The 144,179-nt window shown below is 44.1% G+C and overlaps 1 long non-coding RNA gene across 1 annotated transcript; it reads right to left on the bottom strand.

The window, feature by feature from the left end:
* Positions 1-31,730: 31,730 nt before the first annotated feature.
* Positions 31,731-137,518, bottom strand: LOC137380377 (uncharacterized). The gene is made up of 3 exons (XR_010977008.1): positions 137,424-137,518; positions 134,006-134,248; positions 31,731-32,325 (listed from the first exon to the last, which is right to left on the bottom strand). It is a non-coding gene; the product is annotated as an uncharacterized lncRNA (long non-coding RNA).
* Positions 137,519-144,179: the final 6,661 nt, after the last annotated feature.

The following is a 144,179-nucleotide window of genomic DNA, read 5'->3' as shown; positions in this document are numbered from 1 at the left end:
AGAGACAGAGACTGAGACTGAGACAGAGAGACTGAGACTGAGACAGAGAGACAGAGAGATAGAGACTGAGACAGAGAGACAGCGATAGAGACTGAGACAGAGAGATAGAGACTGAGACTGAGTTTGAGACAGGGACTGAGTGAGAGACTGAGACTGAGATAGATAGAGAGAGAGAGAGAGAGAGACTGAGCGAGATTGAGAGACAGAGAGATAGAGCAACTGAGCTAGAGACAGAGAGATTGATAGAGTGAGATAGATACTGAGAGAGATGGAGAGACTGAGATAGAGACTGTGACTGAGATACTGAGAGAGACTGAGAGAGAGAGAGACAGAAAGAGACTGAGAGAGAGACTGAGAGACTCAGATAGAAACTGAGATAGAGACTGAGACAGAGAGACGGAGAGATAGAGACTGAGACAGAGAGATAGAGACTGAGACAGAGAGATAGAGACACGGACAGATAGACAGAGAGATAGAGACTGAGACAGAGAGATAGAGACTGAGACAGAGAGATAGAGACTGAGACAGAGAGACAGATATAGAGACTGAGACAGAGAGATAGAGAATGAGACAGAGAGACAGATATAGATAAAAGCAAAATACTGCGGATGCTGGAAATCTGAAACAAAAACAAGAAATGCTGGATTCAGTCAGCAGGTCTGGCAGCATCTGTGGAAAGAGAAGCAGAGTTAACGTTTCGGGTCAGTGACCCTTCTTCGGAACTGAGACGGAGAGATAGAGACTGAGACAGAGATATGTAGACTGAGACAGAGAGACAGAGAGATAGAGACTGAGACAGAGAGACAGAGAGTGAGACAGAGATAGAGACTGAGACAGAGAGATAGAGACTGAGACAGAGAGATAGAGACTGAGACAGAGAGATAGAGACTGAGACTGAGTTTGAGACAGGGACTGAGTGAGAGACTGAGATAGAGAGAGAGAGATAGAGAGAGAGAGAGACTGAGCGAGATTGAGAGAGAGAGAGACAGAAAGAGACTGAGAGAGAGACTGAGAGACTCAGATAGAAACTGAGATAGAGACTGAGACAGAGAGACAGAGAGATAGAGACTGAGACAGTGACAGAGAGAAAGAGACTGAGACAGAGACAGATAGAGACCGAGACAGAGAGACAGAGACCGAGACAGAGAGACAGAGAGATAGAGACTGAGACAGAGAGACAGAGAGATAGAGACAGAGAGATAGAGACTGAGACAGAGAGACAGAGAGATAGAGACTGAGACAGAGAGACAGAGAGATATAGACAGAGAGAGAGAGACAGAGACAGAGAGACAGAGAGATAGAGACTGAGACAGAGAGACAGAGATTGAGACTGAGACAGAGAGATAGAGACTGAGACAGAGAGATCGAGACTGAGACAGAGATATGTAGACTGAGACAGAGAGATAGAGACTGAGACTGAGACAGAGAGATAGAGACTGAGACAGAGAGATAGAGACTGAGACAGAGATATGTAGACTGAGACAGAGAGACAGAGAGATAGAGACTGAGACAGAGAGACAGAGAGATAGAGAGTGAGACAGAGATAGAGACTGAGACAGAGAGATAGAGACTGAGACAGAGAGATAGAGACTGAGACAGAGAGACAGAGACAGAGAGACAGAGAGATAGAGACTGAGACAGAGAGACAGAGATTGAGACTGAGACAGAGAGATCGAGACTGAGACAGAGAGATCGAGACTGAGACAGAGATATGCAGACTGAGACAGAGAGATAGAGACTGAGACTGAGACAGAGAGATAGAGACTGAGACAGAGAGATAGAGACTGAGACAGAGATATGTAGACTGATACAGAGAGACAGAGAGATAGAGACTGAGACAGAGAGACAGAGAGATAGAGAGTGAGACAGAGATAGAGACTGAGACAGAGAGATAGAGACTGAGACAGAGAGACAGAGATAGAGACTGAGACAGAGAGATAGAGAATGAGACTGAGTTTGAGACCGGGACTGAATGAGAGACTGAGACTGAGATAGAGAGACAGTGATAGAGAGAGAGAGAGACTGAGCGAGATTGAGAGACAGAGAGACAGAGCGACTGAGCTAGAGACAGAGAGATTGATAGAGTGAGATAGATACTGAGAGAGATGGAGAGACTGAGATAGAGACTGTGACTGAGATACTGAGAGAGACTGAGAGAGAGAGAGACAGAAAGAGACTGAGAGAGAGACTGAGAGACTCAGATTGAAACTGAGATAGAGACTGAGACAGAGAGACAGAGAGATAGAGACTGTGACAGTGACAGAGAGATAGAGACTGAGACAGAGACAGAGAGATAGAGACCGAGACAGAGAGACAGAGAGATAGAGACCGAGACAGAGAGATAGAGACTGAGACAGAGAGACAGAGAGATAGAGACAGAGAGATAGAGACTGAGACAGAGAGACAGAGAGATAGAGACTGAGACAGAGAGACAGAGAGATATAGACAGAGAGAGAGAGACTGAGACAGAGAGATAGAGACTGAGACAGAGAGACAGAGATAGAGACTGCGACAGAGAGATAGACTGAGACAGAGCCACAGAGAGATTGAGACTGAGACAGAGAGAGATTGAGACTGAGACAGAGAGATAGAGATTGAGACAGAGAGACAGAGAGATAGAGACTGAGACAGAGAGATAGAGACTGAGACAGAGAGACAGAGATAGAGACTGAGACAGAGAGATAGAGAATGAGTCAGAGAGATAGAGACACTGACAGATAGACAGAGAGATAGAGACTGAGACAGAGAGATAGAGACTGAGACAGAGAGACAGAGAGATAGAGACTGAGACAGAGAGATAGAGACTGAGACAGAGAGACAGAGACTGAGACAGAGAGATAGAGACTGAGACAGTGAGACAGACAGATAGAGACTGAGACTGAGAGATAGAGGCAGAGAGATAGAGACTGAGATCGAGAGACAGAGAGATAGAGACTGAGACAGACAGAGAGATAGAGACTGAGACAGAGAGATAGAGACTGAGACAGAGAGATAGAGAATGAGACAGAGAGATAGAGACACTGACAGATAGACTGAGATATAGTGACTGAGACAGAGAGATAGAGACTGAGACAGAGAGACAGAGAGATAGAGACTGAGACAGAGAGACAGAGACTGAGACAGAGAGAGACAGATATAGAGACTGAGACAGAGAGATAGAGACTGAGACAGAGTGATAGAGACTGAGACAGAGAGATAGAGACTGAGACAGACAGACAGAGATATAGAGACTGAGACAGAGAGATAGAGACTGAGACACAGAGACAGATATAGAGAATGAGACAGGCAGATAGAGACTGAGACAGGGAGACAGAGAGATAGAGACTGAGACAGAAAGATAGAGACTGAGACAGCGAGACAGAGAGATAGAGACTGAGACAGAGATATGTAGACTGAGACAGAGAGACAGAGAGATAGAGACTGAGACAGAGAGACAGAGAGATAGAGACTGAGACAGAGAGACAGAGAGATAGAGAGTGAGACAGAGATAAAGACTGAGACAGAGAGATAGAGACTGAGACAGAGAGATAGAGACTGAGACAGAGAGACAGAGATAGAGACTGAGACAGAGAGATAGAGACTGAGACTGAGTTTGAGACAGGGACTGAGTGAGAGACTGAGACTGAGATAGAGAGAGATAGAGAGAGAGAGAGATAGAGACTGAGACAGAGAGACAGAGAGATAGAGGCTGAGACAGAGATACAGAGAGATAGAGACTGAGACAGAGGGACAGAGAGATAGAGAGTGAGACAGAGATAGAGACTGAGACAGAGAGATAGAGACTGAGACAGAGATAGAGACTGAGACAGAGAGACAGAGATAGAGACTGAGACAGAGAGAAAGAGACTGAGACAGAGAGACAGAGATCGAGACTGAGACAGAGAGATAGAGACTGAGACAGAGAGATAGAGACTGAGACAGACAGAGAGATAGAGACTGAGACAGAGAGCCAGAGATATAGTGACTGAGACAGAGAGATAGAGACTGAGACAGAGAGACAGAGAGATAGAGACTGAGACAAAGAGATAGAGACTGAGACAGAGAGACAGATATAGAGACTGAGACAGAGAGATAGAGACTGAGACAGAGAGACAGAGAGATAGAGACTGAGACAGAGAGATAGAGACTGAGACAGAGAGAGACAGATATAGAGACTGAGACAGAGAGATAGAGACTGAGACAGAGAGATAGAGACTGAGACAGAGTGATAGAGACTGAGACAGAGAGATAGAGACTGAGACAGAGAGACAGAGATATAGAGACTGAGACAGAGAGATAGAGACTGAGACACAGAGACAGATATAGAGAATGAGACAGGGAGATAGAGACTGAGACAGGGAGACAGAGAGATAGAGACTGAGACAGAAAGATAGAGACTGAGACAGGGAGACAGAGAGATAGAGACTGAGACAGAGTGATAGAGACTGAGACAGAGAGACAGAGAGATAGAGACTGAGACAGAGATATGTAGACTGAGACAGAGAGACAGAGAGATAGAGACTGAGACAGAGAGACAGAGAGATAGAGAGTGAGACAGAGATAAAGACTGAGACAGAGAGATAGAGACTGAGACAGAGAGACAGAGATAGAGACTGAGACAGAGAGATAGAGACTGAGACTGAGTTTGAGACAGGGACTGAGTGAGAGACTGAGACTGAGATAGAGAGAGAGAGATAGAGAGAGAGAGAGACTGAGCGAGATTGAGAGACAGAGAGATAGAGCGACTGAGCTAGAGACAGAGAGATTGATAGAGTGAGATAGATACTGAGAGAGATGGAGAGACTGAGATAGAGACTGTGACTGAGATACTGAGAGAGACTGAGAGAGAGAGAGACAGAAAGAGACTGAGACAGAGAGACAGAGAGATAGAGACTGAGACAGTGACAGAGAGATAGAGACTGAGACAGAGTGACAGAGAGATAGAGACCGAGACAGAGAGACAGAGAGATAGAGACCGAGACAGAGAGACAGAGAGATAGAGACTGACAGAAAGACAGAGAGATATAGACAGAGAGATAGAGACTGAGACAGAGAGACAGAGAGATAGAGACTGAGACAGAGAGACAGAGATAGAGACTGCGACAGAGATAGACTGAGACAGAGCCACAGAGAGATTGAGACTGAGACAGAGAGACAGAGAGATAGAGACTGAGACAGAGTGACAGATATAGATAAAAGCAAAATACTGCGGATGCTGGAAATCTGAAACAAAAACAAGAAATGCTGGATTCACTCAGCAGGTCTGGCAGCATCTGTGGAAAGAGAAGCAGAGTTAACGTTTCGGGTCAGTGACCCTTCTTCGGAACTGAGACAGAGAGATAGAGACTGAGACAGAGATATGTAGACTGAGACAGAGAGACAGAGAGATAGAGACTGAGACAGAGAGACAGAGAGATAGAGAGTGAGACAGAGATAGAGACTGAGACAGAGAGATAGAGCCTGAGACAGAGAGATAGAGACTGAGACTGAGTTTGAGACAGGGACTGAGTGAGAGACTGAGATAGAGAGAGAGAGATAGAGAGAGAGAGAGACTGAGCGAGATTGAGAGACAGAGAGATAGAGCGACTGAGCTAGAGACAGAGAGATTGATAGAGTGAGATAGATACTGAGAGAGATGGAGAGTCTGAGATAGAGACTGTGACTGAGATACTGAGAGAGACTGAGAGAGAGAGAGACAGAAAGAGACTGAGAGAGAGACTGAGAGACTCAGATAGAAACTGAGATAGAGACTGAGACAGTGACAGAGAGAAAGAGACTGAGACAGAGACAGATAGAGACCGAGGCAGAGAGACAGAGAGATAGAGACCGAGACAGAGAGACAGAGAGATAGAGACTGAGACAGAGAGACAGAGAGATATAGACAGAGAGAGAGAGACAGAGAGATAGAGACCGAGACAGAGAGATAGAGACTGAGACAGAGAGACAGAGAGACAGAGAGACAGAGAGATAGAGACAGAGAGATAGAGACTGAGACAGAGAGACAGAGAGATAGAGACTGAGACAGAGAGACAGAGAGATATAGACAGAGAGAGAGAGACAGAGACAGAGAGACAGAGAGATAGAGACTGAGACAGAGATAGAGACTGAGACAGAGATAGAGACTGAGAGAGAGAGATAGAGACTGAGACAGAGAGACAGAGAGATAGAGACTGAGACAGAGAGACAGAGATTGAGACTGAGACAGAGAGATAGAGACTGAGACAGAGAGATAGAGACTGAGACAGAGATATGTAGACTGAGACAGAGAGACAGAGAGATAGAGACTGAGACAGAGAGACAGAGAGATAGAGAGTGAGACAGAGATAGAGACTGAGACAGAGAGATAGAGACTGAGACAGAGAGACAGAGATAGAGACTGAGACAGAGAGATAGAGACTGAGACTGAGTTTGAGACAGGGACTGAATGAGAGACTGAGACTGTGATAGAGAGACAGTGATAGAGAGAGAGAGAGACTGAGCGAGATTGAGAGACAGAGAGACAGAGCGACTGAGCTAGAGACAGAGAGATTGATAGAGTGAGATAGATACTGAGAGAGATGGAGAGACTGAGATAGAGACTGTGACTGAGATACTGACAGAGAGAGAGACAGAAAGAGACTGAGAGAGAGAGACTGAGAGACTCAGATAGAAACTGAGATAGAGACTGAGACAGAGAGACAGAGAGATAGAGACTGAGACAGTGACAGAGAGATAGAGACTGAGACAGAGACAGAGAGACAGAGAGACAGAGAGACAGAGAGACAGAGACCGAGACAGAGAGATAGAGACTGACAGAGAGACAGAGAGATAGAGACACTGACAGATAGACAGAGAGATAGAGACTGAGACAGAGAGATAGAGACTGAGACAGAGAGACAGAGAGATAGAGACTGAGACAGAGAGATAGAGACTGAGACAGAGAGACAGAGACTGAGACAGAGAGATAGAGACTGAGACAGTGAGACAGACAGATAGAGACTGAGACTGAGATATAGAGACAGAGAGATAGAGACTGAGATCGAGAGACAGAGAGATAGAGACTGAGACAGACAGAGAGATAGAGACTGAGACAGAGAGCCAGAGATATAGTGACTGAGACAGAGAGATAGAGACTGAGACAGAGAGACAGAGAGATAGAGACTGAGACAGAGAGATAGAGACTGAGACAGAGAGAGACAGATATAGAGACTGAGACAGAGAGATAGAGACTGAGACAGAGAGATAGAGACTGAGACAGAGAGACAGAGATATAGAGACTGAGACAGAGAGATAGAGACTGAGACACAGAGACAGATATAGAGAATGAGACAGAGAGATAGAGACACTGACAGATAGACAGAGAGATAGAGACTGAGACAGAGAGATAGAGACTGAGACAGAGAGACAGAGAGATAGAGACTGAGACAGAGAGATAGAGACTGAGACAGAGAGACAGATACTGAGACAGAGAGATAGAGACTGAGACAGTGAGACAGACAGATAGAGACTGAGACTGAGAGATAGAGACAGAGAGATAGAGACTGAGATCGAGAGACAGAGAGATAGAGACTGAGACAGACAGAGAGATAGAGACTGAGACAGAGAGCCAGAGATATAGTGACTGAGACAGAGAGATAGAGACTGAGACAGAGAGACAGAGAGATAGAGACTGAGACAGAGAGATAGAGACTGAGACAGAGAGAGACAGAGATAGAGACTGAGACAGAGAGATAGAGACTGAGACAGAGAGATAGAGACTGAGACAGAGAGACAGAGATATAGAGACTGAGACAGAGAGATAGAGACTGAGTCACAGAGACAGATATAGAGAATGAGACAGGGAGATAGAGACTGAGACAGGGAGACAGAGAGATAGAGACTGAGACAGAAAGATAGAGACTGAGACAGCGAGACAGAGAGATAGAGACTGAGACAGAGTGATAGAGACTGTGACAGAGAAACAGAGAGATGGAGACTGAGACTGAGAGACAGAGACTGAGACAGAGAGACAGAGAGATAGAGAGTGAGACAGAGATAAAGACTGAGACAGAGAGATAGAGACTGAGACAGAGAGATAGAGACTGAGACGGAGAGACAGAGATAGAGACTGAGACTGAGTTTGAGACAGGGACTGAGTGAGAGACTGAGACGGAGATAGAGAGAGAGAGATATAGAGAGAGAGAGACTGAGCGAGATTGAGAGACAGAGAGATAGAGCGACTGAGCTAGAGACAGAGAGATTGATAGAGTGAGATCGATACTGAGAGAGATGGAGAGACTGAGATAGAGACTGTGACTGAGATACTGAGAGAGACTGAGAGAGAGAGAGACAGAAAGAGACTGAGAGACAGACTGAGAGACTCAGATAGAAACTGAGATAGAGACTGAGACAGAGAGACAGAGAGATAGAGACTGAGACAGTGACAGAGAGATAGAGACCGAGACAGAGTGACAGAGAGATAGAGACCGAGACAGAGAGACAGAGAGATAGAGACCGAGACAGAGAGACAGAGAGATAGAGACTGAGACAGAAAGACAGACAGATAGAGACAGACAGATATAGACTGAGACAGAGAGACAGAGAGATAGAGACTGAGACAGAGAGACAGAGAGATATAGACAGAGAGAGAAAGACTGAGACAGAGAGACAGAGAGATAGAGACTGAGACAGAGAGACAGAGATAGAGACTGCGACAGAGAGATAGACTGAGACAGAGCCACAGAGAGATTGAGACTGAGACAGAGAGACAGAGAGATAGAGACTGAGACAGAGAGATAGAGACTGAGACAGAGAGAGACAGATATAGAGACTGAGACAGAGAGATAGAGACTGAGACAGAGAGATAGAGACTGAGACAGAGAGACAGAGATATAGAGACTGAGACAGAGAGATAGAGACTGAGACACAGAGACAGATATAGAGAATGAGACAGGGAGATAGAGACTGAGACAGGGAGACAGAGAGATAGAGACTGAGACAGAAAGATAGAGACTGAGACAGCGAGACAGAGAGATAGAGACTGAGACAGAGTGATAGAGACTGTGACAGAGAGACAGAGAGATAGAGACTGAGACAGAGAGACAGAGACTGAGACAGAGAGACAGAGAGATAGAGAGTGAGACAGAGATAGAGACTGAGACAGAGAGATAGAGACTGAGACAGAGAGATAGAGACTGAGACGGAGAGACAGAGATAGAGACTGAGACAGAGAGATAGAGACTGAGACTGAGTTTGAGACAGGGACTGAGTGAGAGACTGAGACGGAGATAGAGAGAGAGAGATAGAGAGAGAGAGAGACTGAGCGAGATTGAGAGACAGAGAGATAGAGCGACTGAGCTAGAGACAGAGAGATTGATAGAGTGAGATAGATACTGAGAGAGATGGAGAGACTGAGATAGAGACTGTGACTGAGATACTGAGAGAGACTGAGAGAGAGAGAGACAGAAAGAGACTGAGAGACAGACTGAGAGACTCAGATAGAAACTGAGATAGAGACTGAGACAGAGAGACAGAGAGATAGAGACTGAGACAGTGACAGAGAGATAGAGACCGAGACAGAGTGACAGAGAGATAGAGACCGAGACAGAGAGACAGAGAGATAGAGACTGAGACAGAAAGACAGACAGATAGAGACAGACAGATATAGACTGAGACAGAGAGACAGAGAGATAGAGACTGAGACAGAGAGACAGAGAGATATAGACAGAGAGAGAAAGACTGAGACAGAGAGACAGAGAGATAGAGACTGAGACAGAGAGACAGAGATAGAGACTGCGACAGAGAGATAGACTGAGACAGAGCCACAGAGAGATTGAGACTGAGACAGAGAGACAGAGAGATAGAGACTGAGACAGAGAGATAGAGACACTGGCAGATAGACAGAGAGATAGAGACTGAGACAGAGAGATAGAGACTGAGACAGAGAGACAGATAGATAGAGACTGAGACAGAGAGACAGAGACTGAGACAGAGAGATAGAGACTGAGACAGAGCCACAGAGAGATAGAGACTGAGACAGAGCCACAGAGAGATAGAGACTGAGACAGAGAGACAGAGAGATAGAGACTGAGACAGGGAGACAGAGAGATAGAGACTGAGACAGAGAGACAGAGAGATAGAGACTGAGACAGAGAGACAGAGAGATAGAGACTGAGACAGAGAGATAGAGACTGAGACAGAGAGACAGATATAGAGACTGAGACAGAGAGATAGAGACTGAGACAGAGAGGCAGATATAGAAACTGAGACAGGGAGATAGAGACTGAGACTGGGAGACAGAGAGACAGAGACTGAGACAGAGAGATAGAGACTGAGACAGAGAGACAGAGATAGAGACTGAGACAGAGAGATAGAGACTGAGACTGAGTTTGAGACAGGGACTGAGTGAGAGACTGAGACTGAGATAGATAGAGAGAGAGAGAGAGAGAGAGAGAGACTGAGCGAGATTGAGAGACAGAGAGATAGAGCAACTGAGCTAGAGACAGAGAGATTGATAGAGTGAGATAGATACTGAGAGAGATGGAGAGACTGAGATAGAGACTGTGACTGAGATACTGAGAGAGACTGAGAGAGACAGAAAGAGACTGAGAGAGAGACTGAGAGACTCAGATAGAAACTGAGATAGAGACAGAGACAGAGAGACAGAGAGATAGAGACTGAGACAGAGAGATAGAGACTGAGACAGAGAGATAGAGACTGAGACAGAGAGATAGAGATAGAGACTGAGACAGAGAGATAGAGACTGAGACAGTGAGACAGAGAGATAGAGACTGAGACAGTGAGACAGAGAGATAGAGACTGAGACAGAGAGATAGAGACTGAGACAGAGAGATAGAGACACTGACAGATAGACAGAGATAGAGAGTGAGACAGAGAGATAGAGACTGAGACAGAGAGACAGAGATAGAGACTGAGACAGAGAGATAGAGACACTGACAGATAGACAGAGAGATAGAGACTGAGACAGAGAGATAGAGACTGAGACAGAGAGATAGAGACTGAGACAGAGAGACAGAGAGATAGAGACTGAGACTGAGACAGAGAGATAGAGACTGAGACAGAGAGATAGAGACTGAGACAGAGAGACAGATATAGAGACTGAGACAGAGAGATAGAGACTGAGACAGAGAGACAGATATAGAGACTGAGACAGAGAGATAGAAACTGAGACTGAGTTTGAGACAGGGACTGTGAGAGACTGAGATAGAGAGAGAGAGAGAGAGAGAGAGAGAGAGAGAGAGAGAGACTGAGCGAGATTGAGAGACAGAGAGATAGAGCGACTGAGCTAGAGACAGAGAGATTGATAGAGTGAGATAGATACTGAGAGAGATGGAGAGTCTGAGATAGAGACTGTGACTGAGATACTGAGAGAGACTGAGAGAGAGAGAGACAGAAAGAGACTGAGAGAGAGACTGAGAGACTCAGATAGAAACTGAGATAGAGACTGTGACAGAGAGACAGAGAGATAGAGACTGAGACAGTGACAGAGAGAAAGAGACTGAGACAGAGACAGATAGAGACCGAGACAGAGAGACAGAGAGATAGAGACCGAGACAGAGAGACAGAGAGATAGAGACTGAGACAGAGAGACAGAGAGATAGAGACAGAGAGATAGAGACTGAGACAGAGAGACAGAGAGATAGAGACTGAGACAGAGAGACAGAGAGATATAGACAGAGAGAGAGAGACAGAGACAGAGAAACAGAGATATAGAGACTGAGACAGAGAGACTGAGATAGAGACTGCGACAGAGAGATAGACTGAGACAGAGCCACAGAGAGATTGAGACTGAGACAGAGAGACAGAGAGATAAAGACTGAGACAGAGAGACAGAGAGATAGAGACTGAGACAGAGAGATAGAGACTGAGACAGAGAGACAGAGATAGAGACAGAGAGATAGAGACTGAGACAGAGAGACAGAGATAGAGACAGAGAGATAGAGACTGAGACAGAGAGACAGAGATAGAGACTGAGAGACAGAGATAGAGACTGAGACAGAGAGATAGAGACTGAGACAGAGAGACAGAGAGATAGAGACACTGACAGAGAGATAGAGACTGAGACAGAGAGATAGAGACTGAGACAGAGAGACAGATATAGAGACTGAGACAGAGAGATAGAGACTGAGACAGAGAGACAGATATAGAGACTGAGACAGGGAGATAGAGACTGAGGCAGGGAGACAGAGAGATAGAGACTGAGACAGAGAGACAGAGAGATAGAGACTGAGACAGAGAGATAGAGACTGAGACAGATATATGGAGGCTGAGACAGACAGAGAGATAGAGACTGAGACAGAGAGACAGAGAGATAGAGAGTGAGACAGAGATAGAGACTGAGACAGAGAGATAGAAACTGAGACAGAGAGATAGAGACAGAGATAGACTGACAGAGAGACAGAGATAGAGACTGAGACAGAGAGATATAGACTGAGACAGAGAGACCAAGAGATGGAGACTGAGACAGAGAGATAGAGACTGAGACAGAGATATAGAGAGATAGAGACTGAGACAGAGAGATAGAGAGTGAGACAGAGATAGAGACTGAGACATAGAGATAGAGACTGAGACAGAGAGATAGGGACAGAGATAGAGGCTGAGACAGAGAGACAGAGAGATAGAGACTGAGACAGAAAGATAGAGACTGAGAGAGAGAGAGAGAGAGAGAGAGACTGAGACAGAGAGATTAGAGACAGAGATGGAGACTGAGACAGAGAGACAGAGATAGAGACTGACAGAGAGATAGAGACTGAGACAGAGAGACAGAGAGATTGAGAGTGAGACAGAGTGCCGGAGAGATAGAGACTGAGACAGAGAGACAGAGATAGCGACTGAGACAGAGAGATAGAGATGAGACAGAGAGATAGAGACTGAGACAGAGATAGAGTCTGAGACAGAGAGACAGAGAGATAGAGGCTGAGACAGAGACTGAGAGACTGAGACAGAGAGATAGAGACTGAGACAGAGAGATAGAGACTGAGACAGAGTGACAGAGAGATAGAGACTGAGACAGAGACAGAGAGATAGAGACTTAGACAGAGAGATAGAGACCGAGGCAGTGAGACAGAGAGATAGAGACTGAGATAGAGACTGAGAGATACAGAGGCTGAGTTAGAGAGACTGAGATGAAGACTGAGATAGAGACTGACTGCGATAGAGACTGAAACTAAGATAGAGACTTTGAGACATAAAGAGAGACTGAGACTGAGATAGAGACAGAGACATAGAGACAGACTGAGACTGAGATAGAGACTGAGACTGAGATAGAGAGAGAGACTGAGCGAGATAGAGAGATTGAGGTAGAGACTGAGATAGAGAGAGAGATAGAGAGACGGAGAGAGATAGAGAGAGAGACTGAGAGAGATAGAAAGACTGAGATAGAGACTGAGAGAGATAGATAGACTGAGCTAGATACTGACATAGAGAGAGAGAGGCTGAGAGAGATAGAGAGACTGAGAGAGATAGAGAGAGCGAGACTGAGAGAGAGTGGGACTGAGATAGAGAGACTGAGAGAGGTAGAGAGACTGAGATAGAGACTGATAGGGGCTGAGATAGAGACTGAGACTGAGAGAGATGTAGAGACTGAGATAGAGACAGACTGAGATAGAGACAGACTGAGATAGAGAGAGAGAGACTGAGCGAGATAGAGAGACTGAGATGGAGACTGAGATAGACTGAGATAGAGAGAGAGATAGAGAGATGGAGAGAGATAGAGAGAGAGACTGAGATAGAGACTGAGAGAGACAGATAGACTGAGCTAGATACTGACATAGAGAGAGAGAGTCAGAGAGAGAGGCTGAGAGAGATAGAGGGACTGAGAGAGATAGAGAGACGGAGACAGAGACTGAGACTGAGACAGAGAGAGAGCCTGAGATAGAGCCTGAGTCATAGAGAGAGACTGAGATAGAGAGGGAGACTGAGAGAGATAGAGAGACTGAGAGGGATAGAGACTGAGAAGGATGGAGACTGAGAGGGATAGTGACTGAGAAGGATGGAGACTGAGAGGGATAGTGACTGAGAGAGATAGAGACTGAGAAAGAGAGATACTGTGATAGAGTGAGAGATAGAGAGAATGAGACTGAGACTGAGATATAGATCGAAACTGAAAGAGATAGAGAGACTTAGCTAGAGACTGAGAGAAATAGAGAGACTGAGACAGAGACTGAGACTGAGAAAGATAGAGAGACTGAGATAGATAGAGACTGAGATAGTGACTGATAGAGAGAGAGACTGAGATAGAGAGACTGAGAGAGATAGAGAGACTCAGACACAGACAGAGAGATAGAGAAACTGAGAGATATAGAGACTGAGAGATGGAGAGACTGAGATAGAGACTGAGACTGAGAGATATAGAGACTGAGATAGAGGCAGACTGAGATAGAGACTGACTGAAATAGAGACTGAGATAGAGACTGAGAGACATAGAGAGAGACTGCGACTGAGATCGAGACTGAGATAGAGAGAGACTGAGCGAGATAGAGAGATTGAGGTAGAGACTGAGATAGAGAGAGAGATAGAGAGACGGAGAGAGATAGAGAGAGAGACTGAGAGAGATAGAAAGACTGAGATAGAGACTGAGAGAGATAGATAGACTGAGCTAGATACTGACATAGAGAGAGAGAGGCTGAGAGAGATAGAGAGACTCAGAGAGTTAGAGAGAGCGAGACTGAGAGAGAGTGGGACTGAGATAGAGAGAGAGATAGAGAGACAGAGAGAGATAGAGAGAGAGACTGAGAGAGATAGAAAGACTGAGATAGAGACTGAGAGAGGTAGAGAGACTGAGATAGAGATTGACAGAGAGAGAGAGACTGAGAGAGAGAGGCTGAGAGAGATAGAGGGACTGAGAGAGATAGAGAGATGGAGACAGAGACTGAGACTGAGACAGAGAGAGAGCCTGAGATAGAGAGCCTGAGTCATAGAGAGAGACTGAGGTACGAGAGAGACTGAGAGAGATAGAGGGACTGAGATAGAGACTGGGACTGAGATAGAGAGGGAGACTGAGAGAGATAGAGAGACTGAGAGGGATAGAGACTGAGAAGGATGGAGACTGAGAGGGATAGTGACTGAGAAGGATGGAGACTGAGAGGGATAGTGACTGAGAGAGATAGAGACTGAGAAAGAGAGATACTGTGATAGAGTGAGAGATAGAGAGAATGAGACTGAGACTGAGATATAGATCGAAACTGAAAGAGATAGAGAGACTTAGCTAGAGACTGAGAGAAATAGAGAGACTGAGACAGAGACTGAGACTGAGAAAGATAGAGACTGAGATAGATAGAGAGACTGAGCTAGAGACTGATAGAGAGAGAGACTGAGATAGAGAGACTGAGATAGAGAGACTCAGACACAGACAGAGAGATAGAGAAACTGAGAGATATAGAGACTGAGAGATGGAGAGACTGAGATAGAGACTGAGACTGAGAGATATAGAGACTGAGATAGAGACAGACTGAGATAGAGACTGACTGAGATAGAGACTGAGATAGAGACTGAGAGACATAGAGAGAGACTGCGACTGAGATAGAGACTGAGACTGAAACTGAGTTAGAGACTGAGACTGAGATAGAGAGAGAGAGACTGAGCGAGATAGAGAGACTGAGATAGAGAGAGAGATAGAGAGATGGAGAGAGATAGAGAGAGAGACTGAGAGAGATAGAGCGACTGAGATAGAGACTGAGAGGGACAGATAGACTGAGCTAGATACTGACATAGAGAGAGAGACTGAGAGAGATAGCGGGACTGAGAGAGTTAGAGAGACGGAGACAGAGACTGAGACTGAGACAGAGAGAGAGCCTGAGATAGAGAGCCTGAGTCATAGAGACTGAGATAGCGAGAGAGACTGAGAGAGATAGATGGACTGAGATAGAGAGGGAGACTGAGAGAGATAGAGGGACTGAGATAGAGACTGGGACTGAGATAGAGAGGGAGACTGAGAGAGATAGAGAGACTGAGAGGGATAGAGACTGAGAAGGATGGAGACTGAGAGGGATAGTGACTGAGAGAGATAGAGACTGAGAAAGAGAGATACTGTGATAGAGAGAGAGAGTGAGAGATAGAGAGAATGAGACTGAGACTGAGATATAGATCGAAACTGAAAGAGATAGAGAGACTTAGCTAGAGACTGAGAGAAATAGAGAGACTGAGACAGAGACTGAGACTGAGAAAGATAGAGAGACTGAGATAGATAGAGAGACTGAGATAGACACTGATAGAGAGAGAGACTGAGATAGAGAGACAGAGAGATAGAGAGACTCAGACACAGACAGAGAGATAGAGAAACTGAGAGATATAGAGACTGAGAGATGGAGAGACTGAGATAGAGACTGAGACTGAGCTAGAGAGAGACTGAGATAGAGAAACTGAGAGAGACAGAGATATAGAGAGAGGCAGAGTGAGAAGGAGAGACTGAGATAGAGACTGAGAGAGATAGAGAGACTGAGAGAGACTGAGACTGAGAGAGAGAGCGAGACTGAGAGAGATACAGAGACTGAGATAGAGACTGAGAGATTGAGAGATTCAGATAGAGACTGAGAAAGATAGCGAGACTGAGATAGAGAGACAGAGATTCAGAAACGGAGATAGAGAGAGAGAGACTGAGCGAGATAGATAGACTGAGACTGAGATAAAGAGAGAGATTGTGATAGAGAGAGAGACTGCGATAGAGAAACTGCGATAGAGAGAGAGAGACTGAGCGAGTTAGAGAGACTGAGAGAGATAGAGAGACTGATATAGAGATAGAGAGATATAGAGACTTAGAGAGAGACTAGAGAGACTGAGATAGAGATTGAGACTGAGAGAGATAGAGAGACTGAGATAGAGACTGAGATAGAGGGAGAGATAGAGAGACTGGGAGAGATAGAGAGTCTTAGAGAGAGAGCCCGAGAGACTGAGAGAGATAGAGAGACTGAGAGATTTAGAGAGACTGAGATAGAGTCTGAGACTGAGAGAGACTGAGATAGAGAGAGACTGAGATAGAGACTGGGAGTGAGATAGAGAGAGAGAGAGAGAGACTGAGAGAGAGAGAGATAGAGCGAGAGACTGAGAGAGAGACTGACTGAGATATAGACTGAAACTGAGTTAGAGACTGAGAGACATAGAGAGAGACTGAGACTGAGATAGAGAGAGAGACTGCATGAGATAGAGAGACTGAGGTAGAGAGAGAGATAGATAGACTGAGCTAGATACTGACATAGAGAGAGAGAGACTGAGAGAGAGAGAGGCTGAAAGAGACAGAGAGAATGAGAGAAATAGAGAGGCTGAGAGAGATAGAGAGGTGGAGACAAAGACTGAGACAGAGAGAGATAGAGAGACTGAGAGACATAGAGAGACTGAGAGACATAGAGAGACTGAGATAGAGAGTCTGAGACATAGAGAGAGACTGAGATAGCGAGAGAGACTGAGAGAGATAGAGGGACTGAGATAGAGAGATACTGTGATAGAGAGAGAGAGTGAGAGAGATAGAGAGAATGGGACTGAGATATAGATAGAGACTGAAAGAGATAGAGAGACTGAGGTGGAGACTGAGAGATAGAGAGACTGAGCTAGAGACTGAGAGAAATAGAGAGATTGAGTTAGAGACAGACTGAGATAGAGACTGAGGGAGATAGAAAGACTGAGACAGAGAGAGAGAGAAAGACTGAGAGAGATACAGAGACTGAGATAGAGATTGAGAGACTCAGATAGAGACTGAGAAATATAGAGAGACTGAGAGAGATGGAAAAACTGAGATAGAGACAGAGAGATAGAGACAGAGAGATAGAGATTGAGATAGAGACTGAGAGAGATAGACTGAGAGAGATAGAGAGAGCGAGACAGAGAGAGAGCGAGACTGAGAGAGCGAGCGAGACAGAGAGATAGAGAGACTGATAGAGATTGAGAGGTACAGAGACTGAGATACAGAGACTGATACAGACTGAGATAGAGAGACTGAGATACAGACTGAGACTTAGATAGAGACTGAGACTGAGTTAGAGACTGAGACTGAGATAGAGATAGAGAGATGGAGCGAGATAGAGAGATGGAGCACGATAGAGAGATGGAGCGCGATAGAGAGACTGAGCGAGATAGAGACTGAGGGAGATAGAGACTCAGCTAGAGACTGAGATATAGACTGAGACTGAGATTTCGAGAGAGGCAGAGCGAGATAGGGAGACTGAGAGAGAGAGAGAGACTGAGAGAGAGAGAGAGACTGAGAGAGAGAGAGAGACCGAGCGAGAGCTAGACAGAGAGCGAGCAAGAGATAGAGATAGGGAGACTGATAGAGACTGAGATTGAGAGACTCATAGAAACTGAGAAAGATAGAGAGACTGAGATAGAGACTGAGACTGAGATAGAGATTGAGAATGAGAGAGACTGAGAATGAGATAGAGACTGACTGAGATAGAGACTGAGACTGAGATAGAGACTGAGAGACATAGAGAGAGACTGAGACTGAGATAGAGACTGAAACATAGAGAGAGACTGAGACTGTAATAGAGATTGAGACTGAGATAGAGACTGAGAGACATAGAGAGAGACAGACTGAGATAGAGACTGAGACATAGAGAGAGACTGAGACTGTAATAGAGATTGAGACTGATAGAGACTGAGAGACATAGAGAGAGACTGAGACTGAGATAGAGACTGAGAGACATAGAGAGAGACTGAGATAGAGACTGAGACTGAGATAGAGACTGAGAATGAGATAGAGACTGAGACTGAGATAGACACTGAAAGACATAGAGAGAGACTGAGACTGAGATAGAGACTGAGAGACATAGAGAGAGACTGTGACTGAGATAGAGATTGAGACTGAGATAGAGAGAGAGACTGAGCGAGATAGAGAGACTGAGATGGAGACTGAGCAAGACAGATAGAGAGAGAGATAGAGAGATGGAGAGAGAGAGACTGAGAGAGATAGAGAGACTGAGATAGAGACTGAGAGAGATAGATAGACTGTGCTAGATACTGACATAGAGAGAGAGAGACTGAGATAGAGAGGCTGAGAGAGACAGAGAGATAGAGAGACTGAGAGAGATAGAGAGACTGAGAGAGATAGAGAGACTGAGAGAGATAGAGAGACGGAGACAGAGACTGAGACTGTGACAGAGAGAGAGCCTGAGACATAGAGAGAGCCTGAGACATAGAGAGAGACTGAGATAACGAGAGAGACTGAGATAGCGAGAGAGACTGAGAGAGATAGAGGGACTGAGATTGAGACTGGGACTGAGATAGAGAGAGGGACTGAGAGAGATAGAGAGATTGAGCGGGATAGGGACTGAGCTGGATAGAGACTGAGAGGGATAGAGACTGAGAAGGATAGAGACTGAGAAGGATAGAGACTGAGAGGGATAGAGACTGAGAAGGATAGAGACTGAGAAGGATAGAGACTGAGAGGGATAGAGACTGAGAAGGATAGAGACTGAGAAGGATAGAGACTGAGAGGGATAGAGACTGAGAGGGATAGAGACTGAGAGGGATAGAGACTGAGAAGGATAGAGACTGAGAGGGATAGTGACTGAGAGATATAGAGAGACTGAGATAGAGAGAATCTGTGATAGAGAGAGCGAGTGAGAGAGATAGAGAGAATGACTGAGACTGAGATATAGATAGAGACTGAAAGAGATAGACTGAGATAGAGACTGTGACTGAGATAGAGATTGACTGAGATAGAGTCTGTGGGACATAGAGACTGAGACTGAGATGGAGACTGAGAGACATAGAGAGAGACTGAGACTGATAGAGACTGAGACTGAGATAGAGAGAGAGAGACTGAGTGTGATAGAGAGACTGAGATAGAGACTGAGAGAGATAGATAGACTGAGCTAGATACTGACATAGAGAGAGAGAGACTGAGTGAGAGGGGCTGAGAGAAATAGAGAGACTGAGAGAGATAGAGAGCCTGAGATAGAGAGAGAGACTGAGACTGAGACAGAGAGAGATCCTGAGACAGAGAGCTTGAGACAGAGCGAGCCTGAGATAGCGAGCGAGCCTGAGATAGCGAGCGAGACTGAGATAGCGAGAGAGACTGAGATAGCGAGAGGGACTGAGAGAGATAGAGGGACTGAGACAGAGAGAGTGCCTGAGACATTGAGAGAGACTGAGATAGCGAGAGAGACTGAGATTGCAATAGAGAATGAGATAGTGAGAGAGACTGAGAAATAAAGAGATACAGAGAGAGACTGAGAGATAGGGAGAGATTAAGATAGATAGCGAGATAGATAGATAGATAGAGAGAGAGAGATTGAGAGATGGAGAGAGAGATTGAAAGATAGAGAGAGATCTGGAAGGCGACTGAGAGATAGAGAGAGGTATAGAGAGACTGAAAGATAGTGAGATATAAAGAGTGACAGAGAGAGACCGAGAGAGAGAAAGGGGGAGACTGATAGATAGAGAGAAACAGAGATGGAGAGAGACTGAGAGGTAGAGGGAGAGACTGGCAGAGAGAGCGAGACTGGGAGAGAGTGAGACTGGGAGAGAAAGCGAGAGTGAGACTGGGAGAGAGAGAGAGAGACTGAGAGAGAGAGTGCAGGAGAGAGACTGATAGACTGAGAGAGAGAAAGTCTGGGAGGGAGGGAGAGACTGAAAAACACAGAGAGAGATGGAGAGAGACTCAGAGATTGAGACTGGGCGAGAGAGAGAGACTTGGTGAGTGTGAGATACTGGGTGAGAGGGAGTGACTGTGGGGAGAGAGAGAGAGGGAGAGATTGTGGGGAGAGAGAGAGGGAGAGACGGGGGGATTAGAGGGAGAGACGGGGGGGATTAGAGGGAGAGACTGGGAGGAGAGAGAGGGAGAGACTGGGGGAGAGAGAGGGAGAGACTGGGGGAGAGAGAGGGAGAGACTTAGGGGGAGAGAGACTGAGAGATAGAGACAGAGAGACTGAGCGAGTGAGAGAGACAGAGAGAGAGACTGGGTGAGAGGGAGAGAGACTCAGAGAGAGGGAGAGACTGGCAGAGAGGCACTGAGGGAGAGCGATAGAGGGACTGAGAGACTGAGAGACTGAGAGATCGCCTGGGTGAGAGAGAGAGAGAGACTGGGCGAGTGAGAGATACTGGGTGAGAGAGCGAGAGAGACTGGAGGGAGAGAGAGAAATATAGAAAGACTGAAAGATAGCGAGATATAGAGAGAAACAGAGATGGAGAGAGACTGAGAGGTAGAGGGAGAGACTGGGAGAGAGAGAGACTAAAAGATAGAGACAGACTGGGAGAGAGAGAGAGACTGAGAGAAAGAGTGCGGAACAGAGACTGATAGACAGGGTGAGAGAGAGAAAGACTGGGAGTGAGAGAGAGACTGAAAGACACAGAGAGAGATGGAGAGAGACTCAGAGATCGAGACTGGGCAAGTGAGAGATACTGGGTGAGAGAGCGAGAGAGACTGGGTGAGAGAGAGAGAGAGACTGGAGGGAGAGAGAGAGAGAGAGACGGACTGGGAGAGAGAGAGAGACACTGGGATAGAGACTGAGAGGGAGACTGAGAGAGTCTGAGAGATATATGTGGGAGACTGAGAGAGAGAGAGACAGGTAGGGAGACTGAGAGAGAGTGAGGGAGACTGAGAGAGAGAGACAGAGAGAGAAAGAGAAACAGACTGGGAGAGAGAGAGGGAGACAGAGAGAGGCACTGGGAAATAGGAATAGAGAGACTGAGAGATGGAGACACTGAGAGAGAGACACAGAGTTGGAGAGAGACACTGAGAGAGAGAGACTGGGTGAGAGGGGGAGAGATTGACAGAGAGGCACTGAGAGAGAGAGAGAGAGATCGAGGGACTGAGATTGAGAGAGAGAGAGTATGAGAGAAAGACTGATAGAGACTGCGAGTGAGAGAAAGACTCAGGGAGAGGGAGAGACTGAAAGGCACAAAGAGAGAGAGAGAGAGACAGAGAGGGACTGTAAGATTGAGACTGGGCGAGAGAGAGAAAGAGAGACTGGGTGAGTGAGAGAGACTGGGTGAGAGAGAGAGAGACTGGGTGAGTGAGAGAGACTGGGAGAGAGAGAGAGATTGGGTGAGTGAGAGAGACTAAGAGAGAGAGTGAGAGAGACTGAGAGAGAGACTGAGATATATATAGGAGACTGAGATAGTGAGATAGAGAGGGAGACAGAGAGAGAGAGAAAGAGGGAGGGAGACTGAGAGAGAGGCACTGAGGGACACAGACAGAGAGAGACTGAGAAATAGAGACACTGAGAGAGAGAAAAAGAGATAAAGAGAGAGACTGGGAGAGAGACACAGAGAGGGAGAGATTGAGAGATACAGAGACACTGAGAGAGAGACACTGAGAGTGAGAGAGAGACACTGAGAGAGAGAGAGAGAGAGAGAGAGAGAGAGAGAGACTGGGTGAGAGACACAGAGAGAGACACAGAGAGGGAGAGATTGAGAGATACAGAGACACTGAGAGAGAGACCGACAGATAGACTGTGATAGAGACAGAGAGATAGACTGAGATAAAGAGAGAGACTGAGATAGAGAGAGACTGAGATAGATATAGAGAGACAGAGAGACTGAGATAGAGAGAGACAGGGCGATTGAGATAATCTGAGATCGAGAGAGACTGAGAGATAGAGAGACAGAGAGACTGACAGACTGTGATTGAGAGAGAGAGAGACTGAGAGACAGATGGTGAGAGAGACAGAGCAACTGACAGATATTCTGAGATAGACAGAGAGAGACTGAGAGATAGAGAAACAGAGAGACTGACAGACAGAGATAGAGAGTGAAACATAGAAAATAGGAGCAGGAGTAGGCCATTCGACCCTTCGAGCCTGCTCCACCATTCATTATGAACATGGCTAATCATCCAACTCAGTAACCTGTTCTCGCTTTCTCCCCATAACCCTTTGATCCCTTTAGACCCAAGAGCTATATCTAACTCCTTCTTGAAAATATACAATGTTTTGGCCTCAGCTTTCTGTGGTAGCGAATTCCACAGGCTCACTACTCACGGGTGAAGAAATTTCTCCTCATCTCAGTCCTGAAAGGTTTACCCCGTATCCTTAGACTATGACCCCTGGCTCTGGACTCCCCCACCCCCACCATCAGGAACATCCTTCCTGCATCTACCCTGTCAAGTCCTGTTAGAATTTTATAGGTTTCTATGAGATCCCCCCTCACTCTTCTAAACTCCAGCGAATATAATCCTAACCGACTCAATCTCTCCTCATATGTCAATCCCACCATCTCAGGAATCAGTCTGGTAAACCTTCGCTGCACTCCCTCTATAGCAAGAACATCCTTCCTCAGATAAGGAGACCAAAACTGCACACAATATTCCAGGTGTGGCCTCACCAAGGCCCTGTATAATTGTAGCAAGGCATCCCTGCTCCTGTACTCGAATCCTCTCACTATGAAGGCCAACATACCATTTGCCTTTTTTACCACCTGTTGGACCTGCATGCTTACCTTCAGCGACTGGTGAACGAGAACACCCAGGTCTCGCTGCATATTCCCCTCTCTCAGTTTATAGCTGTTCACATAATAATCTGCCTTCCTGTTTTTGCTATCAAAGTGGATAACCTCACATTTATCCACATTATACTGCATCTGCCATGCATTAGCCCACTCACTCAATTTATCCAAATCACCCTGAAGCCTCTCTGCATCTTCCTCACAACTCACCCTCCCACCCAGTTTTGTGTCATCTGCAAATTTGGAGATATTACATTTAGTTCCCTCATCTAAATCATTAATATATATTGTGAATAGCTGGGGTCCTAGCACCAATCCCTGCGGTACCCCAATATTCACTGCCTGCCATTCGGAAAAAGACCCATTCATCCCTACTCTCTGTTACCTGTCTGCCACCAATTTTCTATCCATCGCAATATCCATCGGGGCGGCACAGTGGCGCAGTGGTTAGCACTGCAGCCTCACAGCTCCAGGGACCCGGGTTCGATTCTGGGTACTGCCTGTGTGGAGTTTGCAAGTTCTCCCTGTGTCTGCGTGGGTTTTCTCCGGGTGCTCCGGTTTCCTCCCACAAGCCAAAAGACTTGCAGGTTGGCAGGTAAATTGGCCATTATAAATTGTCACTAGTATAGGTAGGTGGTAGGGAAATATAGGGACAGGTGGGGATGTTTGGTAGGAATATGGGATTAGTGTAGGATTAGTATAAATGGGTGGTTGATGGTCGGCACTGACTCGGTGGACCGAAGGGCCTGTTTCAGTGCTGTATCTCTAATCTAATCTAATCTAATCTAAACTACCCCCAATCCCATGCGCTTTAATTTTACACGCTGATCTCTTATGTGGGACTTTGTCGAAAGCCTTCTGAAAGTACAAATAAATCACATCCACTGGCTCCCCCTCATCAACTCTACTAGTTGCATCCTCTAAGAATTCTAGTAGATTTGTCAAGCATGATTTCCCTTTCGTAAATTCATGTTGACTCAGCCTGATTCTACCTCTGTCCTCTGCTATAAAATCTTTGATAATGGACTCTAGTATTTTCCCCACTACTGACGTCAGGCTGACTGGTCTATAATTCCCTGCTTTCTCTCGACCTCCCTTTTTAAATAGTGGGGTTACATTAGCTACCCTCCAATCTGTAGGAACTGTTCCAGAGTCTATAGAATCTTGGAAGATGACCACCAATGCATCCACTATTTCTAGGGCCACTTCCTTAAGTACTCTGGGATGCATACCATCAGGCTCTGGGGATTTATCAGCCTTCAATCCCATCAATTTCCCCAACACCATTTCTCTACTAATACTGATTTCCTTCAGTTCCTCTCTCACACTAAGCCCTGTATTCCCCAACATTTCTGGTACGACATTTGTGTCCTCCTTTGTGAAGACAGAACCATTTAGTTGGTCACCATTTCTTTGTTCCCCATAATAAATTACCCTGTTTCTGACTATAAGGGACCTACATTTGTCTTTTTCTCTTCACATACCTATAGAAACTTTTACAGTCAGTTTTTATGTTCCCCGCAAGCTTGCTCTCGTACTCTATTTTCCCCTTCTTAATCAATCCCTTGGTCCTCCTTTGCTGAATTCTAAACTGCTCCCAGTCCTCAGGTCTCTTGTTTTTTCTGGCAGATTTATATGCCTCTTCCTTGGATCTAATGCTATCTCTAATTTACCTTGTAAGCCATGGTTTGGCTACCTTCCCCGTTTTACTTTTGCGCCAGACAGGGATAAACAATTGTTGCAGTTCATCCATGCGCTCTTTAAATGTTTGCCATTGCCTATCCACCGTCATCCCTTTAAGTAACGTTTCCCAATCCGTCATAGCCAACTCATGCCTTATACCGTCGTAGTTTCCTTTACTAAGAATCAGGACCCTAGTCTCAGAATCAACTACATCACTCTCCGTCTTGATGAAGAATTCTATCATATTGTGGTCGCTCAACCCAAGGGGTCTTGTACCACTTGATAGTCAATTATTCCTTTCTCATTACACAATACCCAGTTTAGGATGGCCTGTTCTCTAGTTGGCTCTTCAACATATTGGTCCAGAAAACCATCCCGTATACACTCCAAGAATTCCTCCTCTACGGTATTGTGACTAATTTGATTTGTCCAATCTATATGCAGATTAAAGTTACCCATAATTACAGATGTTCCTTTGTCGCAGAGAGAGAGACTGAGAGGTAGGGAGAGAGAGGGAGAGAGACTGACAGATAGACTGAGATAGAGATAGGGAGACTGAAGTAGAAGGGGAGACTGAAGTAGAGGGCGAGACTGAGATAGAGATGGAGAGACTGTGATGGAGAGAGAGACTGTGAGATAGAGAGAGATATAGCGAGAGACTGAGACTGAGATATAGAGACAGAGAGACAGAGACAGAGGCAGAGAGATACAGAGACAGAGATCGAGAGAGAGACAGGGAGATAGAGAGAGAGAGAGACTGAAAGAGACAGAGAGAGAGAGAGATATAGAGAGATACTAAGATATAGAAAGTGATATATGGAGAGACTGAGAGATAGATATATAGAGAGAGAGATAGAGAGAGGCTGAGATAGAGAGAGAGAGAAAGAGAGAGAGAGACTGAGAGAGATATATATAGAGAGAGATAGAGGGAGAGAGAGACAGAGAAAAATAGAGAGAGAGACAGCGAGATATAGAGAGAGACAGCCAGCCAGAGAGCGAGATATATATAGAGACAGAGATATATATTTAGAGAGAGAGATATAGAGAGATACAGATATATATATATATAGAGAGATATCGAGAGACTGAGAGAGAGACAGACATAGAGAGATATACAGGGAGAGAGATACATAGAGAGAGACTGGGAGAGAGAGACTGAGAAAGAGAGAGGGAGACAGAAAGATAGAGAGAGCAACATAGAGACAGAGAGAGAGAGAGACTGGGAGATAGGGAGACACTGACAGACAGAGAGAGACTGAGATTGAAAGATAGATATAGGAGACTGAGAGAGATATAGGAGACAGAGATAAAGTATGAGAGAGAGCCTGAGAGATATAGAGACTGAAAGATAGACAGATATACAGAGAGAGAGATAGAGAGAGACTGAGAGATAGAGAGAGAAACTGGCAGACAGAGAAAGACTGGGAGAGAAAGCGAGAGAGAGACTGGGAGAGAGAGAGAAACAGAGACTGATATATTAGAGAGAGAGAGACAGAGAAACAGAGATATATATAAAGAGACAGACAGATAGAGAGACTAAACGAGAAATTTGTAGAAGAGAGAGGGAGAGGTTTAGAGAGGGAGAGATATATAGAGAGAGATAGATATAGATATATATATACATATATAGAGAGTTAGCGATAGAGAGATAGATATATATATAGATATAGAGAGAGAGATATGTATATATATAGAGTGAGAGACAGAGAGAGACTGAGAGATAGATATAGGAGACTGAGAGATAGGGAGAGAGACTGAAAGATAGATATATATAGAGAGAGAGGGAGAGAGGGAGACTGAGAGAGAGAGACTGAAAGATAGAAAGAGACTGAGAGATAGAGAGAGACTGGGAGAGAATGAGACTGGGAGAGAAAGTGAGAGATACAGAGATTGGGAGAGAGAGAGAGATATTGAGAGAGAGAGGCACTGAGAGAGAGAGATGGAGACTGAAAGATAGAGACAGACTGAGTGAGACACTAAGAGAGAGAGACTGAGAGATAGAAAGAGACTGAGAGATAGAGAGAGACTGAGAGAGACTGGGAGAGAATGAGACTGGGAGAGAAAGGGAGAGATACAGAGATTGGGAGAGAGAGAGAGATACTGAAAGAGAGAGGCACTGAGAGGGAGAGAGATAGAGACTGAAAGATAGAGACAGACTGAGTGAGACATTAAGAGAGAGAGACACTAAGAGAGAGAGGCCTATGAGAGAGAGAAACTAGGTAAGAGGGAGAGAGAGATAGAGAGAGAGAGGCAGAGAGAGAGGAACTGACAGAGAGGCATTGAGAGACACAGAGAGAGAGATAGAGACACTGAGGCACAGACAGAAACACTGAGAGGGATAGAGAGAGAGACTGAAAGATAGAGAGACATAGAAAGAGACTGAGGGAGACTGGGGGAGTGTGAGAGACTAGGAGAGGCAGAGAGTGGGAAAGAGAGTGACTGAGTGAGAGAGAAGGACTGGGTATGAGAGAGAGACAGACAGAGAGAGAGAGTGGCACTGAGAGAGCAACACATAGAGAGAGACTGAGAAATACAGACTGAGAGAGACTGAGCAAGAGAGGGACTGGCAAGAGAGAGACTGAGAGAGGGAGACTGAGAGACACAAAGAGAATCACTGAGAAAGAGACAGAGAAAGACTGAGAGAGAGAAAGACAGAGATAGAGAGACACTGAGAAAGAGATAGAGAGATACACGGAGAGAGAGACTGAGTGAGAGAGAGAGAGAGAGAGACTGGGAGATAGATTGAGAGAGAGAGAGAGAGAGAGAGAAAGTGAGACTGAGAGATAGAGACACAGAGACTGGGGAAAGAGAGAGAGACTGTGTGAGCGACACATACTGAAAGAGACACACCGAGTGAGAGATACCATGAGAGACACTGAGAAAGAGAGTGACACAGAGAGAGACACAGTGAGAAAAACAGAGAGAGACTGAGATAGAGGCTAGGGGGAAGAGAGAGAGAGACAGAGAGAGAGAGCGAGACTGAGAGATAGAGTCAGAGAGAGGGAGAGACTGAGAGAGAGAGACACTGAGAGAGACTGAGAGAGAGTGGACGAGAGAGAGACTGGGCAAGAGATATATATATATATATATATACACACATATATATACATATATATATAGAGAGAGAGAGAGAGAGAGATATGGAGAGAGATATATATAGAGTGAGATATATATATGTGGAGAGAGAGATATAGAGAAAAACTGAGAGAGAGACTGAGGGAGAGATATAGAAAGAGAGAGACTGACAGATATAGAGATAGACAGAGAGATATATGGAGGCAGAGATATATAGAGAGAGACTGAGAGAGAGATATATATGGAGAGCCAGAGAGACTAAGAGACAGAAAGACAGAGAGAGATAGAGAGAGCAAGACAAAGAGATATAGAGAGAGAGACAGAGAGAGAGAGAGACTGACTGAGATAGAGAGAGACTGAGAGAGAGAGAGATAGAGAGAGACACTGAGAGATATACACAGAGACAGAGAGGGAGAGAGAAAGACAGAGACAGAGAAAGATATATGGAGAGTAACAGAGATATATAGAGAAACACAGAGATAGAGGGAGAGACAAACATATATATATATATATAGAGAGAGAGAGAGAGAGTGTCACGGACTTGTATTATTTTTTCTCCTGAGATTAAAAACTGTGTGCCTTTAAGACTCTGTTTGTAAACAGTGTGCCTTTAACACTGAGCACAGAGTGCCAGCTGCACTTGTTTCCCTAGGACACAGCAGGAGAGAAACATGGTATAATGTTTCAATTTGACTGTGTATAAAACTGGCAAAAACCGGTCTGAACCAGCAAACAGCGAAGCGTGCTACTGGAGAAAGGAGCTGTTTATTCTCTCTTAGCAGAAATACTGCAGGGAACTCCAGGCCAAGTTAATTGCCTAAGGAAAGAAAAAGCCTTTGTTTTGAAGAGACCATTTTTGTATTGCTGAAGGTAGCAAAACTCCTTTTCTTTACTTCCAAGCCAGGAAGTATTTGCTTCAAGATTGAATCTCTCTTGACTAATTGTATTTTCTGGAATTTGCCGGTGGTCTTGATGCCTGCTGCAGCCGAAGAGTTTGAATGCCTATCAAAAACAAACTGTTTCATCAAATCTGTGTGAAGACTTCGAGCAGCATTTGATTATTTCTACATTAGAATACCTCACCCATCAGGAATGTAACCCACAAAGACTTACTTATTTATTTATTCTTAAGAAACAACTAATTTTTTAAAAATTACTTTTAAAACCGGTTAACTGTTAGTTTCTGAGTGAATATGTGTGAATGGGGGAATTAGATTAAAATAAGAAGTTATAAGGTCTTTAGACATAGGAACATAGGATCAGGAGTAGGCCATTCAACTCACTGAGCCTGCTCCACCATTCAATACAATCATAGCTGATCATCCACTTCAATGCCTTTTTCCCACACTATCCCCATATCCCTTTATGTGATTTGTATTTAGAAATCTGTCAATCTCTGCTTTAAACATACTCAATAACTGAGCTTCCACAGCCCTCTGGAGTAGAGGATTCCAAAGATTCACAACCCTTTGAGTAAAGAAATTTCTCCTCATCTTGGTCCTAAGTGGCTTCCCTCTTATTTTGAAATTGTGTCCCCTGGTTCTCGACTCCCCAACCAGGGTTTATCTTAGGTTTATCTTAAAAGTGTTTAAGATTTAGTTTTTTAATAAATAGTTAATTTGTTGTTGTCTAACGATACTGGTTTGGTCTGTTTTATTCTGGGGGTTACTAGAGTATTTAATTTGGCAGTTTTCCAGATGGGTGGGAAAACTTAAATAATATGCTGCGGCCTGTGGAGTGATGGGACTGAATTGGCGGTGCGTTGCTCCCGCCATGGTCGTAATGAGAGAGAGAGACTGAGAAAGACACTGAGAGAGGTATATAGAGAGAGACTGACAGCAAGAGAAAAATAGAGAGAGAGAGAGAGAGAGACACAGCACAGAATCACAGAATAATACAGTGCAGAAGAGGGCCTTCGGCCCATCGAGTCTGCACCAATGCATTAAAGACACCTGACCTGTCTACCTAATCCCATTTGCCAGCACTTGGCCCATAGCCTTGAATGTTATGATGTGCCAAGTGCTCATCCAGGTACTTTTTAAAGGATGTGAGGCAACCTGCATCTACCACCCTCCCAGGCAGGGCATTCCAGACCGTCACCACCCTCTGGGTAAAAAAGTTCTTCCTCAAGTCCCCCTTAAACCTCCCGCCCTTCACCTTAAACTTGTGACCCCCTCATAACTGACCCCTCAACTAAGGGGAACAGCTGCTCCCTATCCACCCTGTCCATGCCCCTCATAATCTTGTACACCTCGATCAGGTCACCCCTCAGTCTTCCCTGCTCCAGTGAAAACAACCCAAGCCTATCCAACCACTCTTCATAGCTTAAATGTTCCATCCCAGGCAGCATCCTGGTGAATCCCCTCTGCACCCCCTCCAATGCAATCACATCCTTCCTATAATGTGGCGACCAGAATTGCACACAGTACTCCAGCTGTGGCCTTACCAAAGTTCTGTACAACTCCAACATGACCTCCCTGCTTTTGTAATCAGCAACAGACAGAGACTGAGAGACAGAGCGATAGACATAGAGCAATACACAGAGAGAGAGCAATAGACACAGAGACAAAGAGAACGATAAACAGAAAGAGAGCGATAGAAACAGTGAGAGACTAAGAGCAAGAGACAGAGCGAGAGAAAGACTGAAAGAAAGACTGGGAAGAGAGAGACTGAGATATAGACACAGAGAGATAGAGAGAGAGAGAGAGAGAGAGAGCAATAGACAAAGACTGAGACAGAGACAGAGACACAAAGAGAGACAGACAGTGACAGAGAGAGACTGAGGGAGACAGATAGACTAAGAGAGACAGACTAACAGCAAGAGAGAGACAGACAGGCTGAAAGTGAGACAGAGACAGGCTCAGAGCGAGAGGGAGGAAGAGAGAGACACAAGCTCAGAGACAGAGAAAGACAGGCCAGAGAGAGTGACAGGCTCAAAGAGAGAGAGAGAGACAGGTTCAGTGAGAGAGAGACGTACTCAGAGAGAGAGAGAGAGAGAAAAAGACAGGTTCAGAGAGAGAGAGAGGCTCAGAGAGACAGACAGATTCAGAGCGAGAGAGACCAAAAGGCTCAGAGAGAGAGAGAGACCGACAGACAGACTCAGACAGAGGGAGACGGACTCAGAGAGAGAGAGGGAGAGAGAGAGATGCACCTGGTCAGAGAGAGAGGAAAAGACAGGCTCAGACAGAGGGACACACAGGCTCAGAGAGAGAGAGAGACAGGCTCAGATAGAGAGAGGGACTCAGAGAGAGAGAGGCTTAGAGAGAAAGAGACAGGTTCAGAGAGAGACAGGCACAGAGAGAGAGAGAGAGGTTGAGAGAGACAGAGGGAAAGCAATAGACACAAAGAGAGGAAGAGAGACTGACGAGAGTCAAAGAGTCATTTATGGCACACAGAGAGAGAGCAATAGACACAGTGAGAGACCGAGAGCAAAAGATAGAGACAGAGAGAGTGAGAGACTGAGAGGGAGACCGAGGAAGAGAGAGACTGAGAGATAGATACTGGACCTCTACCCAGTCCAATTGGTTCTAGTCTTTACTCTGGGTATTAATGGCACACAACAACTTGGATATTGTTCCACTAGATCTGGTACACCTTTATTACATCACTAAGCAATAGTGCATACACATGATAATATCGGTTGCTTAGCAGTCCTGTGAGCCGGAGTCCGTCTCGGTGGTCAATCTGCCAACGAATCTTCTATGCCTGACTTCCGGATGGCCGACCACACCACCCTAACCACTGCAGCAAAGATGCTCCTGTGGGCTCTTTCTTTATACTTTTTTTTTGCTATGGCCCTGTTCCATCTAAGGTAAAACCTGTTTTTAACTCCTTCAATTGGTTTGCAAGTACCTCACTGTCCTTTTGGTAAAACAAGGTGTATGGCTTACAGGCTGGGCCTCATGTAGGAGTTTCAAGGCCCAATGCTTCAGATAACACAGACAGTTTCTCTGCTTCCTTATCTCTAGCACCATTATCAATCTTCAGCCTGGTACAGACAGACATGTTTTTTAGCTCTTAATGAGCAAGGCCTGGATCTCTTCCAGGATGCTAGCACTTTTTCAGTTTAATTAGTTTTGCAGATACTGCTAATTCTGACAAGGCGCTGACAAGAGTAAAATTGACCATCGTGCCTTACATTTTCAAGCCCACAATACAGTTCATTAGATGTCTTCAGTCTGGATACTCTGATGCTCCATGTGTTGCCACCATGAGATGGACTCCACCATAACCGGTCTACATTCATTAATACAAAGAAATAAAAAATATTTACATCGTTAAAAAGAGATTGTACATTAAAAGGTGAAGTAATACATTGGCTGACAGCATAGAGATATAGAGAGCAATCGGCACAGAGAGAGACTGAGACAGAGCGAGAGACAGAGAGAGACAGTGACAGAGACAGAGAAACTGAGAGACTGAGAGAGAGAGACAGTCTCAGAGAGAGAGAAAGGCTCAGAAAGAGAGAAAGGGAAAGAGAGAGAGAGAAAGGCTGAGAGAGAGAGAGAGTCAAGGGGCGATACGTTTAGAGAGGCAGACAGACAAACCAGACGGAGACAAGTTAGAAAGTGACAAAAAGAGAGAGACAGTCAGAGGGAGACAAGCTGAGAAAGAGAGAGAGAGATGGTTAAGGGGAGACCAGCTTTGAGAGAAAGACAGACAGACACAACCAGAATGAGACCAGCTTAGAGAGAGGGAGGAAGAGAGAGACAGCCTGAGTGAGAGAGTGAGAGAGACACACACACACACACAACCAGAGAGGAGACCAGCTTAGAGAGACACACACAACCAGACAGAAACAGGCTGAGCAAGACAGATTATCTGTCAGTGGGGGACAAGCTGAATAGAGACAGTTGGAGAGAGACAAGCTTAGAGAGAGAGAGTGTCACAAGGAGACAAACTTAGAGAGAGAGAGGGAGACTGTCAAGGGGAGACAAGCTTAGAGAGAAGCAGACAGAGGGAGAGAGAAACAGTCAAATGGGAACAAGCTTAGGGAGAGAGAAAGAGAAACGAGAGGAAAACAAGTTTAGCGTAACAATAAGGGGAGGACATGCTAAGTGAGAGAGACAATTAGAGGGAGACAAGTTTAGAAAGAGACAGAGACAGTTAGAGAGAGATAAGCTAATAGAGAGAGAGAGACAGTGAGAGGGAGACAAGTTTAGAAAGAGAGAGATGGACACAACCAGAGGGAGACGAGTTTAGAAGGAGAGACAATCAGAGGGAGACAGTCAGACAGTTAATCAGAGGGAGACAAGCTTAGAGAGAGACAAAGACAGAGGGAGACAAACCTAGAGAGAGAGAGAGATAGAGACAGAGGGAGACAAACCTCAAGAGAGAGACAGAGACAGAGGGAGACAAACCTAGAGAGAGAGAGAGAGAGAGACAGAGGGAGACAAACTTGGAGAAAGAGACAATCAGTCAGAGGAAGGCAAGCTTAGAGAGAGAGAGAGAGAGAAAGACAGAGAGATGGCCAGAGGAAAATAAGCTTGGAAAGGTGAGAGACAGTCAAAAACGAGAAAAGCTTAGAGAGAGTGAGAGAGACAACAAGGGAAGGACATGCTAAGAGAGAGAGAGAAAGAAATACTGTTAGAGGGAGACTAGCTTGGAGAGGGAGAGTCAAAGGGAGACAAGCTTAGAGAGAAAGACAGACTGACAGGGAGATAAATTTAAGGAGGGCGAGAGACAGGGAGTCAAGCCCAGAGGGAGAGAAACACAGAGGGACAGAAACCTAGAGAGTGAGAGACAGTCAGAGAGTGACACAGTTAGACGGATACAAGCTTAGAGTGAGAGAGAGAGATAGAGATAGTCAGCGATGACTAGTTTGGAAAGAAAGAGAGCTGAAGTGGGACAAGCTAATAGAGAGAGAGATAACCAGTCAAAGGGAGACAAGCTGTAAAAAGAGAGAAGGTCAAGGGATGACAAGCTGAGAGATCCAGGCAGACATAACCAGAGGGATACAATTTTAGACGGAGACGGTCAGAAGGAGACAAGCTGAGAATGAGAGAAAGAGATGATCATCGGGAGGCCAGTTTAGAGAGAAAGACAGACATACACAATTAGAAAGAGACAAGTTTAGAGAGAGAGAGAGAGAGCCTGAGAAAGAGAGACACACATCCACACACAAACACACACACACACACAAAGAGAAAGACACAACCAGAGGGAGAAAAGCTTAGAGACACACAACAAGACAGAAACAGGCTAAGCAAGACAGAAAGTTTGTCAGTGGGGGACAAGCTGAGCGAGAGAGAGAGAGGGAGAGACAACTTTAGAGAGAGAGAAAGAGAAGTCAGAGGGAGACAAGCTTGGAGAGAGTGAGTGAGTGAGTGAGTGAGTGAGTGAGTGAGTGAGTGAGTGAGTGAGTGAGTGAGTGAGAAAGACAGCAAGAAGGGGACAAGCTTAGAGAGGGAGACACACACAACCAGAGGGAAACAGGCTGAGAGAGAGGCACACACAATAGAGACAAGCTTAAAGAGAGACGCTGTCAGAGGGAGACAAGCTTAGAGAGAGAGAGAGGGACGGTCAAGGGGAGACAAGATTAGAGAAAGACAGACAAAGAAAAAGAGAGACACAGCCAGAGGGAGACAAGCTTAGAGAAAGATAGAGCGAAAGTCGGAGGGAAACAAGCTGAGGGAGAGAATGAGAGACGAGATGAATACAAGCTAAGAGAGAGAGATAACCAGAGGCAGATGAGCTTAGAAAGAGACAGAGACAGTTCGAGAGAGACAAGCTGATAGAGAGACAGTGAGAGGGAGACAGCTTCGAGTCAGTTAGAAGGAGACAAGCTGACAGAGGGTGACAGACACACCCAGAGGGGACAAGTTTAGAGAGAGAGAGAGACTTGGAGGGAGACAAGCTTAGAGATAGCAACAGACAGACAGAGGGAGATAAACATAGAGAAAGCAAGAGACAGACACACAGGGAGTCAAGCTTAGAGAGAAATGGTCAAGGGGAGACAACTTAGAGAGAAGGACAGACAGATGGAGATAAACTTAGAGAGCGAGAGAAAGTAAGACAGTCAGAGAGTGACACAATGTCAGAGGGAGATAAGCTTAGAGGGAGAGAATGAGAGAGACAGAGACAACCAAAAGGAGACAAGTTCAGCGAGAGAGAGAGACAGGGTGAGGGAGACGAGCTCAGAGAGAGACAGGGGGAGATAGACTGACAAGACCAGAAGGAGATGAGCTTAGAGAGAGAGAGAGAGACAATCAGAGGGAGGTAGTCAGACAGAGGGAGACAAGCTTAGAAAGCGAGCGAGACAGAGGGAAACAAGCTTGGAGAGAGAGACAGTCAGATGCAGGCAAGCTTAGAGACATTGGGAGATAGAGAGGGTCAGAGGAAAATATGTTTGGAAAGGTGAGTAACAGTCAGAACGAGACAAGCTTGGAGAGAGAGAGAGAGAGATAGAGGGAGCCAAGGTTCCAGAGTGAGAGAGAGAGAGAGTGAGAGACATACACAGAGGGACAATGGTTAGAGACAGTGAGTGAGAGAGTGAGAGTGCAAGAGACAGTCAGAGGGAGACAAGCTTAAGGAAAGTATGAAAGAGATGAGAGGGAAACAAGCTTAGAGAAAGACAACAAGGGGAGGACATGCTAAGAGAGAGAAACAGAAAGACTTTCAGGCGTACAAGCTTAGAGAGAGAGAGTCAAAGGAAAACAAGCTCAGAGAGAAAGACGGACTGACAGCTAGATAAACTGAGAGGGTGAAAGACAGACAGAGAGTGAAGCCCAGAGGGAAAGAAACACAGAGAGACGGACATAAACTTAGAAAGTAAGAGACAATAAGAAAGTGACACAGAGGAATACAAGCTTAGAAAGAAAGATAGTCAGAGATGATAAGCTTGGAGAGACAGACAGACAGACAGACAGACAGAGGTAATCAAGCTCATCAAGAGAGAGCCAGATCGAGACAGAGAGACACAGGATAAGGGAGACAAGTTTCGAGAGAGACAGACAGACACAACAACAGGGAGACAGGTTTGGAGGGAGGGAGAGAGGAACACACACGCAACCAGAGAGAGACAAGCTGAGCGAGAGAAACAACCAGAGGGAGACAGTCAGACAGTCAATCACAGGGTGACAAGCTGAGAGAGAGAGACAGACAGATACAATCAGAGGGGGACAAGCTTAAAGAAAGAAACACATTCAGAGGAAGAAAAACGCAGAGAGAAAGACAGAGAGCTAGAGGGAGACAAGCTAAGAGAGAGATAACCATTCAGAGGGACACAAGCTGTGAAAGAGAGACGGTCAAGCGACAACAAGCTTAGAGAGCCAGCCAGACATAACCAGAGGGAGGCAAGCTTAGACAGAGACATAGAGAGAGATGGTCAGAGGGAGACAAGCTGAGAAAAAGAGAGAGAGATGGTCAAGGGGGGACCAGCTTAGAGAGAAAATCAGGCTCAACCCGAATGAGACAAGTTTAGAGAGAGAAAGAGAGAGAGAGACAGTGAGACAGCCTGAAAGAGAGCGAGACACACACACACAAAGAGAGAGACATGCTAAGTGAGAAAGACAACCAGTGGGAGACAGTGTGAGAGACAGAGGGAGACAAGCTTAGAGAGAGAAAAAACAGACAAACAGGCTGAGCAAGACAGACAGTCTATCAGAGAGGGGCAAGCTGAGAGAGAGAGAGAGAGGAAGAGACAACAAGAAGGCGACAAGCTTAGAGAGACACACACACAACTAGAGGGAGACAGAGCTAAGAGAGACACAGACACATACACAAACACAATAGAGGGAGACAAGCTTAAAGAGAGAGGCCATCAGAGGGGGACAAGTTTAAAGAGAGAGAGACACGGTCAGGAGGAGACAAGATTAGAGAGACAAGCTTGGAGAGAGAGTGTGTGAGAGAGAGATACACAGCCAGAGGGAGACATGCTGAGAGAAAGAGAGAGAAAGTCGGACAGAGACAAGCTTAGGAAGAGAGTGAGAGAGACAAGAGTAAAACAATTTTAGAGAGAGACAACAAGGGAAGACATGCTAAGTGAGAAAGACAACCAGAGGGAGACAATGTGAGAGAGAGAGACAGAGACAGAGACAGTCATAGAGAGATTAGCTTAGGGAGTGTGTGAAAGAGATGAGAGGGAAACAAGGTTAGAGTGAGAGACAACAAGGGGAGGACATGCTAAGGGAGAGAGACAACCAGAGGGAGATGAGCTTAGAGAGAGACAGAGGCAGTGAGGGGGAGCCAAGCTTAGAGAGACAGTTAGAAAGAGACAAGCTGAGAGAGGGAGACAGACACACCCAGAGGGGACAAGCTTAGAGAGAGAGAGAGAAAGACTTAGAGGGAATTAGCTGAGAGATAGCAACAGACTCACAGAGGGAGATAAACTTAAGCAGAGCGAGAGACACACAGGCAGGGAGTCAAACTCAGAGAGAAACACAGACAGTGGGAGATAAACGTATAGAATGAGAGACAGTAAGACAGAGAGTGACACAGGGGCGGCACAGTGGCGCAGTGGTTAGCACTGTAGCCTCACAGCTCCAGTGACCTGGGTTCAGTTCTGGGTACTGCCTGTGCGGAGTTTGCAAGTTCTCCCTGTGACCACGTGGGTTTTCGCCGGGTGCTCCGGTTTCCTCCCACAGCCAAAAACTTGCAGGTTGATAGGTAAATTGGCCATTATAAATTGCCCCTAGTATAGGTAGGTGGTAGGAGAAGGTAGGGATGTGGTAAGAATATGGGATTAATGTAGGATTAGTATAAATGGGTGGTTGATGGTCAGCACAGACTCAATGGGCTGAAGGGCCTGCTTCAGTGCTGTATCTCTAAATACATTTAAAAAAAATAAATAAATAAAATAAAAAGACACAATGTCAGAGGGAGAGAAAGAGAGACAACCAGAGGGAGACAAGTTTAGAGGGAAGGAGGGAGACAATCAGAAGGAAACAGTCAAGCTTAGAGAGACAGAGATAGAGGGAGACATGCTTGGAGAGAGACAGTGTGGGAGATGAGCTTAGAAAGACAGACTGTCAGAGGGAAAAAGGTTTAAAACAGTGAGAGAGAGAGCCACACACAGTCAGAGGGAATCAAGCTTAGAGAAAGGGAGAAAGTCAGAGAGGGACAAGCTCAGGGAGTGTGAAAGAGAAGAGAGGGAAACAAGCTTAGAGAGAAACAACAAGGGGAGGACATGCTAAGAGAGAGAGAAAGAAACACTTAGAGGGGTACAAGCTTAGAGAGAGATATAGTCAGAGATGACAAGCTAGGCGAGGGAGAGACAGTCAGAGGTAATCAATCTCAGTGAGAGAGAGAGACAGAGGGTGAGGGAGACAAGTTCAGAGAGGGAGAGAGACAGACAGACACAACCAGTGGGAGACAGGCTTAGAGAGACACAACCTGACATAAACAGGCTGAACAAGATGAGAGTCAATAATGGGAGACAAGCTGGAGAGAGACATACACAACCAGAGGAAGACAGGCTGAGAGAGACACACACAAGCACAATAGAGAGAGATGAGCTTAAAGAGTGAGCCCATCAGAAGGAGACAAGCTTAGAGAGAGAGAGAGCCAATCGAGAGAGACAGTCACGTGGAGATTAGGAAGAAAGTGAGAGAAAGAGGAAAACAAGCTTCGAGAGACAACAAGGGGAAGACATGCTAAGTGAGAGAGACGAGCTTAGAGAGAGACAGACAGTTAGAGAGAGACACGCTTACAGAGAGAGAGAAAGAAGGACACAGTGAGAGGGAGACAAGCTTAGAAAGAGAGACAGTTAGAAGAAGACAAGTTGACAGAGGGTGACAAACACACCCAGAGGGGACAAGCTTAGTGAGAGAGAAAGAAAGACTTAGAGGGAAACAAGCTGAGGAATAGCAACAAACAGACAGAGGGAGATAAACGTAGAGAAAGCAAGAGACAGACACACAGAGAGTCAAGCTTAGAGAAAGAGAGAAAGACAAAAGGAGACAAGCTCAAGGAGAGACAGTCAAGGGGAGAGAGGGATTACCTCTGACTGTCTGTCCCTCGCCTAGCTTGTCATCTCTGACTATATCTCTCTCTTAGAGAGAGGGACAGACAGAGAGAAGGGGATAAACTTAGGCAGAGCAAGGGACACACAGACAAGGAGTCAAGCTTCGAGAGAAACACAGACAGTGGGAGATAAACTTAGAGAGCGAGATACAGTAAGACAGTCAGGGAGTGACACAATGTCAGAGGGAGACAAGCTTAGAGAGACCGAGAGAGAAAGACAATCAGAGGGAGACAGTTAGTCAGTTAATCAGAGGGAGACAAACTTAGAAAGAGACAGAGTGGGAGATTAGCTTAAAGAGAGAGAGAGGGAGACAAGCTTGGAAAGAGAGAGAGAGAGAGACAGTCAGAGGAAAATCAGCTTGGAAAGGTGAGAGAATCAAAACGACACAACCTAGAGAGAGAGCATCAGAGGGAGCCAAGCTTGGAGAGTGTGAAGAGATGAGAGGGAAACAAGCTTGGAGAGAGAGACAAGAAGAGAAGGATATGCTAAGAGAGATAGAAAGAAAGATTCATACAGGGAGACTAGCTTAGAGAGTGAGAGACAAAGGGAGACAAGCTTAGAGAGAAAGACAGACTGACAGGGTGATAAACTTAAAGAGGGCAAGAGACAGATAGGCCCAGAAGGAGAGAAACACAGACAGAAGGACATAAACTTAGAGAGTGAGAGACAGTTAGAGGGATACAAGCTTAGAGAGAGAGATAGTCAGAGCTGACAAGCTTGGAGGGAGGGGCAGAGAGAGAGAGAGTCAGAGGGAGACAAGCTTGGAGAGAGAGAGAAAGAGGGAGAGGGAGCGTCAGAGGGAGACAAGCTTAGGGAAAGGGGGAAAGATAGTCAGAGGGAGACCTGCTTGGAGACAGACAGTCAGAGGTAATCAAGCTCAATGACAGAGAGAGTGAGAGACAGACAGACACAACCAGAGGGAGACAAGCTTGGAGAGAAAAATAGACAAACAGACTCAACCAGAGAGAGACAGGTTTTGAGGGAGGGAGAGAGACACACACACACACGAGGGAGACAAGCTGAGAGATAGCAACAGAGAGAGCAAGATAAACATTGAGAAAGCTAGAGACAAACAGGGAATCACACTTAGGGAGAAAGAAAGACATTCAGAGGGAGACAAACTTAGACAGAGACAGTCAAATGGAGACAATTTAGAGAGAGGGACAGACAGATGGAGGGAGATAAACTTAGGCAGAGCAAGAGATAGTAAGACAGTCAAAGAGTGACACGCTGTCAGAGGAAGACAAGAGTAGAGAGAGAAAGAGAGAGACAGAGACAATTAAAGGGAGACAAGCTCAGTGAGAGAGCGGGAATGAGAGAAAATCAGGGTGAGGGACACAAGCTCGGTGAGAGAGAGACAGGGTGAGAGATAGAGAGACAGGGTGTGAAAGCTGTGAAGACAAGCTGTGAAAGAGAAAGACAGACAGGGTGAGGGATACAAGTACAGAGACAGAAACAAACTGATAACCAGAGGGAGACAAGTTTAGAGGGAGGGAGGGAGAGACATCAGATGGAGACAGTCAATCATAGTGAGAAAAGCTTTGAAAGAAAGAAAGAGAGAGAGAGCTGGAGGGGGACAAGCTAAGAGAGAGAGATAACCAATCAGAGGGAGACAAGCTGTGAAAGAGAGAGAGAGAGACAGTCAAGGGGTGATGACCTTAGACAGCCAGACAGATTAACCAGAGGAAGACAAGCTTAGAGAGAGAGAGAGAGAGAGAGAGAGAAAGAAAGTCAGACAGAGGGAGACAAGCTTAAAGAGCGGCAGTCAAGACGAGAGAAGCTTAGAGAGAAAGATAGACAACCAGAGGGAGGCAAGCTTAGGAAGAGAGAGAAAGACAGATAGAGGGAGATAAACCTAGAGAGAAAGAGAGAGACACAGAGTCAAGGTGAGCAAGACAGTGACAGTCAGAGAGAGACAAGCAGAGTGAGAAAGACAGTCAGTAGGCAACAATCTTAGGGAGAGAGAGACAGTGAGAAGGAGACAAGCTTAGAGAGAAAGAAGACGGTCAAGGGGAGACAAGCTAAGAGAGTAAGACAGTCAACCAGAGAGAGACAGACAGAGGGAGAAAAGCTTAAAGAGAGAAAGAGAGAGATAAACTTAGAGAGAGAGAGAGAGAGAGGCAGCTAGAGGTGGAGATGAACAAGCTAAGACAGAGAGAGAGATAGACAGGCAGAGGGAGACCAGCTGGGACAGAGATAGAGACAACAAGAAGGGAGCAGGCTTAGAGAGAGATAGTCAAAGTCAGGGGGAAACAAGATTAGAGAGAGTGTGAGAGAGATAGACACTCGGAGGGAGACAAACTGAGAAAGAGAGGGAGACGATCAAGGGAAGACAAGCTGTGAAAGAAAGACAGACAACCTAAGGGAGGCAAGCATAGATAGAAAGGAAGAGAAAGAGAGAGACAGTCAGACAGACAGACAGTGATGCCATGATCTTATTGAATAGCGCGGCAGGCTTCAGGAGCTGAATGGCCTACTCCTGCTCTTATTTCTTATGTTCTTATGTTTCTTAGACAGAGAGAGGCAAGCTTTGAGAAAAAGAGACAGCCAGAGGGAGACAAGCTCACAAAAACACAAAAAATAGGAGCAGAAGTAGACCATACAGCCCATTGAGCCTGCTCCACCTTTCAATACGATCATGGCTGATCTTGGGCTTCAATTCCACTTTCTTGTCCACTCCCCATATCCCTTCATTCCCTGTGAGACCAAAAATCTAACTATCCCAGCCTTAAATATATTCAATGATGGAGCATCCACAACCCTCTGGGGTAGAGAATTCCGAAGATTCACGACCCTTTGAGTGTCGTAATTTCTCCTCATCTCAGTCCTGAATGATTGACTCTTTATCTTGAGACTGTGTCCCCGTGTTCTAGATTCCCTGACCAATCTCTCAGCTTCTACCCTATCAAGACCTTTCAGAATCTTGTATGTCTCAATTTGATCACCTCTCATTCTTCTAAACTCCAGAGAATATAGGCCCAATTTACTCAGCCTCTCATCATAGGACAGCCCCCTCATCCCAGGGACCAATGTAGTAAATGTTCGCTGCACACCTCCAGTGCAAGTATATCCTTTCTTAAATGTGGAGACCAAAATTGCCCACAGTATTCCAGATGCGGTCTCACCAAAGCCCTAACCAATTTTAGTAAGGCTTCTTTATTCCTGTACTCCAATCCCCTTGCAATAAAGACCAACATGTCATTTGCCTTCCTTATAGCCTGCTGCACCTGCATGTTAACATTGTGTCTGATATGCTTCTGATATGACCTCCTTTTTCCTCAACCGAGGATTTCCCCCCACTGTGGTTGACAGGGCCCTCAACTGTGTCTAGCCCATTTCCCGCACCTCTACCCTCACCCCTTCCCCTCCCTCCCAGAACCGTGACAGGGTTCCCCTTGTCCTCACTTTCCACCCCATCAGCCTCCATATACAAAGAATCATCCTCCGCCATTTCCACCACCTCCAGCGTGATGCCACTACCAAACGCATCTTCCCCTCCCTTCCACTGTCAGCATTCCGAAGGGATCGTTTCCTCCGCGACACCCTGGTCCACTCCTCCATTACCCCCACCACCTCGTCCCCGTCCCATGGCACCTTCCCCTGCAATCGCAGGAGGTGTAATACCTGCCCATTTACCTCCTCTCGCCTCGCTATCTCAGGCCCCAAACACTCCTTTCAGGTGAAGCAGCGATTTACTTGTACGTCTTTCAATGTAGTATACTGTATTCGCTGCTCACAATGTGGTCTCCTCTACATTGGGGAGACCAAGCGCAGACTGGGTGACCGCTTTGCGGAACATCTCCGCTCAGTCCGCAAGCAGGACCCTGAGCTTCCGGTTGCTTGCCATTTCAACACTCCCCCCTGCTCTCATGCTCACATCTCTGTCCTGGGATTGCTGCAGTGTTCCAGTGAACATCAATGCAAGCTCGAGGAACAGCACACTACAGCCTGCCGGACTGAACATCGAGTTCAATAATTTCAGAGCATGACAGCCCCCCATTTTACTTTCATTTTTAGTTAATTTTTCTTTTTTACATTTTTTACAATCTTTTTTTGCATTTATTTTATTTCATCTTAGTTTGTTCAGTTTGCTTACCCACTGTTTTTTTCAGGTTTGCACTTGCTGCTGTTCTATATTCAGTCCGTTAACACCTAATCTGTACTAATGCTTTGTCTTTCAACACAACATTAACATATTGTTTGTCTTTGCTCCATAACCTTTTGGTCAGCTATGTGGCCTTGTCCAATCTACACCTTCTCATTTGTTATCTCTTGCCCCACCTCACCTCACTTGCTTATAACCTGTGACTTTTCTAATATTTGTCACTTCCGAAGAAGGGTCACTGACCCAAAACGTTAACTCTGCTTCACTTTTCACAGATGCTGCCAGACCTGCTGAGTGGTTCCAGCATTTCTTGTTTTTATTTCAGATTTCCAGCATCCGCAGTATTTTGCTTTTATGTTAACATTGTGTGTTCCTTGTACAATTACCCCCAAGTCTCTCTGAACATCAACACTTATCAGTTTCACGCCTTTTGAAAAATTCTCTGCTTTTCTGTTTTTATGACCAAAGTGAACAACTTCACACTTCCCGACATTATACTCCATTTGCCATCTTGTTGCCCACTCACTTAATCTGTCTATATCGCTTTGCAGCCTGTCTACATCCTCCCTGCAGCTTACCTTTCCACCAAGCTTTGTATCATCAGCAAACTTAGATACACTACTCTCTGTCTCTTCATCCAAGTCATTAATATAGAGTGTAAATAGCTGAGGCCCCAGCACTGATCCTAGCGACACCCCACTATTCACTGCCTGCCAACTTGAAAATGCCCCATTTATGCCCATTCCCTGCTTCCAGTCTGTTAACCAATCCTCTATCCACACTAATATATTACCCCGAAACCATGAGCCATTTTCTTGCTTGTTAATCTTTTATGTGGCACCTTATCGAATGCCTTTTGAAAATCCAGGTATACTATATCTACTGGTTCCCCTTTATCTACCCTACTAGTTACATCCTCAAAGAACTCTAATAAATTTGTCAAACAGGATCCCCCTTTAGTAAAACCTTGCTGACTTGTTCTAATCATACTATGCTTTTCCAAGTGCAATGTTAAAACTCCTTTAATAATAGTTTCCAGCATCTTCCCAATGACTGATGTCAGGCTAATTGGCCTGCAGTTCCCTGTTTTCTCTCTACCTCCTTTCTTGAAAAGCAGCGTAACATTTGCCAACTTCCAATCTGACCGGACCATTCCTGAATCTAAGGAATTCTGGAAAATCATACCCAGCACATCCATTATCTCTGCAGCTAGCTCTTTTAGAACCCTAGAATGTAGGCCATCTGGTCCTGACTTGTCAGATTTTAGTCCCTCAAGTTTCTCCAATACTCTTTCTCGACTGATATCAATATCCTTAATTTCCTCACTTTTTATACCCTAGGTTACTGCCTATTTCTGGTATGGAACTTGTGTCTTCTACTATGAAGACAGACACAAAATATTTGTTCAATTCCATTTCCTCATTCCCCATGATGATTTCTCCTGGCTCTGCCGCTAAGAGACCAATGTCTACTTTAGCTACTCTCTTCCTTTTTATGTATTTATAAAAGCTCTTACAATCTGTTTTTATACTGCTGGCTAGTTTACTCTCATATTCTATTTTTTCCCTTTTTATCAACTTTTTCGTGGCCCTTTGCTGGTTTCTAAAATATTCTCAATCCTCAGACTTGCTACTATTTTTTGCAACATTGTAAGCCTCTTCTTTCAGTCTAATAATCTTCTTAACTCCCTGAGTGAGCCACAGATGTGTCTTTCTGGACGAGTTTTTATTTTTGAATGGAATGTACTTTTGTTGAACCCTTTGAATTGTTTCTTTAAATGTTTCCCACTGTTCATTTACTGCCATACCTTCCAGTCTATTTACCCAATTAACCTTAGCCAGTTCTCCCCTCAAACCTTCGTAATTGGCTTGGTTTAAATTTAAGATTTTTGTCTGTGATTGAAATGTGTCACTTTCAAACTTAACATAAATTCAATGGTATTATGATCACTATTTCCCAGTGGATCTTTTACTATGACATTGCTTATTAACGCTGCTTCATTACACAATACGAGATCTAAGATAGCGTTATATCTAGTCGGTTCTCCAACGTATTGCTCCAAGAAACTGTCACAAAAGCATTCTACAAATTCATCTTCTAGACCACTGTTGCCAATTTGATTGTCCCAGTCTATATGCAGATTAAAGTCCCCCACAATTAATACATTACCTTTCCTCAGAGAAACACAAAAAGAGAGAGAGAGAGAGAGACAGTCAAGTGCAGACAAGCTTAGAAAGAGAGAGAGACAGACAGAAAAAGAGAAAGATAATCAGACGGATACAAGCTTGGAGAGAAAAACAGACAGAACCAGATGAAGATAAGCTTACGGGGTGAGACAGACAATCAGAATGAGACATGCTGAGAAGGAGACACACACATACACACAAAAAGAGAAAGAAACAATTGGATAGAGAAAGGCTGAGTGAAAGGGAAAGGGAGAGACAGTCAGAGGGTGATGAGCTTAGAGAGCCAGACAGACAGGAGATGGTGGCATTGTGGCAATGTCACTGAACTATTAACTCAGAGGCCCAGGCTAATGCCCTGGGGACAAGGGTTCGAATCCCACCATGGCAGCTGGTGGAATTTAAATTAAATTAATTAATAAATTCAACAAATTAATAAAAATATGATATTGAAAGCCAGTCTCATCAATGGTGCCATGAAACTATTGACGATTGTTATAAAAGCCAATCTGGTTCACTAATTTCAAGAAAACATGCTACGCCAAATGAGGGTTTTTAATTCATTGGTTGGAAATCTACATTAAACTTTTAAAAAGGAAAGCTGGGATCCTACACTTTTAAAAAGCTGGCAGTGAAGATGCCACCATACTTTGCATTGAAATACCTCACATTCCAGGACATTGAATTGGAGACACATGTCTAACGAGGTCCCATCCAGGTTCCATTCCATCTCATGAATTTGAAATCAGCTAACAGTGTCACTTCTAATGCAAAAACATTCACAGCCATCTTGGAACATTAACAGTGGAGACTTATGTCTTGAGGGTAAACATTAAAATAATGAGACCCGAGACAGATCGAGAATTCCTCGATTTGAATCTAATTAAATTGCAAATGAGGATGCTGGACAATCATGTGACTGCCTCCCCCATCTGTGAAAAACTTGCAGCCTTTTGCTACAAGGACAGAAGCTGCTGAGACTTTGAAGCAAGGAGAACCCATAGGGAGGGTCTCTCTCTCTGTCTCTCTCCAGGCGATCTTGGGGGGTGTTAGAAGCTTGTCTGCTGGTTGGAAAAGATCCAAGACAAAGAGCCCTGGGAAGAAGACCACCTGCTCGACTGTTTCCAAGAATATCTGCCAACCAAGAGCGTCAGAACTCTAGATTCAGCCTGAAGACAACTGAATTAACAGACATCACAAACTGCATATTATTTTTTATTTGTTCTCGCCTCTAATTCAACCCAAACTACTCCTTATTACACTGTATTTTATTTGTCTGTGTGTGTGATTCTGGTGTGTGTGTGTGTGAGTGAAAGTGTAGTGTACTTAATTATGTTATTTAGATTCGATTTTTTTGGTTAAGTACAAGTTTAAATTCAAGAAAACCTGTTTGATTGGTTCTTTTATGATCACAACAAAGGTAAAAGGATAAACACTCACTGAAGTGGTAAGCACATCCACTGTTTAAAAAGGAATAAACCCTGTTGTGGTCAAACAAGAAGGACAAGAGAGCAGTCTTGCGACCCCTCCTCACCTGATTGTAAAATGTCCTTTAGGGAAGAAAATCTGTCATCCTTACCTGGTCTGGCCTACACGTTACTCCAGACCCACAGCAATGTGGTTGACACTTAAGTGCTGTCTGAAATGACCAAGCAAGCCATTCTGTTGTCAAGGGGAATTAGGGATGGGCAACAAATGCTAGCCTTGCCAGTGATGCCCACATCCCATGAAAGAACAAAAAAAAGACAATCTGTCAGTGGGAGACAAGCTGAGAGAGACAGTCACAACCAGAGGGAAATGTCATATAAGAGTCTGAAAGGGTTTGTGTTTGAGACAGTGAGAGTAACCCCTTCCACTGTAGTGATGATGACAGAATAGTTACACGGGTGTTAGGCTGGAAGAAGCCAGAAACATCATGAGAGGTGCTCTCTGGACATGCTTAATGAGCGTCATACAGTCATAGAGTTTTGCAGCACAGAAACAGGCCCTTCGGGCCATCGTATATCATTCTGTATATAAAAGAAATGCGTTACTATTTAGCAATACAAAGACTCCGAGACATATGTAAACAACCCTTGAACTACGCTAACAACAATATACAGCAGGAAACAAGCTTAAAGAGCGAGAGAGGCAGTCAGAAGTAAACAAGCTGAGAGAGACAGTCAGACACGTACCAACCTGAGGGAGACAAGCTCTGACAGAAAAAGAGTCACAGTCAGAGGGAAACAAGATTAGAGAGAGAGACAGACAGACAAACAAACAGTTAGAGAGAGACAAACTTAGAGAGACAGAGAGAGACAGACAGACTGAGGGAGACAAGCTTCGACAGAGGGACAATTGGAAGGAGACGAGCTTAGAGAGAGACGCTCAAGGGGAGACAAGCTTAGGGAGAACGACAGACAGATAACCAAAGGGAGGAAACCTTGGAAAGCGAGAGATAGACAGACAGAGGGACACAGGCTTAGAGAGAAAGACAGACAGGGAGGTAAACTTAGAGGGAGCGAGAGACAGACAGACAGGGAATCAAGCTTAGAAAGAGAGAAAGATAGTCAGAGGGCGACAAGCTGAGGGAGAGAGAGAGAGAGAGAGACAACCAGAAGGAGACAAGCTTATAGAGAGAGACAGAAAGGCAGAGAATAGCATACTTAGAGAGAAAGAGAGAGAGAGAGTGAGTGAGAGGGAGGACAGCTTAGAGAGAGAGAGAGAGACCTAGTCTGCTCCAGGGGGACAAGCTTGGAGAGAGAGAGAGAGAGAGAGAGAGAGAGACAGTCAGAGGAAGACAATCTTAGAAAGACAGGCAATCAGAGGAAGACAAGCTTAGACAGACACAGCCAGAGGGAGACAATGCAACAGAGAGACGCACATAACCAGAGAGAGAGAGAGAAGGTGAGAGATATTGGGGTTAGTTGTATTGTATTAATCACATTGTAGGGCATTCTAGAGAAAGTCTTAGACTCCAGTAAAGATTAACTAACAACCCTATTATTTACAGTTACTACATACACTTCCCGCAAGGAACCTAAGCTAGCATCCTTCGTGCTGCTATACCTTCTTCTTCTCAAGCTACCTCATCACTCTTACAGTGGGAGGGGTCTCTCTCACTGTCTTCGGTATTAACTATTTACATCCTTATACTACATCTCCCCCAAGTCTTTATCCAACATTTTTCCAACATATATCCCTTGATGCCTTTAATATCTAGTAATCTATCAATCTCTGTCTTGAACATACTCAATGACTAAATCTCCACCGCCCTCTGGAGTAGAGAATTCCAAAGACTCACCCACTCTCCGAGTGAAGAAATTCCTCCTCATCTCAGTCCTAAATGGCCTGTCGCTTATTCTGAGACTGTGTCTTCTGGTTCTAGGCACACACGATCTACCAACCAACCTCCAACCAGCATGCACATGACAGTAAGAAACAACCTCTGAGCAAGAGAGAGAGAGAGCACACAAGAGAACACCTGAGAGAGACACACAACCTGAGAAAGTAAAACCCCAGAAAGAAAGACAATTCAGAAAGTTATACAACACAAGAGAGAGACAAGTGATCATAGAGAGATATAGAACCAGATTGAGAGAGGAATACAGAGAAATACAAACAAAGAGAAGCTGATTCAACCAAAAAGAGACACAATGAAAAGAAAAAAAGAAAGGCATTTATATAGTGCCTTTCACGACTACCAGATCTGTCAAAGCACTTTACTTTTTGAAGTGTAGTTGCTGTTGAAATACAGGAAATATTGCAGCCTGTATGTGCACAGCAAACTCCCACAAACAGCAGTGTGATAATGACCAGATAATCTGTTTTTGTGATGTTGATTGAGGGATAAATATTGGCCAGAACACCAGGATAACTCCCTTGCTCTTCTTCAAAATAGTACCATGGGATCTTTTACATCAACCCAAGCAAGCAGATGGAAACTCGGTTTAATATCTCATCCGAAAGACAGCACCTCTGACAGTGCAGTGCTCCCTCAATACTGCGCTGGAGTGTCAAGCCCTGGAGTAGAACCTTGTGACTCAGAGGTCAGAGTGTTACACACACACACACACACACACACACACACACACACACACACACACACACACACACACACACACACACACACACACACACACACACACACACACACACACACAGTCAAAGCAGACTGCTTGATTGGCACCCCACCCAGCACCATAAACATTCACTTTCTCCACCACCGATGTCTCATAGCTGCACTGTGTACCATCTATAAGATGCACTGGAGCAACTCGCCAAGGCTTCTTCAACAGCACTTTCCAAACCCACGACCTCTACAACCTAAAAGAACATGGGTAGTGGGAACACCACTATCTGCAAGTTCCCCTCCAAACCACACATCGTCCTGACCCAGAACTGTATCACCGTTCCTTCACTGTCGCTGGGTCAAATTCCTAGAACTTCCTCCCTAACAGTACTGTGGGTGTACCTACACCACATGGAGTGCAGCAGTCCAAGAAGGCAGCTCATCAGCACCTTCTCAAGAGAAACTAGGGATGAGCAATAAAAGCTGGCTTTGCTAGCAACGCCCACATCCCATGAGGGAATAACCAGCCTAGTGAAACAACACTACAACAACAAATAGATCAGAGAAAAGCTCTGTAGTCCTATCCAATCCAATTGAGAATAGTGATGGACAACTAACTGAAAGAGGAAGATCCATGATCATCCCTATCCTCAACACCAGCTAAACTATTCCAGTGCAGCTATGACATGAGCATCTGTTTAACAATATGGAATATTTCCCTTGTATGTCCTCTTCTAAGTCATTAGCAAAGTGATTGGAGAAGCTATCATTACTTCCATCGAGCAACACTAATACACTGTTCAGCGATGCTTAGTTCACGTTCCAGAAATGAAGATATTAAGATGGATGACCAAAAAGCTTAGTTAATAAAATACCTTTTTTTAAAAAAACAGAGGAATTAGAGGTAGATAGGGAAAGAGTTTTAGGGAGGGAATTCCAGAGAGTTGGATTCAGCAGCTAAAATCTCTGCTACCATGGTTACAAAAAGGGAGGAAGGAATCAGAGAAATGGAGTGTTCAGAGGAGAATTTAGGGCTGGTGGAGATTGGAGAATAAGGTGTGAGAAAGCTATGGAGGGATTTAAAGACAATGATGTGGATTTTAAATGTAATGCATTGCATCTTGGTGAGTGAAAGCAGTGGTGATGAACAAGCAGAACTAAGTGTGGGCCAAATTTTGGACAACTTGGAGTTTATGGAGCATCAAAGATAAGAGCCAGGAAATCAACTGTTAGAGTAATCCAGTCTGGAGGTGATAAAGGAATGTACAAAGATTTCAATAGTAGGCGGCTGAGGCAGGGGTGGAAATAGGCAATGTTGCAGAGGCAGAAGTAAGTGGGCTTGATGATCAAAAGGATAGAGCATTTTGATTTTCAACTCAGGATTTAATATTATGCCAAGATTGCAAACTATGTAATTGAAGCTGAGTGTGGCCAGGGAGGGAAATGGAATGAGTGGCAAAGGGGTCAAAGACAATGGATTCACTGCTGAGTTGGAGGAAGTTACAAAGGGTGGAAAGGCAGAGTTGAGTGTAATCAACATGCATTTGTGGATGATGTCACTGAGATGTAGCATGTAGATAAGGAAGGACTGTGACACTACAGCAGAGGGACATGTAGAATTATATGAAATGAGAAATACAGACAGCAAAACTGGTGGAGACACACTGAGAATGAAAAAAAAGAGATACATCTACAAAATCAGATGCAGTGGGAGAAACCCAGTTAGAGACTGGCAGCAAAAGAATGATAGTGATATGTAAGCAATAACCAGAACAGACAGCTGTGTGTGGAAAGTAGTAACACAGAAATCTGAAGTAAAGGGGAGCAAGGAGAAAAAATAGAATTGATAACAGATAGTGAAAAAAACAACTATCCCACAGGAGGAAGTCTTACCACTTTCAAGATAAAGCTATGTACTCCTGTTTATTACACTTTTTACACATAAGGTATTGACAGAAATAGGATACCAGTACATTTCATACATCATCCTAAAAACAATGACACACTCAAGAGTATGAAAGTCTTTTCTGGAATTAAAGTAGAAACTGGGGAGAATATCAATCTGCTCTGAAAATGAAAACAAGATGGGTGTAGCAATCACTATGCATGCCCAAGCTGTCAGCAAGAGGGACAAGCTAAATTGGGGCTGGTCACTTATTTGATTATGATTGGCAAGGTGCAAGGTTACTCATGCTGTTAATTGGCAGATCACCGATTGGGATGGGGGGGCTGGTGTGATGTCCTTGGAATTGGAGTGAGGCTTAGCCGAGTTTAGTATAAGATATGAGGCAAAGAAAGAGAGACAAAGACTGTAGCAGCTGAACACAAAGGCTTGCTTTGAATGAGACTGGCGTTTCAAAAGCTCCGAGGATTTTCCGTGGTTTTTCACCGTTGTAAGGGAAAATTTTCATGTTCCCTGGTTTGCAGAAAATGGGGCAATCCTGAAGTTAGTTGAATGTTTTGTCTCCCATGACATTGACAGATGCTCCTATGTCTATGAGAGCATCTACGTCCAAGCAGCCAATGGTCACAGTTACATGTGGCTATTTGCTATGTCCGAGAGAGAGCTCAAAAGTATGTTCAGGGTCATATGCCTCTACTTTGGCTGCATTCTCTCGCCTTTTTGCTGTGGTACATATACGTGGCACCCTTCTGTTGGTTTTGATCTTAGTAGTTGATTTTTCTGATGAATGACAAACATGAGCAAAGTGATTGGGTTTTCCACAGGCTTTACACTGTTTACCAGTAGCAGGATATTCTGTCCAGCGTGGGTAAGCACCGCCACAGTAGAAACATTCTTTGGATAAGACAGTTTGTGAGATGGTTGTTGTTGCTTTGCAGGTGGTTTCCTGGCATATGAGTGATGAACAGTGTTCACAGGAGTTGAACTTAGAGTGTAGTAGTTACTGTTAGCCTCAACCTCAGTAGCTCTGAGAATGATAGTGATCTTGCTAACTCCAGCAGCTCTGATAGCTTTCTGGCTTTCTCGAGTGCTTTTCGATAGAATTGAGTGGAGAGACAGCCTTCAATTATTAGTGTTTTGATTTCTTGTTCAACACTACCAAAGTCACATTAGGTTGCTAGTTGCCTCAAACGCGTGCAATATTGGTCAGTTTTCTCATTTACTTCTTGCTTAGTGCATCAGAAGGCAATGATTTCATATATGGTGTTTTTCTTGGGCGTGAAGTAGGTCGTCAGTATATTTTTTGTTGAGTTGTAGTCATTTTGCTCAGGCATAAGTGTCTTAAAGATATCTTCTAATTCTTCACCTTCCCAGTGTAGAGGTATGGTCTTTATCCTTGTGTCATCTGTGATTGCGAAACCTGCCATCGCCTTTGAAATGTCGCAGCCACTTTTGCCAACTTGGGGATATGGATGATGGCTCTGAATGCACATCAAAAGGTGGTAGATTGGGCATAGACAAGACCAACAATGCAGTGATAAAGGATCTAGGATCGCATTCATTTCAGAGGAAACTTCTCTGCAGTGATCCAAGATTTTTTTTTGATAGGATGGTTATTTTGGAGAGATCAGTGTTGACTATACACTATACAAGCTTCACTCTAATGCAGTCTCCAAGTTAAAACGCTCTCTGTGAAAGTAGACAAAAACCTTCCAAAATTTTCATACCTGAATGCAATGTTTCCGCTTTTTACATCCTTTTCCTGTTTACCACATCACCATTGTGATGTCCTCAGGACTGGAGTGAGGTTTAGCTGAGTTTAGTATAAGATATGAGACAAAGACAGAGCGACAAAGACTGCAGCAGCAGAACACAAAGGCTTCTCTTTTTATTCTGTTTTAGTTTCACTTTCTCTTTGCTAGCATGTGTGTTCTACAGCAGCCTCTAGGGTACACATTGCAATTGCAATTTCAAAGCACTACTACACTACAGGGGGGTGGTGAAGTGTTGCTATTTAAAGATAGCCTGCACCTCTTAAAGGGGAGGTTCATTTTTGTTGTTTGAAATATTGCTTGCCTTCATTGCTGTAAAGTGAGGATGTTAGCTAGAAAATGTTCTCATAAGGCACCCCAATTTTCAAACAATTCTTTGGAGATCCTCGTGGAGGAGGTGACCAGGAGGAGTGAGCTGCTCTTTCCAGCTTGATGGGAAAAGTATGCCAAGGTAAATAGACTGGCAGCATTGGTCAGAGGTGGCAGAGCAGGTTAATTCAAAGAGCACCATGCCCAGGAACTGACTAGGGCTGTTGATGTAAGTCTCCTACTCTCTGCTTAGTCTTACAGCATCTGTAACCCCAGAAATCACAAGTCTACCCTACCCCACTTCCCATCACTCTCCTGCAATCAATGAACCTCCTCTACTGCTATTTGCACACTCTGAACTTACTACTGTGCCTACAAGCACTTCCCCATCCCGATAGCATCTTTCACCATCACCCACACTATTCTACCCTGAAATGCACATCTTCACAACCTTTCAGCAGGCCACAGACTAACACACTCCCTTTCTTCTTGCAGTACAATAAGAGCAGACATCAGCAGGAGGAGTGTCACCCTCCTTACTAGTCCTGTGCCCATTGGAAGAGGTTAAACTGGAATAAATGGACAGAGGACATGTCTGAAATATTGCATCTAGCAAGACTGGAGGATTTCTCCACAGGGTATTTGGTCACCTTATTCTCCATTTCTCACCTCACTGAAGTCTTCCCGTCACAAACTCTGCATGACAACATGGTGCTACTTTGAGCTGCCCTTCATCTGTGTCTGCTAACCCTTATCACTATTATTTCTTTCCAGGTCTATCACAAAAATGAACTCAGTTGCATGACGGAAAGAGCAGAACAGCCAATCTGGAAAAATAAAACACTGGATTGTGTGCTTACAGGCAATAGCTCAGAATTCGGCAACCCATATAGTTTAGAGGACCTGTTATGCGGTTCTGCACTGGGAGATACATTGAGTCCAAATATGCAGGAATAGGGGCAGGGGGATAGGACAACACAGGAACTAGCTTGCTGGAGGACACTGATGTTGACTTCAATGGCCTAGCCTATGGAGAAAGGTTAATGGCTGTGTGCCACTAACCTCTCAGTGTTATGGGCTACCTACCAGTGAGCCTGCACACAATGTCGGACAGTATGGAGGTGACCATCTCCAACAGGTCTGAGGGTCATTATGCAGGGCATGGAAACAAAGCAGTCAATCATGAAGTATGGAGTCTTTGACTCATAGCTCAGGCTTCTGCCATTGTGGCTCTGGGTTCCAGCATCTCCTCCAGCTTGCAAATAATTAAAGAAAGCATGGATAAGGTCTTCCAAATCATCTCATCACTCCTGCACTCTGCTCTCAGAGTAGTGGGAGGACTGAAGCACAGCCTCACGCAGGTGGCAGTGGCTCCATGGGAGAGGCTTATGCTGTCCTCTCTCAGGATGACAACATGCATGCTCCCATGCCAGTCCCTCAACCAGACACGGTTCCAGACAGCTGCTGAGATGCTGCAGTCGGCAGCTGGGCCCTCTAAAGGCCAGAGCCCCTCAAGATCCCTCAGCATGGACATTTCAGGTGCCCTCAGTGAATAATCAGTAGCCTTCCACCTCCCATATTGTAGCCACTGGCATAGAATCTCATCGATGCATCTGATTAGACAAAGGGCACTTGGACAAGTACAAGGAGTTTGCACAAGGATGACCTTTAATTTTCTAACATGTTTGTTCCCATTTGTACTATTTCTTTATATTGGTGTTCTTTTGACCATGCCTAGTGAAGTAATAGTAATACCCTTGTTAGTGTTGAAGGTAGTCATCTGAAGGGTGCAAAGACTGTGCCTAATGGTAGGATTAACTGTTGGTGCAGAGGGCAAAGATGATTCAACCATAGTGTTCCTTGATGATTTACTGCCATAAAGTTCTGGCAGTTGGCAGTATTGGTGGCCCTTGCTCTTCTCCGGCATCCTCAGTTTTCTTGTTCTTCCTGGAACTCCACTTTTTCCTGTGCAGGTGGTTCTAAGGGTTGCCCCTCGGCAGGGCAAAGTTACGGAACATGCAGCAAATGACAGCGACGCTGAAGACACTTTCAGGAACAAAAGCTACCAGGAGGTCTCATGTTTGATCCCTGATCAGGTACTGAGTTAACTTTCAATGAGGTCAGAATTGGGACAATCACATTACCCTTCTCTTTTAGCTTTGACCAGTAGAGATACGGTCATACTTATTATCAAAGGGCAGGTAATTAATTACCTGATAGAGGCATTTAATATGCATAATTACACATAATGACTTACTTGCTGGTGATGGTAAATTAATCTAAACAAGCAGTAAATTGCACATTAACAATTGGGTATGAATTGCAGATAAATACCCGTTGTCTTAAGCATGATTATACTTTAATTATACTAATCAGCCCCAAAATCCCAGGAGTTATACCAGAATCATGCCCATGGTGCCCTCCAACACTGTGCTAATTAGAGTTTGTAGGCTCCTGCCACAGTAGCAGGAGTCAGGTGCATCTTTGGCACTGTTCACCCATGACTGCCAAATGCTCCAGCATTTGAATATGGAAGGGGTACTTGCCCAGGCTCCTCCCCGCACCCTGGCATATCCACCATATTCTGATCAAGGGTGCTGGAATAATTCCATTTAAAAACAATTTTAAACTCTTCCTAGACTAGGCTGCATGCCTAGCCTTGACACTGCAAGTAGAGGCCAGTATGCCTCCCCTCAGCCAACATACCAGACCCCACAGACCTTCCCAAACACCTGGCAACTGTTCCAGATTCAGGAGCAGGAGCTCCGACCTTAGCATTTGTTTTATTAGAAGCAGATGGAGGTTCTGCTCCTGATGAGACAGTCAGGAAACTCTTAACAATAGTAAAGAATCAGCACGTCTGCTTTTTTTTATTCTTTCATGGGATGTGGGTGCATTTATTGCCCTCCCTAATTGCCCTGAGAAGGTGGTGGTGAGCTGCCTTCTTGAACTGCCACAGTTCATCTGGTGCAGTACAGGGAGAGAGTTCCAGGATTTTGATCCAGTGACAGTGAAGGAATGGCAATATAGTTCCAAGTCAGGATGGTGTGTGACTTGGACAGGAACTTGCAGATGGTGGTGTTCCCATGTGTCTGCTGCCCTTGTTCTTCTAGGTGGAAGAGGTCACGGGTTTGGAAAGTGCTGTTGAAGGAGGTGTGGTGAGTTGCTCCAGTGCATCTTGGAGATGGTGCACACTGCTGCCACTGTGCGTCGGTGGTGGAATGTGTGAATGTGGAAGGTGGTATATGGAGTGCCAATCAAGTGGGCTACTTTGTCCTGAATGGCGTCGAGCTTCCTGAGTGATGTTGGAGCCGTACACTCCTGACTTGTGCCTTGTAGATGGTGGACAGGCATTGGAGAGACAGGTGGTGGGTTACTCTGCGCAGAATTCCCAGCCTCTGACCAAGTTCGCAGACCTGTAAGTTAACTCTGTTTCTTTCTCCACAGATGCTACCTGACCTGCTGAGCTTCCCCAGCATTTTCTGCTTTGCTGCCACATACTTACCCTGCTGTGTCCCAGTGTCTTGTGAAGTTGCGATCCTCTTCTTCCACTCAAGTGTAACATTCCTTCTTGTAGGCATGCCGCACCTGGGTGAATAATCTTAATTTCGCACATAGAATCAAAGAAAGTTTAAGGCACAGAAAGAGGCCACTTGGCCCATCGTCTCTGTGCCGGCTGAAAAACATTCCACCTATTCTAATCCCACCTTCCAGCATTTGGTCCATAGCCCTACATATTCCAGGATGTGAGACTTAAATGTACCAGAAAAGGCAAATACACAACAGAAATAAAACCATCATTGAAGAATATCTACATACTATGGGCTTTAGTTTAGAGATACAGCACTGAAACAGGCCCATCGGCCCACCGAGTCTGTGCCGACCATCAACCACCCATTTATACTAATCCCATATTCCTACCACATCCCCACCTGTCCCTATATTTCCCTACCACCTACCTACACTAGGGGCAATTGCTAATGGCCAATTTACCTATCAACCTGCAAGTCTTTGGCATGTGGGAGGAAACCGGAGCACCCGGAGGAAACCCACGCAAACACAGGGAGAACTTGCAAACTCCACACAGCCAGTACCCAGAATTGAACCCGGGTCACTGGAGCTGTGAGGCTGCGGTGCCAACCACTGCGCCACTGTGCCGCCCTAATCATCTGACTGTGAAAAGCCGCAGACTAATATGCATTTGTAATCTGTATTCATTTCTCTGCTAACTGCTATGTGAAAAGACATGTAGCTGCAATTAAAAGATCTTTGTAAAAAAAACAAGAAAATATGTTCATATTCTAGCTGCATTGCCAACTGGAAATATTATATCAATAACTATGATCAGCTGCTGCTGAAGCAAAGTGTTCGTGACATGTAATAGATGAAAAACCATGACAACAGCACAGATTTCCTCACAAGTCCTGCAATGGTTTTCAAACATGTGCAAGACAAACCTTGTAGCCAGAAGTTACAGAAGTTTCATGGTGGAGTCACCTTTGCATTTAAGGACCACACCAAAAACTGAGGATGGCAGAGGGGTGCTCTAGGGTGGTCCCCACTTCAGCGAAGCCTCCCTGCTCACTCTCCTCCAGGCTGTGCAGGCAGGCCGGGAGGTCCTCTTCCCCAGTGATGGTAAGAAGAGGCCCACCCACCTTACCAAGGCAGCCTTGCTGGAGATGGCAGAGGAGGTGAGTAGCTATGGGGCCATCCGCCGTCAAAAGGTCCAATGCCGGAAGAGGATGAATGATTATTCCCCCAGCCAGCCGGGGCCCTCTAGGCCTCATGCACACAGGGTACAAGCGCCAAAGTCATCCACAGCCAAAGGGCAATCAGATCAGCAGCCTTCCTCCAATAAGGCTGCTAGTGTAGATGTTGCACCAAAAAGGGCACTCGCAAGCATTTACAGAGAACACAGTGACACAAATGAGAATGCATAGGTGTCAAGGCAATGTAAATAAAGTCTTTCACTAAATGTTCCTCACCTACATGTGTATCCTTTGCTCTGCGTGAATGATGTTGCCAGCATGTAGTGCCAATGTCACATCCCTTTGCACCATTGGCCCTTCAGGAGAGCCAACATATGCAATAACATCATTGCCATGCCAGCATTTTACTCATGTGCGTCTCCACGGATGCAGTGACATGTACATTGGCTCAGTCAGCTGCTGCCTCTACTGGTTTACACAGGGATGCTGCAGATGTGGACTGGTGCACAGCAGGTCAGCGAGGGTGATGTGTGGCTTACAGAGCTCATGTCAGTTCCTATGGAGCAGAGAGCCTTCGTCTGATAAGCCACTGCCGTACATCCCTACCTCACTGCTAGTCCTGCATGCAGAGCCTGGATGCCATCTGCCTTCCCATGCACCTTTCCTGTTGTATAATCCTCAACGTCCTCATAGTCGGTGAAGGAATCCTGATGACATCTCTCCTCATCATGCCAGGCCTGCCCCCTATTGGGTGCGTAGTTGTTCTGAGCACAGTGAGCATCAAAGAAAGGAGCTGGCCTTTTTGGCCCGTAGTACAGGGCTTCACCCCATCTGTCCAGGCATTGGAAGCGCATTTTTAAGAATGCCAGTCGCCTTCTCAATGGTGTCTCTTGTAGCTCAGTGGCTGGCGTTGTATCTCTCCTCTGCAGCAGTAGTCTCTCACTGGTGTCAGGAGCCATGTCTGCAAGGGATAGACCCTGTCTCCACGAAACCACCCCTCCATCTTATCCAGTTCAGCGAACAGCGGTGGCAGCTGGGACTGGCGCAGGGCCCAGGTGTCATGGCAGCTGCCTGATAAGTGAGCACAGATTTGCATGAAGCATCTCCGGTGATCACATACCAGCTGCACCTAGATTGAGAGGATTCATTTAATGGTGATGCCTGGCGGGAGACCTGATGGCCACATGGGTGCAGTCTATAAACCCAAAAACCTGTGGTTCTCCTTCAATGGTGCCGAAACTGATGGCCCTCTGGGCCTCGCTGTAAGAGTCCGTCCTGAAGTGGACATACTCACTGGCTCTCTGGTGCAGGGCATCGGTGACCTCCCTGATGCAGCGGTGCACTGCTGAATGTATGACTCCACAAAGGTCTCCGGTGGGCCCCTGAAATGCTGCATAGGCATCAAGCTTAAGAACCGCTGGCTCTATGAGGACCACAGACAAAGGATGTCCACCGAAGCCAATGGGCTGCAGGTCATCATTGGGCAGGGCACAGAGGTATGCCACCACACTCTCTACATCCGCAATCGCCTCTGAAACTGGTGCTCTGACATCCGGTGGCATGTCATGTAGGGCCTGTATATGCATGGCGACCGTAATGATGAACTCCCCTTGGGGGTTGCTGCTCACAATCAGGGGCCTCTACACGGATCCCACCTGCCTGTTGATTTTGCCACCGGCGCATACGGATCCTCAGGAGCAGTGGATCACACAATGTAGGATGAGCCTAAACCTATTTCCATGTGATAAATAAAATTGTTTCCTTCATTTATTCGAAGGTTCTAAACAGGGCAGGCATTGTTGACGGGTACATCAGGTGCTTTCCTGGATCAACTATGTGGTGTGGTATGGCATTGCCCATCTTGGCTAACACTCAGAGTGGCACAGCACGACCACATCAAGATCCTACCAGCTGTATCAATTGCCCCCACCATCCATATAACCTTTACGCTCCTACCCTTTCTGGCAGTGTCCCCACACACAGGGTGACTAGTGTGCCATTGCTCCTTCACACACACAAACAAATGCAGAGCATACACTGTTTACAGAGGGAGGGTACACAGTGCCTCCCTTAATGCCTGCAGAGCTTTCCCTCCAGTAATCCCAGATTCCCTCCCTCCTCCCTTTAAGAATGCAGAGTGAGACCCCTGTAATCCACCCCTCCCTCCTCCCTTTAAGAATTCAGAGTGAGACCCCTGTAATCCACCCCTCCCTCCTCCCTTTAAGAATTCAGAGTGATTCCTGTAATCCACCCCTCCCTCCTCCCTTTAAGAATTCAGAGTGAGACCCCTGTAATCCACCCCTCCCTCCTCCCTTTAAGAATTCAGAGTGATTCCTGTAATCCACCCCTCCCTCCTCCCTTTAAGAATTCAGAGTGAGACCCCTGTAATCCCCCCACCCTCCTCCCTTTAAGAATGCAGAGTGAGACCCCTGTAATCCACCCCACCCTCCTCCCTTTAAGAATTCAGAGTGAGACCCCTGTAATCCACCCCTCCCTCCTCCCTTTATGAATGCAGTGAGACCCCTGTAATCCCAGATCCGCCCTCCCTTTAAGAATGCAGTGAGACCTCTGTAATACCCCCCTCCCTCCTCCCTTTAAGAATGCAGAGTGAGACCCCTGTAATCCCCCCACCCTCCTCCCTTTAAGAATGCAGAGTAAGAGCCTTGTAATCCACCCCTCCCTCCTCCCTTTAAGAATGCAGAGTGAGACCCCTGTAATCCACCCCTCCCTCCTCCCTTTAAGAATGCAGAGTGAGACCCCTGTAATCCACCCCTCCCTCCTCCCTTTAAGAATTCAGAGTGAGACCCCTGTAATCCACCCCTCCCTCCTCCCTTTAAGAATGCAGAGTGAGACCCCTGTAATCCCCCCCTCCCTCCTCTCTTACAGAATGCAGAGTGAGACCCCTGTAATCCCCCCCTCCCTCCTCTCTTACAGAATGCATAGTGAGACCCCTGTAATACCCCCCTCCCTCCTCCCTTTATGAATGCAGTGAGACCCCTGTAATCCCCCCTCCCTCCTCCCTTACAGAATGCATAGTGAGACCCCTGTAATACCCCCCTCCCTCCTCCCTTTATGAATGCAGTGAGACCCCTGTAATACCCCCCTCCCTCCTCCCTTTATGAATGCAGAGTGAGACCCCTGTAATCCCCCCTCCCTCCTCCCTTACAGAATGCAGAGTGAGACCCCTGTAATCCCCCCTCCCTCCTCCCTTACAGAATGCAGAGTGAGACCCCTGTAAATCTGCACTTACCTTCACTGTCCAGTAGTCCTGCTTCTGCTGTCCCATCTGATTTACTGTTCGTAAACGGGACGGTACATGACAGTTGCTCGTTCTACGTAAAATTAGAAAGTGCGGAGCAAGAGGAGGCAGGCTGCATAATCTGCAGACGTAAGTAGTGTTTTACATATGCTAATTGGGGTGCAGCCGCTGAGCAGTGGGGTGGGGGGGGCGGTGGCTGCACTGGGGTCCCCCCGCCGCCTGTAATATTCGGCAGTCCCTTCTCGACGTCATGGGTTGAGGCGGGCCTCTCCCCGCAGAATTTTACTGGCGTCCGCACCACGACCTGCAGCGTTGAGGGGCTGGCAAAATTCTGCCTTATGTAAAAATTGCCTAATTTCCCACATTTCATCACTTTCTCACCAGGGTCACTAACCCCAATACTTTAATGTAGTTCCTAATGGTGGTATGGACAGGTAGGTGACAGCGTTGCTGTTTCCCACTTTTCACCTCCCACTGAGCAAAGACAGTACTTTTGTATTACCAGTGTTTCAGTCCCCATGTTTTCTTTGTCAAATAAACAGACAGTGACAGATTTTCTCGTGGGTTTAAAACAGAAGATTAAATATTTATTGACCAATATTCATCACCCGAAATGTTCACAACACCACCCACACACGCATTAACTCTCACATGCACACACAAGTGATGATAGATAAAAGGGAAAGGGTAAGAAACGTTAAGAGATCAAGGTGTAAAATTCTGTTGTTTCAGGAAAAACCTGTAGGATCTTCTCGGAAGGTGAGTTTTAAAGTTGTAGGCCTGTTTGCTGGCTATCTTGTATTTGCTGGGTTGCTGAAGTCTTCTGGTTGTTCACTTCAGTTTGAAGATGGTGCTGATTTTTTAGTTCAGTTTTCGCAGGTGGAGGAGTAATTTAAAAGGCATTCTCTTTTCTTTGCTGAAGTTGGCTTTCAACTTGTCTCAGCAGGGTTCAATGATGTTGGCTGACACTGATCTCTCTCTCGCTCAGCCTTGTGCTAGAACTCAAGATTACCTTTGATGATGACCGTGTGGCTAAAGAGCCCAGAATGATGTTGATGACTGATGTTATGAACTGGAAAGACCCCTTTGTTCTTCAAAATGATTACCTTTAAAGGTGAATTCATAAGTGTTATTTTTTGCCCATGAGACTTACGGTTTCAATACTTGATGGGCTGGTACAATAGCTGTTGATGGCCCCATTTTGATAATATGAGGGCTGTTCACACTCTATTGTGGTGAAGGGCAGCTGGAGATGTAAAGTCTGGGGAATGCCTTTGTCTTCATTCATTTTATGTATAGCTCATGTCCATGTGTCATGTCCATGAGAAGTGTGAGCTGATGCATTTTGGGGGGACTAACAAGGCAAGGGAATATACAATGGATGGTAGGACCCTAGGGAGTACAGAGAGTCAGAGGGACCTTGGGGTACTTGTCCATAGATCACTGAAGGCAGCAGCACAGGTTGATAAGGTGGTTAGGAAGGCATACCGGATACTTGCCTTTATTAGCTGAGGCACAGAATATTAGAGCAGGGAGGTTATGATGGAGCTGTATAAAATGCTGGTTAGGCCACAGCTGGAGTACTATGTACAATTCTGGTCACCACATTATAGGAAAGATGTGATTGCACTGGAGAGGGTACAGGGGAGATTCACAAGGATGTTGCCTGGGCTAGAGCATTTCAGTTATGAAGAGAGACTGGATAGGCTTGTTTTCCTTGGAGCGGAGAAGGCTGAGGGAGGACCTGATTGAGGTATACAAAATTATGAGGGGCATTGATAGGTTAGATAGGAAGAAACTTTTTCCCTTAAATGAGGCGTCAGTTACCAGGGGGCATAGATTTAAGGTAAGGGGCAGGAGGGTTTAGAGGGGAGTTGAGGAAAAATATTTTCCCCCAGAGGGTGGTTGGAATCTGGAACACACTGCCTTAAGGGGCGGTAGAGGCAGGAACCCTCACAACATTTAAGAAGTATTTAGATGAGCACTTGAAATGCCATAGCATACAAGGCTACGGGCCAAGTGCTGGAAAATGGAATTAGATTGTATGGGTGCTTGATGGTCAGTGCAGGCGCGTTGGGCCGAAGGGCCTGTTACTGTGCTGTAAAACACTATGACTCTATGTGTGACAAGTTGTCTCATTTCCATGCAGCAGCGGTTAGTTGATTTCAGTTCTAGTAGACATGGATGTGGATTTTAATGTAGGAGTTGGTCATGTGACTTGTCCTCCATTGTGTTGACAGCAAATGTACCAGTCTTTTAAAATTGGTCTTTTTTTTATCACTCTAGAGTTGTTTCTGTATTTTCACTGCTGCACTTCTGAGCGTGGCAATGGTAATAGCTCCATAAGAAGAAAGACAAACTCAGCAAGTAGCTTTGTAGAGTCACATTCTTTGAAAAGTCCTCTTTATATATAACTTTTACCATATGCATATCCCGATGTCATAAAATGAAATGTTGCATTGGCCTGAGATTACAACTAGAGGAGTATTCTGTTTTTCGCAGCCATGGCTTACAATAGATAGATATTGGATTAAACCCAGTTTTCCAATAATGGTTCTATGGATCTGTAAAATCTTGAGTGGGTCATTATATCCTGAACCCTTCAAGAGACTTAATTTTATTCTGCCCGTATACTTACCACTTCTATTTAATTCACAGTCTCCAGCAATGGGAAATATCATGAATTGTTCCCAATAAAGTGTTTCTATCATCAGGTCGAACATTGAATTGCATTGTATTTCAGGAACTCAATGGATGGCAACTTGACATTGTAGTGAGGTGAATTAGTAGAAAACATCAGTTAAAATATCTCAAAGGCTCATTCTCTCAGCCTAGTGCAGCCCACTAAAATGTAACTGCAAAGGTTTACTGTACAGTGTGGCATACACTAAAACCCTATTTTCACAATGAGACAAGTTTTTCTGCTCAGATATTAAGTTAAGCTTTAAATATTTAATACACAGAATACTCCTCCACTTCAGTTTTTAGTATTCCAAATTCAGAATTTTGTCTTTTGACACCACGATTATGAATATTTTCCATTCATTGAAAACAGCCATTTACTGCACCAGAGATAAAAACAAGAAATGCTGGAAATATCAGCAGGTCTGGCAGCATCTGTAGAGAGAGAAGCAGAGTTAACGTTTCAGGTCAGTGACCCTTCATCAGAACTGCTCTGATTTCAGATTTCCAGCATCTGCAGTATTTTGCTTTTATATTACTGCACCAGACATATCATTAACAACCTTTGGCAGAAGATTATGATTCCAAACTGTTTACAAACTATTGAGATAGATAGGGAAACTCTAAATGTCAATAAAGGAGCCAAATGAACTCAACAGCAGATGTCTTGATTTCCATGATATCACAGCTTGGTGAGCAAATAACTTCCAATGTTCTTTCCACAACAGTCTCCACAAACACTAAGCATTCACTTTTTTGCATCCTAGAATCTGAATTTGTTCTGCAGCAACAGGACTGATGCCATTGTCATACTGACCTGATGGCATAAGGGAAACAACTTAAAGGCCAGCTCATCTCACACTGATCGGGTTATAATGGACATACAGATTGAGCATCTGCCACTCTGTCCCATGCATGCCTGTGTGCGTATTTAAAATAATCTGTGGGATCAGTCAAACTTGACCATGTACACTTTATATCACCAACAGTGCATTAACAACTCGTCAAAAGGGTAGACTCAAACCAGTTGATACACAAAGATTGTTTTCAATACACATTATGACTTAAGTTGGGAAGTTATGTCAACTCCACAAATTATACTGAACCAATGCAATTTAATCTCATTGCTAGATCACTGCCTTGGATAACTTGTGACAATGGATTAAGTATCCCATCACTTGCCGATTTTTGGGTCATATTTTACCACCACAGACAATGTACAACAAGGACATAAATGTTGAAAGCAGGAAAGAGGCAGCTACTTCAAAAAAGTGACAGCAGTTTCACAACCATTGTAACCAAGGGATATCAATACTGTTTCCAACCCAAATGAGCATTTATATTGGAAAGATGCTGATGTGACTGAGATGATCAATTTTCATGCTGGCATGATTATTATACAACCACATTGGTGTAAACAGGATTAATGTGAACTGGTGTGGCAGCTGAAACCTTGCATCTGAAATTTTGCAATGCCCTTTTACCTGTTCTGGGTTGTCAAACCTCTTATATATGTCTATCTGTGTGTATTGGAATGAGAACACAAAAAATAAGCATTGTACCATTATTTGAGGTGACGGGGGTGGGGGGGGTTGGTAATTCTACATCAAAGTCCTGAACTCAGTCATTGGGCTGCATTTTAAGACTCCGCCGCCGAAATGGACAGTGGGTGTAAAAAAATGCGGCCCGCATGCATGGGAACCACACAGCAGAGCCGCCGCGATTCCAAACGGTGACGTGGAGGGGGTGGGTGAGCCGTCACCGGCAACGGCATCTGGCACCAATGCGTAGGCGCCGGTGCCATTTTCAAAGGGTTTACAGCCCTCAATATGCATTTAAAATTTCAAGGTACATTGGAAGTTATTTTTATAAAATGAATAAAATAAGTTTTCCATGCCCTCTCCCTCTGCCGCCACAATGGCATATCACAACATTCCTGCCATTTTCTCCCCCAAAATTCCTAACGTGAAAATTTGACCTCTCCCCCCCCGCCCCCAAAGGTCAGAACCTTTGTCCTTTGCCCCTTCCCATCACCCCCCCCACCCCCCACCCCCGACCAAACCGAGGCATTCTAACTGCGTTCCCCCCCTCCCACACAGAGAAAAACACCTCCTCCCCCCTCCCCACAGGTGTCGCGCCATGTTTCCTCGAATGGGGATTCGAAGGTGCAGCATTGCTGGCCGCCAGAATAAAGATTGAAATGTGGCAACTGAATCACTGCAGCCTGCCTGGTAAGTAGACATTAACATATTTTAATGCGGGTCCTATCAACGAGCAGCGGGGCGACCGCCTTGAGGCCTTGCTGCCACCGAGATCGGTACAGGGCCTGCCTGCGTCAGGAGTGGGTCTCCTCCATTGCAATCTTCATTGCTCCCCCGCCACCTTCCCTGGCATTGGAGAGGCTTTAAAATCCAGCCCATTGTACTTACGCAGAATTCCTTAGTCACAACAGGGCTAATATTTCCTTGGTTTATGTTTGCAAACACTCAGTTCCTGGTGCAACGCAGAGGGAGAAAGGGCTGCAGTTCTACAACACTGGCTCTCCACCTCCTTTGCACTGATTTGGGATTTCCAAGGGTTTCATTGGGGTTGTCAGTGGGGGGAGGGGGAGAGGGTGGTGGGGGGAGGTGGCTGGGCACAGGGAAATGTTTGCAGCAGGAGCAGGTACAAGCATTCATATACCTATCAAATAAGACAGGAGTGACATGACTGCTCCTCTCATCTCATTCTATTCTCTGGTTGATTGTCCATTTGAAAAGGTGGACAGAAGAAGCTTAAACATCTCAGATTGGAGGAACTCAGAAGGGCGGGTAGGTGACACACTGTTTTTGGACAGCACTGAGAAGGCCTGCAGCCAACAACCATTACCCTGCTGTTGCAGACCTTGCACCCAGCGTCAGCAGTCAGCATGTGGGATCTTTGAGATACAAACATGAATGGGCCCTGCAAGTATTTTCAGAGTGTGGCTGAATAAATGGAGAAATGTTTATTACGTTTTATTTTCTTCAGGCAGCTTATTTGTTGCCTTCTTCCTCCCATGGCACCACATCCTCAAGTCTTGCTGTAGTAAGTCCCCACCCCTGTCTGGTGTGACTCCTCAGCAGAGGTCAGGTGCCCACTACCAACATGCAATTGACCAGAATGTTGGCCAGGTTCAGTGTGGCATCTGCATGTTAGGTGGCTGTCTTGCCCTGCTGTAGGCGCACACCTCCTTCCAGCCTTCCAATAAGAAAGCATAGGCTGTTGGCTCTTGAAAAGACCTCAAACCAGGTCCCCTATCTATTCAGGTGGGCATACCCCACTTTTTTTGGGAGAACAAGAGGTTCTCCAAATGTACTCATCATCATTCAACGCCTACCCAAGAGACAGATGTCATTTATCTCCTTTCTGTATGGGGACTTTTCTGTGTGCATGCAGGCTGCTCTGTCCACCTACATATCATTGACTGTGTTTCAGAAGTTAGTAAGTTGGGACATCCCAAGGACGTGAATGGCACTATATGAATGCAAATTCTCTCTTTTACTGATTTTTTTAAAATATTCGTTCATGGGATGTGGGCGTTGCTGGCTAGGCCAGCATTTATTGCCCATCCCTAATTGCCTTTGAACTGAGTGGCCATTTCAGCAGGATGTTAAGAGTCAACCACACTGCTGTGGGTCTGGAGTCACACGTAGACCAGACCAGGTAAGGACAGCAGATTTCCTTCCTTTAAGGATGTTAGTGAACCAGATGGGTTTTTACAACAATCGACAATGGTTTCATGGTCACCATTAGACTAGCTTTTTGTTTTAATTCCAGATTTATTAATTGAATTCCAATTTCATCATCTGCCATGGTGGGATTCAAACCCATGTCCCCAGAGGGCTAGCCTGAACCTCTGGATTACTAGTCCAGTGACATTACCATTACACCACCATCTCCCCTCATATGATTGAATATTCTGTTTGAAATGTATGTGTTGCTTAATTTAGTTTTTAAGTAGTTTCTATGCCAGCAGTCATATAGTTGATGCACATGACAGGAAAGCCAACAATTGAGGTGTCATTACTGCTGATTTAGTGAAACATAATCTGCATTTGATTTCTGGGGAAGGATATACCCTTTACATAGAAAGGGCCAAAAAAAACAAAGTAATAAAGCAACTCACGAGCTTACAAGTAACACTGGTCTGCTTATACATTTCCTACAACCCTTATTTTTAATAATTTCTTATTCAGTCAACTCCTGTTAGTACAACGTTGTTTAATTCAAATTATCCAGTAGGAGGCATTGGATATTTTTTAAGACCTACGATTCCACTTTGTTGTGTTATTTGCATATTGAAACAATTGAAGAATTTCATGTTTGGGCTGTAATTTTCATGTGTTATGGGGAAGTCTTCTCTTTTTACATGTGTAAATAAATATGTTCCAATTTGTTACACATCAGAAAATCTTTTTTCCACTATTCTTAGTGTTAATTTCACACATTCTAGGACATGAGACTTAAATATACCATAAAAGGCAAATACAGAACAGAAATAAAACTATAATTGAAGAATAATTACCTACTATGAGCTTCTAATCATCTGACTGTGAAAAGCCACAGACTAATATGCATTTGGAATCTGTATTCATTTGCTAACTGCTAACTGCTATGTGAAAATACATGTAACCGCCATTAAATGATCTTTGTTAAAAAACAGGAAAATATGTTCCTATTCTAGCTGCATTGCTAGCTATTAATATTACACCAATAAACATGATCAGCTGCTGCAGAAGCAAAGTGTTCGTGAACATATGTCGATGTGTAATAGTTCAAACATGTGCAAGACAAACCTCGCAGCCAGAAATTAGAGCGGTTACACGGTGGAGTCACCTTTGCAATAAAGGACCACACCAAAAGCTGAGGATGGCAGAGGGGTAATCCAGGGTGGCCCCACTGTTCAGCGATGCCTCCCTGCTCACTCTCCTTCAGGCTGTGTAGGCAAGGTGGGAGATCCTTTTCACCAGCAACGGTAAGAAGAAGCATTTCCGCCTGAACAAGGCAGTCTGGCTGGAGATGGCAGAGGAGGTGAATAGCCGTGGGGCCATCCACCATCAAAGGATCCAATGCTGGAAGGGGATGAATGAATATGCCTCCAGCCAGCCGGGGTCTGCTAGGCCTCGTGTGCACAGATTATGAGCGCCAAAGTCATCCACAGCCAAAGGGCAATCAGATCAGCAGCCTTCCACCAGTCAGGCTGCCAGTGCAGAGGTTGCCCCAAGAAGGGGCAACCTCTCCATTTAAAGAACACACTGACACAAATGGGAATGCACGGGTGTCACAGCAATGTAAATAATGTCTTTCACTAAATATTCCTCACCAACATGTGTGTCCTTTTCTCTGTGTGAATGATGTGTGCCAGCATGTAGCACCAATATCACATCCCTTTGCACCATTGGCCCTTCAGGAGAGCCAACGTATGCAATAACATCATTGCCATGCCACCATTACTCATGAGCATCTCCACGGATGCAGTGACATGGACATTGGCTCAGTCAGCTGCTGCCTCTAATGGTTTACACAGGGATGCTGCAGATGTGCACTGGTGCACAGCAGGTGAGCGAGGGTGATGTGTGTCTTGCAGAGCTCATGTCAGTTCCTGTGGAGCAGACAGCCTTTGTATGATAAGCCACTGTCATACATCCATAGCTCACTGCTAGCCCTGTGTGCACAGTCTGGGTGCCATCTGCCGTCCCTTGTGTCTTTCATGTTGTAGGTCCTCAGCATCCTCATAGTCCAAGGAGGAATCCTGTTGACATCTCTCCTCATCATGCCAGGCCTGGCCCCTATTGGGTGTGTAGTTGTGCAGAGCAGCAAAGAAAGGAGCTGGCCTTTTCAGCCCATAGTACAGGACATCACCCTATCCATCCAGGCATTGGAAGCACTCTTTCAGCATGCCAATCTCCTGCTCAATGGTGGCTCTTGCAGCTCAGCGTTTTATCTCTCCTCTGCCGCAGTGATGGGGTCTCTCACTGGTGTCGGGAGCCATGTCTGCAAAGGATAGCCCTTATCTCCAAGAAGCCACCCCTCCATCGGAGCCAGTTCAGTAAACAGCGGTGGCAGCTGGGACTGGCGCAGGTCCCAGGTGTCATGGCAGCTGCCTGAGAAGCAGTCACAGATGTGCATGAAGCATTTCCAGTGATCACATACCAGCTTCACCTAGGTTGACAGGATTCCTTTAATGGTAACGACTGCAGGTGGTAGCCTGGCGGGAGATCTGATGGACACATGGGTGCAGTCTATGAACATTAAAACCTATGGTTCTCTGGCAATGTTGCTGAAACCAATGGCCCTCTGAAGCGGACATGCTCACTGGTCCTCCGGTGCAGGGCATCAGTGACCTCCCTGATGCAGCAGTGCACTGCTGATTGTGTGACCCACAAAGGTTTCTGGTGGGCCTCTGAAATGCTGCATAGGCATCAAGCTTAAGAGCCACTGCCACTATGAGGAGCACAGGCATAGGATGTCCAATGAAGCCCAAGGGCTGCTGGTCATTGTTGAGCAGGGCACAGAGACGAGTCATCACCCTCTCTACATGTGCAATCACCTCTGACACTGGTGCTCTGACATCCGATGGCATGTCATGTGGGGCCTGTAGATGCACGGCAACTGTAATGGCAAGCTCCCTTTGGGGGCTGCTGCTCACAACCGGGGGCCTTTATGTGGATCGCACCTGCCTGTTGATTTTGCCTCTGGCGCATACGGATCCTCAGGAGCAGAGGATCATGCAATGTAGGATGAGATAATTAAAGTTGAACCCTTCATGTTTTCAAAGGTTCCTAACAGGGCAGGGATTGGTGTTGACGGGTACTTCAAGTGCTTTCCTGGATCAACAATGTGGCATGCCATGGCATTGCCCATCTTGGCTAACATTCAGAATGGCACAGCATGACCACGTCAAGATCCTACTAGCTGAATCGATTGCCCCCACCATCCATATAAACTTAACACTCCTACCCTTTAGAGTCATAGATAGATACAGCACTGAAACAGACCCTTTGGCCCACCGAGTATGTGCCGACCAACAACTACCCATTTATACTAATCCTACGTCAATCTCATATTCCCTACCACATCCCTACCATTCTCCCATCACCTACCTACACTAGGGGCAATATACAATGGCCAATTTACCTATCAACCTGCAAGTCTTTGGCTGTGGGAGGAAACCAGAGCACCTAGCGGAAACCCACACGGTCACAGGGAGAACTTGCAAACTCCGCACAGGCAGTACCCAGAACCAAACCCAGGTTGCTGGAGCTGTGAGACTGCGGTACTAACCACTGCGCCACTGTGCCGCCCCCAGATCCTGGCCACACACAGGTTGACTAGAGTGCCATTGCTCCTTCACAAACACAAACAAACGCAGAGCATACACTGTTTACAGAGGGAGGGTACACAGTATCTCCCTTCATGCCTGCAGAGCTTTCCTCCAGACCCCTCCCTCCTCCCTTTAAGAATGCAGAGCTGAGACCCCAGTGATTCCCCCCTCCCTCCTCCCTTGCCATATGCAGAGTGAGACCCCTGAAAATGGAACTTACCTTCCGTAGCGAAACCTTCTGCCTCTGAAGCCCCGCTGGCTTTTCTGTTCGTGAACGGGAGGGCACGTGACAGCCACCCATTGAAAGTAAAATCCAGATGTGTGCAGGAGACATGGTGGGCTGCATAATCTGCAGAGGTAAGTACCATTTTACATATGTTAATTGGGGTTCCGCTGCCGAGCGACAGGGGTGGGGGGGGGGTGCACTGAGGCCCCCCCACCGCCGGTAATATGCAGTGGGCCCTTCTCAATGTTGCAGGTCGAGGCGGGCCTTTCCCCGCAGAATTTTACCAGCTCCCGCGCCGCGACTCACAGCGTCCAGGAGCCAGTAAAATTCAGCCCCTGTTTTCTGCCTCTCCCCCTTCTTGAATAGAAGGGTTATATTTGCTACTTTTCAGTCTGATGGAACCTTTCCAGAATCTAGCGAATTTTGAAAAATTAACACCAACGCATCTATTACCTCATTAGCCACCTCTTTTAAGACCCTAGGATGATGCCCATCAGGACCCGGGGACTTGGCAGCCCGCAGCTCCATCAGTTTGGTTAGTACCGCTTCCCTAGTTATTGTAATTTCACCAAGTAATGCACCAAGGCCCCTTAGACAGCACCTTCCAAACCCGCGACCTCTACCACCTTGAAGGACCAGAGCAGCAGATGCATGGGAACATCACCACCTGCAAGTTCCCGTCCAAGTCACACACCATCCTGACTTGGAACTATATCGCCGTTCCTTCACTGTCGCTGGGTCAAAATCCTGGAACTCCCTTCCTAACAGCACTGTGGGTGTACCTACCTCACATGGGCTGCAGCAGTTCAAGAAGGCAGCTCACCACCACCTTCTCAAGGGCAATTAAGGATGGGCAATAAATGCTGGCACAGCCAGTGATGCCCACTTCCCATGAATGAATTAAAAAAAAGAGTTCCTCTCTTACTTTCACCTCCTGATTTATAGCTATTACTGGAATGTTTTTTGTATCCTCTATAGTGAAGACAGAAGCAAAATATTTGTTCAGTTCATCTGCCATTTCCTTATTATCTACTACAAACTCCGCCTTCTCACTCTCTAGAGGACCAACACTCACTTTACTTATTCTTTTCCTTTTTAAATACCTGTAGAAACTCTTGATACTATTTTTACATTTCTAGCTAGCTTCCTCTCATACTCTAATTTCTTTCTCCTGATTAACCTTTTAGTCATCCTCTGCCGTTCTTGATAATCTGACCAATCATCTGACTTGCCATTCATCTTTGCTCAATTATATGCTTTTTCCTTAAGTTTGATGCTTTCCTTAACTTCTTTAGTTAACCACGGATGGTGAGTCCTCCCCTTAGAATTTTTCTTTATAGTAGGAATCTACTTATTCTGAGTATTCTGAAATATCCCCTTAAATGTCTGCCACTGCTTCTCTATTGATCTATCTCCTAGCCTAGTAACCCAGTTCACTTCAGCTTTCATGACCACATAGTTGCCCTTATTTAAGTTTAAAATACTAATCTTAGACCCAGTCCTCTCTCTTTCAAACTAGATATAAAATTCAATCATATTGTGGTTACTGCTGCCTAGAGGTGCCTTTACTCTGAGGTCATTAATTAATGCTGCCACGTTACACAATACCAGGTCTAATATAACGTGCTCTCTGGTTCATTCCAGAATGTGCTGCTGTAAGAAACTATCTTGATAGCATTCTATGAACTCCTCATGCAGGCTATTGTTGCCAATCTGATTTTTCCAGATTATATGTAGATTAAAATCACCCATGATTATTGCTGTCCCTTTATCACAAGCACCCAATATTTCCCTTGGATACTTTGTCCTACATTGTGGTTACTGTTAGGGGGCTTGTAGACCACTCCCACTAGTGATTTCCTTCCCCTACTATTCCTCATCTCCACCCAATTCCATTCTACATCCTGATCTCCTGAACCGAGGTCATCTCTAACTATTGCACCAGTGCCATCCTTGATGAACAGTGCCACTCCTCCACCTTTACCTGGCTTCCTATTCTTCTTGAATGTTATATATCCCTCAATATTCAGGACCTAATCCTTGTCATCCTGCAGTCATGTCTCCGTAATGGCTAACAGATCGTATTTATTTACTTCGATGTGCACTATCAGTTTGTCTACTTTCTTATGAATACTATGTGTATTCAGATACAGAGCCTTTAGTTTTGTCTTTTTGCTACCTTTGTAACATCTAGTCTTGACTGTTGGTGTGTTCTTAGGTTTTTTCTCTCTGTCCCTTCCTGCCATTCTCTGACCTTTATTTCCCATATTATTATTCTGCTCTCCTGCCTTGACTCTACCCTTTGATTTGTTACATCTACCCAAGCTTGATCCCTCTCCCCCACTCCCCTTGTTTAATTTAAAGCCCTCTCTACTTCCCCAGTTATACCATTTGCTAGAACACTGGTCCCAGCACGGTTCAGGTGCAGACCGTCCCAATGGTACAGCCTCCACTTTCCCCAGTACTGGTGCCAGTGCCCCATGAAACAAAACTCACTTCTCCCATATCAATCTTTGAGCCACATATCCATTTCACTAAACTTATTTGCCTGCTGCTAATTGGCACATGGCTCAGGTAATGGTCCAAAGATTATTACCCTTGAGGTTCTGCTCTTCGGTTTGGTGCCTAGCTCCTCATACTGTCTAAGCAGAACCTCTTTCCTAGTCCTACCTATGTCGTTGGAACCGACATGGACCATGTCAACTGGATCCTCCCCCTCCCACTCCAAGTTCCTGTCCAGCCCTGAGCAGATGTCCTGAACCCTGGCACCAGGCAGGCAACACAGCCTTCTGGACTCATGCTCTTGGCTGCACAGAAGTGTCAATCCCCCTCAATATACTATCCCCTACTACCACTACATTCCTTTTTGCTCCCCCCACTTGAATGGCTTCTTGTACCACAGTGCCATGGCCAATCTACTCATCCACCTTGCAGACTTCACTTTCATCCACACAGGATGAGAGCACCTCAAACCTGTTTGACAATTGCAAAGTCTGAGGCTCCTCCATGACTATCTGTTCGGTCCCTTTACCTGCCTCACTCACGGTCACATCCTCCTGTCCCTCACTGCTGACCAAAACAGATGACCCTGTTCTAAGAGATATAACCGTCCTCCAGAACAAAGTGTCCAGGTATTTATCCCTCTCCCTTATGTTGCGCAGTGTTTGCAGTTCGGCTTTCAGATCAATAATCCTGATCTGGAATTCCTCTAGCTGCTTACACTTTCTGCAGATGTGTTTGTCCTGGATCTCCTTGGCATCCAGGAGCTCCCACATACCACAGCTGCAAAATAACACCTGTCCTGCCATTGTTACTTATGCTATTAGTTAATTTACTTTAATTATTTTCTTAATTAACTTAGAATAATTCCTACATATTGTGGAATTTACAGTGCTTATTAAATGCTAGTACCACCTTCAACTAAAGTTACATTTTTCTTGATTACACAGATATGTCGACCTTCCTACTTGTAATAGACCTTACCAATGCTAATAAAGCTTTGCCAATAACAATAAACCTTAGTACTATTAGTAAACCTTACAAATACTGATAAACCTTAATAATACTTAATACAGCTTATGTATTAAGTTGTCTGAATTTGAGCGAATACATTCCCTGCTGGTCTTTCTCTCTCTCTCTGAATGATAAATTATAAAATCCGCTTTAGTTTTTAGTTTATATACTAATGAATCGATCAAGTCTTATTTTATATTTGATTGATTGAGATTAAGATAAATTAAAAGCTTACCTGTATACTCACCCCTGCGGCTGTCTGTTTCCCTGCTCTCTCTGTCGACTGTGACGTCACTCTGATGTCACTTTTTTTCCTCCTGCTCCCACTGCTCTCTCTCTCTCTCTCTCACTCCTGTGCCTTCAGGTACCCATCCGGAGATCCGATGTGGGACACTGGTGGGGAGGGGGGAGCAGGTAAGTTTTTCAGTGCGGGGGTGGAGGCGAATGGGCTCAGAGTGATTTGATTGGTGTAGGGGATGGTGGGAAGGGGTAAAGATTAAAATTTGTGAAATTTACGGGGTGCAGGTCAGGTGCACAAGGTCAGGACTTTGGGGGGGAGATGGCAAGGAATTAAATGTATGGTTATTGAGGGGGGGAGTGGAGAGGGGCTTAATAAATGTAACTTTTTAAAACACATTTCCCTTTAAAGATTTAAATGTACCTATAGGCTCGAAGCCATTTAAAAATGCAGCGGCGCCTGCTCAATGGCACCTGACGCCATTGCCAAGGACGGACTGGCTGCCCCTTCCATGTCATCGTGGGGGGGGAGGGTTGGGGGAACGGTCCGCCCCAGCCATTTAAATAAGCCGCCGCATTCAATATCGCTGCAGCTCCGCAACATGCAGCCCGCATGGGTGGCCGTCATTTTTGAAGCTCACCGTCTAGTGATTGAAGCAGAGACCACTTAAGAATAGGTTAGACAGGCGATTAAAGGAAATGGGAGTAAAGGGATATAGGAACAGAATGGGCACATGGAATTAGAGCACCGACTCATGTGGAGGATTAAGACCAATCCAAACTGGTTGGATCAACAGCTGGTTTCCGTGTTGTAAGTTTTATCTAATTCCATGTAAATTCCTTCATAATTTTAAACACTCCATTAAATCATTCCTAATCTCCATTGTTCTCATGCCCACAATTCTGTCCTTGGCCTGCTGCAGTGCTCCAGGGAAGATCAATGCAAGCTCGAGGAACAGCATCTCATCTTCCGATGAGGCACACTACTGCCTTGCGTCTCAACATTGAGTTCAACAATTTCAGAGCATAACTGGCATGTTTTAAATATATTTTATTTCATTTTTCAACCATGTGCCTGTTTTCATGTTATGCTTTTGGACAGAGCTGCTCATTATTCTGCCATTAACACTCTCTCTGGACTAATGCTTTGGCTTTCACCACACCATTAGCATATTGTTTGCCTTTATCCCATGACATTTAGAGATACAGCACTGAAACAGGCTCTTTGGCCCACTGAGTCTGTGCCGATCAACAACCACCCATTTATACTAACCCTACAGTAATCCCATATTCCCTACCACCTACCTACACTAGGGGCAATTTACAATGGCCAATTTACCTATCACCTGCAAGTCTTTGGCAGGAAACCGGAGCACCCGGCGAAAACCCACACAGTCACAGGGAGAACTTACAAACTCCGCACAGGCAGTACCCAGAATCGAACCCGGGTCCCTGGAGCTGTGAGGCTGCGGTGCTAACCACTGCGCCACTGTGCCGCCCATCTTTGTGATTTAATCCCTCCTGCCCTCTTCCCTATCACACACCTTCCCTTTTGTTCTCTAACCCCCACCCCCGCTTCATTTGCTTAAAAGCTATTACATTTCTAACCTTTGCCAGTTCTGATGAAAGGTCACAGACCTGAAACATTAACTCTGTTTTTCTCTCCACAGATGCTGCCAGACCTGCTGAGTATTTCCAGCAATTTCTGTTTTTATTTCAGATTTCCAGCATCTGCAGTATTTTGCTTTTATTTCAGTGCTACTATTAATGTCATGTGAATCTAATCTCCCAAATTCTTTTGCTCTCCTACATCTTCCAGTTTTCTCCCCCAACCGCATTCAAAGTATAATTATTAATTTTTAACCAGAATGTACCACGTCATATTTACTGACATTGAATTCCATCTGCCATTTTTTGCCAATTTCACCATCTTGCAGTTTCCTTTGGTCCTCAGAATTATTTACTGTTCCTCCCATGTACAGGCATATTTTTGCATTTTCCTTATCCAGCATATCTGTCGCTCTGCAAAGAACTTTATCTGGTTTTCCAACATCATCTTCCTTTCTGGTGATGAGGAGAAACATTTTTATGCAGGGAGTGTTTAGGATCTGGAATGCACTGCCTGAACATGTGGTGGAGGCAGATTCAATTGTGGCTTTCCAAAGGATATTGGATAATTATCTGAAGAGAAGAAAATTGCAGGGTTACAGGGAGAAGGTGGGGGAGTGGGATTTGCTGAGTTGCTCTTGCATGGACTTGACAGGCAGAATAGCCTCCTATTCTGTAACTATTCTATGATTCAATGATTCTATCTCACAACATAAACCAATGGCATTATGGTTCTGGTGCAATTTTGAGCAATGGAAATCATGAAAGTCTCAGATTGTATTCTTGATCTATGCTGAGTTAGCTAGAACAGCATAAGAATGTGAGAGTAAAGGAATGGGTGTGGCTGTACTGTCCCATATAGTGGAATGGCCAGCTGGGACCCTTGCTGTTTGTAGTGTACATTAATGACTTAGACGTGAATATAGGAGGTATGATCAGTAAGTTCACAGATGACACGAAAATTGGTGGTGTCGTGGATAGTGAGGAGGAAAGCCTTAGATTACAGGATGATATAGTTGAGCTGGTAAGATGGGCAGAGTTGTGGCAAATGGAATTTAATCCTGAGAAGTGTGAGGTGATGCACTTTAGGAGAACTAACAAGGCAAGGGAATATACAATGGATGGTAGGACCCTAGGGAGTACAGAAGGTAAGAGAGACCTTGGTGTACTTGTCCATAGATCACTGAAGGCAGCAGCACAGGTAGATAAGGTAGTTAGGAGAGCATACGGGATATTTGCCTTTGTTAGCTGAGGCATAGAATATAAGAGCAGGGAGGTTATGTTGGAGCTGTATAAAACACTGGTTAGGCCACAGCTGGAGTACTGTGTACAGTTCTGGTCACCACATTATAGGAAGGATGTGATTGCACTGGAGAGGGTGCAGTGGAGATTCACCAGGATGTTGGCTGGGCTGCAGTATTTCAGCTATGAAGAGAGACGGGATAGGCTCAGGTTGTTTTTCTTAGAGCAGAGAAGGCTGAGGGGGGACATGATTGAGGTATACAAAATTATGAGGGGCATTGATAGGTTAGATAGGAAGAAACTTTTTCCCTTAGCGGAGGGGTCAATAACCAGGGGGCATAGATTTAAGGTAAGGGGCAGGAGGTTTAGAGGGAGGTTGAAGAAAAAAAATTTCACCCAGAGGGTGGTTGGAATCTGGAACACACTGCCTGAAGGGGTGGTAGAGGCAGGAACCCTCACAACCTTTAAGAAATATTTAGATGAGCACTTGAAACGCCACAGCATACAGGGCTACGGGCCAAGTGCAGGAAAATGGGATTAGATTGGATGGGTGCTTGATGGTAGGCGTAGACGTGTTGGGCCGAAGGGCCTGCTTCTGTGCTGTATAACTCTATGACTCTATGACTATCTGTCAGAAGAAGCGTAACACTCAGGCAAAGTACTAAAAGGTTTCTGGCACCTGTGGAACTGCATCACAGGATAAGCTACTCCTTCAGGAGAAGGAGAAAAAACTCAACAAGGATAAAACACCCTGAATGATACGAATGGAGAATGTGTGCAAAATCGCATTTCACAGTAATGCAAAATGTTCGTGATTTATGCACAAAGTGGGTAGCAGCTGAAATTGGTTCAAACAGTTTACTGAAATTCTATTAGAACAAATCCTATTTTGTTGAGTAATACTGTACAGATGAACTTCGACATCCTTTGTCCCCAAAGTATCACTAGCAAATATTTATTCTTAAAGGATATTCTTCTCAAATCCACAAAATAGAATTTTCCATTCTCATCAGCCAGTGTTAACAGAGAAACATCCCAGGCAGGACTGGACCATTCTACCTGCTGACTAACCTCTATTAACTACACTATTTGGAGAGATCTGAGTGCACAACAGCACCCACACAGCACAACCTCAAAGACTACTGATAATAACTGACATCCAAATGCAAGACAGCTGCTCCAATCTGCAAAGGACACCAAACAGCCAACAATTGCGGCCTAATCTGATCCTTTATGTCCTGTGGTAGATCCCTCCCTGTTCATAAGTTCTAGGAGGCATTTCTATAAAGTGTAAACATTACCACTGGGAAATAATTATATCTGTATGGATATAAATACTGGAGTATAGACAAAAAATTGTTTCCTCAAAGAAAATCTATTTTTTAAACATGTGAAAAGTGACTCTGAAAGAAAAGTGGCAATGTAGACACTTCTGGTGTTAAGCATTTGACTAGAACATATCTCTCTATTACCACTGAATGATGAGATCAGACCTCTACTATAATAGGGTCACAGATCATCACGACAGGGAAACCAAAAACAGGAGGCAGAATGGTCAGTTTTGACAGGGCTTGACTGCAAGTTTTTTTTTTACATTCTCCATTAAACATTTAAAGAAAATAGCAAAACCACAGTCATCCTTGTTCTTTACTGTTAGTCTCCCCATAAACAGTATACCCCAGAGGTGCACGTGCAGCCAGCTCTCCCAGGCCTTATCCAATGATCTGACCCAGGAGATGCTCACAGATGGACTGGGCCAAGACTCCCTCCAAATAAGGAAGTGTCTAACTTGCACTTCTCACTTACCCGGATGATGCAGTTGAAATTGAGAACCTATCATGTGGGAAATCATGAGAATACAGCACAGTCAAACAAACACAAAATCATAGATATGAATCTGCACCCTATCACTTTATAATGCAGCCTATGAGAAATGATCTAAATCTGGATCTGAATTGTGTTGGTACTTCCTAAACTTAGTTTACAGCCAACAGATCAAGTAAAGGGTCATTCTATCAGACTGAGAGGTAAAATGAAGTGTCCACTGCACCACTAAATCCACAGACCACTGCATTTTCAAACAGACTGTACATAATAGAACAAAAACTGGTTTTCATTAAAACTGGTCATGTGGAAAAATTGTTTTCTAAAGAAACAACTTCTACTGTCACATGATATGAGCTCAAGGCATTCCTAATGCAGTCAGCAAAAAACAAAACCATTAATTTGAATAGGAAAGTTCACCATTCTGTTAAAAGTACTAGAATGTAAATGAGAGGAAAGCTAATCAGTGTAGTATTGAGCCACAAAGAACAGGCATTCCGTCTCCAGTCCATGCTGAATTCAATCCATGGTCCTGGAGGTAGTTCAGACATCCTGAGAGGATCATGAAGATTTGACATTGTGGTTGCTTGACATGGCAAACACCTACGGACAATTCCTGGGAACCATACCTACTAAGGAGTTATTTGTTTTTGACAATTTCCTGGTGTCCTTCATGTGCTATATCGCCAACACGTTCCCTCAATGAGTGTGGAATGACAATACAGTTGTTGCGTAGTATGAAATCAGATGTGGTTGTAACGGTAAGCTCATTTTGAACATTGTGAAGACCCTGTAATGTGTGAACGATTTCGTTTGTAGACGCTTTCTCGATCACATCTTTCCAATTTTTTGATTCTGTAGCCTTCATACATAGTTGCAAAGCCTTGTCTTGTTTTGTTGCTGCTTTGATGTCGGCTAGTTTTAGCGACTTTGGCACCGCATTTATGCTTACGTAATTAAGATGTTGTTAAGCAACCTTTTCCTCACAACTAGTACAACTGGCTGTCGGCAACAGATGTCACGAAAAGTAGTCTGCTGGGTTGAGCTTGCCTTGATGATCCTCAACATAGAACATAGAAAAATACAGCACAGAACAGGCCCTTCGGCCCACGATGTTGTGCCGATCCTTTGTCCTCTGTCAAGGACAATTTAATCTATACCCCATCATTCTCCTTTATCCATATACCTATCTATAGAACAGAATATAGAACATGGAACTCAAACTCTTGTAGTTTGAGTATCAACGTCCTATTCAATTGGGTGATTTGCTATGTGGATTGTTGAACAAGCTCACTAGTGGTCTATGATGCATTGTTACTTTAAACTCAGCTCCATATCAGTACAGATGAAAATGTACGATACCCCATGTGATTGAGAGCGTTTCTGTCACTGTTTGCAAATAACATTGCTCTACGGGCATTCACCATCTGCGCTGCCATCGCAATAATTGATGGGGTACTATCTTGTCTTTCTGTATGAGAACTGCACCTAAGCCAACCGGGGCTTGCATCCACAACTATCTGAGTGGTTTTCTTAGGGTCGAAATAGGCATTTTTGCAACTTGCTGACAAACATTGTTCGATCTGGTGTGTGCCTATTTGTGTGATTTAGTCCTTTCCCACTTGGTAGTCTCTTTTGTCAGATCACGTAGTGGGGGGGGGGGAGGCCAATAGGGTAGCAAGATCAGGAATGAAATGAATGCGGTACGTAACAAGTCCTAGCAGACTCTGGACTTCCTGCACGTTTATAGGATCTGCAGCGTTTGCAACGGCTTCAACTTTCCGTGGATCTGGTGATACTCCTCCACCGCTGAACACATGACTGATGAATTTAATTTTGCTTTCATTGAACAAGGATTTGTCCTCGGTCAAGGCCAGGTTACATTCTCTGAGACGTTGTCGGCCTGCATGTAAGCGTGTCTTGAGTTCACTATCAATGCAGCCACAGATGAGAATGTCATCACTGATGTTCAGCGTGCCTTCAAGTCCTTGAAATGCAGATTGAATCAAGTGCAGAAATACTTCAGCTGCTCAATTGACTCCAAAGTTGAGCCTCTTGCACTGAAAAAGACCGATATGAATAGAAAATACAGTAAGATATCTCGATTCTTCTGAAAGCTTGATTTAATGGTAGCTTGCATTGAAGTCAAGTTTAGCAAAGTGTTTAACACTATTCAATTTCTCTACGATATCATCGATTGTCAGTGTCAAGTGTCTTTCTCTTTGTATGGCCCTGGTTTGCAGAGAGTGGGCCAATCCTGAAGTTTGTTGAATGTTTTGTCTCCCATGACATTGACAGATGCTCCTGTATCTATGAGTCATCTACGTCCGAGCAGCCAATGGTCACTGTCACACGTGGCTGTTTGCTGTGTCTGAGAGCAAGGACAAAAGTATATTTCAGGTCATCCGCCTCTGTGTTGGCTACATGCTCTCGCCCTTTTGCTGTGCTCTGCATATGTGGCATTCTGTTAGTATTGGTCTTAGTAGTTGATTTTGCTGATGAGCAACAAATACGAGCAAAGTGGTTGGGTTTTCCACAAGCTTTACACTGGTTACCAGCAGCAGGACTCTCTGTCCACTATAGGTAAGCACCGCTACAGTGAAAACATTCTTTGGACAAGTCGCAACTCTGTTTGTGAGATGGCTGTTGTTGCCTTGCATGTATTTCCCTACCACATGAGCGATGAACTGTGTTCACAGGGTTTGAAATTGGAGTGCGGTAGTTCCCGTTAGCAGCCTCAACGTCAATAGCATTGGTCTCTGAAAGCGACAGTGATCTTGCTAACTCCAGCTAAAGGTCGGCTACCCGACCCAAACCCAACGGGACCCGACGACATATGTCGGGTTCGGGTCGGGTCGGGTTGCACTTCCGGGTCCGGCATTCTGGCTCGGGTTGGGCCGGGTCAGACATGGTCTATCACAGGTAAGTGGCTCCAATATTAATTTAATTTTTGGACTAGAAAGGTGGTTTTGTTACAGTTATTTTAAGCTTGTGTAGATCAGCAACAAAGTAAAAAATGGAAGGTAAGTTAACTGATGGTCAGATCGGGCGCGGGAAAAAATGGAAGGACTCGGGCCAGGTCGGGCTCGGGTCGGATGTGACTCTGTCGGGCTCGCATTGTTTTTTTTTGTAGACTCGAGCAGGCCTTTAACTCCAGCAGCTCTGACAGCTTTCTGTCTTTCTCGAGTGGTTTCCAACGTAGTTGACTAGAGAGACAGCCGTCGATTATTTGTGTTTTGATTTCCCATTTGACATGTTCAACAACACCAAAGTCACATTTGGTTGCTAGTTGCCTCAATCTTTTGCAATATTGGTCAGTTGTCCCATGTGCTTCTTGCTCAGTGCATCAGAATACAACAGTTTCATATATAGTATTTTTCTTGGGTGTAAAGTAGGTTGTCAGTGCATTTTTTGCTGAGTTGTAGTAATTTTGCTCTGGCGTAAGTGTCTCAAAGATATCTTCTAATTCCTCACCTCGAGAGTGGAGAAGAAGTGCCTTTTTCCTTGTGTCGGCTGTAATTGCAAAACCTGCCATTGTGCTTTTGAAACATTGCAGCAACTTTTGCCAATGTGGGAATACAAGGGAATACATTTTTACATGGATCTACATTCTGCTGCAAGCATGGAAACCAAATTTAACAGCAAATGCCACAAGCTGTTCATGAACAACAGGCTCCTAGAATCAGAGTTAAAAGGCTAATATAGAAGTTGCTAATATGTACTGCAGCTAGTCTGCATGACTACAACAGAGACATAAAATTATTTTACAAGGCAGCAGCTTAGAGTTTTGCCCTCCAGCAATGTGGTCTGAAAGATTAAAAGCATGTTTCCTGCCTAGAATATAAATAAACGGTTGCTAAAGCTTTTATTCGCACCAAATAATACACAGTAAATATAATAGTTCGTCACACACAATTTACACATCCTGCATGAATTTTTATATCGTAGTAATTTTTAAAAATTCAAATCTACTACAAGATGTATGTGGTAAAGGGAACAAAGGCACAGTGAGAAAAAGAGGAAAAAACAATTTCCTGAGACTGCTTTATGTATTTTGTCTTTCCATTTTTTATAAGCCTTTTTAACTTTCAATTTAGGGCCATTGATCTACTGGTCTAATGCCTCTGCAGCTGAGGAGTCAGACAAACAAACTGCTTTCTGACACTGACAAAAGCAATCACTACCAAACGCATTTTCCCCTCCCCTCCCCTCCCCTGTCAGCATTCCGAAGCACCCTAGTCCACTCCTCCATTACCCCCAAACCTCGTCCCCTTCCCACGGCACCTTCCCATGCAATCACAGGAGGTGTAACACCTGTCCTTTTACCTCCTCTCTCCTCACTATCCAAGGTCCCAAATACTTCTTTCAGGTGAAGCAGCGATTTACTTGTGCATCTTTCAATGTAGTATACTACATTGTATTCGCTACTCACAATGTGGTCTCCTCTACATTAGGGAGACCAAACACAGATTGGGTGATCGCTTTGCGAAACACCTCCACTCAGTCCGAAAGCATGACTCCGAGCTTCCAGTTGTCTGCCATTTCAACACACCACCCCCCCTGCTGTCATGCCCACATAGCTGTCCTGGGCTTGCTGCAGTGTTCCAGTGAATATCAACGCAAGCTCGAGGAACAGTATCTCGATTAGGCATGCTATAGCCTGCTGGACTGAACATTGAGTTCAATAATTTCAGAGCATGATAGGTCCCCCTTTTTATCTTTAGTTATTTTTTCTTTTTTATTATTTATCATTTGTTTATTTTATTTTAGTTTGTTTCATCATTCATTTTTTTACGATGTGCCTACCCACTGTTTTTTTTCATGTTTGTGCTTTGGGTCAGGGCTGTTTATTTTTTTGGCAATTAACACCCTCTCTGCACTAATGCTTTGTATTTCAGCACACCATTAACATACCATTTGCCTTTACTCCATGACCACCTGGTCAGTTATTCTCTGTGACCCTCTATCTGATCAACACCATCCCTTTTGTTATCTCTTGCCCTACCCCTGCTTTATTTGCTTAAAACCTATTACATTTCTAATATTTGCCAGTTCTGATGAAGGGTCACTGACCTGAAACGTTAACTCTGCTTCTCTCTCCACAGATGCTGCCAGACCTGCTGAGTATTTCCATCATTTTTTGTTTTTATTTCAGATTTCCAACATCTGCAGTATTTTGCTTTTATTACATTTATGTAGTATCTATAACATCCTAAGAGATTTCACAGACCTTGCAACCACCCAACCATGACTGTCCCTTGTTACAGTCAGAGAGCACTGTAGCTCCATTCGGTGTGCCTCAGGCTGAGAAATGAGTAGAGCAGGACTCAAACCAGGATCTATCCCAACGCATGGAATTAATCATTAGTGCTGTAATGCTCAATTCCACTTCACTTATTTCATTGCTGTTTGTAGGACATTGCTGTGTGAAAATTGGCTGCCATATTTCCTATATTATAAAGTGATTACACTTTAAATTAATTCATTGGTTGTGAAGTGTTTGGGGATGTCCTGCGATTGTGGAAGATGCTATACAAATGCAAATGAGGCAGTTAAAATAGAGCTGGGGATGTACCCACTTCTTTCCCACTCTAATCTGGCTGACTGCAATTCTAAACTGCAGGCAGCAAAGACACCCACCCCAAACTGGTGGGTGGCCTCTCAATATGCAGTTTGGGCTCCAATGATGTTCTACGATTTTAATCTAAGGTCTGAGTAGGGGACAAGTGGTGGCTTTTCCACCAGGCCAAACCTGCCAGAATAATAGGCAGAGCCAGAAGAGGGCCAAAAAGGAATGTTTTAAAAAATTCCTCCAGGCCCACAAGTACCTGAAAAGAGAACAGACCAACTTTTTTTCTTCAGTGCACACAACGTTTTGAGAATAGTCTCTGCATAAACCTGCTGTTCTTGTGCAACACCACTGAAGAAAAACCACAAGGGCAGATCAATGTCTCATGCAGTTGAGACTTTTACATTTTAATTGATTGCATTGTGAACAAACATTGAGCAGGCATTTTATCTCTTCCAACTCAAAATAGATACTTGGTGTAGGTCTCACTCTCTGACATTTTAAAACTAGCTGTCATAAAATGACCTGAGATTTCACTTTTTTTCTTTCACTAATTGATCTAGGATGAACAGATTGGCAAATTGCTGCTAAAAACAAGTTACAACAGTAACCGATTCATAGGATCAGGAAGCAGCAGCAAGTGTTAATGCACATCTGTTGCAATTGGCAAAAGTAATATTGGACAGTACTGGGGAGAGACCAGAACCAACAGGAGCTGGTAATCAGGTAAGATCACTACCCATCATTGCAGGTTCAAGGCTAGCAGAAATTGTGTATTAGGATTGCTGTAATTTTGCACTGGACATGGCCGAACATCCAATACTAGTAATTGTGCTAATCATTAGATTGGACAAAAGGTAATGACCCCAAAGAAACCATCGAGCAGGTATCATAGAAAAGCATGAATACTGTGGTTGTTGGACATCTGAAATAAATAAGATAATGCTACAAATATTCAACATGTCAGGCAGCATGTTCAGGGAGAGAAACAGAGTTAACAGGCAGGATCTTCTCCACTTAGTCCCTGCCATAACAGCATTAGCATCCTGCCTCTGGGCTCCCCAACCATTTAGGGAGAATAGGCAAGACGATGAATCCATTCTGTCAAAGGAAGGATTTTTAATTAAAAGAACCATGGCATTGGTTACAAGGGCTCACCAGCACTTGGATTTTTGAGGATGCAACAACCACAGGAATGAAGTGGAGACTTGGGAAGGATCTGATGGGCTGCAGTGAGGTGAGCTCTCCCAAGGACGGGAGGAAGAGGACAACTTGTCGAACCAAGCAGCCATGGATAGAAGTGGGCAAGGAAGTCAGCAGAACAGGTGTCGTCCCTCCAACTTAAAGACAGTGCACCAAGAGGATCCAGAACCTCAGGAGGGCAGGAAAGGTGAGTGGGTGACATAACACTTTCAGGTGCCAAACCCCACCCTCTAGGTAGAATTTTGTGGAGTCAGAGGGGGTCCTGGCACTGGGCCAAATAGGAGGTGGAAACCCCACCTTGACCATTCTGAGCACCCCTGCCCCACCCACGGCTCTAATTAAAGGCACCCAGGAAATTAACAGCCCAGCATCAGGATCCCCATACCTTTAAGGAAAGGAATCCCACCTCCAAGAGCTGCAGCCCAATCAGAGGGCCGGCAGCTCAGTGGTATCGGCAGCGCCACTGGGAGCGGTGGGCATTGCCAGCAGGTGGGTATTTAGTGCAGGGGGAGGGGGAAAGTTCAGGGAGATGGGTTGTTTTCTGCTGGGGGGCCTCCGTAGGTCACAGATTGCCTGCAGAGGAGACCCCCCCACCCCCCCAAGTCCTCAGGGAGGTCACCTCGTTTTACTGGGCAACCTCCCCGCATGGTGGCACCCTCCCACCCCACACTACTGATTTAATGCCAGTGGTGGGGGGAAGAGGCCCTTAAGCGGCTGATAATAGGCCTCTTAAGGGCGTCAGTTGGCCTCTGGGTAGGAAAGCCATTATTGGTCAACTAAAATGCGGTGCAACGGGCCCTCCATCGCCATGTCCTATCGTAATTCTATGAGTGCCTCCATGTCCTAGCCCATCCCCGGGGGACCCATTTAATCCATCCCTTTGACTTTCCCACATTCTCCTGCACAGCATGCCTCAGGACAACAAACATTCCAGCTCCACTCAGTCCTCTCTCTGTAGGCAGCTCACATCCCCATCTGAACAGCCAACACTCACACTCACCCTTAGCCTATTGCCCTCTCACACCCATGCCTCACAGTGGCCCTCCACAAATGTTGTCCTTCCCTCCTCTCCACACATGCCATTATAATCACTCACACCTCTCTGCTTTTTCTCCTTGCAGGAGAAGAGAGCCCACAACTTGGTGACAGGCAGAGACCCAGTGGGGAGAAAATGGTTGGCCCTCCAGTCACAGGCACCTTGATGGCCACTGGCATTGCACGCCCACCTGCTCCACTGGGAAAGAGGTCTTATTCCAGGAGGCTACAGATGTCAGCAGCAACCTACCGTGAGAGCCTGAGCCAATGGTGCTCAACATGCCGAGAAAGCTGATCCTCTGCCTGTGATGGGGCCTTGCCTCCTTCCAGCTGGATCTCAGTGTCCATCCCTCTGCCCTGTGCAGGGACATGCAGCTGAAGAGAAGGCAACTGGTGCTGCTGCTGAAGCTGATGGCGGTGGTGTGGCTGCTGCTGTTGCCCCTCAGCAGAGGTGGAAGGTGGAGCTGTATAAGCAGCTCCCTGCTGTGTTGAAGGTTGGCAACAGGGAAGTGCAACTTCAGGTGAGGGAAGTGCTAGACAGGTGAAGTGCCTTCCAAGAAGTTGGCAATCACCTGTCAAACAGTGATTGATCTTTTTGAGAGAAGAAGTGCTTTGAACAGCAGCCTCTCACCCAGCCATGGCTGGAGTTCTTCAGTATAACTGATCAAAGCATTCCAGCTTGTCAGCTGCACTGTAGAAGCTCTTCCTGCTATGCACTCACCTCAGTGACCCTGAAGAGTTGAAAACACGGCGTGGAACCCTTGCTCTGTTTGGAAAGAAGGATTCCAGGGTTATAAAGGCTCTTAATTGCCTTTTTAATCACTACAATTACTTTCCCACAGGGGTTCCCCGCTGAACTAAGATCCCATCCCGGGAAAAGCCGGAAGAGGGCAGAAATTGACGTTGGGATGCTGACCTGATGTCAATTTCCAATGTTTCCCACCCCGCACACACCGTAACCAGCCTCCACCTGACTGGGAAAGTTCTGCCCAATGTTTCAGGTTAATGACCTTCCATCTTAAACTTCCATTACTGTCTGATTCTATCAAGTGGTAAGTGAATGCAAAGTACATTTAGACTTATCAGTGAAAATTTGAAGCATGCAAGTACTTTATTATTTTAAGTGTGAGTCCAATGGCAAAATGCATAGACTTTACTGATGTTCAATGTCATACGATGGCAGGATATAGATTTGCAACTACTATTTTGCAAAGTGTTGAAGCAGAGCACCAACTTAGGATTTTAGTTAGGTGATATTGCAATAGCTAAAAGGAGGAATGCTAAGAAAGATATTCTATATAGAGGCCTCCTCATGAACACAAGGCACGCGAGCCAACACACCAGGTTATCATTACATTTTAGAAATAAATAATTAACAGTTTTGACTGTGTGTCCATATAAAGACTAATTATGGTTCAAGATAAATGAAAACAAGGATACCTCTCAATCTTGCTGTTACAGAATTTGGCCCGTTTTTATTGCCAGGGTGGTTTTCACAACAACTGGATTGATTTTAAAATAATTGGCCGAGCCTACATTTGTGCAGTTTTTAAAGTTGCAAAGACTGAATATTTTACCTTTCTTCTCCAATCACTGGTCATTCATGTGCAGATCAGTTATAGGAAAGGCAGGAGTATCTCAATAGTTCATCTATTGTTTTTGGACATTACTGTCACCACACCTCTTCATAGTTAGGATGTTTGAGGTGTATCTACAAACCACTTATTTTCAATGATGTGCATCACTTCACATTACAGCAACACCACTGCGAGTCTTTCAGGTTACTGGCAGCTTTGGAGGTGACATCAGCAGTAAACTGGATATTAATAGATTCATTTGATCAGTGACACTGATAAGAATAGAGTTAAATGTGAATATGGTATTATGGTTTCAAGGGCCACAGAAGTGCCAGGCAATGACAATCTCCAATAACAGAGAATCGAACCATCTCCCCTTGACATTCAACGGCATTACCATCGCTGAATCAACATCCTGGGCATTACCATTGACCTGAAACTGAACTGGAGCAGCCACATAAATACTGTGGCTACAAGAGCAGGTTAGAGGCTGGGAATTCTGCAGCGAGTAACCCATCTCCCGACTCCCCAAAGCCAATCCACCATCTACCAGGCACAAGTCAGGAGTGTGATGGGATACTCTCCACTTGCCTGGATGAGTGCAGCTCCAACAGTACTCAAGAAGTTCGACACCATCCAGGACAAAGCAGCCTGCTTGATCGGCATCCCATCCACCACCTTTAACATTCACTCCGTCCACCACCAACGCACAATGATAGCAGTGTGTACCATGTACAAGATGCACTGCAGCAACTCCTTTCAATCCTGCAACCTTTTCCACCTTGAAGAACAAGGACAACAGATGCATGGGAATAATACCACCAGCACGTTTCCCCCCGACTTGGAAATATATCGCTGCCATTGGATCAAAATCATAGAGCTCCCTCCCTGAAAGCACTGTGGGTGTACATGCACCAAATGGACTGCAGCAGTTCAAGAAGGCAGCTCACCACCACCTTCTCAAGGGCAAGTAGGGATGGGCAACAAATGCTGGCTTTGCCCGCAACGCCCACATACCATGAAAGAATAAAAATTGTTTCAGGCTATAGGTAAAAATTATTTCTGTGTTCAGCACCATAGATCCATCCCATAAGCACTCCATCCAATCTTGAGTATGACTTTATCTGCACTATACCTGGTAATGTAGCATTAACCAAGTGTTGAACAGAAAATCTTTGCTACTTTAATAGCTTTCTGGAATTGACACAAACTCCCTTATGTTCTCCTAGTCTTTGGATAGCAGAAGAGTAAACAGCAGTCTACAGTCTGACTCAAGCTATAAACTATAATTCAGCTTTATTAAATTTCAATTGATCACAGACTATCTGCATTACATTGCCTTAGGAATACAAAAACAAAGAAAGGTGCACGACTTTGCAAACATTACAACAGTAACTACACTTCAAAAGTACTTAATTGACTGTAAAGCACTTTGGAACATTCTGAGGGTGTGAAAAGCACTGCATGAATTCAAGTCCTTTCCTTTTTGTAATGCTAAACCTGGAATGGATTCCATAAAATAAAGTTATACAGCAGGCTTTGACTAAGTATCAGCTGTGGCTCAGTGGGTAGCTCTCTCGCCTCTGAGTCAAGTTTCGTTCCAAAGACTTGAATACAAAAATCTAAGCTGACGCACCAATGCAATACTGAGGAAATGCTGCATTGTTAAAGTGCTGTCTTTCGAATGAGAAGTTAAACCAAGGCCACATTGCCCTCTCAGGTGGACTTATAAGATCCCATGACACTATTTCGAAGAAGAGCAGAAGAGTTATCCCTGGTGCTCTGGCCAATATTTATCCCTCAATAAACATCACAAAAACAGACTATCTGGTTATTATTACATTGCTGTTTGTGGGAGCTTGCTGTGTGCAAATTGGCTGCTGTGTTTCCTACATTAGAACAATGACTACACTTGAAAAGTAGTTTATTGGCTGTAATGCAGTTTGGGATGTCCTGAAGTCTTGAAAGGCACTATATAAATACAAGTCTTTCTTTCTTTCCTTTTCTTCCTTCCTTCCTTCCTTCCTTCTTTCTTTTTTCCCTTCCTTCCTTCCGTCTTTCTTTTTTCCCTTCCTTCCTTCCTTCTTTCTTTTTCCCCTTCCTTTCCTTTTCTTTCTTTTTTCCCTTCCTTTCCTTTTCTTTCTTTTTTCCCTTCCTTTCCTTTTCTTTCTTTTTTCCCTTCCTTTCCTTTTCTTTCTTTTTTCCCTTCCTTTCCTTTTCTTTCTTTTTCCCTTCCTTTCCTTTTCTTTCTTTTTTCCCTTCCTTTCCTTTTCTTTCTTTTTTCCCTTCCTTTCCTTTTCTTTCTTTTTTCCCTTCCTTTCCTTTTCTTTCTTTTTTCCCTTCCTTTCCTTTTCTTTCTTTTTTCCCTTCCTTTCCTTTTCTTTCTTTTTTCCCTTCCTTTCCTTTTCTTTCTTTTTTCCCTTCCTTTCCTTTTCTTTCTTTTTTCCCTTCCTTTCCTTTCTTTTTTCCCTTCCTTTCCTTTTCTTTCTTCTTTCCCTTCCTTTCCTTTTCTTTCTTTTTTCCCTTCCTTTCCTTTTCTTTCTTTGTCCCACAGTGTATCTAAAAGCTGTCTCCAAACAGGCTGCCGTACAGAAGTGTGAGAAGTCATGAAGAGTTGGCAGCACACAGCCTGGGATATGAAGTTCAAAACTGGGCTACAGGTAACCAAAAGCTTTCTTTTCAAAGTTGCACAAAGCTTATCAAATTGAAGTAGTGGCTTGCTGAATTTCATCCAGATGCTGGACCAAAGCTCATTTGCACATTACTAAGCCGCTTTACCTTCAATTGATTTTCTTTTCAGGACTGAACAAGAAGCTGTATTAAGTGGTTTCTGCTTGTCATGCATGTAAATCATATTGCATAGGAGTGATACCTTTCAAAAGACTCTTTATGTATCAGACACTGATGTATATCTTCACCAACATGTGGAAAATAAGTTTGCAGAAAGACACAAGCAACAGATTGCAATCTTGAAGTCATCAAATTTTAAAATCCTATCAAATAAATATTAAAAATATATTGAGGTAGAAATTGGTCCTTATTGTGGCTGTGGTCCTGATGGAAAGCAGAAGCAAATAAGATTAATTTAGGGGTTCAACATCCCACACCTGATGAACACCAGCGTCGCAATATACCATATTGGTATAGGCAGCTTTGTAAGCATTCTGGATGGACACCTAAAACAGGCATTAGGCCCCTTACAAATGTTAATTGGGAACCCAATGCCTGTTGTGAAGAAAAATCTGTTTTGGATGAGCAGAGCAGATGCTGGTCTGGTTCACTCAGAATTCTTCAGTAGCCAGTGCAGCTTCTAATGAAAGGTAAAATAGAGAAAAACAAACCCTTCCCACGGAGCCAGGAGGAGCAGGATCTCTCCCCTAACTCCACAAACACTGATATTGGCCCAACTGTACCCCTCCTCCACCCCCCACAGCGCCATTGCCTGATCCGACCCCCATCCCAGCTCTTACCTTTAAGCCGTTGCTAGCAAGTTGGCTAACATTTGGAATCTGCAATACACAAGATTCCAGTGGAGGCACACTAGATGGTGGCAGCCTGTGTATAAACTGTTAAATGAGCCAGCCCGAGGCCCAACTTTGGGCCTCCCAGTTGAGGAGTCTGTCCAAGTGTGAGCTCAAAAATGACTTCAGACTGAATTTACGAACATATGAATTAGGAGCAGGAGTAGGCCATTCAGCCCCTTGAGCCTCCTCCACCATTCAATAAGATCATGGCTGATCTGTTTGTGTCTCGAATTCCACACTCCCATCTACCCCCGATAACCTTTGATTCCCTTGCCTAACAAGAATCTATCTACCTCCACCTTAAAAATATTTAATGACCCCGCTTCCATCACCTTCTGTGGTAGAGAGTTCCAAAATTGCACAACTGTCAGAGAAAATATTTCTCCTCATTTCTGTCCTAAAAGGGTGACCCCTAATTTTAAAACAGTGCCCCCCTAGTTCTGGACTTACTCACAAGACGAAACATCCTTTCCATGTCCACTTTGTCAAGACCATTCAGGATCTTATAAACTTCAATCAAGTCTCCCATCACTCTTCTAAACAAGCCCAGTCTGTCCAACCTTTCCTCATAAGACAACCTGCTCATTCTAGGTATCAATGTAGTAAACCTCCTCTGAATTGCCTCCAACGCATTTACATCCTTCCTTAAATAAGGAGATCAAAACTGCACACAGTACTTGAGATATGGTCTGTATAACTGAAGCATAACATCCTTACTTTTATTTTCAATTCCTCTCGTAATAAAGGGTAGCATTCCATTAGCCTTCTTTATTACTTGCTGTACCTGCATACTAACCTTTTGTGTTTCTATCCCTTTTCTCACTCACCGACCTCATGACTTGAATAGTGAGCAAACCCCTTATCTGTCCTACATAGACTAACCAAATTCTCAACTGAAACTTTTTTTTCTACAAGAGAAATTGGCCCATGGCCTGCATGGAAGTATAGCAGTTTCTGCAAAATAGGGAAGAATCGCATTGCATTGAATAGGTTTATTGACAGTTTTTAAAAGAGCTGAGAGAGGAGAGCACAGAACAGCTATAAGACTGATCTCTGGTGTCAGAGGATTGAGTTATGAGAATACACTGGAGAAATTAGGTATTTTTAGCCTTGAAAGAAGGCATCTGAAAGCAGATCACAGCTGTATACAAGACAGCAAAAGGTATTTAAACAGGTAAAGCTGTTACTGTACTTCAAATTAAACAGTGTTAAAGAAAAAAAAGTCAACGTTTATAATTATATAGCACCTTTCATTTCCTCAGGCTATACCAAAGCTATACCACAGTCAACAAAGTGCAGTCACTCTCATTTTAGTCTAGTTTAGAAATACAGCACTGAAACAGGCCCTTCGGCCCACCAAGTCTGTGCCGACCATCAACCACCCATTTAAACTAATCCTACACTAATTCCATATTCCTACCACATCCCCACTTGTCCCTATATTTCCCTACCACCTACCTATACTAGTGGCAATTTATAATGATCAATTAACCTATCAACCTGCAAGTCTTTGGCATGTGGGAGGAAACCGGAGCACCCGGAGGAAACCCACGCAGACACAGGGAGAACTTGCAAACTCCACACAGGCAGTACCCAGAATTGAACCCGGGTCGCCGGAGCTGTGAGGCTGCGGTGCTAACCACTGCGCCACTGTGCTAACTCAGCAGCCAATTTGCATACAGCTTCCTACATATAGCAATAAGATGAAGTGGTGTTGGTTGAGGAATGTGTATTGGCCAGGACACTGGAAGAGCTCCTTGACCCTCTTCAAAAAAGTGCCATCATTTTTATAAGAACATAATAGGAGCAGGAGTAGGCCATTTGGCTCCTCGAGCCTACTCCACCATTCAATAAGATCATGAGTGATCTACTACCTCAGCTACTCCTTCCTGCACTATCCCCATTGTAAATTATATAATAATTTGGTGTTTAATTGTATTCAGATGGTGGGCATTAACTGGGGATTCACCTGTGATCATATATATCAAAGCATGCTGAAACTGTGGTTGCTGGATTGGAGGTGTATGATATGTATAATGTGTGTCTCTGTAAATAAAAGCTTGTAAGTGTAAAAAGACAAGGTCCACTTCTATCCTTCATGGCCTGGCTATCTGACTTGTAACACCCATTTTCCTTGATTCACTTATGATCCAAAAATCTATCAATTAATGACTGAGCATTCACAGCTCTCTGGGGTAGAGAACTTCAAAGGTTTGCAATCATTTGATTGAAGAAATTTCTTCTCATCTCAATTCTAAATGGATAACCCCTTATTCTGAGACATGACTCCACAGCCATGGGATACATCTTCCCAACATCTACCCTATCAAGCCCCTTAAGAGTTTTACATGTTTCAATTAGATCACCTCTCATTCTTCTAAACTCTAGTGAATATAGGGATGGTTTACTCAATCTCTCCTCACAGATGATCTCTTAATCCCAGGAATCAGTAGGGTGAACCTTCTTTGCTCCCTCTGAACCAAGTATGTCCTTCGTTAGTCAAGGAGACCAAAACTATACAAAGTACTCCAGGTATGGTCTCACCAAGCATCTATGTAGTTGCAGAAAGATTTTTTTTACTCTTATACTCCAAAATCTTTATAATTTAAAGACTAACATACCATTTGCTTTCCTAATTGCTTGCTGTACCTGCATATTAACTTTCTGTTATTTGTGCACAAGGATACTCAGATTCCTCTGAAATCCAAAATTTCCCAGTCTCTCACCATTTAAAAAATATTCTGCTTTTCCATTTTTCCTACCAAAGTGAATAACTTCACATTTCTCCACATTAAATTCCATCTGACATATTCTTGCCCATTCAGTTAACCTGTCTGAATTGTTTTGCAACCTCCTCACATCCTCCTCATAGCTTATTCTCCAACTTAACTTTTTAGCATCAGCAAACTTGGATACATTACACTTTGTCCCTTCATCTAAGTCATTGACATAGATTGTAAATAGCTGAGGCTCAAGGACTGATCCTTGTGATACCCCAGTAGTTACAATCTGTCAACCCAAAAATGACCTCTCTATTCCTATTCTCTGTTTTCTGTCCTTTAACCAATCCTCAATCCATACTAATATTTTACCCCCAATCCCATGAGCCCTCGTTTTGTGCAATAACCTTCTGTATGGCACCTTATCAAATGCATTTTGAAAATCCAAATACATTACATCCACTGGCGCCCCTTATCCATCCTACTAGTTACACCCTCAAAAAGATCTAACAGATTTGTCAAACATGATTTCTCTTTCATAAATCTGTGTTGACTCTGCTTAATCATGTTATGATTTTCTAAGTGCACTGTTACCAGATACCTAATAACAAATTTTAGCATTTTCCTTATTACTGATGTCAGGCTAACTGGCCTACAGTTCCCTGTTTTCTCTCTCCCTCTTTTTTTTAAAAGCAAGTTTACGCTATTCCATGGGGACCATTCTAGAATCTAGGAAAGTCTGGAAGATCAAAACCAACGCATTCACTTTCTCTATAGCTACCTCTTTTAAAACCCTTGGGTGTAGGCCATCAGTTCCAGGGGAATTTTTAGCTTTTAGTCCCATTAATTTCTCCAGTACTATTTATTGATACTAATATCTTTAAGTTCCTTATTTTCATTAGACCCTTGGTTCTCTATTACTTCCAAATATTTATTTTAATTTCCTCTACTGTGAAGACAGATACAAAGCATTTGTTTATTGTCTCTGCCATTTCCTTCTTCCTCATGATAATTTCTCTGGCCTCTGCTTCTAAGGTACCCACATTTGCACTTGCTAATCTCTTTTTTTACATTCCTATAGAAACTTTAATAATCTGTTTTATGGCTCTAGCTAATTTACTCTCATATCCTATTTTCTCTTTATCAATTTCTTGGTCATCCCTTGCTGAATTTTAAAATCCTCACAATCCTCAGGCTTACTTTTTTTGCAAAATTATAAGCCTCCTTCTGTAATCTAATACTGTCTTTAACTCGTCTAGTTAGCCATGATTGGACCACTTTCTTGTAAGGCTTTTATTCCTTAAGAAAATGTATAATTGTTGCAAATTCTAATTTAATGCTTTAAATGTTTGCCATTGCCTATCTATCTTCAAATATTTTAATCTATTTTCCCAATCGACTTTAGCCAACTTATCCCTTATACCTATGTAATTGGCTTTGTTCAGTTTTAAGACTCAGTTTTGTATTTAACTAAATCACTCTCAAAATCAATGTACAATTCTATCATATTAACCCTGTCTCATTGTACAACACTAGAACCAAAATAGCCTTTTCCCCTAGTTTGTTCCTTGACATACTGATCTAGAAAATTATTTTGAATGCATTCCATGAACTCATCCTCCACATTATTACTGCAAACTTGGTTTACTCAGTCAATATGAAGATTAAAGTCCATCATGATTATTATATTACCCTCGTTACATGCACCTCTGATTTCCTGATATATACTCTACCTGAGACTACAACTACTGTAAGGGGCCTATAAACTACGCCCACCGTTCTTTTATGCCCCTCGTTGTTTCTTAGCTTTATCCAAACTGATTCTACATCTTGATTTTCCAAAATAAGATCCTTTCTCTTCTGTCTTTATCCCATCCTTTATTATCAGAGTAACCCCTCCTCCTTTTCCATTTTGCCTATCTCTTCTAAAAGTCTTGGAATATTTAATTCCCAACTTTTGTCACTCTGCAACCATATTTGCATAATGGTTATAAGATCAAAATTTCTATCTGTGCTATTAATTCAACTATTTTGTTGTGAATGTTGTGTACATTCAAATATAATGGCTTTAGCTTCATTTCTTTTCTATTTTCCTCTTCGATACTCCATGTTACAGCTGCAGAGAACAGTATCCATCCCCCAACTACCCTGTCCCCTAACCCTACTATATACCTTTTCTCTCCCCCCACTTGAATGGCCTCTTGTACCATGGTCTGCTTGCTCATTCACCCTGTACATTTTACCCTCATCTACACAGGCAGCAAGAGCCTTGTACTTGTTGGATAAGAGCAAAATCCAAGGCAGCACTGCACCTGGGGTCTCCTTACCTGTCTGACTCACAGTCACACTCTCCTGTCCCTGATCACTAATCAAACCTGCACCATGTCCATCTGAATTGGCAAGTGGGCCTTGGTTTGATATCTCACTTGATAGATAACACCTCAACTAATACAGCACTCCCTCAGTAATGCATTGAAGCGTTAGCCCAGATCAGGGGTCAGCAACCTTTCTTACCTGAAGAAACCTTTTAAAGAAATTTGCCTAAAATACAAACTGTTTGGAGACGCAAGACAAAAAAAAAAATTTAAATTAGCAAAACATCAATTTTCTACTCGGAATAAAACATCAATAATAAATTTACTTATAAAAATGAAATAATGTCTTTTGTCTTCATGTTTTTATAACAGACTTTGTAATAAATGAAATCATGCTTTTTTGCAGACAATACAAAAATAGGCAGGAAAGCAATAAAAAGAGTAAGTGCTGGAAATACTCAGCAGGTCAGGCAGCATCTATGGAGAGAGAAGCAGAGATAACGTTTCAGGTCAGTGACCTTTCATCAGACCTGAAACGTTAACTCTGCTTCTCTCTCCACAGATGCTGCCTGACCTGCTGAGTATTTACAGCACTTTCCCTTTTTATTTCAGATTTCCAGCATCTGCAGTATTTCGCTTTCAATGTAGGTAGGAAAGCAAGTTGTGAGGAGGACACAAAGCATCTGCGAAGAGGTATAGATAGGTTAAGTGAGTGGGCAAAAATTTGGCAGCTGGAGTATAATGTGGGAAAACATGAGACGGTCCACTTTGGTGGGAAGAATAGAAGAGCAGAAAATGATTTAAATGGAGATAGACTGCAGAATGCTGTGGTATAGAGTGTACATGAATCACAAAAAGTTGCAGGTACAGCAAGTATTTAGAAAGGTAAATGTAATGCTGGCCTTTATTGCAAAAGGGATGGACTATAAGAGTAGGGAAGTCTTGCTACAGCTGTACAGGGCTTTGGTGTGACCGCACCTACAGTACTGCATGCATTTTGGTCTCCTTACTCAAGGAGGGGCATACTTGCATTGGAAGCAGTTCAGAGAAGGTTCACTAGGCTGATTCCTGGGATGAATCCTGTCTTATGAGGAAAGGTTGAGCAGGTTGGGCCTACACTCATTGGAATTGAGAAGAATGAGAGGTGATCTTATTGAAACATATAAGATTCTGAGGGGGCTTGACAGGTAGATGCTGAGAGGATGTTCCCCCTCGTGGGGGAATCTAGAACGAGGGGGCACAGTTTAAAAATAAGGGGTCTCCCATTTAAGACAGAGATTAGGAGGAATTTCTTCTCTCAAAGGGTCATTAATCTTTGGAATTCTCTTCCCCACACAGCAATGAAAGACTATGTCATTGAATATATTTAAGGCTGAGTTTTGATTTACAAGAGAGTCAACGGCTATGGGGGGCAGGCAGGAAAGTGGAGTTGAGGCCACAATCAGATGAGGTATGAGCTTTTTGAATGGCGGAGCAGGTTCGAGGGACCGAATGACTTCCTCCTGCTCCTATTTCTTATGATCTTTTTTTAAATTTGTCAGTAAAGTTATCTTTAAAACAGGATTTTTGCTTAAAATGTTCAGAACAAAAGCAATTTTCCAGCCCATAGATTCTCATGATACAAAAGTAGCTTATAATAGCACATCCAGAATAATTTATTGTTTTCAGTTATATTCGAAACATAAATGTCACTACCATAAAACTTGATCCTCAAACCCAAGGACTTATCTATAACCATTGTGTAGATTTAAGATGCAAACAGGTTTATTTCAAGCACAATGCCATTTTTCATTAAGGAAATCATTTAAAACCACGAATGTTATCATTATTATTAACCTTTGATTCCCACAATAAAAGCATTGCTCTTATTTGTTCAACAAGTGAGCATAATTGTCTCCAGCTGTATTTCCCATAATATAATTCATATAATTTAGTGAATTCTAGCATTCATTAATTATAAATGCTAAATTTTTCAACAAACTATGGAATGAATAATGGGATAAACAGTCAACGACTAGAAACCTGTATTGTTAAGGGTGTTCCAAACGATGAATTTAATTTTTTAAGATGACAATTCCATACATTTTCCTCCAAAAAACCCAAAGATGCTATTTTTAACCTCAACAGCATTAGATCTTAATTTTTTATTGATAAAATAACTCAATAGGAAAATTGTGTCGCCTCCTGGTTCTTTGAGTTGACATTCTCTTGACTTAACATTTCTAGATATTTTCATGAAAATAAGAACCAGCCAATAAAGGTTGGGTTCTGCAAATGAGACATTAAGGAGCCGCATGCGGTTCCAGAGCCACAGGTTGCCGTCCCCAGCTAGATAATGTGCTTAAGTTCCAGAGTGAGACTTATAGCCACAACCTTCTGATTCAGAGATGAGAATGTTACTACCAAGCCATAGCTGACACCAATCAGAAGAATTTAAACTAGTAAAAAACAAATTTAGGTTTGTTGTCAGGATTGCTTCATAGAAAAAAATGGCCAACACATGGATTATATTTGAGGTCAAGCAGCAGAGGTAAGATCACTGGAGTAATTTAACAGTGGATGCTTTAGGGGACGGAGGGGCAGAAAGTAAGCCTTTCCTGGATGCAAAGGTCAGGGTGAGCTGAAATACCCTCGTCAGCTGTTTTTATCTTGTCTTTAGCACGCAATGGGCTGAAGTTAATGAGCCCGCTGCCATCTAGCAGGCCCGGAAATGGGTGCCGTTTCTGTCCATCACGCGGGTGGCTGCCCACTGCGATCACACAGTGGGTGGCCATTTTGCATATTGGAGACATGTGAGGGGGCGGGAGGCAAGACGCCGATTATGGCATCAGATGACTCCAGAGCAGGTGCCGGCGCCATATTTTAAAGCCTTCCAGCACTGCATTCACTCCAACCTTAGAGTCACTGGCAGCTTTGTGCAACTGAAAATGTTGCTTGACTGGTTCCTGGACCCTCCAACCCCCTGAAGAGGACAGTACAGGATGGCTGAACCAAGACAAAGGGTGGCCCCACTGTCCAGTGATGCCTCCTGCAGAGTCTCCTCCAGGCTACAAGGGAAAGGTGGGAGATTCTCTTCCCCAAAAATGGCTATAATAGATTGTCCCACCTGGCCAAGCAAGCTTGGATGGAGATCGCAGAGGAGGTCAGCAGCCGTGGCATCACCCACAGGAACTGGGTGCAGTGCCGAAAGAGGATCGACAACCTCCAGCATTCAACCAAGGTGAGTGCTCCATTTCACTCTTCATTTTGGGGATTTCATGTGACTATGCGGGATGGTGCGCAACATGGGGATGGTGGCACTAGCGCGACGATGGTAGAGGGGCTAGGGTATTACCTCATCCTGACAGATGCATGGCTGCATTTCGGACACAGGCCACCTTCCTTCATAGCTCACCCCTATTAACTACCCCAACAGTGTGTGTCAGCATGAGATCCCCCAGTAAAGGATGAAGGTCTGACAGAACCAGAACTGTCATGTTGATCTCTCTGCCAATTTTTAGTATCTCCATCTTGTAGGAAAAGAGGGCGCACAACAGGAGGGAGATGGGCCAACCTGGTGGAGGAGTTCTTGATCTGCATCCTCACACCACCGCCGAGGAAGATACCAGAGGAGCTGACGGGGACGCAGGGTAGCCGTGCAATCTCAGGAGAGGGAGACTTGAGTCCCTTTGCAAAAGAGTGTGGATTGGCCTCCATCAACATACTCATCACTTTTGGAGAACCACATCATGCATTGATGGCATGACAGAATCTGCACATCTTAAGCCACGCATGCTTGTGCTCTCTCATTCACGTTGACATGCGCAGGAGACTGAAGACACAGGGGGCAGCCGTCAACTTCTGAGGAGGAGGACCACTCAGAGGATGCACCATCCCATGACTCTCCTGCATCTTCTACCACAGCAGATTTTTTCACCTCCATGGAATCAGGGTCACAAGCTGGTGAAAGCACCCGAGCAGCTGGCTGATGTGTTAAGTTCTTTTATGTTGGCTGATGCAACATAAATGAGATATGTGGAGTCCAGTTAGTTGAAGATCTCTAACAGGTTTATTTACAGCTCGACTATTATATACAGTACAGAGCTAACTATTTACAGAACCTTACTCTGGGTGTTACAGTTGAAGAGTGACTCTGACCTTGAGTCACATAACTACGTCCTGGTACTTAGCTCATTAGCATAATAAGATGTTAAAGGGACATCCCTCTTAAAGGCAATCATACAACAACTGAAGCTGAGACAGCGGGGGCCTCCGACAATCGGTGGACTGTGATTGGCCAGGCCCCTGCTGAGCCCCAGGCTCATGACAAACCTCTGGTTTCAACAGCAGAGGGCATGCTGGAGTTGCACAGAGGGGTAAGGCAACATCTGGCAGAGCTGCCAGAGGCCATGTGCAGGCATTAGCAGACGATGGAGGAGTCTATCCATGCCAAGAGTGCTACCATGTCTCAGGCATGTGATCACATGTCTTCCTCCATTGAGAGATTGAGGACTCTCATTGAGAGCCAGCTTCCACAGATGCATGCAGACCTGCACACCATCACCTTGGCCATGAGCTCAATGCAGCAGTGACAAGGCGAGAGAAGGAACAGGAGCCTGAAGACTTCTCCCACTCCTTGTCCTTCTCTGGTGAGCAGGGTGATTCAAGTGATCCTTGAAAGGGACGAGGAGAGGCTGCCATCCACATCTGGGCGCTCCCTTCTGGGCACTCTGAGTGTGGCCACTGGCTCCTCAACCCCTCTCCCAGTGAGCCCAGCTCCAGCAGCCACAATGCCTGAGGAGGCTCCTTCACCAGTGCAGGACACCCCCAGGCAGCCAGGGCCTTCCAGGCCTCAGGCAGCCAGAGGACACCTGCTGAAGTCATCACAGGCCAAGCGACAGCCTGATCAGCAACCTGCCACCAGCCTAGCTGCTGTCACAGGTATCACACTGTACGCACAAACATATGAAGAAGACGACCTAGCCACACTTGGGGACTTACAGTTGTTGAAAATATGTAACATAGTGATTAATTAAAAGTTCTTTTGTGCAACTCATTAGCCATCATTGTCTGAAAGTCATGTTCCATTATGCCTTAACTGTAAGCTGCTGGCATCACCCTTCTCCCTTAGAGCACTGCCAATGTGACCACAGCCCTCATTAACACAGCAATGTGACCACGGCCCTCATTAATGTATGTTCTTCCATGGGCACTAGCCTGTGTTGCAACTAGTCGCAAGTCAGGGAACACAAACGGAAAGGACGTGACAGACTACATGCATTAAGATGAGTCTTTATTGGATTCTCTGTGAGTGGCCATCAGAGTGGCTGGAATCGGGTGATCCTTGGCGTATCACTCAATTTGTCTCGCCTGCGGCACAAGGTCTTCACCATCCATTGCTGCTTGCCCCTCTCTCTCCTCTGCATCCTCCTCATTGGTGGATGAGTGTCGCTCAGACATTTTATCATCATGTAAGGCCTCCCTCCTCTGCAGTGCTAGATTGTAAAGAGCACAGCAGACCACCATGATACGTCAGACCCTCACTGGGGTATACTGCAGGGCTCCACCACATTGATCAAGGCATCAGAATCTCACGGCCTCTTGGCCGTCTTAGCCCTCCCTCCGTCAGAGGTGCCACAGAGGGGTCCAAAAATACAAGGTGTATGAGACGCATGTCAGGTGACCTGTGGGCCTGCAGATCACTGTCAATGCAGATACAACTCTGACTTGGCCAATGATATTTTGACAATTCTCTCAGCAGAGTCTTCATTGAACCTCAGAGCCTAATCTTGTTGATGGCCCACACTCTGTTCCAGCAGTATGAGCGACCAAACATATCACACAGCAGTTTGGTAACCCAATGCAGCACCAGCCCCAAACCCACACTAAACCCTTGCGGAGGCCCCGAGACACCAAACTCACTTGCAGAACACCCGTGACCCTGAACCCCCTTGCAGAGCATACAGCAACACAGTCCGACAATGACCTCCAAAACCCGCCTTCCCCTTTGCAGCAATGCTCAGGGCTGCCTCCCCATTGCAGCACTGAAGCCTCTCGCCTCAGAGCTGTCCGGTTTTAACGGTTGCGAACCTGAAGTCATGTGAATGCCACCCACTGTCCACTGAATCAGAGGCCAATCATTAAATCGAGAATAATTAGATTTAAATGCATTTGAAAAAGCTGCTGATCAATATAAAATAGCTTCCTGTTGTGTCGGGGCAGCCATGCCGCCTTGGTTCTTTCCTGCTGCTGACAAAATCCGGAACTGACGTCACAACGTTGGATTTGTGGGCAGATAGTTCCGATGCAATTCTCTGCCCCCCCATGCTACCATTCCCGCCTTAAACGGCTGCGTTAAATTTAGCCCAATGAGTGAACGTACAAGATGAGCAGGGGGAAAATTTGTTTAAATTATAATGTTGCATAAACTTACCTGGTGTTTTATTTTCATAAGGAGCTACAACAAAGACAGTTCATGACAACTGTCCCTCCAGTTTTCTTTTCCTCCGGGATGGGATGGGGTGGGGCGGGGAGATGAAGGGAAGACAAGCCGAGTCTCTGACTTCAATCTGTAACTGGAGAATCAGCAGTTGAAGAAAAGTCAGAGTGAATCAGTATCCTGATACACCATGGCAATAGCGTAGCACACTGCACCAACCGTATTGTGTGCCAAGCTTCCTATAGTTTTGTAATATGCCCCAAGAGCTAGTCCGAAGCACGGTGGGTGTCTGTAACATTTACCTTCTTCATAAACTAGTGCATTCATTGATCCATCGACATTAAAGTATTCATCCTGATCTAACATTACAGACATAAGTGCAGCACTGCACTTAAAAGTCAATACCAAGTCACCCCAATTACATCTTTCTATGATGAGACTCTTCCCAGGATTAATGGCACAGAAAACTTTTAATTATATAATAACCAAGCCTGGGTACCTGGTTTTTAGATCAAGGAACTGTAAAATGAATTTAATATATATTTATGTTATAGAACCAGTCTCTTTTGAAGTGAACCTGCAATAATAGTGTATTGACGATGGTACACAATAAAGAATTTTGCGTAAACAGCGGTCAAATGGAGAACTACAACCTCTGTGTACCATTGTTTACTGCCTGCCCCACTCTGATCCAGGGAGCTGCCGACCCATGATTCCAGTTGCTAAATGGGAAACAATCTGGTTCCACACTGGAGTTTTGTGTGGAAACTTAATGGTGCCCAGGATCGTGATGCTATCAGGTCCTTTAAGTTAGAATGTCATAGAGTGCAGTAGTGCTACTCGTCTGGCATTGGTGTAATGTTGCTTTTGTGATGTGGCTACTTTGGTTTCAAATTTACCCTCAACTCTACCACCTTATAGAATTGGACACCAGAGATGTAGACACCCAAGAGGTGCATATGTACAGTTGCTTGAAGACTATCTACAACTGATTATTCTGGCTGTGAGACAACTACACCGACATGAAAGCCCAGTTCACCCATAGGCAATAATAAAATGGCGACACTGAAAGCAAGCACCACCAGCAGTATTCATTGACACTTGAGGACAGAGTTTTGCCCCACCCCATCCAAGGCAGCAGATAAAAACATCTCTCAAGTTTCCCACTACCAGATGCGCAGATCCAACATCACTCAAATGGAAGTGAGGTCTCTGAATGCAGTTTTGGAGACAAAAGACTAGAAGGCTATTTTAGTTGGAAAAAGGCTGTGTTGAAGAGAGAAAGAAAAGAGAGGAGGAAGTGATTTCTTAGCATCTACATCATGAAATGGAAGTTTTGAACAAAACTAGCAGACATCACGATGGACTGAAGAAATTTAAAGGGGCTTTGTATTGCTGGGGTAAGCGTCACAGATTGTAAGTGCTTATGGATAGAAAGAATCAAGCACTTGCATATATATAATGGCTTTTACATCTTCAGGATTTCTTAAAGCATTTAACGGTCAAAAAATTACTTATTAACACGCAGACACAGACAAATACAGCACCAATTTGCACACAAGGTCCCAAAAACAGCAATGACATAAATGATCAGTTAATTTGTTTCAGTGGTGTTGGTTGAGGGATAATTGTTTCCCAGGAAAAGTCCGCTGTGCTAATTGTTTATTAATTGTATTTAGTTGTTTGTAGGTGTTGGGCATTAACTGGGGATTCGCTTGTGTTCCTATCATGAGCAACAGACTGAAACTGTGGTGGCTGGGGTTTAAGAGGTGCATGTTTGTAATGTGTATCTTTGTAAATAAAAGCCTTTAAAAGTGTATAAAGATTGGCTCTAGTTCTTCACTGCTAGCCTTTCTGGAATTTAGCACACTGCTCTTCAAATAGAACTCTGGGAACATCTAACTTGACAGACACAGCCTCAGTTTAACATCTCATAAAAAAGACAGCACCTCTAACAATGCAACATTGCCTCATTACTGCATTGAAATGGACTATAGGCTCAAATCATGGATTGATGCTTGAACCCACAATCTTTTGACTCAGAGGACTGAATACTCCCAACTGCGGTTGGGAGTTATATATTAGCATGGATACAGGATTGGTTAAAGGACAGAAAACAGAGAGTAGGACTAAACGGGTCATTTTCAAGGCCAAGATAACTATTGATAACCACTTAGAGAATTTTCTTTTGGTAAATTTGTCAATTCAATAACTATATTTACAAGAACACCACCCACCCCCCCACACCCTCCCCACCCCACCTGAGCCTGATTGGAATAAATTTGACTGCCTACAGTGACATTTAGAAAAAGTGTGTTTGCTCCATTATTTGGAGGACCTTTTCCCACGATGTACTCAAATGTAGCAAATTCCCAAACTGAAGGAAGCCAAACAACAATTAATCAGCCTAATCAGACCCAGATCTGGTACAACGTAACACCACTATTCAGAAAAGGGGGGGAAGAGAGAAAACTGGGAACTATAGGCCAGTTAGCCTGATATCAGTTGTTGGGAAAATGTTGGAATCCCTTCTTAAGGAAGTGGTAAGAGGGCACTTAGAAATTTATAATATGATCAGGCAGAGTCAACAGGGTTTTATGAAAAGGAAATCATATTTGACAAACTTAATAAAGCTTTTTGAAGATGTAACTAGTAGGGGGATAGAGGGGAACAGAGAAAGTAGCATGCTAGGATTTTCAAAACGCATTCGATACGGCGCCACATGAAAGGTTATTGCACAAAATAAGGGCTTATGGGGTTGGGAGTTATATATTAGCATGGATACAGGATTGGCTAAAGGACAGAAAACAGAGAGTAGGAATAAACGGGTCATTTTCAAATTGGCAGGCTGTTACTAGTGGGTTGTGTATGGCGGGCAGCCATAAAGGTGGGGCTAAAGTGTGGCGAGTCGAAGAGACTTAGCAGTTGGCAGGAAAAAAGACAGAGGCGCAAGGGGAGAGCCAACTGTGTAACAGCCCCGACAAACAAATTTTTCTGCAGCACCTGTGGAAGAGTCTGTCACTCTAGAATTGGCCTTTATAGCCACTCCAGGCGCTGCTCCACACATCACTGACCACCTCCAGGCGCTTACCCATTGTCTCTTGAGACAAGGAGGCCAAAGAATGTGTAAGGATCAGTGCTGGGGCCTCAGCTATTTACAATCTAAATGAATGAGTTAGATGAAGCGAGCAAGTGTAACGTGTCCAAATTTGCTGATGATACAAAGCAAGGTGAGAAAATAAGCTGTGAGGAGGACACAAAGGGCTAGAAATTTGTTTGGCCCATTTTTATGGCCATGCCAGTTCAAAACAAAGTGGGCAGCACATAAAATTCATCTACCCACCTCATCTCCATGATTCTAGTATGGTCAGGAGTGGCTCCCTTGCTGAACTGGTCTCTGTAGTGCTGCCAGTGGCCTCTGCGCACTGCAGCGGGCTGAATAGTGTTCAGGCCTAACCACATGCTCCAGGCAGCCTTCACCTTTTTAGCCACAGTTCCTATAGAAGGGAAGTTGCAGCAATGCATTGCAGGCTACTGTATAATTGCACTGCAGCACTGAAGGACAAGGAGGATGTCACACCATGGCAGGGAAAGGGCTCCCACTTCAGTGACATCACCCTGGAGACACTGGTCTGACAGGTGCAGGCCAGGAAGGAGGCCTTGTCCTCATCAAGAGGCAGGAAGCCTTCATGAATGAGCCTCAGAAGAGAATGGGAACTTGTGGCAAGGGTGGTCAATGCCCAAAGAGTCGCACCCAGGACATGGCAGCAGTGCAGAAAGAAGTTTAATAACCTCACTTGGGCAGTCAAGGTGAGTGAATGCATCTGCACATCACATCTCTCACCCAGCAGACCCCCACCTCTCACATTGCTTAATGCACCACATCCCCATCACTCACCCAGCAGCACTCCCTGACACTCAGGACTCACCTCTTAACAACCTTATACTGCACGTCACCCATACACACCTTCCAATCATGCCAGCCACAAACACACCTCTACAGGCCTCCGCAAACCTATAGCTATTCAGCTATGATAGACATTTTATCTAAGCATACTGACAGACAGCCACTGAAATTTTGTCCTCTCTTTTGCAGGAGAAGGTAAACAACAACAGACGGGAGACCCATAGGTCCAGCAGAGGACCAGCAAGTACACACCCCCTCAGTGCCCACGAGGAGATGGTGCATAGAATCACAGAGCCAGTGGCACCCAGCACTGCTGAAGCCATGGAGGATGATGATAAGTTATTGCCTTATGAACCTTCTCCACTCATTCCTCACCCTCATCCTGAGAGATGCCATCAAATGGAAACTGCAGATGGAGTGACCATAGACCTCCTGCTTTCCTCCCCACCCATACTTCCCTTAGCCCTACCCTCTCCTTATGCTTCGATTTGTTCAGATAGTCAAGAACTGCCACCTGGCCAGCCAATGCAGCCTTATGAGGAAGAGCGACAGCAGACCTCTGATGAAGAAGCACCATCACTTGATCTTACACACACAGCCACCAGCTCAGATACTGGCATCTTAGAGGATAGTGTAGAGTTGAGATCAGCACATCGTGAGTCACCAGGCACAAGTGGGCTGCAGCCAGGTCAGAGGGAAAGGTCAGCCTGTGTGCAAACTCCCCGGAGGGCAAGGTCACAGATGAGTTATGCTGCAGGGGGCTGAGATGAGAACCTTGTTAGTTCAGACTACTGGAAAACGTTGCTGATGATGTACACCAAGATGCTTGGTGCATTGGCAGACCTGCCAGATGGCCTCCAGTTACTGCCTGGGAACATGAAGGAGTCCAGCTCCACCGTGGCACAGGGCATCGCGCAGAGATTGTAGCCCACCTTTTCCATCGTGGAAGTGGTGAAGACCTCCATGGCAGCACTAACAGACTGATCTATGATGATGCGTCTGCTGGCCACTATCTCAACTTCCAATGCAGCACAGGCAGAGGACTCGCAATGTCTCAGTGCTGTCGCGAAAGCTCAGGCAGAGGTCATGAGCCCCCCGGCTGCAGCCATGCGGGCTCAGACGGCTGCCTTCGTGGGTGCGGATCTCAGTGCTCAAAGGGGCATGCAGCTTACAACAGTCCAGCAATCTGTACTCCAGCTGATTATGAGGATTGCTGAGGTGCCGTCCCGTGGGAGTGGCAGTGGCTGCATGCTCCATGGAGCATGAACCCCCTGTTCACTCTCAGGATGACAGCGTTCATGCTCCTACCACTATCATTCTGCCAGTGCCCTTGCTGTTGCCTCTCAGCCAGCCAGCCAGCCCAGACTGCTGCCACCCATATTGAGATGCTGCAGTCCGAAGCTGAGCCCTCAAGGCCCAGAGTGGCTCAAGGATGTCCTGTAAGGCCATATGCAGTCACCCCCAGTGATAGTCAGCAGCCTTCCACCAGCCATGCTGCAGCCACTGGGGTAGCACAGCATAATCTTAGAATCATTACAGTGCAGAAGGCGGTCATTCGGTCCATCGTGTCCACACCAGCTCTCTGAAAGAGCAATTCCCTCAGTTCCATTCCCCTGCCTTCTCCCCATAACCTTGCACATTCTTCCTTTTCATATTACTGTCTAATTCCCTTTTGAATGCTTCAATTGAACCTGCCTCCATCACGTTCTCAGGCAGCTCATTCTAGACCTTAACCAGTCAGTGCATGAAAAAGTTTTTCCTCATGTCACTTTTGCTTCTCTTACCAAATATTTTAAACTTATGGCCTCTTGTTCTCAATCCTTTCACGCATGGGAACAGTTTCTCTCTATCTACTCTGTCCAGACCGCTCATGATTTTGAATACTTCTATCAAATCACCTCTCAGCCTTCTCTTCTCCAAGAAAAACTGTCCTAACTTTCCAATCTATCTTCATAACTGAAATTCCTCATCCCTGGACCCATTCTTGTGAACCTTTTCTGTACTCTCTCCAATGCTCTCACGTCTTTCCTAAAGTGCGGTGCCCAGAACTGGACGCCATACTCCAGCTGAGGCCGAACTAGTGCCTTATACAAGTTCAACATAACTTCTTTGCTCTTGTACTCTTTGCCCTATTAATAAAGCCAAGGATGCTGTATGCTTTATTAACCACTTTCTAAACCTGTCCTGCCACTTTCAATGACTTATGCACATATACACCCAGGTCCCTTTGCTCCTGCGCCCTCTTTAGAATTGCATCCTTTATTCTATATTGTCTCTCCACATTCTTCCTACCAAAATGAAGCACTTCACATTTCTCCACATTGAACTTTATCTGCCACCTGTTTCCCATTCCACCAACTTGTCTATGTTCCTTTGAAGTTCTACACTACCCTCTTCACAGTTTACAATGCTTCCAAGTTTGATATCATCTGCAAACTTTGAAATTGTGCCCTGTACACCAAGGTCTAGGTCATTAATATATATCAGGAAAAGCAAGGGTCCCCACACTGATCCCTGGGGAACTCCACTACAAACCTTCCTCCAGCCTGAAAAACATCCAATAACCACTACTCTTTGTTTCCTGTCACTCAGCCAATTTTGTATCCATGTTGCTACCATCCCTTTTATTCCATGGGCTACAAGTTTGCTCACAAGTCTGTTGTGTGGTACTGTATCAAATGCCTTTTGAAAGTCCATGTACACCACATCAACAGCATTGCCCTCACCAACCCTCTCTGTTACCTCCTCAAAAACACCAGCAAGTTAGTTAAACATGATTTTCCCTTAAGAAATCCATGCTGTTTCCTTAATTAGCTCGCATTTGTCCATATTGATTTTGTCCCGAATTATTTTTTCTACAAGTTTTCCCACCACCGAAGTTAAACTGACTGGCCTGCAGTTGCTGGGCTTATCGTTACACCCTTTTTTGAACGAGGGGGTAACGTTTGCAATTCTCCAGTCCTCTGTCACCACCCCAGAGTCTAAGGAAGACTGAAAAATTATGGCCAGTGCCTCTGCGATTTTCACCCTTACTTCCCTCAGTATCCTTGGATGCATCTCATCTAGTCCTGGTGCTTTATCCACTTTAAGTACAGAGAGCCTACCTAATACTTCCTCTTTATCAATTTTAAACCCTTCTAGTGTCTGATTTACCTCCTCTTTCATCTTCTTCCTAACAGCACTAAGCCAGGCAAAGGCACCTGTAAGACAGGCACTCAGGGTTTCCACAAGGGTGATTAGTTCATTTTTTTTCATTATTGATGTGTTGTTAGATAAGATTGTTGAGTAAAGGCTTTTGCTGTTGGCCTTTATTGAATGAAGTTGGCAAAGAGGAATTTGTCATGGGTAGTCTGACTTGGATGTACTGTTGGGGAATGGTGGGTCCATATTGGGGATGGGGAGGTTCATTTCAATTAAAGTGAAGCCTCATGAGGTGACACCTCTCACTCTGTCCAGTTGCTCATGGTGGATGTGGTCTGCTCCCTGCCTTCTCCTTCTCTTCCTCCAGAACCCTGGAGGGAGTGACTGGGCCCTCAGATCAGCAAAGTTGTGCAGGATGCAGCATACCCCCACAAATAATGGAGAACCTTCTCGGACATGCACTGGATAGAACCCCCAAGTGATCTAAGCAGCAAAATCTTTGCTTCAGGAGATCAATGGCTTGCTCCACCGTATTGCAGGTGGTTCCACAGCTGATCTCGCATGGTGGAAGGGTGTCATAAGCCATGTGTGGAGGGTGTAGCCCTTGTTGCTAAGCAGCCATCCTGTGGTACACACACCCTGCTTCCCCTAAAAACTCCATTCCATTCTCCCAGTTTTTCCATCTCTGTTTCATCTTTTCTGATGATGCAACCTTCCACACCAGTGCTTCTGACATGTCTTCCTTTTTTCTCAACTGAAGATTCCACCTCACCGCTGTTGACAGGGCCCTCAACCATATCCAATCTATTTCCCACACTTCTGCTCTCCTTCCCAGACCACCATAGGGTTCCCCTTGTCTTCACCTTCCAGCCAACCAGCCTCCATATTCAACGGATCATCCTGCGTCCTTCCCGCTACCTCCAGCGTGATTCCACCACTACATACATTTTCCCCTCCCCTCCCCTTTCAGCATTCCGAAGGGACCATTCCCTCCGCAACACTCTGGTCCATTCCTCAATCACCCCCAACACCCTGTCCCTGTCCTGAAAGGCATTTCTCCTGAGATGCTGGAAAAACCTGCTGAATAAATCCTCGACGCCGCCTGAACGAATTGTTCCAGAGAAAGATTCCAGTGACAGCTGTCTGAACATGTTTGTGACTCCAAGCCAAAAAAGTGACAACTGACATCTTTCCATATCTTCATTTTTTTCTTCCAGAATTAGCAAGTATTTGCCAAAGTATTCTTTTTTGTCATTTTTTGTAACAGAGCTCTTAAAAAGAAAACCTTTCTTTTTGCGGTTAACCGCTGTGTGTGTGTATGTGTGTGTGTGAGGGGCTAAGGTAAAAGGGAACTTCCATATTTCAATCTGTGTGTTAATGCTTTTCTTCATTACTGGTTATGGCTTGTTTGATAATAAACTGATAATTTTGTTGTTTATTACAGAAACCTGGTTGGTGTATTTTATTCTGGGATAAAGAGTAGAGTCTATGATTGACCGTATCGATAACTGGGTAAACATTTAAAATATATGTTGTGACCTGTGGAGAAGTGGAACTAGAGAAAGACAGTGCACTTCTCCTGCCTTGGTCGTAACACCAGTTGCAACCATAGGGCACATATTGGTGATTTTACCAAATTTGTGAGATTTTAATACAAGATTAAGCCTAGTAGTTAGAAAATTTGGGTTTAAAAAATATGCACACACCTCTTACAGTACATCATTTTGATTAGGTCAATAGATAGCTTTAAAATATATGAAACACATCAAATAACATACAAAGTACTGAACTATAAAATTATACCAGCAGCAGAAAAAGGAAACATGGAGTGGAAACAATTAAAATTCCAAGTGAAGGATACATTTTATAATACAGTGATAGCCAGCCCCAACACTATTTGAACAGCAGGGTAAAAGTGATGCTCTGAATGAACAGTTTGAGATCTGAAACACATTAGCAGAAAAGTGTCTCATGATACACCCATGTGACACAATGTAATGGGCCTTAAAATGTCTTTCAGCTTTCATACATTCTTCTAAATGCCTATTAATCTGATCAAAGACCATGCCTGGAGTAAGAACAAATAGATCACAGTTGTCCTCTTTTACACAGCACTTTGGCAACAGTGCCCTAGGCATATTTTCGCTTTTAAAACTGCAGAATGAAACAACAGCAGCAGGGCTGTGCTTCCTTCCACCCTAGTGCTGTGGTAGAATGCCTGTGGTGCTGGCTACCATCGTCCTTCTCTTGGGATCATTAGTTATTTCATTCAGTTGTACACTAGCGCCATGTTAAGAGGTCTTTTTGAGTGACTACTTCTGTAAATAAAAACTAAGTGGGGAAAAAAGCGAAATAGCAGCAAATTCCGATTTGTAGAAATTGATTTTGTTTTATAGGTTTCCCGAATTTTCCATTGAGTTGCTGCTAGTAGTTAGGGTTCTGCAGTTGACCTCCTCACTCCATCCAGGAACCTCTGCAAAAAGTTCACAAATGTGGACATTGGGTCAGAAAGAATACTCTGCTGCCATTCGCTATTCAAGCCACTTGGGACAGGTATCAGAGAGCTGATGGTGCCAGGGGAATCACATTCCAACAAAAGAGAAGATCGGGCAGCTGATTTATGTTGTTGGTTTTAATAACTTAGCTATGAAATACTCTCCAAGCTAAAACGAAAAATGTATTTCCATGTATGGAGGTATATCTGACAAGCTATGATTTGCTTATAATTGGCTGTGTTTATATTTAATTAGATATTGAGAGATTTTCTTTTTAAAATAAAATGCATGACTATGTGTGAATGGTGAACTCCTGACAATCAAGGTCAACTGACTCGGAGCTTCAGCAAGTATTTTCCTTCCTCCGCCCCAGAAGCCTCTTCTTTCTGCTCCTAATGGTGGTGATTCATGCTGGATGTCAGCAGTCCTCCAGCATCTTGCCCAAGCAGACATTTCTCCTACGCAAGACTGAATGTCAGCAGACTATTCAACAACCCTTGATGTGAAGAGCCCAGTCCTGCTAAGCATCATAACAAGATAAAAATTCTGTCCTCATCGCTCTGTGCATACACAAATACATACATATAACCCAGTGGTTGTTGGTTAGCAAAAAGGAACCAGAATCTGGCCAATTTTTCCCTTGTTGCCTCAAAGGGCACTGAGGCCAATTGTAGGTGAGATGAATTAACTCCACACAGACCTTACTGACTTTGTATGGCTGAGTAACACGGTGGGCAGCTAATTCATGAGCTGAGGTTTTCAGCATTTCTTATAAATTAATTATTGGGACAAGAATTACACATTTTTTGTACGTTTTGTCAGGCAAGGCCAAATGCTGTGCTCATAGAGTCATAGAATTATACAGCACAGAAACGGGCCCATTGTGTCCATGCCAGCCATCAAGCACCGATCTATTCTAATTCCATTTTCCAGCACTTGCCCCTAGCCCTGTATGCTGTGGCGTTTCAAGTGCTCAGCTAAATACTTCTTAAATGTTGTGAGGGTACCTGCCTCTACCACCCCTTCAGGCAGAGTGTTCCAGATTCCAACCACCCTCTGGGTAAAAAAGTTTTTCCTCAAATCCCCTATAAACCTCCTGCCCCTTACCTTAAATCTATGCCCCCTGGTTATTGGCACCTTCGCTAAGGGAAAAAGTTTCTTCCTATCTACCCCATCTATGCCCCTCATAATTTTGTATACCTCAATCAGGTGCCCCCTCAGCCTTCTCTACTCTAAGGAAAACAACCCTCGCCTCTCCAGTCTCTCTTCATAGCTGAAATGCTCCAGCCCAGGCAACATCCTGGTGAATCTCCCCTGCACCTTTTCCAGTGAAATCACATCCTTCCTACAGTGTGGCATAGAAACATAGAAAATAGCAGCAGGAGTAGGCCATTTGGCACTTTGAGCCTGCTCTGCCATTCATTATGATTATGGCTGATCATCCAACTCAGTAACGTTTTCTCGCTTTCGCCCCATTAACCTTTGATCCCTTTAGACCCAAGAGCTATATCTAATTCCTTCTTGAAAACATACAATGTTTTGGCCTCAACTGCTTTCTGTGGTAACAAATTCCACAGGCTCACCACTCTCTGGATGAAGAAATTTCTCCTCATCTCAGTCCTGAAAGGTTTACCCCATATCCTTAGACTATGACCCCTGGTTCTGGACTCCCCCACCATCAGGAACATCCTTCCTGCATCTACCATCAAGTCCTGTTAGAATTTTATAGGTTTCTATGAGATCCCCCCTCACTCTTCTGAACTCCAGCAATATATTTATTTATTTAGAGATACAGCACTGAAACAGGCCCTTCGGCCCACCAAGTCTGTGACGACCATGGACCACCCATTTATACTAATCCTACATTCCTACCACATCCCCTCAATTCCCCTGCCGCCTACCTACACTAGGGGCAATTTACAATAGCCAATTTACCTATCAACCTACAAGTCTTTGGCTGTGGGAGGAAACCAGAGCACCCGGCGGAAACCCACATGGTCACAGGGAGAACTTGCAAACTCCACACAGGTAGTACCCAGAATCGAACCCAGGTCGCTGTGAGGCTGCGGTGCTAACCACTGCACCACTGTGCCGCCCAAATCCTAACTGTCTCAATCTCTCCTCATACATCAGTCCCGCCATTCCAGGAATCAGTCTGGTAAACCTTCGCTGCACTCCCTCTATAGCAAGAACATCCTTCCTCAGATAAGGAGACCAAAACTGCACACAATATTCCAGGTGTGGCCTCACCAAGGCCCTGTATAATTGCAGCAAGACATCCCTGCTTCTGTACTCGAATCCTTTCGCTATGAAGGCCAACATTCCATTTGCCTTTTTTACCACCTGTTGGACCTGCATGCTTACCTTCAGCGACTGGTCGCTGCATATTCCCCTCTCTCAGTTTATAGCCGTTTAAATAATTATCTGCCTTCCTGTTTTTGCTACCAAAGTGGATAACCTCACATTTATCCACATTATACATGCATTAGCCCACTCACTCAACTTGTCCAAATCACGCTGAAGCCTCTCTGCATCCTCCTCACAATTCACCCTCCCACCCAGTTTTGTGTGGCGACCAGAACTGTACACAGCATTCCAGCTGTGGACTAACTAGCGTTTTATACAGCTCCATTATAACCTTCCTGCTCTTATATTCAATGCCTTGGCTAAGAAAGGCAAGTATCCCATATGCCTTCCTAACCACCTTATCTACCTGTGCTGCTGCCTTCAGTGACCTCTGGACAAATACACCAAAGTCCCTCTGACCCTCTGTACTTCTGTACTTCCTAGGGTCCTACCATCCATTGTATATTCCCTTGCCTTGTTAGTCCTCCCAAAAGGTATCACCTCATACTTCTCAGGATTAAATTCTATCTGCCATTGCTCTGCTCATCTGACCAGCCCATCGATAGCGTCCTGTAATCTAAGGCTTTCCTCCTCACTATTTACAACACCACCAATTTTCGTGTCATCTGCGAACTTACTGATCATACCTCCTGTATTCACATTTAAATCATTAATGTACACTACAAACAGCAAGGGTCCAGCATCGATCCCTGTGGTATACCACAGATCACAGGCTTACAATTGCAAAAGCAACCCTCGGCCATCACCCTCTGCCTCCTGCCACAAAGCCAATTTTCGATCCAATTTGCCAAATTGCCCTGGATCCCATGGGCTCTTACCTTCTTGACCAATCTCCCATGCGGGACCATATCAAAAGCCTTACTGAAGTCCATATAGACTACATCAACAGCTTTACCCTCATCTACACACCTAGTCACCTCCTCAAAAAATTCAATCAAGTTTGTTAGACATGATCTCCCCCTGACAAAGCCATGCTGACTATCCCTGATTAATCTCAGCCTCTCCAAGTGGAGATTAATCCTGTCCCTCAGAATTTTTCCAATAGTTTCCCTACCACTGATGTTACACTGTAATTACCTGGTTTATCCCTACTACCCTTCTTAAATAATGGCACCACATTCGCTGTCTTCCAGTCATCTGGTACCTCTCCTGTGGCCAGGGAAGATTTGAAAATTTGTGTCAGAGCCCCTGCAATCTCCTTCCTTGCCTCACATTGCAGACTGGGATACATCTTTTTTTAATTTATTTTTTATTTTGAGATACTGAAACAGGCCCTTCGGCCCACCGAGTCTGTGTCGACCATCAACCAGCCATATATACTAATCCTACATTAATCCCATATTCCTACCACATCCCCACAATTCCCCTACCACCTACCTATACTAGGGGCAATTTATAATGGCCAATTTACCTATCAACCTGCAATTCTTTGGCTGTGGGAGGAAACCGGAGCATCCCGCGAAAACCCACGCGGTCACAGGGAGAACTTGCAAACTCTGCACAGGCAGTACCCAGAATCGAACCCGGGTCGCTGGAGCTGTGAGGCTGCGGTGCTAACCACTGCGCCACTGTGCCGCCCCTTGCGCCACTGTGCCGCCCCTAATCTGGGCCTGGGGATTTATCTACTTTTAAGCCCGTTAAAACCGCTAATACCTTCTCCCTTTCAATACTAATTTGTTCAAGTATATCACAATCCCCCTCCCTGATCTCTACACCTACATCGTCCTTCTCCACAGAGAATACAGACGAAAAGTAATCATTCAAAACCTTACCTATGTCCTCTGGCTCAACACACAGATTGCCACTTTGTTCCTTAATGGGCCCTACTCTTTCCCTGGTTATCCTCTTGCCTTTCATATACTTATAAAATGCCTTGGGATTTTCCTTTATCTTGTCTGCCAGTGTTTTCTCATGCCCCCTCTTGGCTCTCCTAATTACTTTTTTAAGTACCCCTGTACACTTTCTATACTCCTACAGCCTCCCTGAATCTGCCATAAGCCTCCTTTTTTTGCCTTATCCAATCCTCTATATCCCTTGACATCCAGGGTTCCCTGGATTTGTTGGTCCTACCCTTCACCTTACAGGCTAATCATTACTAATAGTCTATACACTGTGTATGTGTATGCATTACACTCATCACTGGATTGATTTCCAGTTTCAATTGATTTTTGATCAGTAGCCCATAGGAACCAAAAGCAATGCTAGTCAATGTCTTCAGCATTTGAGTCAGATTGTGATCTGTTGCAAATAAAGCAACTGTATTCACAGAGCTCAATTGAGCAGTTTAGCCTTTTTTATTTACTTGGCGCAAATTTATTTCCTCTTCTCCTGAAGGTACCTCAGGCTGGAGTATGGTTCCACAGGCAGCCCTGCAGTACCTAAAGAGCCTTGTTTCCCATGGGAGTCTGTGCTAACAGGCTATTGAGCAAGGAGGAGGGGAGGCATCATAATCAAGCCCAATCCTGATCTTGCACAACATCCACATGTTCTGGCAGAGATAGTGATCAGGAACCAAAGGATATTTTCTCCTTTGCTAAGATGTGCGACGGACAAATTGCTACTCCAGCTGAGATCAACTAACTCAGTAAACCAGGAATTGAACCTGAGGCTTTCTGTTGTCCAACTCTGAAAAAGATATTTTTTTAAATAAATTTTATCTATGAAAAGGTTAGTGGGAATTGTCGAGATGTCTGACCTTTATGCTGAGAGGACAGTACACAATTTCCCATTTGTGACAATGTTGCTATATTAAAATTACAACTGTAATTGCCTAAGATTGACATAGAGTTTGATGTTTTGCAACCGTGCCACTGACAAACCCTGATTATATTCCCTTACTCAGTTCCGTTGTATACAAAACAACCAGAATAATCTCTAGAGATCAGCATATTAAATAAATCTATTTCAAACTATAATTGAAAGTTTTCCATATTCATCAGCCCAAGTTTCAGAAAAGTGTAATGAAATGCCTTAAAATAGTGTTAATTACTGTCAATTTAACAAGTGCTGTCTATGCTGTTTAAAGGGGCACATGTGCAAATGTAAAGAAAAGCAAAGTGCACAAAGAAAGGGAAAAGACAGTCTGTATGCCACACTGACTGATGCTAGTCCTGATGCTGTCTTCTGATTCAGTTCTTATTTTCAGAACCAAGTAACCATTTCTCCCCTCTGCGGCTAACAAAAAGGATTACATTGAAGGAATATTATTCAAGAACTTAGCCTGTTTGAAATTGTCAGTGAGCAATCAAAACAATTGTTGCACTTATCACCATCTGGCTACATCATACTGCATTTTGCCCATATATTACTGGAATCTATATCACGGCGGCTTCTTTTTCAATATTTTTAGTTGTCATTTTGCAATGGGTTTGCTTTAGTAAAAGTAACAGCACTCGTGGAGTTGAAGCAACTAAATTCACACAGAAAATGCCAACAGGCTATGAAGTTCAGTTCAAATATTAAGCTTCACCCTGTTTCAGTTAGTAGGATTCTCACCTCCAAGTCAGGATGTTGTGGGTTCAAGACCCACTTCAAAGATTTGAATCATTAATTCAGGGTTTTTTTTAATTCAATGTGGGCATCGCTGGCATGGCAGCATTTGTTGCTCATCCCAAATTGCCGTTGACAACTGAGTGGCTTGCCAGGCCATTTCAGAGGGCAGTTGAGAGTCAACCCCAAGTTGTGGAGGGTCTGGAGTCACATGTTGGCAGACCAGGTAGAATCATAGAAAATTTACAGAACAGAAAGTGGCCATTTGGCCCATTGTGTCTGCGCTGGCCGAATAATGAACCACCCAGTAATATCCCACCTTCCAGTATTTGGTCCACAGCCCTGCAGGTTATGGCACTTGAGGTGCATATCCAGACACCTTTAAATGAGTTGAGGGTTTCTGCCTCAACTACCCTTTCAGGAAGTGAGTTACAGACCCCCACCACCCTCTGGATGAAAAAATATTTCCTTATCTCCCCTCTAATCGTTCTACCAATCACTTTTTATCTGTGCCCCCTAGTCACTGACCTCTCTGCTAAGGTAAATAGGCACTTCACATCCACTCTATTCAGGCCCTCACAATTTTGTATGTTTCAATAAGATCTCCCCTCAACCTTCTCTGTTCCAAGGAGAACAACCCCAGCTTATCCAATCTTTCCTCATAGTCGCATTTTTTCAGTCCCGGCAACATCCTCGTAAATCTCCTATGTACCCTCTCTAGTGCAATTACATCCTTTCTGTAATGAGGTGACCAGAACTGCATACAGTACTCAAGTTGTGGCCTAACCAATGAGTTATACAATTCCAGCATAACCTCCCTGCTCTTTGGTCAATAAAGGAAAGGATTCCATATTCTGGTCACAGACCTGAAACGATAACTCTGCTTCTCTCTCCATAGGTGCTGCCTGAACTGATGAGTATTTCCAGCACTTTCTGTTTTTATTAAAGGATTCCATATGCCTTTTTAACCATCTTATCGACCTGTTCTGCTACCTTCAGGGATCTGTGGACATTCACTCCAAGGTCCCTCACTTTCTCTATACCTCTCAGTATTCTCCCATTAATCGTGTATTCATTTGCCTTGTTTGACCTCCCCAAATGCATCACCTCACACTTCTCTGGGTTGAATTCCATTTGCCACTTTTCTGCCCACCTGACCAGTTCATCGTTATCTTCCTGCAGTCTACAACTATCCTCCTCGCTATCTACCACACGGCCAATCTTTGTGTCGTCTGCAAACTTCTTGATCATGCTCCTTACATTTACGTACAAATCGTTAATATATACCACAAAAAGCAGGGGACCCAGTTCTGAGCCTTGCGGAATGCCACTGGAAACAGCCCTCTGGTCGCAAAAACACCTGTCAACAATTACTCTTTGTTTCTTACCACAGAGCCAATTTTGTATACACCTTGCTACAGTTCCTTGGATCCCATGGTTTTTATTTTTTTCACCAGTCTGCCATGTGGGACCGTGTCAAAAGCCTTGCTAAAATACATGTAGACCACATCAACTGTACTATCCTCATCAATCTTCCTTGTTACTTCTTCAAAACATTCTACCAAGTTGGTCAGACAAGATCTTCCCTTAACAAATCCATGCTGACTATCCTTGATTAATCTGTGCCTTTCTAAGTGACAGTTTATCCTGTCTCTCAGAATTGATTCCAATAACTTGCCCACTGCTGAGGTTAGACTGACTGGCCTGTAATTATTCGGTCTATCCCTTGCTCCCTTTTCAAACAGAGGTACAACGTTAGCAGTTCTCCAATCCTCTGGCACCACACCGGTATCCAATGAGGACTGGAAAATTATGGTCAGACTTTCTGCTATTTCCTCTCTTGCTTCTTTTAACAGCCTGGGTTACATTTTATCCGGTCCTGGTAATCTATCAACTTTCAAGGATGTTAATTCCATTAATATTTCCTCTCTCCCTATGTTTATCACATTCAATACTTCACACCCCTCTTCCTTAACTACAATATCTGCATCATCCGCCCCTTTTGTGAATACAGATGCAAAATATTCATTAAGAACAATACATCTTCCGCCTCTACACATAGGTTACCTTTTTGATCTTTTATGGGCCCTACTCTTTCCTTAGTTATCCTCTTACTCTTAATGTATTGATAACAAATCTTTGGGTTCACCTTGATTTTGCTTGCCAATATTCTTTCATGCCCCCTCTTAGCTCTCTTAATTTCCTTTTTGATTCCACCCCTCTACTTTCTATACTCCTCTCGACTTTCTATAATAGAGTTCTTGATGTCTGACATAAGCTTTCCTTTTCTGCCTTATCTTACTCTATAAGCTCCTTGACATCCATGGGGCTTTAGATTTGGCTGTCCCACCCTTTTTCTTTGTGGGAACATGTTTACTCTGAACCCCTTGAATCTCCCATTTGAATGCCTCCCACTGCTTTGACACTGATTTACCTTCAAGTAGCTGTTTCCAGTCCACTTTCGCTAACTCACTCCTCAGCTTCGTAAAATTGGCCTTGCCCCAATTGAGAACTCTAACTCCTGTTCCATCCTTGTCCTTTTCCATAATTATGTTAAAACTGACTGAATTATGATCACTATCACCAAAATACTCTCCCACTGCCACTCCTTCCACCTGCCCATCTTCATTTCCTAAAAATAAGTCTAAAACTGCACCTTCTCTTGTTGGTCTTGCTACATAGTGGGCAAAAAAGTTCTCCTTAATACACCTCAATAATTCTGCTCCCTCAATTCCTTTCACACTAAAACTATAAGGACAGCAGATTTACTTCCCTAAAGTGAACCAGATGGGTTTTTACAACAATCAATGATAGTTTTGTGGCACCATTACTGAGACTAGCTTTCAATTTCAGGTATTTATTAATTAATTGAATTTAAATTCCACCAACTGCCATGATGGGATTTGAACCCATGTCCCCAGGGAATTAGCCTGGGCCTCTGGAATACTAGTACAGTGATATTACCTCTATGCCACCATCTTCTCCTCACTTCAGTGTAATACTGAGGGAGCACTCCACTGTTGGAGGTTCTGTATTTTGGATGAGACATTAAACTAATACCCATCTGGACTCTCAGGTGAACGTAAAAGATTCCAGGTTGCTATGAAAAGAAGAGTGGAGGAGATTTCCCTGTTGTCCTGGCCAATAATTATCCTTCAACCAAGATCATTAAAAAAGATCATCTGGCCATTATCTTACTGCTATTTGTCAGAACTTACTGGGCACAAAATGACTGCTGCATTTCCTACAATACAATAGTGACTACATTGCAAAAGTACTTCATTAGCCGTGTGGTGCTTTTTGAGGTCCTGACATCATGAAAGGCGTTATATGAATGCAAGTTCTTTCTTTCTTTAACGTTTCTTTCCTATTCACAAATGTTGATATTTACCAATAAGATTAAATAGTAACCTACCTCTAACTGACCTCCCCTATTAACTTCTGAAGAAGGTCTGTATGAAGAATGGGCATTCAGTGAGATGCCAAAAAGCTACTTGTGTCTATATTGCTATGTACCAGAAATGAGTCACTGTCTTCAGAAAGCAGTGGACTGAAGAGAAAAGGAAAAGTTCAGCTTTTGATCGCAGAGGGTGAGACAGATCTTCTGTGTTAATGTACAAATTAATCAACACAATATACAAATCACATTGGCTTACTTTGTAACCATTGATGGCAAATTACAATTCCTCAAAAGCTATGCATTGATGGCATTGCCTGATCAGTGTTCCAGTTCTTTTTCTCTATTCTGTTTTTCTGTCAAGTGGGTCGTGCGTTTTCACACTTTAAGCCTATTTAAGACAAGGATAGACATCTGGATCTTCCAGCTGTGCTGTTGCTCATCTGCTGCAGCTGAATGCTGCACAGAAGCTTTCAATATGCTTCAGCAAAACAAATGAAAATTATTTAACACCCTTTACTGCGGCTAAGTACTGGGGAAAAGATAATTAATTTGGGAGTCAAAAAATACAGTGAGATTTATGGACAACCGACGAGTATGAGAAAGAAATGATTTTCATAGAATAGTTACAACACAGAAGGAGGCTATTTGGCTCATCAAGTCTGTGTCAGAACTCTGCAAGAGCAATTTAGCTAGTCCCAACTCCTCCGCCTTTTCCTGTAACCCGGCAAATCTTTTTTCTCTTCAGGTGTTTATCCAATTCCCTTTTGAAAGCCAGAATTGAATGTGCCTCCATCACACTCTCAAGCAGTGCATTCCAGATCTTAACCACTCGCTACTTAAGAAAGTTTTTTCTCATGTCACCTTTGGTTCTTTTGCCAACCACCTTAAATCTGTTTCCTCTGATTCTTGTCCCTTCCACCAATGGGAACAATTTCTCTCTATCTACACTGTCTAGACCCCCTATGATTTTGAATACCTCATCAAATCTCCTCTTAACCTTCTCCTCTGAGGAGAACAACCCCAGCTTCTCCAATCTATCCATGTAACTGAAGTCCCTCATCCCTGAAACTGTTCTCATAAATCATTTCTGCATGCTCTCTAAAGCATTCACATCCTTCCTGAAGTGTGGTGCCCAGCATTGGACACAATACTCCAGTTGCAGCTGAACCAGTGTTTTATAAAGGTTCATCATAACTTCCTAGCTTTTGTACTTGTTTTATAAAGCTCAGGATCCCATATGCATTTTTAACCACTTTCTCAACCTGCCCTGCCATCTTCACCGATTAGTTCACTCATACCCCCAGGTCTCTCGGTTTCTCCAACCCCTTTAGAATTGTACCGTTTAGTTTATATTGCCTCTCCTCATTTCTCCTCTTTCTCCTTACCAAAATGTATCACTTCACACCTCTCTACATTCATATTTATTTGCCACATGTCTGTCCATTCTACCAGCTGACTTATATCCTCTTGAGGTCTATTCCTCTCTTCATAGTTGACAATAATCCAAGTTTTGTGTAATCTGCAAATTTTGAAATTGTGCCCTGTACAGCCAAGTCTACATCATTAATAAATATCCAGAAAAGCAGTGGTCCTCGTACCGACCCCTGGGGAACCCTACTTTGCTGCCCATTCACTTATTTTTCTCCCTTTTCCCAAGGTGGGGATTCATGTTGGTGGCTCAATATCGATGTGTTTCCATTTTAACAGGGCTAAGTGGATAGAAATCCGGAATGGAAAATATGGCTGATGCCACGAGAGGCCAAGACTTTACCAATTGTGATATCCTCACTGTTACCCAGTTGAGAATTAGCTAACTTAGTACAAATAAGGAATTAAACCCGGACCTTCCTGGTCTGTGCATCTTAGTATGACACTGTGCGGTTCAGTGAGGAGTCGGCAATTTCATATTCACTTGAATTTTCCAAGTAAGAAATACAAAAAAGAAACTCTAAGTAGAAGTAAGATTTTATGGAAATGGAATTAAGCTGAACTACCCCATGTGTGTATTTGGTTGAATGAATCCTATTGCCATGTAAATGGCACTGTTGCTCTGTCATAATTTTTCACTGCTTAGCTGAACTCCACAAACAAGGTTACTGCAAAGTTCCAGTCACATCGATATCTTGAAAATAAGAGTCTTTACGGTCGAATATTCACCCATCAATTGTATTAAAAAGTAATAACTTTATGGAATATATGACTGAATTTGGAAAAAAGTGTTTCACCAACTATCCCAGAGTTCTTTTTCTTTTTAAAAAGTAAAATGGAAAGCAGATGTTTGCTGATTAAGAGTCTACAGGGGATGGCAAAATGCCAAGGAACATGTCCTAAATTACAAGCAGCTGCTTACTAGGCTCAGTACCAGACTATGAACAGAGGTTGCACTTAATATCCCTATTTCTTGCTCAGAAGGCAATACATGACATTGATCACATTAAATAAGACATTTCAATGTACTGTTACGACTGAGGTGTGAGGAGTGCACTGTCTTTCTCTAGTTCCACTTCTCCACATGTCACAACATATATTTAAATGTTTACCCAGTTACCAATATGGTCAATCATATACTCTACTGTTTATCCCAGAATAAAATGCACCAACTAGGTTTCTTTAATAACAAAATTATCAGATTATTATAAAACAAGACTTATCCAGGAAAGATGCAAAATATTAAAACAGTTTGAAATATGAATGTAAATAGATATTTCCGTCTAGATACCCAACACAAACACACACACACGCCGGTTAGATAAAAATAAATTAAAGAAATTTTCTCTGCAGAAGTGCTTTACAAAAAAAGAAGACAAAAATAGAATACTTTGGCCAAATATTGTTAATTCTTGAAGGAGAAGGAGAAGATATGGAATGTTATCAGTTGTCCATTTATGCTGGCGTCCCAAATACATGTAGACTGCTGTCACTGGGATCTTTCTGGAGCAGTACTTTTCAAGCGGTGTCGAGAATTAATCTGGCAGGCTTTCCAGGAGAAATGTGGCTTCAAGGCTTTCAACTATCACTCTGGATTCACAGGGTACTTTTCAAAGAGGTGCAGAAAGATGAGCTGGGTATTTCTTTCAGCAGGCTACAAACCCAACTGCCTTCAAAACAGTCCACACCCCAACAGCAAGTCAAAACCTCCTGACCACCATAAATCTTGACATGTCACTTCTCTGTAAACAACTCCCCATGGCCACCAAGGTTCCTGTTGTTTATTTAGCTGAGGCATGTGACATCCAGCAAAGGTTGTTTTTAAACACAAAGCTCAAGTGTCTTCCCAGTGACACTTGTAAAATAAATCCACATCCATGGAATCCTTTCAATTCTAAAACATGAGTCCTCAAAAACAATTTAAAATGGAAGCACTTTCATAACAGTACTATATCTAAAACTTTTGAGGAAATTACAGGGAAGGAGAAGGACTTAAAAAATTACATTTTGGATGACTGTGTTCATCAAATTGAGGAAAATAGATGACATATTATGACTGATTTTCCTCTGGAGAATGCCAAAAATATGCACCAATTTTCTACATGCAAGTCGGAGGGATAGTGAGTGGTTCAATTATTCCATTGGGTCTTTGCCTTGATTGCAATACATGCTAATTTCCAGCCACACTGGAGGTGCAATTTGTTTCACCTAAAAGAGATTTTCCTCTTTAAATTATATTAAAATAGAAGTCAAATTATATCATCAGCCAGACTTCTTTTGTTTCACTGTTCAGAGGCAGGCCACAGCTATATAGATAGTTGGTGCTATCACTTTGGAGACTGGCTTTTATCAGAGACCCATTTGAAGAGGAAGATTGCAACTTTAAAATATTTCTGAAACAAGGTTGATGTTAGTTTTCAAAGTTTTTTTGCACTAGTGCATAATGTCTTCATTTGATTTAGGCAATACCTGGATTCTGACAACAGGATTTCCCTTTGACACTCCTTTATATTTGGCCAATGAGAAGGCAAAACAGATCATTTTGGATGCTGGGCATATTAGGCATCATCGCAAGAGGAGGGCACTTTTCTGCTGTTCCTCTATTGGCCACATCTACTAGCCACCAACAACCACACAACCATCTTCCTTTGTGCTAGGTATGACTCCAACCAGTGGAGAGTTTTCCCCCCGATTCCCATTAACTCCAGTTTTGCTAGGGTTCCTTGGTGCCATACTTGGTTAAATGCTGTCTTGTTGTCAAGGGCAATCACTCTCACCTCACCTCCTCATGATCCCAACCTTTGCATTGCTCTACTCAATCATAATTGAATGCAGCTAGTAAATCTGTTCTCAGGCCTGTAGGAGACTCTGTAACATGTTATTGAGACCAACTAAAGATCAGCTTGTGACAAACCATCAGCTTTTTCCGACCATTTTGAAAAAGCATCTAAAGCTTGGTTCTGCACCTTGTTCCAGACAATTCAAACAAAACACAGAACTCATCATTATTAGGAATAACAATTATTAACCTTCTCAAAATCACATTGACTCTCATATTTTCTTCATTTTTAATAAATCTGAACTCAATCTCTACTAATGGTGGCTAATATTTTCTCTACAATTTATGTTAAAACCAGTCTATTTGTGTGCAGATCTCCCAGTACAATGATATTAGCTTATAATTACTGCAGATTTCTGTCCAAACTTCCTAGCATTGTAATTTTTGGTCATTACAATCAGTACCAAGTGACCAACAGATAGTCTTCAGAGAAAAGGAAATAAAAACAGCAGGCAAGTCATTACTTTTAAACACTCCTGTGTATTAAGCTCAAGTATAACATGGGCAGAAATAGGGTGGGATAGTGGATTTAGCACACTCCTCAGACTCAGATACAATTCTAATCCACAGTAATGTGATGAACGCCTCCTCTCCCAGCTAAGCATAAGAATATTTTAATGATAAATTTGAAGGATTGCATGCATATGGTGCATCTGACCTCTACATCTCTTCCCCTGTTGACCCCACAGGAAAAGTCTCAAATTCATTTCTGGTCTATAGATAAATACCAAATCAAGAACAACACTTGCTTAACATGTTGTTTTAAGAAGCAATTAGGTATTAGCACAGATAATCAACCCCAGCCGGCAGATCAAGCTGTTTGTGAGCTATATTGGAATTGTTGAAGTCGCATATGACTACTCTCTACCCTTTCCTTCTTTGAAGCGTATCTTAATTATTGCAGTACTTTTAAATCAGCCTACTCATTGTGCTCAGGTGGTGGCCAGCAAGAGATTTCATAGCAGTTCTTGAAATCAATGGGGAGAAAACAATCTGCATGTGGATTAATTCTTCTGTTAAATGAAGTTTTCTGCAGAAGAGTCTTCATAGGGGAATTTCATCTTCCAATTTAATTGAAATCCTCTCAAGCAGTACAGGATTACATATCGTCCAAAAATCTAGAGGTAACTAAAATCTATGCAAAAACAGGCCAAAAAATATAATGTTATTTAAAAGTTTCATATAAAAAAAGGTTTAAAAAATTGCAAAAATAACCAAGCACGGTTCAGAGTTGGACTCTGATAACTATTTAACATTTGGGAATCTGTGATGTGGATTTACTTTAGTCATACAGTACTTGAAGTCAAACCAGGAATATACAGGTACAAGGCAAATTCCAGTGGCAGTTCAGACAGAAAGACAAGATCAAATGCTGTCTTTACATTAAGGAGGTTCAGAGTGTAGAGAGGATAACTGGAACAAGGCAGAAGAAGATCAACAACAACTTGCATTTACATAGCACCTTCACAACGGCAAAAAGTCGAAAGGCACTTCACAGGAGCATTCCCAAACAACATTTGACACCAAACCACAAAAGGAGATATTAGCGCAGATGACCAAAAGCTTGATCAAAGAAATAGGTTTTAAGAAGCATCCTTAAGGAGAAAAGAGAGGCAGAGTGCTTTAGGGAGGGAATTTCAGAGCTTTGGGCCTCGACAACTGAATGCCCAGCCACCGTTGGGGAAGCAATTAAAATCAGAGATGATCAAAAGGCCAGAACTGGAGGAGTCATAGAGTCATTCATGGCATAGAAGGAGGCCATTCAGCCCATCAAGTCCATTCTGGCTCTCTGCAGAGCAATCCAGTCAGTCCCACTCACTTGCTCAATCCCTGTTGCCCTGCAAGTTTATTTCTCTCGTGCCCATGCAATTTCCTTTTGAAATCATTGATTGTCTCTGCTTCCACCACCCTCATGGGCAGCGAATTCCAGGTCATTACCACTCGCTCTGTAAAAAAAGTTCTTCCTTACGTTTCACCTGCATCTCTTGCCCAAAACCTTCAATCTGTGTCCCCTAGTCCTTGTACCAGTTAATGGGAAGAGTTTTTCCTTGTCTAACTTATCTAAGCCTTTCATAATCTTATACACCTCGAGCAAGTCTCCACTCAATCTCCTTTACTCCAGGGAGAACAACCCAGCTTTTTCAACCTAACCTTGTAATTAAAATCCGCCCCCATCCCTGGAACCATTCTGGTAAAGCTCTGCACCCTCTCAAGGACCCTCACATCCTTCCTAAAGAGTGGTGACCAAAACTGGATGCAGTAATCTAGTTAGGGTCTAACCAGAGCTTCATAAAGGTTCAGCATAACTTCCCTGCTTTTGTACTCAATGCCTCTATTTATGAAGTCCAAGATCCCATATGCTTTGCTAATCACTCTCTCAATATGCCCTGCCACCTTCAAAGATCGATGCACATGCACCCCAGGTCCCTATGTTCCTGCACACTCTTTAGAACTGTGCCATGAAGTATATATTGCCTTATCCTACCCCTTCTGCCAAAATACATCATCTCATACATGTTTGTATTAAATTCCATCTGCCACTTGTTTGCCCATTCTGCTAACCTATCTGTGTCCTGTTGTAGGCAGTTTGTATCACCCTCACTGTTTGCCACACCTCCAAGTTTGGTATCATTGGCAAATTTTGAAATTCTACTCTGTATTCCAAGATCCAAGTCCTTTTTATATTGCAAAAAAAGCACTGGTTTCGGCACTGACCCTTGGGGAACACCATTGTCTACCATCCTCCAGTCTGAAAAACAACCATTCACTATGACTCATTGTTTTGTGTCCTTAAGCCAATTTTTTATCCAAATGGACACTGACCATCCTATTCCGTGAGGCTCAATTTTGTTAATCAGTCTTTTATGCAGTACTTTATCAAATGCTTTGTTAAAATCCAGACAGACAACATTCACCATAATCCCTTCATCAACCTTCTCTGTTACTTCATCAAAAAATTTAATTGGATTAATCAAGCATGTTCTGCCTTTTACAAATCCATGCTGGCTATCCTAAATTAACTCAAATCTCTCCAAGCGCCTGTCGACTTTTTCCTGATTATTGTTTATAAAGCCTTACCCACTACTGATGTTAAAGATATCTCAGAATGTCATCGGGCTGGAGGAGAATCCAGAAATAGGGAAGGCGAGAAAATGAAGGCATTTGAAAACAAGGATGAGAATTTTAAAATTGAGGCGTTGCTTAACTAGGAGCCAATGTATGACAGCAAGCACAGGGGTGTTGGGTGAACTGGACTTTGAGTGGTTAGGACAAGGGCAGTTTTGGATTACCTCAAATTTACAAAGGGCAGCATGTGGGAGATCAGCCAAGGATGCATTGAAATAGTCAAGTGTTGAGGTCACAAAGGCATGGATGAGGGTTTCAGCAGCAGATGAATTGAGGCGGGGTGGATTCGGGCGATATTACGGAGGTGGAAATAGGCAGTCTTAACGAAAGCAGGGGAAGGGGGTCAGGATGTGTGAGGGTGAGAAAGAAAAGGAAAAGGGTAAGGGAAAGGAGGAGGCATGAGACCAAAATATATTCATATTCCTCTTCATCAGATGCAGGCATCTTTCCTTATGTACTGTGCTCTGTTTATATTCAATTATCTGCAGCGAAGGGTTGGCTGAAGTCTGTTTATGTGAATGCCTTATGCAGCTAGTCATTTTACACTGCTGAAATGAGGTGTGCCTCTTTTTATATTCATACTGTATCATAATTCTTTACAGTATAACCAGCATTAGCTGTGAATCGCTATCATCTCGTTTATCCTTCCTTTCAAATGAAGAGACAAGCATCAGAAAAATATTGAATTTTTTTTACAATACTTTATAAAGAAAGCTATAATTAATATGGGTTAATTTTAAATTGGTTACACATTTAATCTACGTTTTTGATCTAAGTTCATTAATGCCCTATTTTTATTTACATCCTTTATCTACAAAATATTAAGTACATATTTGTCATTCAATAGCATTATTTTGACATTTATATAACTCCTTTTAACATCTTAAGAAATATGTTGAACCCTTCACATAGAACTAAATATTTTTGAAGTGCAATCATTGTTAGGTAGGCAACATAACGAGGAGCAAGACAAATTTTAGCATTGATTTTAAAAAACGAATGCCGCAAAATTTGGTTGCGTAGCATCCGTACTTTTGGCTGATGTTTGCCGCTTCAAATTCAATACAGCTTCCACGGTGCCGGGGACACTGCTGCTGATGCTCGTGCCAGACACCTTTTTAGGAAGGGCATTAGGGAAAGCACTGGAAGTATGTAGAGTAGGCAGATTATGATGTCAGTCAGAGTGTAACGCTGATTTGAAGCCAGTGGTACCGTTATTGACCTGAATGCTCCAACTAACACCCTCCCTTAAACTCACACATCTGAACATGTATTCAGCAGCAGGAAGGATTCCTCCCCACCATCATCCACCCCCTCACCACCAATCACCACCACCACCCCCACCCCCCAGTTCTATTTAAAGGAATCATCAACTACTTTCAGGTTAGTTGCTGATTGATTTTTATTGGATGCTGTCAAGTTTGTAGAATTGTTTAGGGGTTTGTATTGCTATTTAAAGTCCCTGAAGTCCGTAGGGAGTGGTGTGGCAAATACTGAAGGCCTTGGTTCTGACTTCAAAGGTTCTGCTAAGCCAACTTACTCCCACACATGGTGCAGTAGTTTGCATCCCCCTTGGCCTGCAGCAGGACAGGGACAATGAGCAGAGGCAACATAGAGGAGGACAAGCTGCTCGAAGAGGAAGGTGTGGGGGGTGGGGGGGGGGGGGGTGGTGGTGGCAGATAAGAGAAGGACTTTTAACATTTACATGCAGGATCTTCAGGGAGCACTTCCCTACCTATACCTCAGCTGGGAACAGACATCTCTGCCACCTGTTGCATCCAAACTGCAGCCTCAGAACCAGATGCGGATGGCATTGCCAGTGGCTGTGAAGGTGACCATGACCGTGCGCCAGGCTTCTTTCAGGCTCAAGCAGGTGATATTTGCAACATCTCCCAGCTCGTTGTCTGTTGAGGCTCTGTGTGCAGAGAGAGCTGAATACATTCCATTCTCTCTTGCCAGAAAGAAGCAAGCAGCGAGAGCACATGACTTTGCCAGGATTGCACTGCTTCTATGCAGTGCTACCCCAGTGGCTGCACCATGGCTGGTGGAAGGCTGCTGACTTTCAGTGGGGGAGACGACATATGGCCTTGCAGAACAATCTTGACCAGTTCTGTGACTAGAAGGCCTGCCTTCAGACTGCACCACCTTTGCATGGGAGGCAGCAGCCTGGGCTGTTTGGCTGACAGGCAACAGCAACAGCACTGGCGGAGCGGCATTGGTGGGTGAACAAATGCTGCCATCCTGAGTGAAGACAGTAGACTTGTGCTCCACGGATCCACTGCCACTCCCACAGGATTCACCTGAGCAGTACAAGCAATGTGTTGGAGGACAAATTGCTGGGCTGCTGTGACATTCTGCAAGCTCTTTGAACACTGCTATCCACAGCTATGGTGGCAGCAGTCTGTGCTAATGCAACAGCAAGCCGAACTTGCATGACTTCAGTCTGAGCTTCCACTGCAGCACCTAGACGTTGGGTGGCTTCTGCTTGTGCTGCAATGGAAGATGAGACATCAGCCATCCTCTTGCAGGAGAAGCTGACACACAGCAGCAGGGAGAATATGATAACAGGTGGCAATCCTACCTTTATCCAAAGGCTGACACCAATGGAAGAGGCTGCCATCAACATCATTCGCAGCTCTGGAGATGGCTAGGCTGGAGGTCACATAGTGGGGTGCTCAGTTAACTTCACTTCCATTTCTTTCTACTCCACTCTCTCACACACTCAGCATTACAATTTGGTGGTATGTTACGCTGCACTCATTTGCAGGAACTGGTGGCAGCAAGGCGGGCAGAGAAGAAAATGGCATTGGGTTCCTGGCAATGTCACCTGACCCTTGTTAGAATATACTTATGAGACCCCGCCCCCTGCCCACCTTTTTTTTTCTGGCTGGAGCTCTGGACGCCTAACTCAAGGTCCGTTTGAAATCAGAATGGGTAGATAAGTAGCAGTAAGCTGACAGTTCTGTTCCACGAGATTTTGGTCTCACTACCATCCCATTTTTAGGGACAAATGAAGCAGTGGCAACATGAAAATTAACCTCACACTTTTTGAATTTGCATTTAGAGTCATACAGCTATTTACGTCACAGAAGGAGGCCATTCGGCTCATCAAGTCCATGCTGGCATTTGATATAAATTTAGAAAAGTCAGAAATCTACAGATCAAGAAATAGACACTAAGTCCACGTAACAGAAGAGCTAGAAGCACAACCATACAAAGTGACAATAAATTAACAATATCAATGGGAAGTAAGAAATTTATGCCAAACAGGAAACAGCAGGGCAAGACATGTATGGAGGAGGGGTTAAGAGAAGGAAATAGTGAATTTCCACGTCACACAATGCCATTAAAATCTACTTGAGAATTGCTCCTGTACAAAGCTTGCATCACTAATTCAGAACATGTCCATCACTGTATAATATTCCACAGTACCTGAGTTATGATGGTGAGAAATTAGCCAGGATTCCTGCTCCCAGTTGATGCTCACTGGTCCTTGCTGTAACATGTGCATGTTTGAATATCAGGTGAACACAGGATAGGGGGCTGTTGGTTGAGTTGCTCATCCCTGTTTGTAGTTTAATTGTGCTGACTCTCGAGGCTCAGTCATGGAGAATGACAACTTGACCAGACGTTGGAGAGCTGCAACGCGGAATTATACCCAATAGGACTCAACACCTTCAGGATCGTAAGGAAAAATAATCTATCAGGGTAATGTTCCTTTAGCTGGGTGCACAGAAGGCTTGTTACATTTCTGGAATACGCCGAATGTTGACTTCATAGCAGCTAAGGTTAGAGTTAACTGCACTTTAATTAGGCAAGTAATGATCAGCTTAAGAGGAAAGTGGGTAGGCTATGATTTCTATGGACTAGGCATATAAATAATTTGTACTACTGGAAATAAACCACGACAAAATATAAATGCTATCCATAATACAGCACTCAGTGAATACAGAATAAATGGCACATAACTTTCAAAACAGTAAAGGTAATGCAAGCAACAGCATGTTCATTATTTGAGATAGCTAAAGCCTTCAGTTGTAATTGTAATTGTCATATAACACTAGGACACATATTTACTTTAGAGTACTGAATGTTATGCATATGAATTTAAAAGAGAATGACATAGATCTGAACATGTGGGAGCCAGCCAAAATAGTGCAGCATAGTCACTAGGATGTCAGCAGGGATGAGGGGATATAGTCATAAAGGGAGACTTAAGATGCTAGAGTTTTGCCCACAAGAACTAAGAAGGTTGAACAGGTGACCTGATAAAAATCTTCAAAATTATGAAGAGTTATAATAAGGTAAATAACAATGAATTATTTCCACTGATCAGTGGATGGAAACAGCACAAAAATAATTAACATGGATTTTAAAAATACCTTTAAAATCATTAGAATGCGGAATTCTCTGCCACAAATCATTGTTGACAGAAAAACTATGCGTTTTTTAAAAAAGAGAGTTGAGTAGTTGTTTGCAAAACAATATTAAAGGATAAGGCGAGGCAACATGAGAGTGAAATTAGTCTAAAAGGGTCATGTGGAGAAAAACACTGGCACAGACTTGATGGCAGAATGACCTATTTCTGGATTAAACATTCCACAATTCTTTGATCTCCATTTCATGACCTGTGTACCATACCATCATCAAATGCTTTCTTGCTGGTCTCCTTATCTCTGCTATTCACAAACTTCAGTTAGCCGTGAACTCTGTGCTGGAAGTCATAAGGTCCCACATACCAATCACTCTCATCCTTGCCAATCTACTGGTTCCCTGTACCCTAATAAATCAATTTTATTCAATCCTTCTGCTCATGCCCCATGACCTGACTTTTCTTGGTATATGGGGAGAGAGGCAATTATTTCAAGTATGATTTTAACTGTCATACATGGACTATGCCCATTTCTCTTTCTTCCAAGCTTTCTCATGTTGCATCTGAGAAATCTCTGTCAGACCCATGCTCCAAGCCATATCCTTTGTTCTTCTAACCTTCAACCCTTCCTTATTTCCTGTTCAGTCCACTACACTATTGGAGGTTTTCAAAAGCATCCTAAATAACATATGTTGTGAACTGTGCTTTAGATCTCTTCGCCTTAATCTTTTTACATACTGCTCGGTGTCCACATCTCTCTGCCTAGCACATTGAGGTTGACTTTCACCTTTGCCACCTGGTCAGTAATCTGGTGGAGCACAACATTCACCCTAGAAAGTGCCTGATGCTATTTCCATGGAACTCAATAGAATGGAATTCAGGCGGGTTCTATAAAGAGTGAGCTATCTGCCCACCAGATCACTGCCCATGTGGTGTTTGACAAAAGTCTACCCCATCGCCTATGTGAGGAACACTATATAAACATCAGCTATTGTTGCTGTAGATATAACAAGGCATTGGACACCCATGCATATACATATTTACCCTTGCAGCGCTTCGTTGCCTCAAATCTAGGGCCTTCCATTGCTATTTAATGCAGAGAAGTGTGAAGCGATTCATTTTGGTAGGAAGAATGAGGAGAGGCAATACAAAATAAAGGGTACAATTCGAAAGGGAGTGCAGGAGCAGACGGACCTAGGGGTGTATGTGCACATTGATGCTGGCAGAGTAGGTTGAGAAAGTGGTTAATAAAGCATGCAGGATCCTGGACTTTATTATTAGGGGCATAGAGTACAAAAGCAAGGAGTTTATGATAAACCTGTATAAAACATTGGCTTGACTTCAGCTGGAGTATTGTGTCCAGTTCTGGGCACCACACTTTAGGAAGGAAGTGAAGGCAGAGGCTACAGAAAAGATTCATGAGAATGGTTTGAAGGATGAGGAACTTCAGTTACGTGGATAGATGGGAGAAGCTGGGGCTGTTCTCCTTGGAGAAGAGAAGATTAAGAGGAGATTTGATAGAGGTATTCAAAATCATGAGGGCTCTGACAAGAGTAGATAGAGAGAAACAGTTCCTGTTGGTGGAAGGATTGAGAACCAGAGGACACCGATTTAAGGTGATAGGCAAACGAAGCAACATAAGGAAAAACCTTTTTTATGCAGCAAGTGGAATGCACTGCTTGACAGTGTGATGGAGGCAGATTCAATTCTGACTTTGAAAAGAGAATTCGACAATTATCTGAAGAGAAAAAACTTGGAAGGCTACAAGGAAAAGGCTGGGTGAATGGGTCTCTTGGAGAGACCCGGAATGAACACCACAGGCCGAATGACCTCCTTCTGTGCTCTAACCATTCTGTGATGTCCTTCAGATCAATGAAGCTTTTACCTAATGAGCTATCAGAGAGGGACTTTTCCAAATGCTGTCAAATAAGGTCCAAAGTGGAAGCAGTCCAAATTCTTCAATGCTTTACAAGAGAAAGCAGAGCCTGCTCTATCATCTGAAACACCTACTTTAACTGCAGGATCTTGGCATTTCACCAACTGGCAATTCCAGCCTCCAGAAACGCCCATATCCATGAACTGAAGTTTGATTTTCTACCAAAATAAATATGAATTATCTGGAAAGGTGGTAATGGAATATCATCAGGCTGACAGTTTGGTCTTGGCAGCTCACTTGTCAGTACAAGTTAATGCAGTTAATGCATGCACAATTATCATTGAAACTTGAATGTGACTTTAGTAAGGGGGCAGGAAAGAAGAGCAATTAACTAAAGAAAACTAGGCACACACAACATTCCAGTTCTGTTCATTGAAAAGTCTCAGCATATAGCAAGTTATTTTGACCCTGTTCACAAATGATCTTTTGAGGCGTCAGTTTCTCCGAACTTCAGTCAATACAAAGTATAATTGGGCAGTGCGTAAAATGTGCGGCCAATCCAATACCGTCCATTTTACACCATTGCCGAAAGTTAAAATTACCCCCAAGCAGTCTAATGTGGTGCTCCTTGCTAAGAGGATCCTGTATAAAAAGTGAATCCACCATCAGACAATCCACAGGGTGAGCACACACAACAGAACCTGGTCTCAAAAAAGTACCAGCGACATGTAAACAGAACTCAGGAGACAAGGAGTGTCTTTTCAAACACTTCAAATACAGGAAGTCGAAGGAGGCGTGTTAGGGCAGGAAAATGAAATTGCATCTCGTTCTCCTTGTGGTGTCATTGTGCACTCTTTCCATCTATTGCAATATGAAATAGAAGAATTTTAAATAAATAAAACAAAGATGAACTCTCAACATCACAGGTGAAAATTTATATCCCTTTTCTATTAGAATTGCTTTTATTTGAAGTGGTTCTAGAATACAGTGACAAAATACGAAAACATTAGCAAACTTGCAGAATGGATGTGTATGGCAAATGAATTTCAATTTAGGTAAGTGTCAGGTGGTGCATTTTGGTAGGAGGAATAAGGAGTTCACTTACTCTAAATGGCACCGAGCCACAAAGGGATCGAAGGGTAAAATTCACAAATCATTAAAAGTAGCACTGCAAGTTAACAAAGCCACAAATGGGCAAAGTGCTGAGGCTCATTTCTAGTGGAACAGAAATGAAAAGCAGAAAAGTTATGTCAAATTTATGTAGAACCTTGGTTTGACCACACTTACAGTGCTGTGCATAATCACATTATAAAAAGAATAAAAAAGCAATAGAAAAAGTTCAAAGAGATTTATAAGGTTTAATACCAAAACTCAGTAGTTATAACTAAGCAGGCTGTGGCTCTTTTCTCTTAAAAAAGAGAGGACTGAGAGGTGACTTGATGGATTAAAATTATGAAGGGTTTCGATATGATCGACAAAAAGAAAGTGTTGGGGAGTTCAAAACTCGGGGCCATAGATATAACAATATAACATCATCACTAATAAATCCAATAAAGAATTCAGGCAAAATTTCTGTATTTATTTAATTCTTAAGTTTATTTCGGTTAAGTCAGTTAATAGTCTAATAAATAGAGTAATGGCAGGGCATCTCAGTTCCATAGAGTGCACATCCTGTTCCATGTGGGGACTCCAGGATGCTTCTCGTGCCCAGACCAACAATATGTGCAGGAGATATTGTCAGCTGGAGCAGCTCGAGCTACGGGTTTCGGAGCTTCAGCAACAGCTGGTGTCACTGTGGTGCATCTGCGAGGTTCAGAATTTTGTTGCTCAGCATGTTTGTGGATGTGCTCACCCCACAGCTTAAGAGTGTGCAGGCAAAGAGGGAATGGGTGACCACCAGACAATCAGGGAGGACCAGGCAGGTAGTACAGGAGTCTCACTCTCCAAACAGTATTCTGTTCTGACTACTGGTGAGAGGAATGGTTCCTCTGGGGAGTGCAGCCAGAGCCAAGACCACGGCACCATGTCTGGCTCAGCTGTACAGGGAGCAGGAGGAAGATTGGGAAAGAAATAGTGATAGGGAATTCGATAGTAAGGGGAACAGACAGGCATTTCTGCAGGCACAGACATGAATCCAGGATGGTATGTTGTCACCGAGTGGCTGCAGAGCACCCTAAGGGAGGAGGATGAATCAGTGGTCGTGCTCCATATTGGTACCAACGATATAGGTAGAAAGGGGGATGAGGTCTTTCAGGCAGATTTTAGGGAGCTAGAAAATAAAGTAGCAAGCAGGACCTCAAAAGTAATAATCGCCAGATTGCTCCCAGTGCCAAGTACTGGAATACAGAAATAGGAGGAGAGAGAAGATGAATGTGTGACTGGAGAGATGGTGCAGGGGGGAAGGGTTTTGATTCCTGGGATATTGGGACTGGTTCTGGGAGAGATGGGACCTGAACAGAGCTGGGATCCATATCCTTGCAGAGCGATTTGCTTGTGCTATTGAGAAGGGTTTAAATTAACTTGGCAGGGGGATGGGAACCAGGAGGTAACATTAGAGAGGAAAAACGAGATGCACAAAGAATTGGAAGAGACAGATAGCACTAGAGTAAGAAATAGTAAAAGATTAGGTGGGGTCAGAGTAAGGGGGAATGCAGTAGGCCAAGATTAGGTTTACAGTGCATGTATGTGAACACATGGAGTGTAGTAAATTAGGTTGGTGAGCTGCGGGCGCAGATAGCCACATGGGAATATGATGTCATAGCGATAACGGAGACCTGGCTCAAAAAAGAACAGGACTGGATATTAAATATTCTTGGATACAAGGTGGTCAGGAAAGATTAGGAAGGAAGGAAAGAAAGGGGGTGAGGTGGCAGTACTAATTAAGGAGAACATTACAATGCTAGAGAGAAAGGATATCCTAGAGAGATCAAGGACAGAATCTATTTGTCTGGAGATAAGAAACAATACAGGTACCATTACACTACTGGGTATATTGTACAGTCCAAGTTGGTTGGCATCCTTCCATCTATGAAAGATGATGGACATGCAGCTAACAATCCATTTAGGTGGGGTGTCTTCTCTTGTTGCACCTTTGCTGATGGCTGTGAAGGCCAATCCTTGAGAGGTAGGTTCTGCCACAAGTGCTGCACGTGAAGCTGCCAAGTGATACTGTGAGTTGTTGTTTTTGACATTGGTGCCTGTTGCCAAGCTGCTGTAGCAACTGGTTGTCGTGGTAGTGCAGGATGTGTCGCCATTTCCCTCTTTCTCCAGCTAGTGACTTCCAGGTGCAATAGTCAACATTTAGGGCCTTCATGTCATGCATGCAAGCATCCTTGAAGCGGAGCTTTGGGTGCTCCACTGGTCGTCTGGCCCCGGCTACCTCAACATACAGAAGGTCCTTGGGTATGCGACCATATACCATCTGGCAGACGTGTCCGATCCACTGAAGCTGCCTCTGTTTGATTGGTGCCAACACACTTGGGAGCTCTGCCTTTGAGAGGACTGCTGCATTTGTGATTTTGTCCTGCCAGGATATGCCCATAATGCACCGCACACAGCAAAGCTGGAAATTATTGAGCTTCTTTTCCTGGTAGCTGTTAAATCACCCATGTTTCACAGCCATACAGCAAGATGCTAAGAACACAGACCCCATAAACCATCAGCTTGATCCTAAGGTCCAGCCTGGTGTTATCCATGCACGTTTTGCAATACGGCCAAAGGTGGTAGCTGCTTTCCCTATGCATGTATCGTGGCCACTAAGTAGTGGGAAAGATACAGAGGAACAAATTTGCAGGAAGTTAGAGAGAGGTACAAAATTATAATGTGGGACTTCAATTATCCTGACATAAACAGTGATAGTAATAGCTTAAAGGGCAGACAGAGAAAGAGTTTCTAAACTGTGTTCAGGATCATTTTCTAGATCAGTATGTTTCCAGTACAACAAGGAAAGCAATATTGCTGGATTTGGTCCTGGGAAATGAGGTGGATCAAATGGATCAGTGTCAGTAAGGGAACATTGAGGACACAATGATAATAGTATACTAAGTTTTAGGTTAGCTATGGCAAAGGACAAGGAGCAATCCCGACTAAAAATCATTACTTGGGTAGGGCCAATTTCAATGGGATGAGAAAGGATCTGGCCCAGGTAAATTGGAATCCAAGATTGGCAGGCAAAATTGTAACTGAACAATGGGCTGGCTGCCTTTAAAGAGGAGATGGTTTGAGTACAGTCGAGGTACATTCCCATGAGGGGGAAAGGTAAGTCAAACAAAGCCAGAGCTTCCTGGATGATGAAAGAGATAGAGAGTAAGATGAAGCAGAAAAAGGGTGCATATGACAGATGTCAGGTTGATAATACAAGTGAGAACCTGGCTGAACATAGAAAATTCAGAGATGAAGTGAGAAAGGAAATAAGAAAAGCAAAAAGAAGATATGACAAGAGACTGGCAGCTGACATAAAAGGGAATCCAAAAGTCTTTGAAAGGCATATAAACAGTAAAAGTGTGGTAAAAGAGGAGTGGGGCCGATTCAGGGCCCAAAAGGGGATTTACGCATGGAGACTAAATGAGTACTTTGCATCTGACATTACGAAGGAGGAAGATGCTGCCAAAGTCGTAGTGAAAGAGGAGGTAGTTGAGACACTAGATGGGCTAAAGATTGATAAAGAGGAGGTATTAGATTGGCTGGCTGTAATTAAAGTTGAAAGGCCACCAGGACCAGATCAGATGCAACCGAGGATACTGAGGAAAGTAAGGGTAGAAATTGTGGAGGCACTGGCTATAATCTTCCAATCCACCTTAGAGACAGGGATGGTGCCAGAGGACTGGAGAACTGCAAATGTTACACCCTTGTTCAAAAAAGAGTGCAAGGATAAGCCCAGCAATTACAGGCCAGTCAATTTAACCTCGATGGTGGGAAAGCTTTTAGAAATGATAATCCGCAACAAAATTAACAGTCACTTGGACAAATGTGGATTAGTTAAGGAAAGCTAGCATGGATTTGTTAAAGACAAATAGTATATAGTTAACTTGATTAAGTTTTTTGATAAGGTAACAGAGAGGGTTGATGAGGGTAATGCGGTTGATGTGGTATAAATGGCCTTTCAAAAGGCCATTTGATAAAGTGCCATATAACAGGCTTGTCAGAAAAGTTGAAGCCCATGGAATAAAAGGGACAGTGGCAGCATGGATACAAGGTAGGCTGAGTGACAGGAAACAGAGACGTTTTTTCAGACTGGAGGAAGGTATAGAGTGGGGTTCTCCAGGGATTAGGACGACTGCTTTTCTTGGTCTGTATTAATGACCTTGACTTGGGAGTGCAGGGCACAATTTCAAAATCTGCAGATGATATAAAGTTTGGAAGTGTTGTTAACTGTGAGGTAGATAGTGATAACCTTCAGGAAGATATGGACAGGCTGGTGGAATGGGTGAACACGTGGCAGCTGAAATTTGATGCAGAGAACTATGAAGTAATACATTTTGGTCAGAAGAACAAAGAGAAACAATATAAAACAAATGATACAATTCTAAAGGGAGTACAGGAGAAAAGAGATCAGGGGTATATGTGCACAAATGGTTGAAGGTGGCAGGGCAGGTTGAGAAAGTGGTTAATAAGACACATCCTTGACTTTATAAATAGAGGCATAGAGCATAAAAGCAAGGAAGCTATGGCTAACCTTTATAAAGCACTGGTTCGGCCTCAACTGGAATATTGGGTCCAATTCTGAGCCCTGCACTTTACGAAGGATGTGGAGGCATTAGAGAGGTTGCAGAAAAGATTTACAAGAATGATTTCAGTGATGAGGGATTTCAGGTAAGTGTGCTAAACTCCAGAAAGCTTGTAATGCAAGGATAATGCTGGAGCCTATGTTTACTCAGTTTCACATTTATTGTAGAGTAAAATGATTAAAAACATGCAACTCCTCACTCAAACCCTCCACCAGTCTCAGTGTGTCTGCCTATAAGTGCTCAAGTAAGACCCCAATTAACACCCTCCACCTGCATATAGTCAAACAATTGATACACAATTAACAGATTAACAGATTCTCTTCTTTCTTTTATAATACAACTTGGATTAACATGCTCAAAGAGCATTTCAAAATAAATTCTATATTATGTACAAAGTATTACATTGTGAGACGCCCCTCCTCTAGCGCCCCTAACAATTTCTTTGTACTAGCTTTTCTTTTTTGTCAAACAATCAGATAGCTGATGACTTGCATCTACCCCCCACTCTACCACTACCATCAAGCCAGGGGACCAACCCTGGTTCAATGAAGAGTGCAGGCGGGTGTGCCAGGAGCAGCACCATGCATACCTAAAAGTGAGATTTTTTAAAAATTCATTCATGGGATCGCTGGCTGGGCCAGCATTTATTGCCCATCCCTAATTACCCTTGAGAAAGTGATGGTGAGCTGCCTTCTTGAACCGCTGCAGTCCATGTGGAGTCGGGACACCCACAGTGCTGTTAGGAAGGGAAATCCATGATTTTGACCCAGCAACAGTGAAGGAATGGCGATGGTGTGTGGCTTGGAGGGGAACTTGCAGGTGGTGGTCTTCCCATCCATCTGATGCCTTTGTTCTTCTGGTTGGTAAAGGTCGCGGGTTTGGAAGGTGCTGTCGAACAAGCCTTGGTGCGTTGCTGCAGTGCATCTTGTAGATGGTACACACTGCTGCCACTATGCATCGGTGGTGGAGGGAGTGAATGTTGAAGGTGGTGGAAGGGGTGCCAATCAAGCAGGCCTACACTACACTACCCTCATCAATCCTCCTTGTGACTTCCTCAAATAAATCAATTAAGTTAGTAAGGCATGGTGGATAGGCTGGGGTTGTTCTCCTTGGAACAGAGAAGGCTGAGGGGAGATCTGATTGAAATATACAAAATTTTGAGGGGCCTGGATAGAGTGGAGATGAAGGGTCCATTTACCTTAGCAGAGAGGGGGCATAGATTTAAAGTGATTGATTGAAAAATTAGAGGGAGATGGGGAAAACGTCTTCGCCCAGAGGGTGTTGGGAGTGTGGAACTCACTGCCTGAAAGGGTAGTTGAGGCAGAAACCCTCAACTCATTCAAAAGGATCCTGGATATGCACCTCAAGTGCCGTAATCTGCAGGGTTACTGACCAAATGCTGGAAGGTGGAATTAGAATGGGTGGATCGTTTTTTGGCTGGCACAGCCACAATGGGCCAAATGGCCTCTTTCTGTGCCTTAAACTATCTATGATTCTACTATTGCCGGAATATTGTCAGGGCCCATAGCCTTTGCAGTATCCAGTACCTTCATAGAAATCCTAGAAAGTTTCTTGATCTCACGTGGAGTGAATTGGATTGGCTGAAGACTGGCATCTCTGATGCTGGGGACC

Source organism: Heterodontus francisci, chromosome 19, assembly GCF_036365525.1.
Source record: "Heterodontus francisci isolate sHetFra1 chromosome 19, sHetFra1.hap1, whole genome shotgun sequence".
NCBI classification, from domain to species: Eukaryota; Metazoa; Chordata; class Chondrichthyes; order Heterodontiformes; family Heterodontidae; genus Heterodontus; species Heterodontus francisci.
Note: the sequence above shows the minus strand (reverse complement) of the source record. Positions and strands in the feature narration are given on the sequence as shown.